Below are 124,168 nucleotides of genomic sequence, written 5' to 3'. Positions count from 1 at the left end.
TTGGTTCCCTGGTGAAATAGTCTTCCTGGCTTGCAAATAACCATCTTCTAGCTGTGTCCTCACATAGGGAAGAGAGAGGGAGGGAGAAAAAGAGAGAGAGAGACAGACAGACAGAGAGAAAGCTCTGGTCTTTCTACAAGGGCATCAATCTCATTATGGGGTCCCCACTCTCATGACTTCATCTAAACTCAATTACCTCCCAAAGCCCCCACTTTTGAATACCATCACATTGTGGGTTAGTGCTTCAACATACGGATTTTGGAAGGAGAGTACTAACGTTCAGTCTATAACAGGGGTTTGTGCTGCTTATGGAACAGAAAGAATGAAAGATGGTAACCAAACCTTTCAGTGAGAGAATTTGCAGATGGCAGTTATGGGGAAAGAGAATGGTCAATTTAGTGCTTATGACTCAGGAATGACATCATATTATTTCTTTATTTTCTATGAAACAGACAGGCATCTTCAGGTATAATAATAACTTTAATAAGACCCACCACACTAACTGCACATATTTAATGGGATTATCTCCACTTCTGTACCCAGGGGGAAACTGGGGAGGTTTTTGGGTCACCCTCTCATCTTCCAACCTGTTGTTTTTCTGGTCTCTGAAATATTTTGTTTATTGGTCTATGTGATATTTGCCTATCTGGCTCTCACCTATGATGTAAGCCTCTTGAGATTAGGATTCATACTTTTTCTAGTTTGAATTTAACCAAGTGCTCAGAGGCAAAAATACTGGCATGTCAGTTTATATGGCAGTTCTTTTAGAATTTCTATATAGGTAACATATTTTACTTTTCAATTTGTATTTTAATTTGGTGCTTAGTTTAGGAGAGAATACTCCTCATAGAATCTGTCACCAATTTTGAAACCATGCTGTCATGTAAACAAAAGCAATTTTTCTAATCCCCAATAAAGTAAACTCAAGTGCAAAAAAGTTCAGTGTGCTTCAACTTATGCTGAAATGTATAAATACTTCCATGTCTCATAAAACACAGTGCTAGGTATTTTGTAAGCCATTTGGTTTTGGCATCATTCATTTTATTTTTAGGCTTTCATTTAGAGACAGATTTCTGAAAACGAATGCTATTATGTGACACCTTTTATAAATCAGAGTGATGATATAACAAATCTATGGAGTTGTGAAATCTACAAGGTCAGGTGGGAGGGGTGAGTTGTATACTGACTTTTCATAACACTCTTTGGGCACCTCAGGGTTATATTCCATGTTCCCTTCCTGGGCCCCACTGGGAAGGTCCTTCGGAACCGTTAATTTCATTTGTCATCTTTGCAACATGTATTTTGTGAGTTTACTGATATAAAACTTATTTTTTCCATTTTTCTTTATTAGAAATTATGAGAGTACTTAACATATACAGATTTATCTTGCATAATAACTGCTGGTTAACCTTTCACTAAAGCAACTTTTGAAAGGTTATATCACTTTTCCCCTTTTCACTCAATTTTTTTCCCTCAGTGTAACTATTTCTCCCAAAAGTCAGTTAATCAACATGATATTAATCATGCATTCACATTATGTGTCAGGCAAAGATCCATTCACCAACTTACTTGATAACAGCAGTTTCTAATAAGAGTATCATATGAAATAAATTTGGATTGCCCTATGTGGATGAACCCAAAGTATTTTTCTTTGCAAACATACATAAGATGAGTGGGATAAAAAGGTACTCTTTTCTATGATTCTCTCAACCACTGTATGTGTGAGCTATTTCCATGTGTTTCAAAGCCTCCTACTGTGTAGCATCTATCTTGTTCTAAAGATGTGTTTGTGTTATAACTTGTGTGTGTGTGTGTACACGCACACGAGTGTGCCATGGGTCATTGTTGCAGTAATGTTGCCCAGTTTCTTCAAACTTTCCTTTATCTACACCTTTGGGTGGTCTCCTTCCACTTTGGCAGAGCCTGGCTATATGACTTGCTTTGACCAATGGGAAAATAGCAAATGTAATGTAATCAGAGGCTTGAAAAGCACCTTTGCATTTGGGCTTGCCTTTCCTACTGCTTTGGAACCCTGACACCACCAGGGTGAGGAAGCCCAGGCCAGCCTCCTGGAGGAAGAGAGACACATGGAGCAGAGATAAACAATTCTAGAGGAGGTGCTTTAGACCAGTGGTTCTCAAAATGTGATCCCCAGATTAGCAGCAGCAGTAGCCCTTGTAAACTTGCTAGAAATGCAGATTCTCCAGCCTCACCCCAATCCTACTGAATCAAAAGCTTTGGATGTAATGCCTAATAATCTATGTTTTAAGGAGCCCTCTAGGTAATCTTAATACATGTTCATGTCTGAGCATGAAGTCATAGAGATCTCTGAGAACCACTTCTCTAGACCAACCAGACAGCCAATTGCCAAACACATGAGTGGGGCCATCCTAGACCTGGGGTAGGCAAGGCACACAGTCGCAGCCATGTGTTTACATATTGCCGAGGGCTGCTTTCACACTACAACAGCCATGTGGAGTAGCTGCAACAGAGAAAACATGGCCTGAAAAGCCTAAAGTATTTACCATCTGGAACTTTATAGAAAAAGTTTGCCTACCACTGTCCTAGACCAAACAGTTCCAGCTGTGTCAAGAGACATCAGCCAAGCTGACCAGGATTTTTAAAAACTAGGCCATCTAACCAACAGAATTGTGAAAAAACAGTGGTTTGTTGTTTTAAACCATTAAAATGTGAGATGTGTTTGTCTACATCAAAACATTTTGAGTGCAAGATGACCAGGTGCCCAAATAAGGTTACCTGTCTGAAAGTTGATCACTAACTCTCACTGCCTTCTAGAAAATGGTTCCTTGGCCCTTCATCTCCAATCACCCACTCATAATCAAGGCTTCTCTTTTTTTTGATGACTACAATAACCTTTCATCACATTTTAATGTTCAAATTGTATTTATTTAATTTACAGTTATTGTTATTTCTAGAAACTTATTTAATCATTCATCTGATATATTTTGCTATCTGTAAAAATCCTTTAGTATCTCGGATTCGACTGGAACATACCATTTAAACCATTAAAACTATGGAAATATTTGTGTAATTAAATGACTTTTCACTTAGCAGTTGAGTTAGCAAAAATAAATAAAGTTGTTAAAAATATAAAATCTCAGAAGAAACAGAAGATGTTAGTGGTTATGTCTGTGTAGTGGGATTATGAATGCTCTTATTTTTTGTATGATTATATACTTTATTTTCTCATTTAAGTAATAATGAACACATATTATTTTTAAATCAGGACTCCCACCCTCCACAACAGATACTACTCATGTTAATTTTTCACTCGAACTTAGTCATGTCCTTTGTTCCAAAAAATGTTACATATATTTTACGATTTTAAATGACTAACGCCTGGGTTTATCTTTAGTACTTTATTATATATTGAACTTGAGGTGTATGGGGTGGGAGGAGGCCAAATTTGAGATATAAAATAGATAATTCCAAGTCGATTTCAGTCACAGAGCAAGCAACAGAAAGAACTGCCTCTTTGGTTTGGCCATGCTATGGTCTGAATAGTTGTGTCTCCCCAAAAACCATTTGTTAAAACTTGACCCCTAAGGTGATAGTGCTAAAAGGTAGAGGCTTTGGAGGTGATTAGGTCATGATTGCAGAGCCCTTGTGAATGAGATTAGTGCCCTTATAAAGGAGGCTTTAGGGAGCCTTTTTGCCATTTCCTCCATGTGAGACACATGTTAGGTGCCATCTATGAGGGACGAGCTCTCACTAGACACTGAATATGCTGGCTTTTTGATCTTGGACTTTTCAGTCTCCAAAACTGTAAGCAATAAATTTCTCTGGTTTATAAGAACAAGTCTAAGGTATTTTGTTACAGCAGCCTGAATAGACTAAGGGAGGCCATTATACATGGCAGTGAGTGAGACTCTGAGACTCTGCCGTAGGGAGAAAGTGAAAAGAAAACATATTTCCTACTTGGTAGTGTTCTCCAGATCCTATGAAAATAGAAAAGGAGGAAGTAGATTTTAATGGGAATAGGAAGGGCATAAAGAAAGACATTTTGTGGGGAATGAAAGAGAAAGTTCAAGAACATTGCCAAGGTATGTTGAAAAATTCTCTTTTCTGTATCCTTTCAATCTAGATGAGATCACCAACCCCACCTGGTACTGTTTAGATGAAGAACCTGGCAGAGACAGAGATATAGACAAAATGACCTGTCAAAACTTCCAGCCTTACAGTTTTGTTAACATGAACTAGGAGTGTGAGATTTAACAAGTAAAATTTTTCCCTTTGTTTCAGGTTAAATATATTGATTCTTTATTATTCAAAGATGTGTGTGAGTATTTGGGATTGGTTTGGATTTCCACTCATGGACAGATGCTAATAGTGTATCCTGCAAGTATTCTGTGTGCAAGCTTTACTGAATAGATTGTTAATTGCATTTGCCAGCATGGCTCAAATGAGTCATGAATCTAATCAGAAGGCACCAGTCTATTTCAGAAAGTCCAGCTAGACCTTGTAAATTCTGGCAGCAGTAGATGGGGTGTGATGCTAGAGGTTATATGAAAATACACTCTGTACCACTTTTAAAATGTATGAAAGTGAAAGAGAAACCTTAAGTTTTTGACTAAATTAGAAAAAATGTAAGTATTTTGTTCAGAGACCTATAAGATAAGGCAAGTCTACTTTGTTTTGTTAAGGCTATAGGATTTTTATGAAGCAGAAGATCTCATCAGTTTGCTAGTACCCCAGATGGGGTTGCTTGGGACTGATTCAGAGAAAAATGTCTGGAATGGATCCAGATTTCAAGCTGGGGAAATAGCAGGAATTGCTTTCTCCTGACTATGTTCAGTGTTTTCAGTATAAATCACTTATCAGCCAGAGGTCCTTGTAACTTATGTACTAAGGTATTTTTTGTGTGTGGAAAAAACAGTAACAGGGGAAAAATTAACTAATCTCTTTAATAAAGCTCTGGTATTCAAAGTTCTTTTGGACACAATTGCCAATACTTTCACCACCCAAGATAAGGTGACCTAGCAAGTCCTTTGAGCCTAAAGGTCTTATATTCTTACAGCTGAGATGATAGCTGTCACTCACATACAAAATCTCCTATTGCCATAATATCCCTTGTGTTATCATTGTACTTGAAAATAAACAAATTCCGAACTGGAAGGGTTTGGCTTAATTAATAATAATATTTTAGGGCTTCATACTAGTGTGAAATTACCTGGAACTATTCCAAAAACACTCTAGACATTCTCCTTCCTCTTCTGGAACTGACTTTTCTCAGGGTTTCTCTTTGGCAGCTACTTAGGCTACGATTGCTTGGGTGCTCTTTGGCCTGGAGGAGTCTATGTTTTGGTTGGTCACATCTACCAAAAAAGGCCTCTTATCTCTGAAACTATTTTAACTCTTCCCAAGAATTCAGGCCTAATAGTAGAGTGTCTTGTGATGACCTTACCTAATGTACTAGAAGGGTGAATAAATCACTGTAGCAAGTGTCTGGTAGACACAGCCACATGCTTCTTGGGAGTCGACTGCGCAGGTATTTGTCTCTAGCTGAAAGCAAAACCAAACTTGCTGATTGGCTGGAAAAGAAGACAGGAAGCAGATCAGAATCTGACCTCAGGTTTGGTGTCCAGGAAGTGCCTTCATGGTGGTGCCACACTGCTCTGAATGTTTCAGCTAATAGTAGGCATTTAGTCCTTGGCAGGTGTTCACCTACCCAGGCAAAACAAATCCCAGTGTCAGCTCTCTTTTGCATTGCATGCTGAAAAGTACTGTAGTAGATTTCATGGGAGGACTCTGTTCTCTGGACTGTAAAGAACAATTGGAGTTATCTTAGGGGGAAGGAAAAGAGAGGCCCTGAGAAAGAAGTTCATGAAAATGGAAGTGCTAGTTCTAGAAGAAATCGCAAATCTTATGTTTTGTTAAAATGCCATACTTGCCTCATAATGGGTGGAGAGTAAAACTGTGGCCCAGGTAGACATGACATCCTCCTCATCATATGAATTGTTTTTTAAGCACCCCCTATATGCAAGGAACTTTGGTAACAGAAAGTTATAAGAACCAGTCCCAGTTCTCAAGGAAATGGACTAGAGAAGGATGGCTAACAACAGTGGAAACCGGAAGGGAAAATGGAATTGGACGAGGCAGGAATCTGTGAGCTCTTAATATGTGAGACCATGTTTCTCTCAAGCAGAGAGAAGGCAGTTTAAGCTTGAGTTTCAAAAGTGCCCATAAAACTTATGGTTTTATTCTTTGTTTTATTCTGCCTTTAATTTTAAGGAACATTACCTGTGTGGACTATGATGTCAGAGAAAGGTGATTATTGATTCATTTACTGAATGACTCTTTGGTTTACACATTTGAGTGGTGTTAGAATAGGAAAATAGAACAAAGTTCACATAACCTGACAGTTTTCACGAATCTCTTATTAGAATATTTGAGTTTAATTGGCTTATGCAATTAATTTCCTCTGCTTTTAATGACTTAAAAATTCTTCAGATGCACTGTATTTTACATTTTTATTCTCGATGACAGACTATATTACGCTGGACTACTCTAAATCCCATCCAGACTGGGTCAAGAGGGGTTCCAGATGAGTGAATCAATTATTCATTACATATGGAAAATGGCTACTTTATATAAATGCTGCAACCCTATAAGTCCTGCATAAAATTTAAGTGATTCTATTGACTCCTAATTAGCAATTACTTTTATCAAAAGGGGGATTACAAAAGATATGTGCTATAGTCTGAATGTTTACATTCCTGTGTTATTTATATCTTGAAAGCTAATCAGAAATGTGGGAGGTAGGGCCTTTGGAAGGTGATTAGGTCATGAGGGTGGAGCCCTCATAAATGGAATTAGTGTCCTTATAACAAAGGCCCCAGGCAGCTGCCTCATTGTTTTCCACTATGTGAGGACACAGTGAGAAGGCATCATCTATGAACTAGGAAGCAGGACCTCCCCAGACACTGAACCTACTGGTAGCTTGATCTTGTATTTTCTAGACTCAGAACTGAGAGAAAGAAATTTCTGTTGTTTGTAACCTACCAAACAGACTAAAACAATGAGCAACTAATTATATCTTGATAAACTGTGGAGTGTTCTTCGCAGGCTGTCTATCTCCTAATTCTGTTTCAATCTTTATGTATTAAGTAGAGTGACTTCAGTAGGACAAGGTAATGCTTATGCAGGCATATCAGTTAGAGTTTGATAAGGGAAATAGGACAACTCTGAGTGATATATAATTAGAAATTCATTATAGAGAATAGAGCTCAGGCAATCATGGGAGAATCAAGAATTGCTTGGGAAACAATTGCCTTGGCATCTGGTGTGGGCCTAAGGTCCCTGCAGGCCAGCAGGGCCAGATGTTGGAACAAAAATCTAGACGTGAAGTGGACGAGAGCAAGGAAAATCTGGAACCAGTGAAGACAAACTAGATATTTTTCAGGCAAATTGGATCTGTACCCATCTCTCACCACTGCTATCTTAGTCTGCTTGGGCTGCTATAACAAAATACCACAGACTGAGTAGTTTATAAACAGAAATATATTCCTACCAATCAGAAGGCTGGGAAGTACAGTTCAAGGTCCCAACAATTGGGTATCTGGTGAGGGGCCCATTCCTGGTTCATAGGTGGCACCTTCTCTTTGTGTATGCACATGGTGGAAGAAAACAAGGCAGCTCACTGGGGTCTCTTTCAAAAGGGCACTAATACCATCCACGAGGGTTCCATCCTCATGATCTGTTTCCTTCCTTAAGGCCCCATTCCTAATATCATCTCCTTAGGGTATTAGGGGTGAGAATTCCTTAGGGGTTAAAATTTCAACAAATGAATTTTGTGGGGACACAAACATTCAGACACTGGCAACCTTCAACCTCCATGCCTGGGAGGCTTGCAGAAGAAGCCAGTGCTTTCACCCTGCAGCTGCACATGCAGAGGTTTGTAACTTGGATAAATTGAAGGAGGGATATTCAGCAAGGGGAACTGTGGGCCTGGCTGCTGCCCCAACATGACAAGGTGAGCAAGCACATGGGTGACAACAGAGGCAAGTTACAACAGCACGTGGCACTCTCCACTAACCTTCAGGGTGTAACACCTGTTGCACTTTCATCTTCCAAATCTCCTGCAAAGGTCTATTATGGCCCTGCCTTAATGAGGAACCATATAGCATAGGAATTTGGGGTCATATAGCGTAGCTAAAATGACTCTGTACAAAATGTCCACCATAGATTAGGTATGTCTTGTGAAGACCCAGTGACTCACATTTTTTGGTGAAGAGGTCAAAGCTAAACACATGTACAAACATGTAAACTTGCTGTTCTCACTAAATGTCAGTCACAGTGAAATAACTGATTTTAGTAGACATATGTTAATGGTATTTTTGTTTTGAAAAGTGTCATTTCATTTACCTGCAACACAGAGCCAAAGTTATGTTCCTTAGATTCATAATTCTATCCTAAAATAAAATTATAAGATACTTCAAAAACTCATTTTGATCACTCCTTTGTCTCCTGTGCTGAGTCAGATCACACTCCATTCCTTTATTTAACAAACATGCGTTGATCTACAATTGTGCTGCCTTTGAAAGCTAAGTACAGTACCCATCCTTCCCTAAGAGGTAAGTCATTGATTATAATACTTCCTGAGATGTGCTTACCTGAAGTACAGCACCAGTACTCTAGGGGTGTCTGGGAGAGCTGCTTTGGAGACATGCCTCTAAGCTTAAATCAGGCATTGACTGAGAAATAAAATTTTACTTTGAGAGGACTCTGAAAGGCAAGTTAGCAAGGCTATAACGTGCATGAATCTGAAACTTTCACTAACTCCAATCTACTCTTTCTGACTTTAGAATGACACTCAGAAGGGGAGACATCCATCACCTTCACTGGAAACAACAAAGGAAATAAAGTAAATAACATCTGAGCTCTCCTTACAAGCAGTAATCAGTACTAACCAGAAGGCAGGTTAATGTAATGCCCTTTAGAAAGTCAGAGTTGATGTTCTGAGTCAGACCATTCCTAAAAGTGATAATCAGAAAAACTGCTTAATGTCTGTAACAAAAGCAGGTAAGATCAGTTGACCAGTTGACCGTATTATGCCAAGACTTACAGGGTGTCATATAACTTGGCGACCACCCATCTCAGATCTAGGATCTAGTCCACAGCTCTGCAATTTAAAGGTCTTGGTTTTATCATTTCTACAGTAGGGGTCAAACTCTCATGAATTGTTTGTCTCAAGACATAGAAGAATTGACTCATAAACCCAATATTAAATTATAAATCTAAAGGTCTTTTAATGAGTTTCAAATATGAATAAATGGAATTGGATATTCTTTAGAGATTTATATCATGATTGATCATTACACTCCTTTACTATAGAAACATTTGCTTTTATCTAAAATATATTATGGATCATTTGGAAACAGAATGCCCTCACTCTCAACCTCCGTCCTCCATTGGGAATTATAGAAGAGAATTGTGTTGTGTGCTGACCTGTTGATTCTGTGCGTGAGTAATTGTAGGGTTCTATCCTGCTTGCAGAATCAAGTATATGTCAATAAATTGCATATGAGGGAATTTTTATCTGATGGTTGAGAGTGAGAAGGGAGTAGTGGAAGTCTGAAGAAAGCAGAGAAGTTTTTATATAGTCATTATAGAGAACAGAGGGTGAACTGACCACAAATGGTGATGCCAGGATGGTGGAGGAGGTTGGTAGTCATGAACTGGTCTGCTTCTTTAAGAACTATTCCATGTCTGCCTGCAGGTGCACAGAGAAGGGAGGAGATCGGATTCACCCATGGTTGGGCTTTGCTAGACAAGCGGGTACAAAGGGATGAAGAATGGTTGGGAGCCCTGATACATCTCCTGGATAAATTTTATCTTTGAAACTCTGAGGAGCTAATTATTAGCATCTTAACAAACATTAATTCCAAACATTAATTCCAACAAAATGAAGCTTCCTTTTTCTCCAACTGTTGGACCAATTTTAAATACTATTAAAACAAACAAACAAAAAACTAAGTGCAAAGATTTCCAGTGCTGAGATTACTTGTTGTGAAGATACTTAGGTTTGGGAGAAAAAACGTTCTCAAAATCAATGCTTTCTAGTAGTTCTAGCCATTTTATGACTTGGGCCTCCTTAAAGAACTGAAGAAAACTGCATCCATGTAAACATTTACAAAAATTTCTGAACAATTTCAATGATGAAGTCCAAATCAAGAATGTATCAAGCACTTTAATAAAATTAGTTGGCATTTTTGTCCCTTAATATTTACTGCTCCTCCAATAGTATGCCAATTCCATTTTGTGTCTCCTCGGTGGGGAAGTAAAGCAAGACATCCTGACCTCCCCTAACCAAGAGGGAGGGAGTCATATAGTCCTAACTAGACCAGTCAGAATTTTTTTCTCCCTACTTGATCAATCATTAGCCAAATTGTAAAGATGATGGAGGAGGTGATGAGGGGTGCAATGGCTAAAAGGCATTCATTTTTGACTGTTCGTAAAGAAAATTTATCTATTTCAGATAGTTGAGCACTTCCTTTTGACAAAATGCCAGTGCCATCCTGTGCTTGTTCTAGTTCCTATCCTATTTCTGAGCCTTATCCTCTGGCCTTTCAAACTTTTTTCTCAACTGCCCACTGTCTCTCCAATAAATTTTATTTCATATATTAGCCAAATTTGTTAATTGTTGCTTACCAATAACACCACCAGGAGAATCTGACCCAATTTAAACTCTATATGTCAACAATGTAACTTTGGTGGGGGAAGAGCTCAGATGATTGATTTTTATTCAGAAGAATGATTTTTGATTTAATTTTCCTACGTAGCAAAAACTCAGTCTTCCGTAACTTGGCCTCTTGATAAGCGCCATCTGGTATGTCTCAATGTATATATTCCTCTTGCAAAGGTGTATGCACATTCTTTGGTGTTCTAGTGCCACAGAGCATATTTCTCAATTTTATTTTATACAGATAGCTATTATAAACATTTTAGGATTTGAATACAAATTTTGGCAGTAATTCTAATAAGATTCCAACTACAGGAAAATTGGACTGGGAAGATTTTTTTCCTACAAGTACATGATGAACTTTTCACTTATCACTAGCCAAAGATCCATGAAATAATTAATGTCTTTTGATTTGGATTCTTTAGACTGGATTCAAAGCGAATACTAAACTTATTAGTTGAGTCTAATGGTAGGTACACAAGACTGGAATGGCAAGATACAAGATAAGGATAGTGGAGGTATATAAAAGGCTTCTCTAATTTCTTTAGTTGCTTTCTATTAAGCTTTTTGTTTTAATGGATACCAGAAGGCCATTAGAAGTTTGAAATGAGTCATGACTGTTCCATGCATGAGCAAAGTGTCTTGGCCAGAATGACAATACTATTAGGAGGACAAAAGCGACTAGAAAAGGAAGCAAACAACTTCCTAAGCTCACTCATTAATAAAATAGTATTGAATTCATTCCCTCTTAATTAGCTGGTCAGATACAACTCAGATAGGTTAGACTGAAAGTTAGTCTACCTTCTATTTTTAAATGACTGCACTTTATCCTTCCCAAGTTGCAAAAACAAAGGTTTGCCAGACAACCCATCAAGCTCTGTGCCGATCTTCCTCTAAGCAAACCACAGATCTGATTCTACTGATCTATATCATTGGCAAAGAATAAGTGGACTTCTGATCTTTTACGTTTCTCAAAAGATCCATTTGAATATGTGTTTATTATTGAAAAACACCCCAATCTATTTTTGTAAACATATGGAGCATAAATAACAAAAACTAGTTTAAAAAATTTTCAGTTCACATATTTCTAGATTTAGTTAAAAGCATCTTATGTTTTCAGTTCTTCCTTGCAAAGATAACAGTGTTGATTGTTTCCTAATGGCATGGAGGAAAGTAGCAAACCTCTTCAGGAAACTAACTCAGAACCTTACCAAAATTCTGAGAAATCCAGGCATGGATTTGGTAACTTCTGAGAAATCCAGGCATGCGCCTAGTTCATCATATGTTTCCAGCATAGAAAGTGGCACCTTCTGATCTTGTCCCTAATGTGTAAAGAATGTTTCAATATTTTTGTTGAGGATGAAGGAGAAGGCAAATTTTGCAAAAATGCCTGTTGTAAAATTCCTGGAATAAGAGAACTGGCATTAAGTAGTAAGAAGTATGAGTCAGAAACAATCATTCATTTCCTCATTTGGTAAACAAATGTTGAATGCCTTATACCAAGAAGTCCCTCCAGTGAGGAATTCAATGATGAAGAAGTAAGTGAAAAATTACAATATAATATACTAAGTTGTGCTGGGGGAAAACAGGTGCTGTAGGAACTCAGAGAAGAAGCAGGACTCAGGTGTTCATAACTAACATAGGAAAGATTTAATCAAGTAGCAATCTGTGAGTTCAACTTATCGGAAAATGTAGTGAGCAGGCACTGCAAAACTACAAAGATGAAACCCAAGGAACCGTCATCAAAAAGAACTCCCAAGCAGGGAGGGAGAAATGGATGCATGTTGAGTGGCAAAGATGCAAGTGAAGGCAAAAAGGATAAACAGGAGTTCTCAAGCTTTATTTCATGGGAGATTCTGGGAAGCTTGTTTAAAATTCAGGTTCCTGGGTCCCATGCCTAAGACTGATACAATGGGTCTGGGGAAATGTCAGGGAAGCTGCATTTTTAAGGAGCATCCCATGTGATTCTGACTCAGGCAGTGCCTTCTGACCACACTTTGAGAAACACTTTGTATAGCCATAAGTCCCTGTCATAAAATGGTCCCTTCTGCCTGCTCACTTCGTCCAGATCTTTCCGAGGACCATATTACTAGATATTTCTCAGCATTGAAGTGAACTGGTATTCTATAGATTTCAACTAAACAGATGCTTTTATTTGTTCTTTTAAATCAAACATTTTGAAAACATGATGTGTTGGGGACCAAGGCTGCTGCTCAGCACCTCCTTTCTGCCATTCCCACCTTGCCCTGTCCTTGGAGAGCAGGCTCTGGATCCAGGTTCAGTGTAGCCTAAGTGCGGGCTACTCCCTGGGTAATGTGGATGCTATTGGCAGGACAGCAAGCATAACCTTTGTCTAGAGAGTCCATTTCTCAGCTCATATCCCCTCTTCCCCAGGTACCTTTCATGACCCCTATGGAGCATGTGAAAATCCCTCTGCAAGCAAAGTAAACTCACATCTTGGCTTTGATTGAGAATTAGACCAAGAGAAGGCATACTGTGCAGCACTAGCTTCCCACAGCAAGGGTGGATCCTAAAGTATGCTTTATAGTAACACCACTCTCTTCTGTAGTTTACAGAGCTCTTTCCCTGAGCGGGGAATTAAACATGTCTTATTAACACTGGCAGTATTAGCACTTCCTTCCTCATGTCGTAATAGCTACTTCTATAAGGGTTCTTGTTAAGAAACAACCCCCAGATATTGACAGATTGCAGAATTTTGCTGCAGGCTTTCCCAGGGCTGTTCACTAATTACTCTGGTCTAGTAAACTTGGTGAAGCCCAAGATTAAAACACATTTAAAAACATATCACTTTTTAAATATGTGTTTTTGAATGAATCAATTTTATATTTTAAGACACTGTATTTTTAAAAAATTATGAATCGGGCCAGGTGCGGTGGCTCATGCCTGTAATCCCAGCACTTTGGGAGGCTGAGACAGGCGGATCACAAGGTCAGGAGATCGAGACCATCCTGGCTAACACGGTGAAACCCCGTCTCTACTAAAAATACAAAAAATTAGCTGGGTGCGGTGGCGGGTGCCTGTAGTCCCAGCTACACGGGAGGCTGAGGCAGGAGAATGGTGTGAATCGGCGAGGCAGAACTTGCAGTGAGTCGAGATTACGCCACTGAACTCCAGCCTGGGCGACACAGCGAGACTCTGTCTCAAAAAAAAAAAAAAAAAAAATTATGAATCATTATAAACACACACACATAATGAGAATTATATAATAAACCTTAGACTCATTACCAAGATTTAAAAATTATCAAGATTTTCCATTTTACTTCTAATTCTATTGTTTGTTTTCCTGAAGTATTTGAAAAGAAATCTTACCTCCAATGTCATTTAATCTTTAAATATGCTGACCATTTCTCTAGAAAAATGGGATTTTCCTGTCTACCTAACAGTATCAATATTACCTTTATCAACAATAATTCGTCCATGTCATCTTGTGCCTGGTCCACAGTACTTTTCCTGAAATGTGGCAAAATATCTTTTCCCAATTGTTGTTTGATTTATATCAGATAATAGTAAGATCCACACATTCATTTTGTGAATAATTATGGAATTGGGTTTATGAAAGTGACCAATCAAATCATAAGGTTTTATTTTTCTGAAACAAGCACACAGTATGCACCGGTTCTTTTTGTTATCTTCCTTCTTTCTTCACACAAACCTTGGGAGCAAAAAAGTTAACCTCTTTTTTCTCAGGCCATCTTGCATATCATGTTTTTGAGGCTTAAACACAAGAGTAGTAAGAAGTCAAACCAAACCAGCTTCACAGGGATTCCCTGAACCTCCATTGCAGCTTTTATGATGAAAATGGAAAGAGCTTCTTGTCAGCTCTGCATCCGGTGAAAAAGCTTAGCAGTGATACCCCATACCCTTCCTCCTGCACTGCATTTCTGCACAATATAGTGATGGGGCAATAGAAGTCCAATGTTCTGTTAGGCTATATTCTCCTGAAAACCCCATGACCTGCCATCATATTCCAACATTTCTAGTTAAGGCTACTCTTCCAGAGGGATACAGTACAAAGAATTTTGGAGTCAGTTTCCCTAATTCAAACATTAACTCTGTCCCCACTAAGTGTACTAGCAAATTAGTTAACATTTTGAACTTCAGTGTCCATATCTGTAAAGTGGGTATAATAACACCCATATTAGAGGTAAATTTGTGGGGATAAAATGGGATAACATAAGACCCACCATGATGCATTCCATGTCATAAGCACTTAAATGATACTTTCCTCCTCTGCCTCTCCTTTTTAAAGTGCTAAATAAATAGAAAGCCTTTGACAACTTGTTACAAACTGTGTTTTGTGGTCCTTCCCACTTTGGAATACTTTCTTGGAGGCGTTCTTCTTCACTAGTTCTTTTCTTCAGTCAAGTTATCCTAACTGGGCAATACTGACATGTAAATGGGGCGGCTGTTGCTGGTTTGAGGAGATAATAAATGTAAGTGTGTGGATGGTTTAGAGACAATTTACTTGCTGGTTTAGCAGGCAAGCCTCTCGAGGCCTCTTTATATCCACACTGGCCAACTGCAGCTTAATCTGACAAGGATAATGTGCAGAATGTAAATATTACCATTTGTTCCATGTCATCTCAGATCAGACACTAATTTGCAAATGTAATTTATCATGTCTAAAGAAAACCAAAATGACAGCTCTTACCAGTATTTGGTATTTTTGTGTTAACAATAGTTCATTTATGATTGTTATTGTTTCAGGCAGAAAATATTTCCCAATGTGTTCAGCTGGCAATGTGGGCTTTTATATTGCAACCCTCTCCCAGGCCTTGCTCTCCTCTCCCTTGTTGCATGTTGTTACCTAGGCTGGTCTTTGGATTGTTTGCCCCACTTCTCCACATTTCTCACATAGCTAAAAGAAATGTTCAGATAATAGTCCACGTTCTGGCATCTGTTTTGGGAGAAGACTGAAGGGGCAATGTGAAGATTGAGGACTACATTTGATCTAAAGTGGATTTTGTCTGTTTTTACTTAGGGTCTCCCTCACAAAGAAAATGCCCAAATGCAGCAAAAATTATTGAAAATCTAGTTAAAGCCATATTATAGATGAGCTCAGACTGGCCAATTTGTGACAGTCAACTTCAAGGACTTTCTAACCCTAGGTTTCCCAAGAAGCCAAGACACCCAAATTGTCTACTCCTTATGGATCTGTCCCCAAAGTAAAACCATCTGTCTGTGCCAAAAAAGAGAGTTCGCTAGGCTTTTTAAAATATTAAAGGGGTTCCCATTAGTTCACAGGTTATTATTCTTTCTTCCCCTCCTCATGACTCTTCTAAGGTTGGCAGAAGATTCTATTTTGGCAAGTTGATCATTCGTTTCATCTTTGTAAGACCACTGGAGTTCATTGCCCAGCAAACCATAGAAAGATCAATATGTCTTTGCGTGACTGCCGGTGAGGTAGGCGGATGCCAGGAAAGAGGCAAGGAGCAAATCATCATAGCTCTGGCAGTCCTCGTTTCAGAAGGGAGACCTGCCAATCCCAGTAAAACACTCATGACATTTTAGAAGAGCTACAGGATCTTTCTGCCTCATTTCTCACATGGAAAAATAGGGAGAGTCAAGTATCCCCAGCTGGAGGGAATAGGTTTTTGTTTATCTTTAATTGAAAACAATGTTCCACCAGGGAACTTACACGGGGTCTTGTGCTTCTCCCAGTGGTGAATGGAGCAGGAGATAAGAATAGAAAGTGTCCGGGAGGGGCCTTGGCCTGCAGATAACTCTTTTGTCATTTTGATTGGAAAAGCTTGTACAGCTGCTTTGATTCAGTAAAGCTAAATTTCTAAGATTTCCTTGACCTTTGCTTAAACTGAGTTTGAGACAGACTATTTTTGTTATCTCCTGATGAGCTAAACGGAGCTAATAAATTATTCACAGTGTGAATAAATCATTAAAAGTGCAAGATAACTTATGAAGAGTTCTGAGCTGAGAATTATCACCTGGTTGATGGCGACAATGTAAACATTGTTCAAGGAGCCAGAAGTTGGATTTTGTATATTTTGAATGAGCTCCTTAACTGCTGTGGTCCAAATGCATGTTCCAGACATATATTTGGAAGACTCACTAGTATTAACACAACTTGTGTGAAACTCTTGTGAGTTTTGCATGAAAAGTCTTAGTTTTGAAGTAGACTGAATTTTGTTTCTGAACATCAATGTCTATAGGGGCTTTCCTTCTTTCCTTACAGTCTTGAGCAGTTTTTGAAATGCAGCAGACATTACCACCACAACCAACAATAACTGACAAAAACAAAAAATCCTCCGCATTGCTTCAGAAGTCAAAGATTCAGGAGCTGTGGTGAAATGCAGATAATAGTAAAATATAAAGAGACTACCACTTTACATTTATGTCAATCATAATTGAAAGTAAGTCTCTTTATAAGCCTTAGAAAAGTAGCCTGATGTAATGGATATGATCCCAAATCCACTTGCATGTCTGTGATTTGTGCCGTTCATTATGTATTTAACCTTGTTAAAAGAAGTATGTTATACAGTCTTCCTGATTTATGATTATTTGTTAGACATATATTACCCTGCATTATGTGAAAATACAACAAAACGTGAACCTCCAAACTACAAAATTTCTCTTAAACAACTATATTACATTCTAATCATTTTACAAATGTTGAATTCCTTCATAGTTTCTTAATTCCCACAGTAAACATTGGGTATCTGTCCCTCATTTTTCTTTTCTGTAAAATGAAGATACAAATAATATCTACCTCATATGATTGTCTTGAAATTTGTAGAGCACTTAGAATAATGTGTCTGACATATTAAGCACTATATATGTTAGTAATTATATCATTATTTATGCTGTACCCAGTAGTATTGCTGTGGGTGGGCAGAGGATGCAGATATTTAAAAAGCATGAATTATGAGTAGTTTTCACTGTGACCTAGCTGGGGAAGGATACCAACAAATATGAAATATAAAGATTAAGACCTGGAACCAGGTGAGTATTATACAACAGCAGGGACAACATCTGGAAGTGGAAAAATTATGAGTTGGTTTATTTAGGAAAGACCTTTTGAAGGAAATCATAAGACTTTTTCTAAGGAATAGGCCAGGTTGAAGAGGAGAAACGAAGGTCACTATAGATGTGGTAGCACAGGATCCGTGGTTTGAAATCAAGGCTACACTTGGCATTTGTAAGGTCAGAAAGAGAAGCCTTAGTTGAGTGAAGAGTGCATTGGGGTTGTGAGTGTGGGTCAGGCTACAAAGTAGTGGCAGAGAAGATTCTCTGGATAAACATATTGTGAGACTTTCCATGCTACCTTGAGGAATTTGGATTTTAGCCCCAAGGCATGGAAAGCTATTAGAGAATTTTGAACAGGAAAGTATCCAGATAATAGTAGTCCTGTAAGAATGCTATTGTGTAAAATGAGAGACACTTAAGGAAAGTGAAAAGTTGGATACAGAAGTCAAGGCAAAAAGGGATTAAAGTTTGGAATATAGAAATGATATGGGACTAATTACAACCGATTTTCTAAAAATTGCATATGTATATCTTTAAGGTCATCCTGTAAATTAGATAAATTATTATCCACATCTTACTGAAGATAAAGAGCTTCAGGTAGAGGGGACTTAGATGACAAAATCACACTTGAACTTATTTATTAAATATGTATTGCATGTCAGCCATGTCCAGGTTATGTTATAGCCACTGATGAAATACAGTGAAGAAGATTTACAAACTTCAAGAAAATTTATAGTGTGAGCATAGACAATGGGCATTTGGGAAATGCTTGTAGAATTGAATAAAAGAATAAATGAAGAGATCACATTACTTATAATATTTTGAAATGATTCCATATGAAAAATAACAAAAATATGCCTTTAGGCTTTACTTCAATGAGGTTGCACACTTTATTCTTAGTTCTAGCCAATTCAAACCACCATAGGTCAAGTGTATCTGAATAGTCACTTGGAGAATACGTTAGTTTTCTATTGCTATCATAACAAATTATGACAAACTTTGTGGATTAAAATAGTTCAAAAGTATTATTGCAGGATTCTGTAGATCAGGAGTCCAACATGGGTCTCATGGGACTAAAAACTAGGTGTTGTTGGCGAGGCTGCATTTCTTTCTGGAGACTCCTTTTTCATTCAAATTATTGGCTGAATTTAATTCCTTTTGATTGTAGGACTGAGTTAGCTTCTACAACCTGGATGTCAGCTGAGGTTGTTCCTAGCTTCTAGAGCCCATCACATTCCTTGGCTCACAGCTCCCTTTTGTCAACTTCAAAGCCAGCAATGGCAGGTTGTCCTTCTCACTCTTCGAGTCTCTCCTGCCTCCGCCTCCACCACACCTCTCTCACTGACTGATTTTTCCACATTTAAGGATTCATGTGATTGCATTGGACCTGTCCAGATAATCCAGGATAATCTTTCTATTTTAAGGTCATCTGATTAGTAATCTTACTAGCATCTGCTCAGTCCTTTTAACCTCATGTATTCACAAGTTCTGGGGCTTAGGGTGTGGCCATTTTTGAGAGGTGCCATTATCCTGTCTTCTACAGAGAGGAATGAAGCACAATAGTTAAAGGTTTAGATTAGATGTTAGACACTTCTCTCATTCAGGATTGCTGAATGCATGTTTGTTAACTTCGTTTCCTTTTCCCATTCATACACTATATCATATTTAAAAGAGGAAATAAAACAGAAGTACATATTGCAAGAAATGCTACAAACATTGAGGCATAAGGATCAGGCAGAATGCCTTTGCATATGAGAAGTTTTACACATTCAGGTGATGCATTTGTTCATTGTAAATGATATTTTCTACTAAATTCATGGTTTTGTACTGTTCACTTTGGAAATAAACAAAGAAGAGCCTTCCTCTCAAATTTCCAGTGTGCTAGATGAGATTAATTGGGCAAACAAATTACTATAATACAAGAAAACCCTTCCTACGATGTGCTACCATAATGGAAGTACAAAATACTGTGAAGAATAGAGGATGGAGGGGTTATCTTTCATCTGAGAAACCAGAGATTAATTCATGGCATTTGAGTACTGAAGTGCAGGTAAGACAACAGGCAGAGAAGGGAAGAGGTGCGTATTTAGAGTAAGGGGTGGCTAAATAAAGTTCAGAGCTGGGAGATGATTGTGTATCTTTAAGTACTTGGAATTCTTTCAGACTGAAGTAAAGCGTAGGTAAAAAGGTTTATTTGGATAAAAAATGAAGTGTTATACAGATTGAAAAAAATACCACAGAGGGTCACATTTTTCAGAAACAGGACTTTGGACTTTTTTTCTAGAGAGAATGGGGAGACATCAAATGCATCTGAGCAGAGGAAGGCAAGATCAGTGTCATACATCAAGAAGTGATTTGTGCCCATAACAAGTGAAATAGAGAGGAGTAACAGTTTGGAAGTGAGGAGAGCCACCAGAAAGTGCTGGCAATAGAATAGAGATAATGAATCACGTGCTAACTAAGGTAGAGATGGTATGAATGTAAGTAAAGGGGAAATGAGAGGGGGCACTGAGGACATAGAGCCTAAAGGAATGGGACAGGGATTAGATGTGAAACGGTGAGAAAAATGTGAGTTATAAGGATTAGAGCCTTGGCAGGAGGCTCTAGAAAAGCATAGGTACCATAAATAGAAAGGGCGAAACCAGGTGGAGAAGAAGGTTGGGGTGGAGGGATAGAGATAGTGAGGTTAGCTTGTATCTGTTAAGTCTGAAAACTGGGTAGAAAATTCAAGTGGAAATGCTAACGTAAGAGAAAGTCCCAGCAAGGATGAGACGAGGGTCAAGAAGAAGGAAATCCACAGTTAAAGATGAGACTAAATTGATGGCCAAAGAAGATGGAAGAGATTTCATAGCAGACACAATGGCATGGGAAGATTTAAGAAAAGAATCTTGAATAAGATGTTGGGAAGCCCTGAAGAGAAGAGCAGACGTTGAGATCTAGTATTTACCTCTATTCGGTATTTATAACTTACCTTGTCATTGGCAGAAGCCGTTGGGGAGGAGTAGAGTCAAGATGTAAGACCAAGTTAAGGAATAATTTTTGTTGCTGTTGGGGAAATATTCTAAGAATAGAATTTAGCTTAACAAAAGGGGGGAAAGCCCATATGGAATACTAAAAATACCACGGTAAGTTGTTTGATGCCAATATGGGCAAGGTGGGAGATTTTAACTCCTTAAATGTATTTACCTTAAAAATGACATCTTAAATTATCAAGAAGGTTAGGTACATTTTTTGTTTTAGACTAAAAATTCTAGCAGTAGGAATCATATGTATGCAAATATCCAATATATATCCTATTTTTAAATAACTTAAATTGTACATAAGGTTTTTAAATTCCAGCCAGGGTTAATGTGAGAAATGCCTAGCCTTGAATATCAACTGACAAGGCTATAGATTTGCCCAGTGTCACAGCTGAGATGACAGGAAGAATATTTTTCTAATTGCTGCCAGGAGGCCAGAGTCATCCCTTGAGCAGCAGGACTTCAAAGATTCACTGGTGCTCCACAGCAGAGAGTTCTTCTGAAATTAGTGAGAGTGAAAGGAATGTGCTGTGAGCTCCCATCCACTGTTTATCTGGGAGGGCTGGGAGGATAGTGAGCTTGACAGTGAAATTCTAACCCTGAAAACTGATGAGATGCCAGCATTTTCCTGCCTTGTGGGGACTGCCGGGGGTATCGCCTCTTACTTCACAGGGGAGTGACTGGTATTTGAGTGCTGATAACTACAATCTTGGTTGTGAGGCTGAGTCAGAGAGGACATTCCAGAAAAGCAAATGGCTGAGAAAAGAGAGCCAGGCCTGCAAATGAGAACAGAGGTTCTGGACAAACCATGGTGCTGCCAGAGTGCTGGTAGGAGGACAGAGGCTACAGGAACATTTTCTGAAGGGAGACCTAGTGTGGACGTGCTCATATTTTAAATAGGAGTGGCAAAGAGGAGCAAGAAATATGTTTGATCTCTGGCCTAGCATATCACTAATATTTGCCGAGGAATTTTTTGTGTCAGTGATAGACAGCTGGAACAGAGAGCCTAATTTACGGAAAGTAGCTGAAAACAGTTGCTTCTTGAAAATCAGACCTCTATACTAAAATCCCAATAGGATAACCAAAAGGAAAAATCATATACTACGCTAAGCTTTCTCAGAAGACTATTTCTATGCTATGTTGACTTTCCACATGCAGTTGTTTCTGTCTTTAGTAACTGAAAACCATAGAACAATCCACAGTAACTAATCCTTAATTAGACCCAAAAAACTGATTTATATTTTCCTTTTTGGGTTAGGTTAAACCACCAAATCTACATGGGAGGGAATACCAAGACAGAAGACAGTGTGGGTTGTTGTACTAACAAGGCATCAAATATGCTATTTGGAGAATGTTTCTAAATTATAACTTCATTTGTCATCTCCAGAAGAACTTTAAAGGAGAAGTTATAAACCTATTAGGCCAGCAGCAAGAGATACAATAGCACTGTCTACACAAACAACAGTGTCTTAGTCCATTTTCTGTTGCTGTAACAGAATACCATATACTCAGTAATTGTAAATAAAAGGAATTTATTTCTTACCATTCTGGAGGCTATGAAGTTCAACAGGATGGCACAGGCATCTGGTGTGGGCCTTTATGCTGCATTCTCCCACAGCAGAAGAGCAGGAGGGTAAGTGAGTATAAAAGAGAAAGCATGAGGGACTGGGCTTGCTTTTATAACAACCCACTCTCTCAATAACTGACCCATTCCTGAGGTGACTTAATCCATTCATGAGGGCTCCACTCTCAGGACTCAGTCATTTCTTATTAGGCCTCACCGCCCAACACTGTAGCATTGGCGAATGTGTCTTCCAATATGTGAATTTTGACAAATACATTCAAACCACAGCAAGTGGCGAGAAGGAGAAGCACAGACTGGTGGTTGAGTAAGACATGGAACATGGACCAAGAGGATTTTATACTGGTCCACTGGGACCACGATGTAGGCTTTGAAAAAGGCCTCAGAAACACAGCAGATTTTAATCTTGTGGTGTCACAAATACCTTAATGATGAAAACTCAGGTTTAACAATGTTACACCCTTCAGGGTTGCATATTTATCATCTTCCTTAGTAATACTAAGTCTTATCCTCTAATGATACCACAGTGACAAAACATAAAACTGAGTTGGGACTCCCCAAATACCACACATTCCCTTCCGTCTTCTTTCAAATGTTCCCCAGTGAGCCTGCTGCTTTCCTTTCGTTGTTTTTGTTGTTGATTTTTGGTTTTTGGTTTTTGAGATAGAGTTTCACTTTTTTTGCCCAGGCTGTAGTGCAATGGTGCCATCTCAGCTCACTGGAACCTCCGCCTCCCTCATTCAAGTGATTCTCCTGCCTCAGCCTCCTGAGTAGCTGGGATTACAGGTGTCTGCCACTACGCCCAGCTAATTTTTTGTATTTTTAGTAGAGTCGGGGTTTCACCATGTTGGCCAGGCTGGTCTTGAACTCCTGACCTCAAGTGATCCACTCGCCTCAGCCTCCCAAAGTGTTGGGATTACTGGCGTCGGCCACTGCACCTGGCCTAAATTATTCTCAAGAGGCAATAGCATGCTTTGACTGTGGATTGTGTGGACTGCTGAAATAATGTTAAAATAGCTAATTATAAAAATAATTTCCTATTTTAGAGTAAACATTTACTCTTTGTCAAGTATGCTTAAGGACTTTGTGTCCTTATTGTCTAAGGACTTTATGTATTTTATGCCATTTTATTTTTATGAGGGTCATGAGCTGGGTAGCATCACTATCTTCATTTTGCATGTGTGGATACTAGGACTTTAGAGAAATCCTAGTGGAGTAAATGGCAGAGCTGGCCTTCGAACCAGGACCTGTTCAACTCCAGAGTCTGCCTCTTACACCCTAGGCTGGCTGCTTCAGAACAAAGTACCCAGGAGATATTAAGCAATATGTATCAATAATTAAATGTATGTGCTTTTTGGCCAAGATGAGTTTGGAAACTTACCAATGGGGAGAGTATCTTATTTAGAGAAATTGTCAGATTTTTTCTTCTTTTTGCAATTGGAAAGTGAGCAATAAGTAAACATTTCTTTTTGGCCCACATTTAGATTCTTTGTTTATAGTTCCAAGAAGTATAATTTCTTGTTTCTCTGAGCCAGAAAGAGGAATAGTGGTTGGCAGATTGACAGGTGACCAGTGGATTAATCAATGGGATGTAGTGGCTGCTACACTTTAAGGTGACCCCTGCATAACTGTGCCAACGGCAGAAAATCCTTTGGCAAGCTTCCTGCTCTATGTGGGATAGAGACAATGGCTCTGTCTCCTTCCGCAGCTGGGTTCCTGACTTTGCTTGGGAAGCATAGGTAGAACTGGAGCCTGCAGAACCAGAGTTCCATATTCTCTTTTATTCTAGTTTCCGTGGGAGGGTCCTACTTCGTGTGAAGTAAATGTATTCCTGAAGATTTGAACATAATCACATTTAAGCGAGTCATATTTGAAATGTAGTATGATGATGCACTGTGTCCATTTTTTCTTAACAGTTTAAATAATAAAATTGAAAGGTTATTTAAATTAATTCAGGACATAGAGTCAAGGAATGCTATGATAATTGCTTTCATGTGACCCTTTCATAAGGTGAGTAACTTCTAATTTTTTAAAAGCTCACTTTTTACTTAGATTTCTTAAAACAGGATGTATATGTATTATACTTCCAGACAACATATTGACTAATATACACATCACGTAATAACTGTAAAGTTTATTCTCCTTCATTTTCAGTTTTCTCATCTGTAAAGAAGTATGTCTTAAGATTGTTTAGATAATTCTATATGCTACAAGGAAGTCAGTATCTGGCCTATGGTAGGGGTCTGATAAGTGATAGTTCTTGTTAACAGCAGTCAGTTTGAAATCCAGAAAGCCCTGCCTGAGAGGACAGAGCTCTTGGGTTTTGTCTCAATTTTAGCACCTGCTCTGTCTCTAACTGCTGTTAGTTCATCTCTAAAGTAGAAGTGATTATTTATTTGGCTAAAATTTAAAGCACTGGACCAAAAGGCCTTTGGAGGTTTGTTCTAGGTCTAGAATCTATTTTAAAAAGATTTAATTCAATTATATAGTTTAATTTAGAAACTGGTAGAAACTAGTTGCTTGGTTAAATCTAGTGCGTGTCTTATAATTGGTTTATGTTCTCTAGCAGTTATCACCACCATTACAGAGAAATGGGATGGGCTAATTTCATGCATTCTCACTCACATGCATAACCCTGTTCTGTTTTTTCTCAGTGACATTTTCCCTAAGACCTTCATTCCTTTCAAATTCATCATATTTCTTTCTGTTTCTTACCTTTCTGTGATTTTTTTTTCACCAAGAGGACTGACTTAAAAAATGAGTTCAGCACCTCAGCAAATTTCAGAATTGTGATTAATTCTATGCCCTTTCTCATTTATTAGAAATTCTTATTTCTCTCTCATCATCTTCTCCTTTCTGATAGATTTGCACTTCTAATACTCTTTAACCCTTTGGGCTTACCCTATCTCCCTTGGCTCTTTTGCTTTTCTTATCTCTATCCTGTTGGCCTTAACTGATGTAATTTGTTTTCCTTGTGGTTCCTCCTCCTCTGTAAAGACGTGAACACTCACTGTGAATATTTCTCACTTTTTGCATTAGTCTTTGTCAGCTGAATCCCAATCTAACACACTTTTCATGAAAGTTTATAGCAAGTCCAGGCTTTTCTCATACTTCTAAATTTTCAGTCCTCTTGCAAAGTCGTATGATACTTGCCAAATTGATCTCCTGCAAATTAGTTTTAGGTACTGTTTCTCGTTTTCTGATACGGACTCACTGTGGATGAGGTTGAACAGTTGATCTCAGCTTTGAGCAAATATTCTCCCTAGTGGATCGACTTGTACCTCATTTAGTTTGCTAGACTTGGGGTCTATGGTACATATAGTTCCTGGTCCACCTTGAAGTCTAATTTGGGGCAGGTCACTATGTCTTATGGCCCTCAGTAAAACAGAAAACTAGATATATCATTATTGTCCAGATCTATACACTTAAATTTTTTTGAAAACAATAATGAGGTTCTAAGAGCAATTCTGAATTATCTCATAAGATTGCATCCACAATCTCAAGTTTCCTTGCTTTGGGTTAAAAATGATTTCAATTCATTGTGGTATGGGGACCTTGGATCAGAAGCTCAGGCTACATATATTTATTTGTATTTATGAACAACATTGGGAAATATAGCTTGTTTTATTTAATATATTTAGTTCAGTTGAATTTTTTTCCAAACCCATAGTGCATGGCTGAGATGAGGGGGAGGAGATAAATGGAATCTTGGCTGGAGGAGCATTTGGGAACTGCTGGACTAGATGGTCCCAGAGGTCTCTGCTGGTTCTTTGGTTTCATAAGTACATGGCTCATTTGGGGCAGGCTGGAATTTATCTGCAGCGGAAGCTGTCAGCTCTCACGATCTTGACTCTGTAGTTGACTGGTGGGATGGAAGGCAGGAGGTTTTGCCCTAAGAAAGGGTCAATTGTCATACCTTCCTTTCACAACAGGCTTGACCTCACGTGGGCTAGTACAATCCTTGGGAATTTATTTAGTACTCTGGAGTTAAATATGAAGCAAATGTTGCTTTAAGTACATTTTGACCTTGCCTTTTTTTTTTTTTTCAGTTTTCAAGTTACCAGAAAAACAACTCAGGGAGAACGTTTTCTCTCCATAGGTTCTGTTGATTGGGGTGACAAGAATTTGATAAGTTACAAGGTAACCACAGAGTCTGAGGTGAGTTACAAGCCTGGAATTCAGTGTCATGTGGTTTCTCAGGAAATCTCAAAATTGTTGGGAGGAAAACCTTTGACTCATTTTTGAGAACGGGTGTCACAGGTCTTACAGAATGGTCTATATGAATCTTCTAGTATTGAAGTCAGAAAAGACACAACAAAGGTGATCTTATTTTCTGTTTTTTAATTGTGAGGAACTAGAATAAATGATCAGATAACAATGAACTGGGCACCTACTCATAACATAGATTTGCAACATAAAGCAATATTATAAAGGATAATTATGTAGTATAAAAGGTCATATAGCATGAAGAATGAAGTTCATACAACATGAAATTAATACAATCAAGTTAGTACAGCATGAAGTCATATACCATGAAGTTAATACAACATAAAAATGATAGAATGTTCAATTACATAATTTCCAACCATATCCCTGAAAATTAAAAGCATTGTTATAGTAAATAGAAACAAAAATTGAAGGCAAAAAGGAAGATATTCATTTAAATAGTTATTGTCATAGCTCAGAGGTTAACAGTAAAGAAGGCTCTGGGGAGACAGTGCCTGGATACAACTCTCAGCTTCGTGACTTACTAGTTGTGTGACTTTGGACAAGTTGCCTATCATCCTGTGCCTGTTTTTTCATATGGCAAAATGAGAAATATTTTAGCAATAATAGCCACTTCATAGAATTGTTTGATTAAATGACAAATACATTTAAATGACTTATAACAGTACCTGGCACAGTTAGATGTGAGATATGTGAAATATATATGAAAATATATGAAAAAATGTGACTATGTCCATCTCTGAATAACCAGATAAATTAGAGATCTACTCATCTACTGATAAAATAAAAGGTTCTTAGGAAATAATTGAAGAACAATGACCTGTGCTTCTGTGAACAATGCTAGCCTCCCTTACACAATCGTAGAGTGATTAAAAATGTTGAACAGCCAATATTTTGTTACTGTGACTCCTACATTTGACTTAGTATACAAACAGCTTTTAATAGTGAACCAAATTTATTTGGAATCATTCAGTTCTTTCCTGCAACAAATGACACATGGAATACCAACATATGGCAGACATATATGAAATGCTAATAATCAAAGTAAAACTGAAATCTGACATCGCTGAGCCAAAAATAAATAGGTTAAGGAAATATAGAGACATCAGTGTTTTCATGTCCAGACACAACTTCCCTGTCATGATTTTGTAGGCTGCAAATATGCTTATTTTAATTAAAGGGATACCTTATATTATTATAATTATCTTACTAGTTATTCATGCAAATAAAGTTACTGGTCATTATGGTTTGGTGCCTGGAATTATGATTTGCCTTGCATGTTCCTATTGCTGTTTTGGACCTACAAAAACACTATGCTTTAAATCATGGTAATCTTCTCCATTTAAGATTTATAGCTAATAAACAAGTAACATTCATTCATTCATTCATTTAGTCAGTATTTGAGTACCCACTGTATGCCAGGCATATGGGAATATGGTAATATGTCTGTGATTAAGATAAAGATAGACATTCCTTGCCCGTTTGGATCTTACAGTTAAAGGGGAGGTCAGACTTATCAGTATGTTATAAGCAATTGGATAATTGTAATGTAGATATGTGCTCTGATGGAAAAGTGCAGGTATTATGAGGTTTATACTCACACAGGTTGGGAAAGTTTTACTGAAGAAGTGACATTCATTTGAGCGCTGAAGGAGAATGAGTAGTTTGTGGGAAGAAGGGCACAGAGCAAGGATGGGGAGGAGGAGAGAAAAGTATTTCAAGATAGAGAACAGCACTGTGAAGGCACTGAAGTGAGAAATTACAACAAGAAGGCCATATGGCAGCATATGGTGAGTTGTGGAGAGAATGACTCAAGGTGAGGCCTTGAGGACCATATTAAGAATTTTAGATAATTCCTAGAAGCAATGGAAGCTATAATGTGTTCTAGTTGGAGTTGGCCTAATGGTTCATAGAAGTTGTGTTGGTTGTTGAAGGGATTAGAGACAATGGCAAGATATGAAGTAGGAAGAGAAGGGAAGAGGTTATTTCTACAGACAAAGAACAAGATTCAGAGATTGACTGGATGTGGACAGAGAGGAAAAAGGGGGCTCCAAGGTGACCTAGCCTTCTTCACAAGAGTCTGAGGGACTGTGTTATTATTTATTGGAATGGAGAATGTTGGTACAAAAAATTTATAGGGATGATCAAAGGTTGCATATAAACATGCCAGTGAAACACTCAAGTGGAACTATAGAGTGGGCAGCTGAATATGGATCTAGATGTGCATATAGGTTGATGAATGGTCAGATAGGATAAGATCTAAAATGTGCACTGCGATTGTTACCTATAAAGTACTAAAGGCCCTGACCAGAGAATGATGGTTTGAGAAAACTGACAAAGTTCGATAATTGAAATTAATTATGACTTTATTATTTGCAAAAAGATTCAGGATGGGACGTAACTTTTAAATAATAAGAAAGGAAAACTATCCTTTCAATAGCTGCCCATTTTCAAAGTCTGGTGCACATGCTCATATTTCTCATCTCTTTTTAAATTAGATTGTCATTCCAACCAATTGTTTTGCAGGTAATTCTAAATCTCAAGGGTGTAGGCCTAGAATGAGTTAGACTGTACTTTAACATTGTATTCTCTGTTTCATAACTCTTTAATTGTTGCCTTGCTGCTTTTTATGTGAAGGTTATATCTCCCAGATTTGAAGGCCAAGTTATTGACTTCCATTTATTTGCTGGGGTTTCAAACTCAAATACAGGGCCAGATATGTATCTAAATATCTGTAAGAAAGCATACCTAAGGAAGACATGGGAACTGTAATGCTAGCACTTGCTTGCTCATTTAAAGGGTAAGGCACACACACACAAAATTACCTATTTTTGCTTTTGTTGCCTGTACTTTTGAGGTCTTATCCAAAAATCATTTCCCAGAGCAAAGTCAAGAAGCACTTTCCCTGTTTCTTTTTATAGTAGTTTCATACTTTGGGGTCTTGCATTTAATTCTTTAATCTATTTAGAATTAAATTTTGTATATGACGAGGGAGAAGGGTCTATTTTCATTCTTTGTGGCATGTGGATATCCAATTTTCACAATACCATTTATTGAAGATACTTTCCTTTCCTCAATTTGTGTTTTTTGGTACCTTTGTCAAAAATCAGTTGGCTGCAGATGTGTGGATTTAGCTCTAGAATCCCTATTCTATTTCACTGGTCTATGTGTCTGTTTTTATCCCAGTACCATACTGCTTTAGTTACTATAATTTTGTAGTATATTTTGAAGTCAGATAGTTTGATGCATCCAGATTTGTTTTTGCTCAAGATGGCTTTGGTTTTGGGGGATATTTTGTGGTTTCATATGAATTTTAGGATTGTTTTTTCTATTTCTGTAAAGAATGTCATTGGCATTTTGGTGGGGGTTACATTAAATGTATGATCATGTTAGGTAGTATGGTTATTTTAACAATATTCATTATTTCTATCAATGAGCACAGGATATCTTTTCATTTGTGTCGTCTTCAATTTCTTTTATCAATGTTTTATAGTTGTCAGTAGATAGATTTTTCACTTCCTTGCACAGCAAAGGAAATAATCAATTTAGTGAACAGACAATCTACAGGATGCAAAAAATTATTTGCAAACCATACATCTGACATAGGGTTAATATTCAGAATGTATAATGAACTCAAACAACTCAATAGCTTTAAAAAATCTGATTTTAAAATGGATGACAGACTTGAATAGACATTTCTCAAAAGAAGACATATAAATGATCAACAGGTTTATAAAACCTGTTCAATATCACTAATCATCAGGGAAATCAAAATCAAAACCATAATAAGAAATAACCTCATTCCAGTTAGAATGGCCATTATGAAAAATACAAAAGATAACAAGTGTTGACAAGGATGTGAAGAAAGGGAAACACTCACTGCTGGTGGGAATGTAAATTAGTCATTATGAAAAACAGTATAGAGGTTCTTCAAGTATTAAAAACAGAACTACTGTATAATCCAGCAATCCGACTCCTGGTCATATATACAAAAGAAATGAAATCAATATTTCAAAGAGATACCTACACTCGCGTGTTTATTGCAGCACTCTTCACAACAGCCAAGATATGGAATCAACCTAAGTGTTCATCAGTGGATGAATGGATAAAGAAAATGTGGCATATACACATAATGGAATACTATTCATCCTTAAAAGAGCATGAAATCCTGTCATTTGCAACAACATGGATGAACATGGAAGACATTAAGTGAAATAAGCTAAACATAGAAAAATGCTGCATGGTCTTACTTATATGTGAACTCTAAAAAAGTTTATCTTAATGGAAGTAGAGAGTAGACATGGCCATAAAAATGGCAACAATAGACACTTGGGATCACTAGAGGTAGGAGGAGGAAGGGGGGTCAAGGGTTGAAAAATTACCTATTAGGTAGTATGCTCAGTATCTGGGTGATAAGATTATTCATACCCCAAACTTCAGCATCATGCAATATGTCCAGATACCAAACCTGCCTATGTATCCCCTGAATTTAAAAAAAAAAAAAAAAGTTGAACAAAAAAGGAAAAGAAAAGAATTGGAGAGTAGAACAGTGATTATCAGAAGCTGGAGAAGGTAGTAATGGGGGAGGGGATGGGGACAGGTTGGTCAACAGGTAAAAGTTACAGTTAGGATAGAGGAGTAAGTTCTGATGTTCTATTGCACAGTAAGATAACCATAGTTAACAAAAATGCATATTTCAAAATAGCTAGAAGAGAGGATTTTGAATGTTTCAACCACAAAGAAATAATAAATATTTGAGGTGACAGACCTGCTAATTACTTTGATTTGATGGTAACACAGTGTACACATTTATTAAAACATCACATTGTACTCCATAATGTATATAATTATTATGTGTCAACTAAAACTAAAATTAAACTAAAAAAAAAAAAAGACAAGGACAACATGCTCGCACTTATTTGTGGAATATAAAATACTTGAACATATAAACAGTGGAATGGCAGTTACCATGAGTTGGGAAAAGCATATGGATGGGGAAGAGATGTTGATGAAAGGCTTCAAAATTTCAGTTAGACAGGAAGAGAAAGCTTTAGTGACCTGTTGCACCAAATGGCGGCTATAATACATAATAATGCATTGTACATTTTAAAATTATTAAAACAGTGGATTTTAAATATATTCACTGCAAAAAAATGACAAGTATGTGAGGTGATACATTTGATAAAACTTGATTTAGTTATTCCACAATGTACACATGTATCAAATTATCACATTATACTCCATAAATATGTAATATATACAATTACTATTTGTTAATTAAATAATGAGAGTAAAAGGGTCAGGGATTCTCAGTGTTGGCTGCTTGCTGATATCATGCTGAAATGTGGAGCTCCTCAACGTTGCCAGGTCTCTCAACTATTAAAGAGAAGTCAAATATCTGTATTTTCAGGTAAATTATCTGATTTTTAAAATTTTGCAACTAAATATTTTTTTAAACCCTCACAACACCCTTAGAAAAGTCTGCTGGAGTGATTTGACTCACTCTGTTTCAGAATTTTCTTACGGCATTTCATTCATTGTTCTAAATAGGTGACTCAGAAGTGTTTGCTAATTAATGATCCTAGAATCAACCCACACTCTGCCAGTGTATAACATATTCAGTGCTTGGTCTCTTAAAATGTTTGGGGTTTTGATAACTGTGTAAAACAAACCTGCCACATTCCCTCATAATCAGGAACTTGCCTCTGTTGAAAACACCTTGGTGATGCTGAAACCTAAATGTCCTAAGCTCCATTTCTCTTGGGACTATCAAACTGAGTGCAGCCTGACTGCTGCAGCTCAGCCGCACTCAGCTGCAATCTCAGCAATGCCCTTCTCTGCTGGGAGTCACTGGGCAGCCTGGAAGTAGGAGAGACTTTAACAGCTCCTGGGATGCAGATCATTGAGGCAGTTTCTTCTGAAAGTCCATAAAGCAAATCGTGTGGGCCTTTTTTCTTCTTTTTCATCATGTTTTCACATGAGAAAAAAAAAAAAATGCTATGGCCCAGTTCTCCCTTAGGCTGATTTGGAAAAATTGCTCTTCACCCTTACCCTCTTCTATCTTCTCTCCCCCTCACGTGTTCTGGTTCTGGTTCTCTTCACGTTAGGAAGTGGCGATAAAACTGTGTATCTTACAACCCACCAGCACTTGACTGGCACTCTAGAGGGTCACAGAGTAAATAGGTGTCTGATTAAATGTGTGTCTGAAGACCTTGGCAACCTTTGAAAGCTTGTGTCAGAGGGATGGGCTTGTGCTTCTAGGGAAGCTTGTTGTAACAGGCGGTGTACTTTCTCCTTTCATCAGCTTCTGTAATGGCTTGATAGCATTTTTAGAAGTTCATTTAGGGGATGATATGAATGAAGTTTTGAACAAAATCAAGGCTACTTTTCCTCCCTTTCTGAGTGCAATGTCTTTAGAACTTGCTAATTAGAGATCAGGCAACAAAGAGATGCCTGAGTCATTGTCTCCAAAGATAGTAAAACTAAACTCTGAAGAAAAGTATGTTTTTGGAAATGCTCACAACTTAGTCACTCTTAAAATACAATTGACATAACCACTTTTCCTTTTGGGCCTCTCCTGAAACAGCAGTTAAATACATGAGTCAAGCCGAATGCTCATTTTCCCGTTTGTTGGGCATGATGGGGTAATTGCCCAGACTCTCATTAACGCTTCCCATTTTGGTGCTGATTCCAAAGGTCTCAAGGTGGATCCAGAAGTTCTTTGGGCAAGCAAAATTTTGCCAGCAATGATGATTTATTTTTAGAAAGAGAAGCAATGAGTTTCCTACTGAACAGAAACCGCAGCATGAAATCAAAAGACCTGGGTTGGAAATCTGGCTTTGCTCTTTATTACAATAGCTGTGTGCCTTTGGGCTCTTTAACCTTTATTAGTCTGTTTTCTTAATAATATAATTAGGATAATAATTTCTAACTGATAGGGTTGTTGTGAGAATTAAATGAGATAATTGAGAAAGTATCTAGGGCTTGGGAAAAAGCAGATGCTCAATAAATGCACATTCATTCATTCATTCTTTCATTAATATACCAAACAAACAATATTTCTCAACAAAAATTTGCACTATTTGATCTTAATGAGTAACATAAATTACAAAAAGGACAAAGTTGATTATTCATAGTATTTTAATTCCTTTGTGTTTTATTAGATTTTCCATTAGCATTTTAAGAGATGTCCTTCCTTTAGGACTCATTAAGAGATGTCTTCCCTTTCTTACTGCCTCATGCTGCTGCCTACCATTTGCTCTAGGTTATTTTGTTTATTAATCTTAAAATTACCTATAAATATTACATTCATTTTTTATATTCTTTGTAGATATATTCTCTTGAGAGATATATGTTTATTTTCAGGGAAGTCATTGAGTCAGTATGCCTTTTGGAAGGTTGTCCCACTCTTCCAACCCAACTTATCTTAAGAATAAGTTGTACCATCAGTCATGGACCTGGCCATACTCACAGAGGTTGGTGTATTCTCTTTGAAAGATTTTCAGGAATGCTGGTGCCACACTTTTCTTCATAGGCAGATTCCAATGTTTCATTTTCCTGACAGGTAAATGTTTCTTTTGTATATTAGATGGTTGTCCTAAGTCTATCCAGGTTGCTGAGTGTTCAATTTAACCTCTTTAGTGGTTTCGATCACATTTAGTTGAAGTTTAAAGAGGATTCTTAGACTACCCTTTCTACTAACACTTTCTGTCTCAGTCTAATTATTTACTACTTTGTGTTTTGTGCTCTGAGGAATTCAAAGTCCCCCATTTGTGCCCTTGTTTCTTTTTCGAATCCTATGCCCTCATCTAAGTAAAGCCATAGAGTAGTGTGTCCTTTACTATGATCTCAGTTGGTGACAGTACAGAGAATACTTTACTGCTTCTTGTCATCACTCTTCAGGAGTCATTTTGCTGGTGTTGAGCTCAGAAATCAGATTTCAAGGTGACAGTATTGTATAGGACTGTGAGCTTTAAAGTTGTTTGTAGAGTTTGGCAGATTTTTAAATTTTGTTGTGTTTTTTAGTCTTCAAAAATCTCCTCTATATCAACATCTTTTTCTTTGGTTTTGTTACTTTTTAGAGTCTTTGGAGCCATTAACCCATGGGATCCCCATTTTATGTAACCATTTGGCTATGAAAAAAGATATGAAAAATGAATGCAGAACAGGGACTATTTTTTAATTTAGGATTTTTTTTTCCCAAAAGTAAGGGAAAAGAAGAAATACCCCTTTTGCCCTTATTCGATGATGTATCTCCATTCAGGGATTCTTTGATATATGGACATGTTAAGATCATGTCACATGAGCCAAAACGCTATTTATGATGAACGAGAAGGAAGAGTTGGACTACAAATTTTCACCTCTGTCCTTCTGCTCCTCCAGCAAAATCCATCTTGATTTCTCCATTGGTCAGATTTTTTTTTCCTTTGTCTTTACTTTCAGAACATGGAAAAATTAATATGGTTTTTAAAAAGCCACTGTGCTCCCAGAAACTAAGCTTTCGGTAACCACAGAAGTACATGAGTATTTATTGAGAGCAAATTATACACAAGGTATTATACTATGCAGAGTACAGAGATGATGAGGTCATCTCTTTAAGCAGTTATAGTCTTTTTGGGGAGATGGAAAACATGCAATATGTAAAACTCCCCTCAAAGGTAACACGTACCATTTGAAATATATGTAGGTTTCTAGGTGGCGGGGGGAGGGGGGAAACTGTCTCTGGCTGAAGAGGTTATTATAGACTTCTGGAGGGAAAGAGATCTGATAATGCGTAAGAGCTTGGTAGGCAGAGATAACTAAACAGCCCAGGCAAAAAGCAGAATTTTCTGGCCGGGCGCGGTGGCTCAAGCCTGTAATCCCAGCATTTTGGGAGGCCAAGACGGGCGGATCACGAAGTCAGGAGATGGAGACCATTCTGGCTAACCTGGTGAAACCCCATCTCTACTAAAAAATACCAAAAACCAAACCAAAACAAAACAAAAAAAACTAGCTGGGCGAGGTGGCGGGCGCCTGTAGTCCCAGCTACTAGGGAGGCTGAGGCAGGAGAATGGCGTAAACTCGGGAGGCGGAGCTTGCAGTGAGCTGAGATCCGGCCACTGCACTCCAACCTGGGCGACAGAGCGAGACTCCGCCTCAAAACAAAACAAACAAACAAACAAAAACCGAATTTTCTGCATAGAAATGAATGACTGAATGAATAATTTTTGTGTTTTTTATATTAAGATGAATTTAATGTAAATTCAAGGGGAGGATTTAATGTTCCTACTATAATTAAACTTAAATTTTAAAATTTCAGTGGCATCTATGGCAACCATGATGAAAAGAGTGCACACTACAAAATGCACAAATACAAACAAATGTAACATGATGGAATCCAGATGATCAATTCAAGGCTCAACTGTTTGTGGTCTTTGGATGAGAAGAGAGTTTCGAAATGAATGCAAAAAAAAACCCAAAAAACAAAAAACAAAAAAAAAAAAAAAAAAAACTTCCTGAAATTCAGCCAAGTCTCCCTGAAAATGCTTGCTATCTCTAGGTTGCTGTAGGGTTGAAGGAATATTTGATTGTGGACATTTTATCACAAAATAATTTAGCTCATATTCATGACCCATACTGGTTAAAAGTTCATGAACCCTGAGGGAGATATATCTTGTGAGGGAAGATCTGTGTCATTCCTGACAATTTTCTTTTGCAATGAGAGTGTGCCTTTTCCAAAGTGTTGAACACTAATCTCACGGGAACAATACTGCTGCCATATGCACAAAGATCAATTATCGTTGCAAGGGGTATGTTCCATTAGGATTATCACTGCCGTTTTTTGGAGGCTGCTTATGTGCCAGGCACTGTGCTGAGTAAATACTTTACATGAACAATCATGTTTGCTCTTTGTAGTGATGCTATGAACCTACTTCCATTCCCATTTTACAGATTAAGAAATGAAGGATGAGAAAGATTAGGGCAGTTTCCCAGAGTCTTGACAGATTTAAACTTAGATTTAAACACATAAAGCTTGTGTTCTTTTCATCTGGGATTGTGACAGTTCTAAATAGTATATTATTTGAGAGAGTTATTCACACTTGATCATGGGAAGTCTTAACTGTTAAGCAAACAAACATATACAAAGCACAACAACTTAATTTTCCTTATTTTTTTTTCCTGAAATTCTTTCATCAAGGAATCTCTTTTCTTGGGTAAGGTATGGAAAGGTATTGACTCTATTAACAAAAACACACTTGAGAAATGCTGTCATAAGGCAAGACCTGAAATAATGGATTAGGTGAGGAGCTAGTGTACCTTCTCTGCTGGTATTTAAAGAATACCGGGAGAAAACATCCACATCTACCCCAAAAGCTTTGCCAAATTCTTCAGGAAGTTTGTCAGGTAAGCTAGGTTTTTATGTACAAATATCTTAATTTAAGGAAGTTTATTTTCTAATCTCTTTCTATTAACTGTGGAAGAATTCTAAAATGGAGAAGGAAGAGGAAGAAGAGAAGGAGGAGGAGTAAGAATAAATGAAATCATTTGTAGTGTAATCTGATTAATTTTTAAATTATTTGGTTTTATAAGTAAATATTTCCCTTTCAATTCTTTTTCCTCTTATAATGTCTCAGTCATTAAGAAGGAAATGTGAAATAAAATATTAACTTTCCCCTGACTTTTCTCAACATAACTCCTATCTCCATAACAGTGAAGCACAGTATCTTTCTTACATCATCATCAGTTATCTCATAAATTATTAAGTGATCTTGGAAAAATTTATTAAATTTAAGCATTAGATATTAAATGTAATTCATCAGAATCATGAATCTTAGTTTCTGGCTCAATACATTGACCATAGGATATAGGAGACAAAGACAATGCTAAATTCCACGGCTTTTATTTGATATTAAGACTTATAGTATCTACAATTACAGTTTTTCTCTTTTATTTTCCCTTCAGAATATGAATAGCCATCTATAGCTGTTGATATAAATGCTTGTGTTTCCTGCCATTTTAAAGTCTTTGTGCCATGAATGTAGGCAAATATCATTTCTAAAATATTGGCTTTAGATGTAACACATTTGGGAGTAAAAGTAAACACTGCATGTGCCACTCTCCATTTCTCAAGAAGACATCGTTCAGTGTGGAAGAGTAACTGATGCCCAGCAAATGTCCTGGATTCGTTTTAGCATTTGACTTTGCCATTATGGAAGTCACCTTTCCACATAAAGGCATTGGTAACATGGCATTCAAATACTTCCAATTTTAACAAAAGTACCACCTTTTCTAAGTCTATTAAGAGAGCACTTGAACATCCAAAGATTGGTGGCATTCCATTTTAAATATATTTTTCTTAAAAATTAAAAATCCAGAGTGACAAGATATGATTTCATATCAATAATAAATTGTTTCACGCTTACATATATGCTTAACAGTTATCTTAACTCTTTGGCCAAGACCTGGGAACTGTGGGTCATGAGCAAAGTGTGTGTTGGGTGAGCAAACTAAAACCACCAAAAGGTATTTCTATGGACTTGAAAACATTTTTGAGGGAACATTCAGAAATACACCTCATTTAAACCAGATCTTTTTGATTTTTGGTTTCCTTTTTTCCAAGTCATGGGATAAATTCTTTGATGGAACATACCAGGTTTGCACAGGCTAATGAAAAAGCCACATATACTTAAAAAAATTTGAGGCAAAACTCCTGGTTATGTTGTTCAAAGAAGACAAGAGCCTTGCAATTAGGTTCATTAATGTAGGTTAGGGTCTGGTTTCCTTTACTTCATGGCAACTAGAGGAAGATCGATCTCTATCCTTGCCTAGTAAAAATATCAGTTCATAATGAAAACATAACCCTTTGATGTATTTCTTTGTAGCATTTGCTTTCAGAAACTTTTGATGCTTTGCCCTATCTTCTTCTATTAGTGCTTTTATCTAACCTCAAAAAGTCACCCACCAAAGCAGATGCTCTGAAGTCCCACTAGGTTCCCATCAGTCCAGTAGAGAGGGCTGACATGACATATTAGTCTTAAATCTAAAACATATGCTTGGAAAATGCCTAGTTTCCTGGCAATAATTAAGAATGCTACTTGGCAGATTGGCAGCCACATAAAACAATCGTTAGTAAGCTTTATATTTATTATGTTCCCATTTTATGTAAATGAAACCCACATTACAAATATGGGTAGGAAACTAGACCCAAAATGATGCACAGGTAGAATCAATTACGATGAAGATGAAAAGAACATGGATAGTTTTTTTAAATTCATTTTTCTTATCCCAAAAGATCTCATCCTCCCACCAAAAAGAGCTACATCAAAACATTTTAAAATTTCTTTTGATTAACTTTTCAAATCATCTTGAATAAAACTTTCTCATAAGTCCTCATTTGGCAGTATGGCTCACTGAAGAATTCTGGTTTACAGTTAATTAAGATAAAATCCTGTAGTAACAGGAGACTTTTCCTTTATAAATGTTACTGTTGCAAAAAAAAAAAAAATCCAGATACTTAAGTATCCACTTCAAATATTTTGTGCATATATTACATATGTATATACATACATATATATTATATATATGTACAAACACACACATTTAGGAGTGATATGCACTAAAATTATGAAAGTATAGCTACATTCCTTTTCTTTCATTTTTTTTTTTTTTTTTTTGAGACAGAGTTTCACTCTTGTCGCCAGGTTGTAATGCAGTGGCGCAATATCGGCTCACTGCAACCTCTGCCTCCAGGGTTCAAGCGATTCTCCTGCATCAGCCTCCCAAGTAGCTGGGATTACAGGTGCCTGGCACCATGCCCAGTTAATTTTTTGTATTTTTAGTAGAGACGAGGTTTCACCACCTTGGGCGGGCTGGTCTCGAACTCCTGACCTCAGTTGATCCACCCGCCTCGGCTTCCCAAAGTGCTGGGATTACAGCCGTAAGCCACCGCGCCTGGCTGACATTTCATATTAAAATACTGATATAATTCTGAACTAAATGGAAAATACCCACTGCACCAAGTCTCTCATGTGTAATTCTATCTCTTTCCTTGGGACCCCCTTGGACCTCCCTATAGTACAGCAACTAAATGGTTAAGGGCCTGGGATCCTTCTCCATTGTCCTTTCTGTACAGTGGGTGCCTGTGTTGTAATACTTCTTATATATTTTGAAAATCACTTCTGTACATATGTTTTGGGTTCCTGTACATGACATGTTCAAGTCAGGAAGCCCTATAATCCAAACAGCAATACTTCATGGTGTTGAAGCTACATGGTCAAGAAGGCTATAAAACTAACCAACCAGCAGCAAGTAGGCAAAAACTAAACCTACGTAATTTTGGTTATTAATAAATGTGCCTGGACATTTTCCTAAAGAAATAAAGTAAAGGTACTGTAAACTGCATCAAAGAAATTCAGGTAGATTCTACTTCCAAAACTGTTGGAAAAAGTGATTTTCAGCATGAAGTGCATGTGGAACAAAAAATATAGCAGGCACACTTTGCCATGGTGCATCTCCCATCTATAAAAATGAAAAAAACAAGTTTTCATTCTACATTTGCCAAGTTCTATGTGAAATAAACCAGGCCATCTAAGCAATAACATTTACTTTGTTTTCTAGACTGCTGACTCTAGGCAAAAAATTTCTCTTTGTTACAAAGTTCAAATTCCAAATAAAGTCCAGGGATGGGGAATTCAGGAGTCTCCAGAGGAAATGTTTTAAAATTGGAATCATCTTAGAAATATGTTAGACACAAAATGTGACAGTAATTGTTTTCTTTTTATCTTTAACTTTTGTGTTTTTATTTTCTGATTTGTCAATAATTTCATTGTAAATTTTAGAGCACTTTTTGCAATTTAAATCATAGTTTATACATTCTTAAACAAGAATACTAATGATATTCGTTTACTCTTTCATTCTACATATATTTATTGATTCTGCTTTGGAGTTTTACTTGGCTTGTTAAAATAGTCTACCAACTTTAGACATAAGTGCACTTAAGAAGGAATCAATAATTACATTGAACCACCATATATTGTGCCCAGTCTTTTGTCACATATTCAGTAGTCAGTAATTCAATTGAATTAAGTGGTTTGTCATTTATCAGTGATTTTTAAACAAGAGTTAGTGAGTTCTAATCATGATTTAGAGGCCCTAAAGAACTTTACGGACAATTATAATGAGTAAAGCAAATGAAGATAGTGGTATAATTTTGTGGTTAAGCACAGAAGCTCTGAAGGTAAAACAAACAAACAACAATAAACAAATAAAAAATCCTTAGATTTAATCATGACTGACAGAATGACTAACTTACTAACCTATGACCATGTACCAATTATTTTAACCTCTCTATGTCTCAGTTTCCTTAGCTATGAACTGGGGTATAGATTAAATAGACTTATGTATGTGTGTGACATATAAAAAAATGAACATTATTAGTAGTAATAGTAATTATTATTATAAACATAAAGACAGATCTTCTGAGAGTTATCAAAGCAAATTTTTTATTAGATCAGATAAAAACTTAGTTTAACAACCAGAATATAATCTCGACTCTAGGATATTTTTCACCAATTTGGAAGAACAATTAACTTTGACTCTTTTGTTCTAATCACTTCCTCTTATTGCTATCAGTGAGGGAGGGATTCCCACTTTAGATAAATGGGAATGCCCAAACACAACACCCAACACTGGAGAGATGAGATCAACAGCAGTTTGTTAGTCACATACACTCACAGCCCAGGAGAGGAAGACACCACACTTCCTGCAGAGTCACATGGGAGTTGCACTTGGAACAGGATGAACAGCTAAGGGCTGCAGCAGGCAGGCTTTGTAGTATCAAGAGGGTGAGATGCCCTCCGGTTGGTGCAGGAAGATATGATTGACTTGTTCCTTAGACTGGCAAGGAATTGAAACCCACTACTCAGGAATAAGCAGGAACTGTGCCTAGTCCCCTTGATAAGGAGGATTGTTTGGCTAGGAGTCCTCATCTGTGGGAAGAGAGTACAATTAGGCCAGAAAAGGCCTTTCTGATTACATCAGATGTCAAGGCAGCACATAACATTGGGCTTTAATTTTGGCTCTATTATACATCATATCCCTTCTCAATATAGTCTTTATTCTAAATAAAGTTTTTTGTTTTTGTTTTTAAAGAAAACCTTAAAGATACTCAGCAAGTTGATTGCGTGTTGTTAGGTTCAGGAGTTTTGAAGATCTGCTGAGATCACTCTTCTAGGCATTGCTAAGCCTGATTTATGGGATGGAAGACTTCATCCACAGTTATGTCAACATGCTTTGGAGTGAGATGGAGACTTGGCCGTTTTCTAGGCATATTGGGGTGTGGTAAGGTAGCTGGGTCAGAAAACCCAGATTCACAGATAGGCGAATACTCTGCTGGTACTCTGACTAACTCAGATCACCTATCTTCTGGGTAATTACATAATTACCTGATCAATATTTATATCAGGACACAGAGAAGGAAACAATAGACACCAAGACCTACTAGAGAGTGAGCATGGGAGGAGGGTGAGGATTGCAGAACTACCTATCGAGTACTATGCTGACTACCTGGGTGAAAAAACTAGCTGTACATCAAACCCCTACAGCACACAATTTACCCATATAACAAACCTGAACATATATCCTCTGGAACTAAAATGAAGATCAGAAAGAATATATAAATATATAAATATTTATGTATGTATATTTTTGTATATATAGTCTATGTATATAGATATTCCTCTATGTATTATATATAGTGTAAATATTCTTATATATTATTTATATATTCTTGTATATTTTCTTTATATGTAAAAAAGTATAACTACATATAAATAACATATATAAAGAATATATGTATTTTTCCAATCTTTAAATATTTATATATATACTAATTTTGTGGTTTAGAGACTGGCTCTACTTCATTGGCTTCTCAGCCAGCTATTTCTAGATGGCAGAAGAACAAAGAACTAATTGCTTTCTCCATTTTGTTATCTCATGGCCTTAAAAATATGCTTTCCCATAGGGAATATTCTCCTCTTCAGTGAGTCAAAGGTTGGGTGTCCTCATTATGTTGTTATTTAGGGAGATATCCAAAACTAACCATACTTTTTCTTATGACCAGTACATTATAGTTGTTTCTTTTATCAAGTATTTCCATTTTTAAAGGATGAAATGTTTTGAATGGCCAAGATATCATTGGGTGTTCATTTTTCTTGTGTAAGTATTGTTTCTCCTGGGTATATAAATATGGTGAGATTTTTAGCTTGTCCCAGAGTTCTTGAAAACTCAGTGTTTACATCTTAAGTATGAACACTAATTCTCTAACCCTCAGCAACTCTCCTTAAAAATTCTTTCAAGAGATCAACACAGAACAGCTCAGTGTGCATGTGTGCAGAGGCCATGCCTCATAATTTAAAAGTCAATGTGTTATTTTTTTTCTGTTCTTTCTGCTGGTTTAAGATTAGGCTTTGGGATTTTATATTTTTATTAGTATATCCATAAGAGATTTTGTAGGAGACATGAAGAAAAGAAAAAATTAAAAACCATTAATTTTACTATCTTAGCAACCCTGCTTTACAAAAAAAACGTAAAAAGAGAAAATTTTAAATGAAAAATGATGGATTATTGTGGAATTTAGTTATATGTTCTAGCCCTGCATCATAAATACATGATAGAGCTAGCTCTGTGGTACTCTGTCATTTATAAAGTGGCACATGGCAGATAAGAAGGGGTAAGAATGTATGTAGTGCTTTATTTTCAGATTGACTTAAGTTAATTGATACTAAAATTAATTAAATAATATTTCACACAAATATTAATCACTATTTAGCACTAAAAATGTACTGTGCTACATATACAACATTAGTTGTAGACTCTGTAGTTAAATATATATTATTTTACTTAACTTCAAAAGTTTTGGTGTTATTTGACTAGGTATGCAAGCTAATTTATTTGAATCTCAATTATAATCCAAATGAGGGACTGTAGGATTCTATGAAATAACAAATAACCGAAATGGCGTATTTTAAGAGCTAAAATAGTAGGAGCCAAACTAAATATTGTTTTCTGGCTTATAAATGCAATAGGATTTCAGATAAATATTCAAGAGAGGCCTCAACGAAAGATAGTAAAACATTCTGGAATGTGAATGCTGTAACTTAATCTTTGTATCAATCACAGAGTAATCAGGAAAATAAAGAATTTTGAGTATTTACAACACAGGGGCTTTAACGTAGTGATTGATTCCATGGGTGATGGGGTATATGAGAAATTAAGCGGGTGATGGCAAAGTAATCAAAGTTGGACAATAGCAAGAAAGCATTACGATGTATAGGCTAAAGACATAAAGGAAGGAAGGGGAGTTAATGTTGCTCACGACCAAGGACACCTGGTGAAAGATGGAATCATAACAAGGAGTCGGAGCTGGAGTTAGAGCCACTATGGAGTTACCACCAGAGGCACAAAATGAGAAATAGTCTGGATTCTCCCTTCCTGGCCTTCCCTCTGATTCTGCTTCCTATTGGTCAAATCCCTTTAGAAACCAGTTTATATGGGAGCTAGAAATATGCCCTGAAAGAGCCAGCACTCCACTTCCTCTACTCCATCTTCTCTCCCCTTCCCAATCCCACAATACAGAGGAGAGCAGGAGAAGAACGAAAAACGAATCTAAAGACAAAGGTCTTAGGACTGGAACTAGCACAATTACTAAATTTTTATTCTCAAAAATCTAGTGTTCTCATCAGCACATAAAATGCCTAATTATGAACTTTTCATCAGAAAATTATATAGCAATATTATGTACATTTTTCTAGAAATAGCTGGAAAAAATTTTTCAAGCTGTATTGTCTTGAAGAAAATATTGTGAGTTATGTCATATGCTGGGTGCTTGATGCAGGTCTATACATTGTAATAGTGTTATATCATCCTAGTAGTGGAGAGAGGAGTGCATTATAATATTCTTTATTAAGTTTATTAAGTCTTTTGCTTTATAAAGCTCAATTATTTTAATACAAAGTAAGTATAATAATTTTTAAATTAAACACTCATGTTGACCATGACCCATTGCCTCTGAAATGCATGAAATTCATCAGTTTACTTCTGTAACACTAACCTCTTCACTTTACAGATATCTGTCTGTCTATCTATCTATCTATCTATCTATCTATCTATCATCTATCTATCTATCTGCCTATCGAGATAAAGCTCTCCATCTTTCTATATATTGCAAGACTCAGTTATTGAGATTCTTAAAAATTCTTTTTCACTGGGCCTGAAGTGCTAAAAAGGATTTCTTTAGATCCAGCATGGACCATTTGATGTCTTTCACTCAATTTCTTTTCTTACCTGCAGAATATTATTTCACTGAATCTTTTACTTAGTAAGATGTTTCATTATAGTTCTATATATTAGATTACATCTATAGGTAACCTTTACTGGACTGCTCTGATTTTTGCTTTGTAGTCTGCTTATATCAGAAATGGCATGTTGGGGAGCTTAAGTAGAAAAAGAGCTTGAAAGAAGAAGGCCACCAGCGAAAATGCTGAGAAGCTGTGTAATACAATGGAGAAAGAAAGTACAAACTCTGGACTGGGAGTGAGGAAGCCCACATCAGGTGACACAGTCTGGAAGCTTAAGCAAGTCACATATTTTCTCTTAGTTTCAGTTTCCTCATTTATAAAATAAAAAGAATGGAATATGGAAGACTGAGTTGACATATTTTATCAATGACCTACACATACTGAATAAAATATAACCAAAGACAATCTTATAGAACAAAACTGGAAATACTCAGGAACCAGAACTCAAAGCCTGAGTGATAAGTAGTGCTGACTCAGTGGTTGCCCATGAGGTTGTATGACTTAGACATAGGGTGCAGGCTGGGGGCAGTTTCTTAAAGCTGTAAAGGAGCCTCATCTATAAAGGTAGGGCCTCAAAGGATTTCTTCTCTGAAAAACAGGGACTAGAAAAACTCCACTCACTAGTTCAGGATCTACAGGAAACTTCTGATCTACTAGAGCCCTAAGTAGAAATAATTTATACATAAAACATCAGAAACCCAATTGTGACGCTTGAGTATATTCAAGATTGGTATTAATACTACTCCTGTGATGCAGGAAGCCCATGAAGATAATTTAAATCAGAAACTTGTTTGGGACTAGTAACATTCCTAGGGCCCCATGGATGTACCCAGACTGCCACAAATAACAACAGTAAAACTAACAAACAAATGACAATACTCTAACATGAGGGAGAGTCATAAGATGCTACAACCAGAAGAATCATAACTCCAAAAATGGTAAATAATATAAACAATACAAAAAGTAAGAATTACTTAGTGCTGTTTTTACTGTATCCCATAAGTTTTTATGTTGTATTTTTATTTTCATTTGTCTCAGTATTTAAAAAATTCCTCTTTAAGTTTTGTTTTTTGCCCGATACTTCTTCAATAATTATTTAGTTTATTTAGTTTCCACCTACTTGTGAATTTTCCCATTTTCTCACTCTTATTCATTACAAGTTTTGTTTCATTGTGATCTGAAAATATACTTGAAATTGTTTTTGTCTTAAATTTGTTAAGACTTGTTTTGTGGCCTGTCATGTGATCAATCCCAGAGAATGTCCTGTATGCACCTGAGAAGAATGTGTGTTTTGCTGTTGGATGGAATGTTATGTATATATCTGCAGTTCCATTTGGTTTATATTTGTTTCCAAGGCAGTTGTTTATTAATTTTATGTCTTAATGTTCTATCCATTATTGAAAGTGGGTTATTGACCGGGCATGGTGGCTTATGCCTGTAATTCCAACACTTTGGGAGACCAAGGTGCTTCGATCATTTGAGCTCAGGACTTCAAGATCAGTCTGAGCAACATTGTGAAACCTTTGGGAGGCCGAGGTGGGAGGATCATGAGGTCAGGAGTTTGAAATCAGCCTGGTCAAGATGGTGAAACCCCATCTCTACTAAAAATACAAAAATTAGCCGGGCGTGGTGGCAGGCGTCTGTAATCCTGCTACTCGGGAGGCTGAGGCAGGAGAATCACTTGAAACCGGGAGGCAGAGGTTGCAGTAAGTCGAGATCGCACCACTGCACTCTAGCCTGGGTGACAGTGCAAGACTCCATCTAAAAACAAACAAACAAACAAACAAACAAACAAAAAATTAGCCAGGCATGGTATCACACAACTGTAGTCTCAGCTACTTGAGAGGCTGAAATGGGAAGATCACTTGAGCCTCAGAGGTTGAGGCTGCAGTGAGCCATGTTTACACCACTGCACTCCAGCCTGGGTGACAAAGCAAGATCCTATTTTTGAAAAAGGTGGGGTACTAAACTCTTATACTATTTGGTATTACTTTTATTTTCTCCATTCAGATATGTCAATATTTGTTTTATATATTTAGATGATCTGGGGTTGGATGCATATATGTCTTTACTTGGTAACATCTTCCTGTTGAATCAATACTTTTATCATTATATAATGATCTTCTTCATCTCTAGACACAGATTAAAGTCTATTTTGTCTAGTATGACTATAGCCACTTTACTTTCTTTTGGCTACCATTTGTGTAAAATATTTTTTTCCATCCCTTCATTTTCAGTCTATGAGTGTGAAATCTAAAGTGAGACTTGCGGACAGCAAATTGTCAGGTCTAATTTTTAAAAGTCCATTAAACCACTCTAAGTCTTTTGCCTAAGGAGTTTAATCAATTTACATTTAAAGAATTATTGAAAGGTGAGGACTTACTACTACAATTTAAAAATAATTTTCTGTTTTGCTATTGTTTTGTTTTCCACTTACTTTCGTGCTGCCTTCCTTTGTTATTTGATTTGTTTTGTAAAGAGTTTATTTCATTTTTTGCTTTTCATATTTTTAGTATCTACTTTTTCTTTGTTGTTTCCATAGGCTTACATAAAACATCTAGTAGTTATAATCATCTACTTTAGGTTGACAACAAGTTGACTTCAATTGCATATAAAACTATACTTTTAATGCCCTTTCACATGTTGTTTCCTTGTAGTTAGAGTATAATCCATTTTATATTGTGTATTCATTAAGAAATTTTTATAAATATAGTTATTCTTAATGGGTGATGATTCAGTATAATTCAAGTGGGGGAAAAGCAATTTCTCCTTCATAATGGACTCAAATAATGAATGGCTGGGTTTAGCTAAATTCGTACCAACATGTGGATTACATCTGGAAATGATAACACTCAAGAGCATTTGCCTGTTTGGGAGGCAGGTTATAAGACTGGCTAGGGGAGAATTTTAAATGACCAGTATTCTTTGCCTAATTACAGAACCACTCTAGGGTGATGGAGTAGGATGGAGCTATTGTTCACATAATGGCATGAGTTCCCAATTCTCCAGTCAAAAAAACTGTCTCAACTCTTTCATTCACTTTGTAGTCTCTATCAGATGAATCTTCCTGAAAATATTCAGTGAATAATTGGTTATTTTATTAATAATATTACCCAAATTGGTAAGGAAGGTGAACATGCAGAAAGATGATTATGAGGTCATGTCTACGAGTTACTAACCTACAAAGCAAATAGTCTTTTGAATGCTATGCAGATGAGTTTATAGTCTTGGTAACATTAAATAGGAGAAGTTTTCCCTAAGCTCCAAACTCAGATGTTGGACATGTTAGTCCGAAAGTGTAGTGAATCTGTGAACTATAGCTAAGTGCAAATAGCTATGACCAGCATTGTGTGGAAGTTAAATAAAAAGTTATTTTCAACAAGTGATTTCAAGAGTCTGAAAAACCTCCATTCACCCATCAAACTCTCCCATCATTAGAATACCTGATTGCTGAGATTGTACTATTAAAGAGTCATTTCTGTGGTTTGAGTTCCTTCACTGCCAAAATGCAAAAAGTCTTCAGGAATTAAATTCATTAAACATCATCAGTTATTTAAATCTTAATAGGAATGAGAGTGCAGGACCAGCTCTATACAGGCATGTCTTATTTTATTGTGCTTTACTTTATTGCACTTTGCAGATATTACATTTTTAACAAATTGAAGGTTTGTGGCAACCCTGGGTGGAGCAAGACTATTGGCATAATTTTTCTAACAGTACATGCTTACTCTATCTCTATGTCACATTTTTGTAATTCTTGCAATGTATCAGCCATTGTTATTATTATATGTGTTATAGTTAACTTTGATGAATGATCTTTGATGTCACTATTGTAGTTGTTTTGGGGTACCACAAAGCACACTCATAAGAAAACAGTGAAATTAATCAATAAATGTTGTGTATTCTAACTACTCCACTAACTGGCCATTTCCCCGTCTCTTTCCCTCTCTTCACGCCTCTCTATTCCCTGACACACAAGAGTATTGAAATTAAGCCAATTAATAATTCTACAATGACCTCTAAAGTTCAAGTACAAGGAAGAGTTGCATATATTTCATTAAATGAAAACCTAGAAATGGTTAAACTTAGGGAGGGGAGCAGTCAAAAGTTGAGACGGCAAAAACTAACCCTCTTGACCAAACAACCAGACTATGAATACAAATGAAAAGTTCTTGAAGAAAATTAAAAGTGCTATTTCAGTGAACACATGAATGATAAGAAAGCAAAACAGCCTTATTGCTGATATGGAGAAAGTTTTAGTGGTCTTGAGGTAGGAAGCAGATCTCAGCTCTGGAGGTGGGGCTTGGACACTGAACCAAACTGAGGACCAGCTAAAACAGGACAAGATAGAAGAAGGTTTCCATAAGACACACACACCAGTATGCCTTGTCAGTTTACCATTGCTTTGGATACACCTGGAAGTTACCACCACTTTCCATGGCAACAACATAATGACCCAAAAGTCACCACCATTTCTCTAGAAATTTCTGCATAACCTTCCCCTTAATTTGTAGATAATTAAAAGTGTGTATAAATATGACTGCAGAACAACCTTTGAGCTTCTACTCTAGGCACACTGCCAGTGGGGTAGCCCTTCTCTGCAAGGAGCAGTACCTCTGCTGCTGTTGTACACTGCTGCGTCAATAAAAGTTGCTGCCTAACACCACCAGGGCTCACCCTTGCATTCTTTCCTGGGTGAAGCTAAGAACCCTCCCAGGCTAAGCGACAGTTTGGGGCTTACCCACCCTACATCAGTATGGATAGAAGATCACATCAGCTACAATACTCTCTTAAGCCAAAGCCTAATGTACAGCAAGACCCTAACTCCTCAATCCTGTGAAGGCTGGGAGAGTTGAAGAAGCTGCAGAAGAAACACTGGACGCTAGCGAAGGTTGGTTCATGAGGTTTAAGGAAAGATACCATCCCCATAATATGAAAGTACCAAGTGAAGCAGCAAGTACTGATGGAGAAGCTGAAGTAAGTTATATAGAAGATCTAGCTATGGTAGTTAATGAAGGTGGCTACACTAAACAAGAGATTTTTAATGTAAACAAAACAACATTCTGCTGGAAGAAGATATCATGTAGGACTTTTATAGCTACAGAGGAGAACCAAGTGCTTGGCCTGAAAGCTTTAAAGGACAGGCTGACTTTCTTGTTAGGGGTTAATGTAGCTGGTGACTTTCTTTGAAGCCAAAGCGCATTCCATTCCAAAAACCATTCCAAAAATCCTAGGGCCCTTAAGAATTATATTAAATCTACTCTGTTTGTGCTCTATAAATAGAAAAACAAAGCCTGGATGACAGCACATCTGTTTACAGCATATTTTAATGAGTATTTTAAGTCCACTTTTGAGACCTGCTGCTCAGAAAGAAAAAGGTTTCTTTCAAAATATTACTGCTGATTGACAATGTTCTGGGTCACCCAATAGCTCTGACGTAGATGTACAAGGAGATCAATGTTGTTTTCATCACTGGTAACACAACGTTCAGTCTGCAGCCCATGGATCAAAGATTAATTTTAATTTCCAAGTCTTATTATTTAAGAAATAATTTTGTAAGTCTGTAGCTCCCATACATAGTGATCACTGTGATAGATCTGGGTAAAATGCAACAAAAACCTTCTGGAAATAATTCATTATTCTAGATGCTATTAAGAACATTCATGGTTCTTGGTAGGAGTTCAAAATATCAACATTAACAGGAGTTTGGAAGAAGTTGATTCCAAACCTCATGGATGACTTTGAAAGGTTCAAGACTTTAGTGGAGAAAGTAACTGCAGATGGGGTGGAAATAGCAAGAGAACTAGCATTAGAAACAGAGCCTGAAGATGTAACTGAATTGCTGTATATTCATGATAAAATTCAAATGGATGAGGAGTTGTTTATTGATGTGGAATCTACTCCTGGTGAAAATGCCGTGAACATTGTTGAAATGATGACAAAGAATGTAGAATATTGTATAAGCTTGATTGATAAAGCAGCAGCAGAATTTGAGAGGATTGCCTCCAATTTTGAAAAGCTTTATTGTGGGTGAAATGCTCTCAAACAATATCATATGCTACAGATAAATCTTTCATGAAAGGAAAAGTCAATCAATGCAGAAAACGTCATTGTCTTATTTTAAGAAATTGCCACAGCCACCCCAACCTTCAGCAACTACCATTCTGATTAGTCAGCAGCAATTCAACATTGAGGCAAGATTCTCCATCAGCAAAAGATTATGATTCACTGGAGGCTTAGATGATCATTAGCATTTTTTAGCAATAAAGTATTTTTAAATTAAGGTATGTACATTGGTTTTGTTAGACCTAATGCTATTGCCCACTTACTAGACTACGGTATGGTATAAACCTAAGTTTTATATGGATCGAGAAACTAAAACATTCTTGTGACTTGCTTCATTGTGAGACTAACTTTATTGCAGTGGTTTGGAACTGAACCTGTGATATCTCTGAGGTATGGCAATATTATACTTTTAGAAATGATTGATTTTAAGGTCTTTAAAACTTAGATATCCTATGTACTCAATAATTTCATTATTTAAAAGAAATCTTGCTGAAAATTCTTTTTAGGGTTTTATTTTATGTATCAAGAACTCTGATAATATTTACATGCTTTAACCTGGCTTCAATATTCCTTTAGATTATTTGTGTGTGAGGCAAATACTGGAAATACCAAAAAAATATACGTGAATGTGGTTAGTCCTAAAGTTGCACACACGCAAGATGCATTCCTGTGTTTACAGCAATTAAAGTTCACAGCAATTACGTTTAGTAGAGATTTTTTTTTCCTTTCATTACAAATTTAACTAGGATGAACAAGTGAAAGTCATAGATAATCTATTTTTCTTAAATAGTTTAAGATTGAATGCTTAAATTCTGCAAATATGACATATTTGGAAGCAAAAATAATCTTAAAATATAATATTTACCTGAACTTACTTTAGTATTAAATTTAGCTTTAAATTAAAATTTTAGTTTGATTTAAGCTTTATTCCCCATTCAAAATTAAAATATCTTATGGGAGATAGAACACCTTAAAACATATAATTGAGTTGAAAACAGAAAAAAGAAGAAGAAAATTATGTATAATAGCCTCATAAAAAAAAATCACAGTTAGCATTTTGCAGTACCAGTTTGTGTTCTTCTAGTTTTTTCTCATATGCAAATATATAAACATAACTACAATCAAAGAGTAAATTGTAATTTTATATTAATTCTTCACTGAATCTCCTAAGAAGAGCAATTTTTCATGTTTACCTGGGCTTTGTATTTGTAATTTTAATTAATAACAAAATATCGCTGTGAATTTCTTAAAAATTCCCCTCTGGTTTTAATATATAGTATTTAAATGCCAACTTTCAATTTATAAATGGTGGTGTGATTAATATGTTCATGAATGTACCTTTTGTACAAATCTATGATAGATTTTTAAGAAATAAAATTGAGTCAGAAAAATGTGAGCATTTTTTAAAACTCTTGATACATATTGTCAATTTTCTTTACAAAAGTTCAATTTTACCAACTTAGGCACAGAAATGTATAAGAATTATCACCATATTAACAGTGTTCATTAAGTACAGTTTACTCTTTTTCTGATCACCATGATTATCAGTAATCTCTGGGAACAAAGGGTTAAAAGATCATGAACCTCTGAAGAAATTCTGGAATTTAATGAAAGAGAAATGTTTTTTACCATTCCTTCCTTTTTCCTTCTTCTTTTTTTTTCCTTTTCTCTTCTTTTCTTTTTTGTGGCAATAAAGGATTGTAATTTCCCTTTTCTTTATTGCGGTGAATGAAATGTGATTAATCTGTTAAAGAAATATCTTACTACAATATTTGTCAGTCAAAGCTGAAGTAACCTCCATTTAAAAGTCTACCCTCTAGAAAATCAATTTTTTCTTATTGTTGTTAGCAATGTGCTTTTAATTGCAGTACCATTAAAAATATAATCTATGTTTACTAAGCAAGTCTAGTGGTTTGCAGGCAGTTCTCTGTAAGCATATACCCAGAATTCTGTCTGTTGACCTTAGTTTGCTGATGGAGCCAGATTCCAACTGAATTTCTCAGTATGATACTGTCACTGTGTCATAACAGAGCTACTGCTACTTGGTTGTTGCCTTTAGAAGGGCTAACACATGCCATTAGCAGCTTCTGATCACTAATTGGGTTTTTTTCTCCTAATCTTTAGTTTTTTTTCCCCCCCTTAGGACACTAGATTTCTTTATCTCCACTTTCTGCCCTTTCTTGAAGAAATGCTTGCTTTTCCTTTTCTTTTTTTAATTAGCAGACAGCTGGCCTCTGCTACTCCTTTCCCTGTATTCCAACCCCAGCTCCATCATTTACTAATGGCATAACCTATGCAAGGTTAGGTTTTTCATTTAGGTTTCCCAATCTATAAAATAGAAATTATAGTATCTATTACATAGGGTTGTTTTGAGTGGAGAAGTTCTGCGTCTTATTCTCTAAATTCACGTGTGCAAGAATTTAATTTTATTTTCTATAAATCATATTAATTTCTCACTCTAAGTCTCACTGCCTGGCTCGTAGTGAATCTCAACCCAGTTAACATTGGACCCACTCATGCCAGAACTGCAAAGGCTTGCATATTGTCTGGAAAATGGGGAAGGCAGGATATACCACTAAAGTCTCCAAGATCTCGTGGGTATGTCCGACATCCTCTATGTACAAGCCAACACTGGTGCCTGGAACACAGCAGCCTTCTAGTTTCGTGCCAAGTTTATGACCCAGTAATCTTTGGCAAGCTAGGGACCCAGTACCTGCAGTCATTGTAGACGCAACCCAGAGCTATTTCTCCTTGTGGCTTCTGCCCTGGACAAGGTCCCTTGGTCCCCTTGCTTGGGAACCGCTGATCCCTCTCTACTGCCTAATCTAATCCAGGGAACACATGTGTATGCTTAGAATGTTGAATTCCTATTTTCTCTGGAAGAAAATTTTTACTCCTGAATGTTTTTGAAATCATAGCCTAAAGACTATTTTTTAAAATGGGTTTAGCTTTTTAGAAACAAATCTAGAGTCTTGTTGGCTTTCTTTGCTTACTACTACTCTTCTCTGATGAAATGACACACAGAATTTGCTAAATTTATGAGTGAGGGCTATAGTTTGGCTGTTTGTTCCCTCCAATCCTCATGTTAAAAATTAATTCCCAGTGTGATGATGTTGGAGGAGGGACCTAATAGCGGTGTTTGGGTCATGGGGATGGATCCCTCATGAATAAATTAATGTCTTCCCTGGGAGATGGAGGGAGTAAGTGAGTTCTCACTCTGTTCATTATAAGAACTGGTTGTTAAAAAGAGCTGGGGACTTCCCCTCTCTCTCTTGCTTCCTCTCTTACCATTTAGCACAGCCAGCTCCCCTTCACCTTCTCTATGAGTGGCTGCATCTTGAGGCTCTTAACAGATGCCCAATTTTGTACTTGTCCAGATATCAGAATTGTGAACTGAATAAACCTTTTTTCTTTATAAATTGCTAAGCTTGGGTATTCTTTTATAGCAACACAAAGTGGACTAAGACAGTGAGTGAGTAAAAACAGGAACAAATACAAGGAAAACGCATCCAATTATTAATAGTCTCAAAATATTATCTAGCCAAATGAGGATTTAATAAGATTCCTCCTTCTTTCTTTCTACTCTTTGCATTTTCTATTTTTTGCTTTTTCTGTTGCCTGCTTGTTACTAACAAAAAAACTGATAGAAATGCAAAAAGGTTTTTTTTTTTTTTTTATCACCCTTGCAAGCCAATCATAATGCTCATTTAATTATAAGCAAATAACTGACCCAACACAGTGTATCTGAACTTTGGCTTTTTCTTTCCAGTCACTTATCAATTACTGAAAATTCAGGATGCCATCAAAATAGGTGTTTGTTCATGTTTTCTTTTTTTTTTTTTTTAGAAGCCAGAGGTCCTGGGTATCTAGTCGCTGGGAAGTTTTCTGTGTTAAACCGCTACATATTTTCTCAGGATGAATTGACCAAAAGGTTCAGTGTAGTACACACTTTCACTCTGTGGGCACTTAGCAAATACTTATTAACTAATTGGCTACAATTCCTGGTCTACTGGTGGGAAAATGGGGAGGTAAAATAAATTAGCTAGGCCTCCATGCTTCCTTAGTCACCCAAGGGAAGAGTTATTAGTGGCTACATACAGTGACTGAAAATAGACATCTGGTCAGGAAAATCTGAAGAGAAAGAGACCATTGGGGCTGCTTTTGGTAAATAGTTACACAAGATATTTCAGTAATATGTGAAGAGAGTGTTTCAAGTAAGTTTTTTTTTTTGAATTATCAGAAAAAGCCCTTATTACCAACAGAGAGGTCATTGAAATCTAAATCATTAGTTTAAAATGTGATGCCAGAGAACTTTCTCTTTTCTGCCTTAACAAATGAACAGGAGGCTGCCCCATGAGGTAGCCAATCTTATTTTATAGGACTTTAAAGCAATATTCAAGGAACAATGGTCAATGCTTATTTTTTGTTTGTTTGACAATGCTAATAAAGCTACCTCTAGCAAACATAAAAATACAGCTAAACATAAGGTTACTTTGATTTCTCTTAGAGCCTAGACTTTTCGTTATTTTAGAATATACATTATAATACACTATAGAAATATGTATTTCTATACATATTTCTGAAGAATTATGTATTTCTATAGTGTATTTATACTATACAATATATACATTATAAATACACACTAGAAATACACTATAAATACATGTGTATTTATAATTTCTGGATAGAAAGTCTTTTTCTAAGATGCGGCTCTTGCCCTGATGCCTTTAGCCAACAATTGGGGTTCTAGCCAAAACTCTCAGAAAAGCTGACAGCCTGATTTATCCCTGTAGGGTATTAGTCACCCTATAAAACTTCAGAACTCTGTGTATCTGCTATGCAAAAACACCTCTTCTATCTTAGAGAGAAAAGTGACCCCTTTCACTTAAAAAAAATCAAAAGTCAAACTGGGACAATGTAAACCTTTATGTATGAAAGATCACCTTAAAAATGATTTGAAAATGGCGGGCCTTCTGAGTTCCACATGCATGTGTAACCCATGAATCATATGCACTTTATTTCCGTTCATTTTAGCTTTTACAACAACCAGAAGAGCTGTTCTGGGGTCACTAACTGCTTTCTGCAAACTACAGCTGATCAATATTATTAAACAAATGAAGAGGGACGAGAAGCATAGAAAGGATGTCACTTGGAGGAGGGGTGAGCAGGGTGACTAAAATCTCCATATTTCTATAGTTTGAGGAAATGTTCATGCCAAGGCATGGTTTATGTCAATCAAACATGTAAAAGTTACTGTGGCTGCATAAGGCCATAAAGATGTACTTTTAAACTCTTAAAAATAAGGTACCATAATTACATCTTATAGAACTGTGGGTCCCTTGAGTCTCTTTGCTGTTTTTAAGATACCCATGGTGAATGAGGTAAAGGAAAAGGGAGGGAGTAGGTAGAGAAATCCTTTGAATTCTGTGTGCAAAAAAATGCAAAATCTGGACAATTTGCATGCAGGATCTCTCTCTCCCGCTCTCTCTCTCTCACTGATTTATTAACTTTAATAACTGTGGGATTTCTCTTAACTTTGGGTTTGAGAACTGAAGTCATTACCATTTAAGATATTTTTTTCCTGAAGTAATCTCTGGTGGTGTCAGTCATCTGGGAAAGTGAAAGAACTTTGTTTCTTTTTATTTCTTTCTTTTAACCCCTAACTTCCATCCTAGAAGTTTCTGCTTGAAATTGAATTTTGTGTACTCCCTGCAACAATATCTGTTTGGCAGTAAATAAACTTGGACATCAGACGTTTTTGTCATTGAAGTTTCTACTGTGATTGAACAGCTGGGAGGGTCTCATTTCAGATAAATAAGTTCATTAGAGCTAGAGCTCCGCAGAGATTAAGGTGTGGGGAGAAGGACATTCCATCAGCCTTCGTGGTTGAGAGTCAGGTGATTTGGCAGTGGTGGGACAGTGTCTTCTTTCTGATGCAGAAGGATTATATGCTTGCTTCGTTCTGTTTGGTGGCTTCCGACTCTCTACTCATCTCAAGTTTGCCCAAAGTTTCATTAGGCAAGAACAATGACCTAGTCTCAAGAGTTTATGGAGAAATTACTGGCATTGTCCATACTAGTGATGTGTACAAGATATTTTCTTCTGTTAGTTTCATTTGTATTTTATGTAAAATTCTGAATTAGACTAGATGATTACAAAACTACTTTGAACAAACCTTCAATTTCTAGTTAAAGACAAATGTGTGGGGAGGCCCAGTGGTGTGGGCTCTGTTGACAGATCACTATACTGCTGCAGATGCAATGCTTCATGTGATTCCAAACATGTGTCTCTCAGGGGGACAGAGTTCTTAGTCTGAGTGTATAGTGAATATGCATAATCAGCATCTACTAATTCAAGAGACGGCCTGTCTATGGGGCACCATTGGCTTGATACTACTGCCAAGAAATGCCTTGGAAGTTGTACTGTGATCTCTAAGCCATGAGAGATATCCACAATTCAACTACATGTCACTTGTATGGTCCTATTAGCAGTAAAAGAAAATTAAATAAAATTTTAAAAAACCTGAACAATGCATTTAAATGTAAAAATCAAATAAACAACCCTCTCTGAGTTCACTAGAGATGAAGACTACATCCTTAGTGAGGCCTATAATATCAATTTAAAGAGTTCAGTTATGAAGCAGTTCCTGCTACGAACTCATCAGTGTCACCATCAAGAATCTAGTAGCATTTCTGGTTATCATACAACTCCAACTGGATAAGAAGGAACTCCCTAAAATTTGCTTGGTAAAACATAATTGTTTTATTATCAGGCTGGCATCTTTGTAAAGTATAAACATTCTTAAAATAATCAAATCCACAGTATTAACATTTTCAGCTAAAGAATATGCACATATTTAGTAACTTACATATTACAATACATAAGATAATTTTACCTGTTAACCAGGTCAGTTTTTAAAAAATTTACATTTAGAATGAATAGTTGGGTAATTACTTTAGACTTGTGATTTTGAGTTGAAATCTTATTAAATTTATGTACAGTGTTAGAACATTTAGGAGAAATTCTCATATTTATAAGTTAAATTATTAGATGTATGAGTCCTGTCAGCATTTCGGAAAGTTTTGTATAAGTCAACTAATTGTGCTATTCTCTGAATTCAAATATATTAAGCATATATATGCCATTTAACATATTTTTAAAAATTCTATTAACAAAATTTATTTAAAAAGTAAACAAAGTCTCTTAAAAGTGACTGCTGAATATTTGCTGGATTTCTAAATAATAAGATTGCAACCTAAATTTAGAAACTTAGGAAAGAACTAGGTTTTGGATTCGTAACTTTAATGACTCACACAATACTTTTAAAACTAAAGAAAATATCACAAAGATGTTTTTTATTTTTTTATTTTTATTTTTTAGTGCACAAAACCTCCTAAAGAAAACTAAGAACACTTCACATTTGACATTTAATATAGCTTCAACTAACTTAAAACTGAATGCTGACAGTTTCACTTTCCCTCAAAGAAAAATAAGTATTTTGTAAATCTCCTCCATGCAAATTTCAGTTCTACTTTAAAGCACAAACCCCTTTGTCCTTCCCAAAAGGTAGAACAGGTTGTATGGCTATACAATATATATTAGCCAGGTAGCTGCTATTGATAATCATTATTCTTCCAAAACCTCTGTGGCTTAAACAACAACAACAACAAATAATTCCTATTCACTGACATAGTGAGCAATTCTCTGGAGCTGGGAGGTGGAGTGTGGGTAGAGCTTTCCTTCAAGTCATATTTAGAACCCAGGTGGTTTCGCCTGTAGCTAAGTTGTCAGGGTCATACATGTCCAAGATCATGGTGGATGAAAAAGAGATTGTGGTAGAGGTTTTGAAAGCCAAGTCTAGAAGGACATGCACCACTCCCTGCTTTCCCTTCATTGGCCAGAGTTGACCACATGGTCAGGAAATGAGTTACCCATGTATCCAGGAGGAACAAAGAAATGGTTGCTGTACTTGTAGCATTGTGTCTGCCATACTTTACAAGTTAATTTGTTTCCCCCAAACAAAGCCATGATATACATGTATTATTTTCATAGAAAATACTGATCATGATTTGGGAGAAAGTAGATATTTCCACAATAATGTATGTAACGAATAAGAATGCCAGCAGTAAATTTCATCTTCTTATCTTGGGGTTTCAAAGTTTTTTTTTTTTTTTTAATTTATTTATTATTATTATACTTTAAGTTGTAGGGTACATGTGCATAACGTGCAGGTTTGTTACATATGTATACTTGTGCCATGTTGGTCTGCTGCACCCATCAACTCGTCATTTACATCAGGTATAACTCCCAATACAATCCCTCCCCCCTCCCCCCTCCCCATGATAGGCCCCGGTGTGTGATGTTCCCCTTCCCGAGTCCAAGTGATCTCATTGTTCAGTTCCCACCTATGAGTGAGAACATGCGGTGTTTGGTTTTCTGTTCTTGTGATAGTTTGCTAAGAATGATGGTTTCCAGCTGCATCCATGTCCCTACAAAGGACGCAAACTCATCCTTTTTTATGGCTGCATAGTATTCCATGGTGTATATGTGCCACATTTTCTTAATCCAATCTGTCACTGATGGACATTTGGGTTGATTCCAAGTCTTTGCTATTGTGAATAGTGCTGCAATAAACATACGTGTGCATGTGTCTTTATAGCAGCATAATTTATAATCCTTTGGGTATATCCCCAGTAATGGGATGGCTGGGTCATATGGTACATCTAGTTCTAGATCCTTGAGGAATCGCCATACTGTTTTCCATAATGGTTGAACTAGTTTACAATCCCACCAACAGTGTAAAAGTGTTCCTATTTCTCCACATCCTCTCCAGCACCTGTTGTTTCCTGACTTTTTAATGATCGCCATTCTAACTGGTGTGAGATGGTATCTCATTGTGGTTTTGATTTGCATTTCTCTGATGGCCAGTGATGATGAGCATTTTTTCATATGTCTGTTGGCTGTATGAATGTCTTCTTTTGAGAAATGTCTGTTCATATCCTTTGCCCACTTTTTGATGGGGTTGTTTGTTTTTTTCTTGTAAATTTGTTTGAGTTCTTTGTAGGTTCTGGATATTAGCCCTTTGTCAGATGAGTACATTGCAAAAATTGTCTCCCATTCTGTAGGTTGCCTGTTCACTCTGATGGTAGTTTCTTTTGCTGTGCAGAAGCTCTTTAGTTTAATTAGATCCCATTTGTCAATTTTAGCTTTTGCTGCCGCTGCTTTTGGTGTTTTAGACATGAAGTCTTTGCCCATGCCTATGTCCTGAATGGTACTACCTAGGTTTTCCTCTAGGATTTTTATGGTATTAGGTCTAACATTTAAGTCTCTAATCCATCTTGAATTAATTTTTGTATAAGGAGTAAGGAAGGGATCCAGTTTCAGCTTTCTACTTATGGCTAGCCAATTTTCCCAGCACCATTTATTAAATAGGGAATCCTTTCCCCATTTCTTGTTTTTCTCAGGTTTGTCAAAGATCAGATGGCTGTAGATGTGTGGTATTATTTCTGAGGACTCTGTTCTGTTCCATTGGTCTATATCTCTGTTTTGGTACCAGTACCATGCTGTTTTGGTTACTGTAGCCTTGTAGTATAGTTTGAAGTCAGGTAGCGTGATGCCTCCAGCTTTGTTCTTTTGACTTAGGATTGTCTTGGAGATGCAGGCTCTTTTTTGGTTCCATATGAACTTTAAAGCAGTTTTTTCCAATTCTGTGAAGAAACTCATTGGTAGCTTGATGGGGATGGCATTGAATCTATAAATTACCTTGGGCAGTATGGCCATTTTCACGATATTGATTCTTCCTATCCATGAGCATGGTATGTTCTTCCATTTGTTTGTGTCCTCTTTTATTTCACTGAGCAGTGGTTTGTAGTTCTCCTTGAAGAGGTCCTTTACATCCCTTGTAAGCTGGATTCCTAGGTATTTTATTCTCTTTGAAGCAATTGTGAATGGAAGTTCATTCATGATTTGGCTCTGTGTTTGTCTGTTATTGGTGTATAAGAATGCTTGTGATTTTTGCACATTAATTTTGTATCCTGAGACTTTGCTGAAGTTGCTTATCAGCTTAAGGAGATTTTGGGCTGAGACAATGGGGTTTTCTAAATATACAATCATGTCATCTGCAAACAGGGACAATTTGACTTCTTCTTTTCCTAACTGAATACCCCTGATTTCTTTCTCTTGCCTAATTGCCCTAGCCAGAACTTCCAACACTATGTTGAATAGGAGTGGTGAGAGAGGGCATCCCTGTCTTGTGCCAGTTTTCAAAGGGAATTTTTCCAGTTTTTGCCCATTCAGTATGATATTGGCTGTGGGTTTGTCATAAATAGCTCTTATTATTTTGAGGTACGTTCCATCAATACCGAATTTATTGAGTGTTTTTAGCATGAAGGGCTGTTGAATTTTGTCAAAAGCCTTTTCTGCATCTATTGATATAATCATGTGGTTCTTGTCTTTGGTTCTGTTTATATGCTGGATTATGTTTATTGATTTGCGAATGTTGAACCAGCCTTGCATCCCAGGGATGAAGCCCACTTGATCATGGTGGATAAGCTTTTTGATGTGTTGTTGAATCCGGTTTGCCAGTATTTTATTGAGGATTTTTGCATCGATGTTCATCAGGGATATTGGTCTAAAATTCTCTTTTTTTGTTGTGTCTCTGCCAGGCTTTGGTATCAGGATGATGTTGGCCTCATAAAATGAGTTAGGGAGGATTCCCTCTTTTTCTATTGATTGGAATAGTTTCAGAAGGAATGGTACCAACTCCTCCTTATACCTCTGGTAGAATTCAGCTGTGAATCCATCTGGTCCTGGACTTTTTTTGGTTGGTAGGCTATTAATTATTGCCTCAATTTCAGAGCCTACTATTGGTCTATTCAGGGATTCAACTTCTTCCTGGTTTAGTCTTGGAAGAGTGTAAGTGTCCAGGAAATTATCCATTTCTTCTAGGTTTTCCAGTTTATTTGCGTAGAGGTGTTTATAGTATTCTCTGATGGTAGTTTGTATTTCTGTGGGGTCGGTGGTGATATCCCCATTATCATTTTTAATTGCGTCAATTTGATTCTTCTCTCTTTTCTTCTTTATTAGTCTTGCTAGTGGTCTGTCAATTTTGTTGATCTTTTCAAAAAACCAACTCCTGGATTCATTGATTTTTTGGAGGGTTTTTTGTGTCTCTATCTCCTTCAGTTCTGCTCTGATCTTAGTTATTTCTTGCCTTCTGCTAGCTTTGGAATGTGTTTGCTCTTGCTTCTCTAGTTCTTTTAATTGCGATGTTAGAGTGTCAATTTTTGATCTTTCCTGCTTTCTCTTGTGGGCATTTAGTGCTATAAATTTCCCTCTACACACTGCTTTAAATGTGTCCCAGAGATTCTGGTATGTTGTATCTTTGTTCTCGTTGGTTTCAAAGAACATCTTTATTTCTGCCTTCATTTCGTTATGTACCCAGTAGTCATTCAGGAGCAGGTTGTTCAGTTTCCATGTAGTTGAGCAGTTTTGATTGAGTTTCTTAGTCCTGAGTTCTAGTTTGATTGCACTGTGGTCTGAGAGACAGTTTGTTATAATTTCTGTTCTTGTACATTTGCTGAGGAGTGCTTTACTTCCAATTATATGGTCAATTTTGGAGTAAGTACGATGTGGTGCTGAGAAGAATGTATATTCTGTTGATTTGGGGTGGAGAGTTCTATAGATGTCTATTAGGTCTGCTTGCTGCAGAGATGAGTTCAATTCCTGGATATCCTTGTTAACTTTCTGTCTTGTTGATCTGTCTAATGTTGACAGTGGAGTGTTGAAGTCTCCTATTATTATTGTATGGGAGTCTAAGTCTCTTTGTAAGTCTCTAAGGACTTGCTTTATGAATCTGGGTGCTCCTGTATTGGGTGCATATATATTTAGGATAGTTAGCTCTTCCTGTTGAATGGATCCCTTTACCATTATGTAATGGCCTTCTTTGTCTCTTTTGATCTTTGATGGTTTAAAGTCTGTTTTATCAGAGACTAGGATTGCAACCCCTGCTTTTTTTTGTTCTCCATTTGCTTGGTAAATCTTCCTCCATCCCTTTATTTTGAGCCCATGTATGTCTCTGCGTGTGAGATGGGTCTCCTGAATACAGCAGACTGAAGGGTCTTGACTCTTTATCCAGTTTGCCAGTCTGTGTCTTTTCATTGGAGCATTTAGTCCATTTACATTTAAGGTTAAGATTGTTATGTGTGAACTTGATCCTGCCATTATGATATTAACTGGTTATTTTGCTCGTTAGTTGATGCAGTTTCTTCCTAGCCTCGATGGTCTTTACATTTTGGCATGTTTTTGGAATGGCTGGTACCGGTTGTTCCTTTCCATGTTGAGTGCTTCCTTCAGGGTCTCTTGTAAGGCAGGCCTAGTGGTGACAAAATCTCTAAGCATTTGCTTATCTGTAAAGGATTTTATTTCTCCTTCACTAATGAAACTTAGTTTGGCTGGATATGAAATTCTGGGTTTAAAATTCTTTTCTTTAAGAATGTTGAATATTGGCCCCCACTCTCTTCTGGCTTGGAGAGTTTCTGCCGAGAGATCTGCTGTGAGTCTGATGGGCTTCCCTTTGTGGGTAACCCGACCTTTCTCTCTGGCTGCCCTTAAGATTTTTTCCTTCATTTCAACTTTGGTGAATCTGGCAATTATGTGTCTTGGAGTTGCTCTTCTCGAGGAGTATCTTTGTGGCGTTCTCTGTATTTCCTGGATTTGAATGTTGGCCTGCCCTACTAGGTTGGGGAAGTTCTCCTGGATGATATCCTGAAGAGTGTTTTCCAACTTGGTTCCATTTTCCCCCTCACTTTCAGGCACCCCAATCAGACGTAGATTTGGTCTTTTTACATAATCCCATACTTCTTGCAGGCTTTGTTCATTTCTTTTTCTTCTTTTTTCTTTTGGTTTCTCTTCTCGCTTCATTTCATTCATTTGATCCTCAATCGCTGATACTCTTTCTTCCAGTTGATTGAGTTGGTTACTGAAGCTTGTGCATTTGTCACATATTTCTCGTGTCATGGTTTTCATCTCTTTCATTTCGTTTATGACCTTCTCTGCATTAATTACTCTAGCCGTCAATTCTTCCACTTTTTTTTCAAGATTTTTAGTTTCTTTGCGCTGGGTACGTAATTCCTCCTTTAGCTCTGAGAAATTTGATGTACTGAAGCCTTCTTCTCTCATCTCGTCAAAGTCATTCTCCGTCCAGCTTTGATCCGTTGCTGGCGATGAGCTGCGCTCCTTTGCCGGGGGAGATGTGCTCTTATTTTTTGAATTTCCAGCTTTTCTGCCCTGCTTTTTCCCCATCTTTGTGGTTTTATCTGCCTCTGGTCTTTGATGATGGCGTTGTACTGATGGGGTTTTGGTGTAGGTGTCCTTCCTGTTTGATAGTTTTCCTTCTAACAGTCAGGACCCTCAGCTGTAGGTCTGTTGGAGATTGCTTGAGGTCCACTCCAGACCCTGTTTGCCTGGGTATCAGCAGCAGAGGCTGCAGAAGATAGAATATTTCTGAACAGCGAGTGTACCTGTCTGATTCTTGCTTTGGAAGCTTCCTCTCAGGGGTGTACTCCACCCTGTGAGGTGTGGGGTGTCAGACTGCCCCTAGTGGGGGATGTCTCCCAGTTAGGCTACTCAGGGGTCAGGGACCCACTTGAGCAGGCAGTCTGTCCGTTCTCAGATCTCAACCTCCGTGTTGGGAGATCCACTGCTCTCTGCAAAGCTGTCAGACAGAGTCGTTTGCGTCTGCAGAGGCTTCTGCTGCGTTTATTTTTTACTGTGCCCTGTCCCCAGAGGTGGAGTCTACAGAGACAGGCAGGTTTCCTTGAGCTGCTGTGAGCTCCACCCAGTTCGAGCTTCCCAGCAGCTTTGTTTATCTACTTAAGCCTCAGCAATGGCGGGCGCCCCTCCCCCAGCCTCGCTGCTGCCTTGCCGGTAGATCACAGACTGCTGTGCTAGCAATGAGGGAGGCTCCGTGGGCGTGGGACCCTCCCGGCCAGGTGTGGGATATGATCTCCTGGTGTGCCTGTTTGCTTAAAGCGCAGTATTGGGGTGGGAGTTACCCGATTTTCCAGGTGTTGTGTGTCTCAGTTCCCCTGGCTAGGAAAAGGGATTCCCTTCCCCCTTGCGCTTCCCAGGTGAGGCAATGCCTCGCCCTGCTTCAGCTCTCGCTGGTGGGGCTGCAGCAGCTGACCAGCACCGATCGTCCGGCACTCCCCAGTGAGATGAACCCAGTACCTCAGTTGAAAATGCCGAAATCACCGGTCTTCTGTGTCGCTCGCGCTGGGAGTTGGAGACTGGAGCTGTTCCTATTCGGCCATCTTCGGGGTTTCAAAGTTTTTAAAGGTGTTGGCCATTGTATTAGTGCGTTTTCACACTGATGATAAAGACATGCCTGAGACTAGGAAGAAAAAGAGGTTTAAATGAACTTCAGGTCCACATAGCTGGGGAGGCCTCACAATAATGACGGAAGGCAAGGAGAAGCAAGTCACATCTTACATGGATGGTGGCAGGCAAAAAGAGAATGTACCAGCAGCAGAAATGCCAGATGCTTATAAAACCATAAGATCTCATAAAAACTCACTCTCTAGCACAAGTACAGTATGGGGGAAACTGCCCCTGTGATTCAATTATCTCCACCTGGCCCTGCCCTTAACACATGGGGATTATTACAATTCAAGGTGAGATTTGGGTAGGGACACAGAACCAAAACACATCAGTCACATTAACACAGCAACAAATGAAGGGGAGGTTTGGCAGTTATTAGTTAATGCAGGTATTTAGAAAGGACTTATGGCCAAACTGGATAATTTGGGTTGTGGACTCCCCTGAAATACCCTCTTGAGTTGTCTCTATCACCTAAATTAAACAGACAATTGCTGTATTATCTTTGCACCTTGTGTTCAGTAATCAGAGGATAGGGAAAGTAAAGAATGTCTTAAATTCCAGTACACATTTTGGAACTATTTTTCTAATAAATCATTTAGGATTGATTCAACTATTTCACTCCAATAGAAACTATTTCTTTGAAATGGAAGCTGTTGAGTATTTTTTGTTTTTAAAAAGGGGGAAACAATTTAGTTACGTATACAGAATTATTCATTTATTGCTTTTTCAATAATGCTATTTATATCATGAATGATGTACTTATTTGTTGGTTATTTTAAGCCATGAAAATTTTTTCTTGACCTTTCAATAGTTATAATAAACATGTAGTAAGCACTTACTGTATGCAATTAAGCATGTTTTATTTTGTCATATATTTTCATAAATTATTTCTAAACCAAATTAATAGTCTGAATAAGTCAAACCCAATTCTATTTTCTGTCTGACTTATATTCAAAAAACTTTTAAATACAGTTAAATGTTTATTTTTTCACTCACTGAATAAGCATTTCGTGTGTGATTACTGGATATTAAATCCGGTAATAGTCAATGTGAGAAAACAAGAAAAGTAGTCCTTATTCTTGAAAGGCTTAGTTTCAGAAAACCTCAGAAGTAGAGGATCAAAACAAAAAATGCTCCATTTGTAGTCCCAAATTACCCATTATTCTATAGTGTTGACTGGCATTGAAAATACTTAATTTTCAGTTCAAATTTGGGATAACTTAGCACTAACTTTGGAAACATAATCTTAAGCAAGTTAGTTGATCAAATTATGTCCAGAAACATTCAAACTAAGCAGTAGAACAAAACTTAAAATTTCTCACTAGGAAAAAAATTGTTTCTAGTTTTCTCATAAGAATTTCCACATTGCCAAAACACATCGCAATAAACAACTCCTACAACTCTCAAGAATCCATTCACTTGGGCTATTTTTTCTCATATAAAAGTTATTTGTGCTTTATGTTTCAAAATATATTCTTTCCAGTATAATTTTAAAGACAAAAATTATTCTGCATTTATTGCTATATGCTGAAAACACAAAAGCGTTATAAAATAAGATGGCAACATCCTTTGAAAGAACTGCAGTTATAAATAACTTCATGATAGGGATACATTCTGCGAAATGCATTGTTAGGCAATTTTATTACGTGAAAGTCATAGTGTACTCACACAAACCTAGATGGTATAGCCTACTACGCACCTAGGCTACATGGTACAGCCTATTGTTCCTAGTCTACACAGTATAGCCTATTGCTTCTAAACCACAAACCTGTACAGCATTTACTCTACTGAATACTGTAGGCAATTGTAGCACAATGGTATTTGTGTACTGAAACAGAAAATGTACAGTAAAAATACAGGATTAAAAATCTTATGGGACTACTATCATGTACATGGTCCATCATTGATCAAAACATTGTCATGTGGAACATGACTGTATTATAAAAATTATGCCTGGCTACTACTCACCGCTATTTGCAAATTAGTAGATTATTTTCCAGGAATAATGATTTTGTTATAAACCTAATGGTTGGTAACGTCATGTTAAGAGGGCACAATAAATTCAAGCGTTGATTTTCCAAATTCATGACAATGATAAGTAAACTTTGAAAAAGAAAATTAAAAAATACATAGGTTAACTCAAATATAAAACCAATATCACTGCGGATCAGAAATGGAACAATGCATCCAGTATAGAGCAGATAAACCATATGTCTATGGAAACAATACATTTTAAACAGTGTTGACTAAGGTAGTTTAACCAATGTTGGCTAAAAGGAACCAAAATTGCTCCAAGTAAGAGGAGGACAGAACCAGGTCCACTGATTGAAGCCAGGGCCTGGAAGTGCAGAACAGAAGCCATGGCCCCTTCTCCAACTCTGTTTCATTAAGGGATACAGAAAAAAAAAAAAAAAAAAAAAAGCCAATCACTGTCTGGGGCTATCTATGGCTTAGAACAGTCCCAGGCAGTGAAAGGTCAACACATATTAGACATCATCCTATAAACAGAATTGAACCAAATGGCTTGCTAGCTTGGTAACTCAATCTACTATATCTCTAATATTAGCATGGGCCAAAAGCCTGGACATGCCACCAAAAGATCTGATTCTGGACAGGTCCCTGGAAAGGCCAATGGAGGGGGATGAATATTAGTAGGAAAAAAGGGAAACACATAATAATGAGGAGTGCTTTACCAGGAATATGTTAAAATGATGTACCTGACATATACCATTGAGCTCTATAAAACAAAACAGAGAGAATCATAAGGAGATGTTGACAAGTTCGTAGACATAGAAATTTTAATATTTTTTGCTTTGTAGCACACATATGTAACATCAAGATATCTAGAATATTTGCTATTTCCCCATCACCAGGTTCAATCAGCATGATATCGTCAGTAAAGATGACCAGCATAATGTCCTGCATGATAGATGATGCCATAGAGATGGAGAGATTATGAAAAACAGTAAAAAGCTGGTATGGCTCTTAGGTGAAACTGCAGAGGGTGCTGCTGTGCCTGGTAATTGAAAGTAAAGGGTGTATGATAGAATTTTTTAATAAATAAAGAAAAAAAATCTCTAAATCAATTTCTGCAAACCAAGTACCACAGCAATGGTTGATTCTATTCAGTAGAAGACTGCATCTGGAACAGCAGCTGTAATTGGAATCACATCTTGATTAACCTTATGATAACCCACGTCATGCTCCAAGGTCCACCTGTTTCCTGCATGGCCAAATAGGCTAGCTTTATGAAGATGTAGTAAGAATTGCAAACTCTGCATTTTTAAAATTTTTGATAGTGCACTAGCTTCCTCAGAAATGTGATGTGGCTTTATTTATTTTTTGTTATTTTGATAGAGAATGGCAGCTTTAGAGGCTTCTACTTGGACCTTCGACCAGAATAGCCATTCCTCTGCAGATCTAGCAACTAATATGGCCACTCTACAGGTAGCTGGGTATGTCTACTCCAGTTATGCGTTCAGGCACCGAGGAAATAACCTTGGTGTGGATTTGGGACTTCTGAACAGACCCAGGCCAAAAATTCATTTGTTACTTCACCTTTTGACTATTAGACCACCATGTGATTTGTGACCCCTAAGAATTAGCAACAGTTCAGAGTCAGTTTCCAGTATTCACTGAAAGTCTGAAAATGTACATTTTTTCAAAGACAAGTTACCTTGGTAAATAGCCATAGCTCACTTTGAGAAAGGCTAGGAGGAAGAGTCATGGTATACATTTTTGGAAATTTAACTGAATTCTTCCTCAAGAAGACCCTGCCCTTTCTTCATCCAAAAGGGTCTGGTTCAGGCCTGAGAATTGAGTGAGATCATGGTTTTCCACTATGGTGATACAGAACAGGATTCTACTTATCACACTTAGAGTCTTTACCACTTATTAACATCCTGTAAGACTTGTACAGGCTGCCTATCTATTTCAATCAAAGGGACACCATGACCAATTAACCACTACTAAAGCTCTGTGTGAATCAAAATATTCTAATTGTTTCTCCAGCCCTAGTACCCATTAAAGTAACCACACACACCTTGTTTCTGGTGGTTAATTGCTGCTGACATCATTGAAGAAAAGATCCAGTTATCCCCAAACAATTCAAGGAGACTTTTGCAATGTCAACACCTGTTACTGTCATCCATAACCTGCAGAGAAGTGTCACTACAGGCCTTTCAAGGATGCTGGTGCTCCATTTCCTAATGTACTTTTCAAAGTTTAGGTGAAAGCAATGGCTACTGGACCCAGTAGAAAACAGAATTAAGTGGGGGAGGCCTTGTTACATCTAATATATACATATCATTTCTAGTGCTCTACAACAGAAATGTTATAGAGTGCTGTTTTGCCTCTTTATACTATCCATGGTTTTCTTTCTTTATAGTTTGTTAAGGAAGTTGTAGTATCTCACTCTTTATTTAATATAGGCAATCATTTCATATAGCCAATCAACTCATCTGTTAGAGACTAGTCTGAAAACAGGGTAAGGTGATATGAGTTCTTGAGGATAATCCACTTTCCCTTGCAGGAAAATTAGTCTAGTGGGTGTTGTTGATACTCTTTAGATAAGAGTAGGTTAATAGCCTCAGGGAAGCAAAGGCAGCTCCTAGTAATAAGGGACGCCAGTGGGATATGTGATTCAGCGATTCAAGTTACACAGTTTCACCAATATCTCCTCAAATGTCCCAAAACCAATCCTCAGAGTTTCACTCTATCTGAATCAATGCCATAACTTTAACATAAGAGGCATAGGAAGGTTGCAAATTCATTCAGTGTTGTGATTCGGTCACCTCTGGTAGAAGGTCTTCCTTTTCAGAAATTTCAGACATACAGCTCCAGAAAATAAGGACTCTCTCATATCATTTTTAGAAGTTCTCTAGTTTTTCTGTTTGTGGTTTAAACTGTAAATTCAACCACCAAGCTTATCTTTTTATTTTTCATGTTCTACGGTGCAGTCATAAGTAGCCAGTCCAATGCACAGTCCTACGTTTTTTATCCATAATATTTTATTTAAATGCTACATGGTTTCTCAAATCCTAAACTTCTTTAGTAATTCAACTCTGACAACAGTGAAGAAAGTTTTTAATGTAACAGTTTTATAAAACATACACAAAAAGTACACAAACTATAAGCAATCATTGTGATGAACTTTCACAAAATGGACACATTCTTGTAATCAACACCCAGGTCAAGAAACAGGACATTATCAATACACCAGAAGCCACTAGTGATCTGCTTTAGTCAATAAAACATTCCAAAATAAAAACTATTCTTGAATTTTAAACCTATAGGCTAGTTTTACCTATTTTTAAACTCTTTTTAAATTAAGTATACAGATTTTTTTAAATTTTCATTTTTATTTTAGATTCAGGGGTACATGTGCAGGTTTGTTACAATGGCATACTACGTATGGCTGAGGATTGGTTTCTATTGGTCCCATCACCCACATAATGAACATAGTACCTACTAGGAAATTTTTCAGCCCTTGTAACCCCTGCCTCCATCCTCCCTTTTGGAGTCCCCAGTGTCTGTTGTTACCATCATTATGTCCATGTGTACCCAAAATTAAGCTTCCACTTATAAGTGAGAACATGTGATATTTGGTTTTCTGTTTCTGTGCTAATTCACTTAGGATAATGGTCTCCAGCTGTATTCATTTTGCTGCAAAGGACATGATTTCATTTTTTATGGCTGTGTAGTATTCCATCATGTATACGTACCACATTTTCTTTATACAGTCAACTGTTGAGGAGCACCCAGGTTAATTCCATGTCTTTGCTATTGTGAATAGAAGTATGCACATTTTAAAATCACCTTTATAGTCCTAGAATAAACACTCGTTTGATTTGCTAATTTTTCATTACTTTTGAATTTATGTTCATGAGAACGACTAGTTTCTAGTTTCCCTATATTTTATTGTCCTTCTGAAGTTTTGGCATCACATAAGAGGCATAGGAAGGATTGGCATCATGGTTATGCTGTACTTATAAAATTAATTGGGAAATGCTTCTGCTTTCTTTCTATTATCTAAAAGAATTTGGGTCAGACTCACATTATTTCTTCCTGAAATATCTGGAAGAGCTTATTAGTGAAGCAATCTAATCCTGGAGTTTTCTTTGTAAGATTTTTGTTAACAGTTTTAATAAATTTGAAACATACAAGGTAAAATAAGTTTCTGTAGCTGCCACAACAAATTACCACAAATTTGGTGACTTTAAACAACAGAAAATTTATTCTTTCATAGTTTTAGAGACTGGGAGGTTTAAAAATCAATGTGTCTTCATGGTCACACTTCCTCCAAAGACTTCAGGGGCCAGTCTTTGTCACTGGATTTTGGGGCTTACTCAGATAATCCAGGATGATCTCATCTTGAAAGCCTTAATTTAACTATATCTATAAAGAACCTATTTCCAAATAAGATCACACTCACAGATTCTAAGTACATATATCTTTTTGGAGAGGCCAGCATTTAATCCACTACATAAGGCTAATCAGATTCTTCTACTTATAAATAAATATATAAATACACATAATTTTTTAAAAAATTTCTATATCATAAGACATCAAGCAAATAATTTTACAATTTTGACTCTATTCTTACAGTTTTAGTAAGTTTTGTTTTCTAATGAAAACTTCTGTTTTGGCTTAGAGTTCAAAATATATTGATAGAAAAACATTTGTTACTATCTTTCTAATGTCTATACAGTCCATACTCATGTTCCCTTCCTATCCCTGTTGTTGGTAATTTGTTTTTCCTTTCTTTTTCTTTATCAGTCTTTCTAGAGGTTTATCAATTTTATTTATAGCTTCAATGAACCAACTATTGTCTTCAATGATTTTTCTCCTCTAAGTTCTTTCTGTTTTATTGATTTATATTCTTATCTAATATTTCCTTCTCTTGTTATTTAACTTTTCTGTTCTTTTTCTAACTTCTTGAGATAAAGCATAATTTATTAATTTTGATTTTTAGAATCTTCTACTATATGCACTTAAGGCTATATATTTTCCTTAAACAACTCATTTGATACCATTCTCCCACTTTCAATATTACACATATTAATTATCTTTGATTTCAAAACATTTTAAATTTTTATTGCCATTTCTTTTTGGATCCATGTGTTATTTAGAAATACATTATTTAATACCCAAGATAGTAGGGACTTCCCAGTTTTTAAAAATTATCTATGTATAGCTTGATTCCATTATGTTCAGAGAACATGCTCTGAATGATTTTAGTCCTTTGAATTTGTTGAGGCTTGCTTTATAGCCAAATATTGAATCTATTTTGACAAATGTTCCATGTGTACTAAAAATAGTATGTATATTTTATTGTTGAGTGTAATGTTGTATGTATGTCAATTAGATCAAGTTTCTTATTTATTCAAGTCTTGTATATCTCTACTGACTTTTTATCTGCTTGTTTTATTAGCTATTGAAGGAAGTATGTCAAAGTCCTAGCAAGGAATGTGTGTTTTAAAATTTTTCTTTTCAGTTTTCTTTATTTTTTCATGTCTTTCTTTTACATCTATATTATTTATTCACAGAGATTTAAAATTCTCAAGTGGAATGATTTCCTTATCATTATATAATATAAACATCCAAGATCAGCATAATTATACGTAATTTTTATTAGTATTTTTATGATATACATGTTTTCATTCATTCATTTTCAACTCTACTAGCTCATAAGCATCATACAACTTTTGATAATTCAATATAATAATCTCTATTATTATTTCAACTCAATTTATATTTAATATAATTATATATTTTTATTTATTGTAGGCTTCTCCTTTATCATTTATTCATCTACCTTATACACGCATATACATAGGCATATAATAATTATGGATATTTATGGGATGCAATGTAATGTTTTGATACATGTATACATTGTCTGAAATTCAAGTCAGAGTATTTAGCATATCCATTGCCTCATACATAACTTTTCATGTTCTTTTTCTTCTCAGTTCTTGTATTTTTTGAATGAATAATATATTTTTATTATGCCATTTTTCTTTTCTCAACCTTATAGTTATACATTTTTTTAGTCTTGTTTTAGTGATCTCCATAGAAGTTACAACATGCATTTTGACTTATTGTGGTCTATTATAAGTTATTATTTCTATCACTTCCCTGATAATGTGAGAATTTCAGAATAATTGAATTCCATTTATTCTCCTCTCCGCCTCTTGCATTGTTATTGCTATGCATTTTAGTTCAACATATACCTCAGACCACACAGGCTATTATTATTACTGGTGGAGACAATATTTAGTCAGTATTTATTTAAAATTTTTATTGCTCTTTACTCTTTTTTGAAATTTTATGTTTTACTCTAAGATAACCTTTCTGTTCTTCAAAAATTCCCTTTATTGTCTGTTTTACTGCATGTTTACTAGTTTTGTTCATTTGAATATATTTATTTCACTTTCATTATTGAACGATATTTGTTGTGAATATAGAATTCTAAATTAAAGGTTATTTTCTTTCAGTATTTTAAGGATGTCATTTCAGTATCTTTTATCTCTATTCTTTTCTATGAGGTCCGTTCTCAGTTTATTATTGCTCCTTTGGAGGTAAATCAGTAGACCAGGAAAAGATCGCCATTCAATGTGACTGGGCATCATCCAATTCACTGAGGGCCCAAATAGAACAAAAGGTGGGGGGAGGGCAAATTTGCTCCCTCCGCTTGAGCTGGGACATCCTCTTCTTTTGCCTCAAACATTGGCACTCCTGTTTCTGTAGCCTTTGGGCTTGGACTGAAGCTCTACCACTGGCTCCCCTTGACTTCCAGCTTGTAGACAGCAGATTGTGGAATTTTCCAGTCTCCATAAACATATGAGCCAATCCCTCATAATAAACCTACTTTATCTATCTATCTATCTATCTATCTATCTATCTATCTATCTATCTATCAATTAATCATCCATGTATCCATCTATCATCTATCTATCTATCTTATCAGTTCCGGTGGGGGGAAAAAAAAATCTCTAGCTAGTCCAGAAGATTATGCATCTTTTCTTTTCTGGTTGCTTTAAAAATATTTTCTGTGTAACTTTTGTTTTTAGCAGTATTATTACAATTGATCTAATATAATTTTATGTAGTCATGCTTGATTTATCTTGTTTGGGGTTCACTGAGTTTCTAGAACCTGTGAGTTGAGAGACTTCATTGGTTTTAGAAAATTACTGGCCATTATCTCTTCAAATCTTACTTCCTCCCTGTCCTTCCTATCCTTTCCTTTTGGAACTCCAATTTTATATATGTTAGACCACGTTGTTTTATTGCACTATTCTTTTCTGTGGTTTATTATTTTCCCTGTGTACTTCAATTTGGATATTTTTTATTAAGCTCTTTTCCAGTTTACCAATCCTCCCTCTGCTGCATATAATCTGTTGCTAACACCATCTAATTTTTTTCTTAATTTAGATATTGTATTTTCCAATTCTAGAATGTCCATTTAATTTTTGTGTAGCTGTATTTTTGTTTTTTAGTTACTTTTATCTTTCCATTCATTTTTTGTCCATGTTTCCTTCTATTTTCTTGAACATGATAATAATAGTTATTTTGAAGTCCTTGTCAGATTAACTCCAACACTTGGATCACCTTTAGTTTGATTATTACTGTTTGTTTTCTCTCTCTCTCTCTCTTTTTTTCTTTTGGTTATGAGGTTCTGTTTTTGTAACAAGTTTCTTTATTCTTTTTGAATGCCAGCAGTATATCTGCAAAATTGTAGACATCTTAGCTAATAGATTCACCCATTTGATCCTGGCCTATCTACTGGTGTCTGATTCCCTCTATAAATCAGGGATTGTGTAAGTCAAAGCTGAATTGAAGATGTGGTACTAATCAGTCTACCCTTAACTAATCAGAAAACTGAATGTACCTGGCTATTCAGTTTTCAACTCAGAGCCGGATGGATCCTAAACCATAATTATTAGCTTGAAGGCTTTTGAAATCTCTGCTCTGCTTTGCAGATGCTTTTCACTTTGACAAATGTACTGAGGAGAACAATCATATTTGGATTTGAAACCTCCCAAATTCCTTCTGGGTTCCTTGTCAATATGCCATATATTAAGGTAGTATTGTTACTTAGTAAGCATAGCATTCTTATGAATTCTGCTTGTAATTTTGAGATCTCTCCACATTTCTGTTTCGCCAATTGGCAACCTGCTAATTCTTCTAATGGAGCCAACAGAGGGTGCTATAAATCTAGGGAAGCAAGTGCTATGAATGAATCAAGAGAAGAGTATGTTATACATCTAGCGGGAGTGGGCAATACAGGAGGAGGATAAGGGACTTGTTTATTCCTGTTTGCGTTATGTGAACTTCCTGTTTATTTCTCATTCCTGCCAATAACATCTCAGGCTCACTTATTGACACCAACTATGGCAGTTCATTTCAGTCACAATAGTTGAATCCAGTTTGCAATTTTTCAACTCTTGGAAGAACTAGCCTGCTTGTGCCCCCTCAGAGACACCAGAACAAGCCAGCTGCCACCCTTTTCTCAGAAACTGGGGTTACGGGATCAAGGGTACCTTCCTTCAAACTCAGAGACATTAGCACCAACTGAGCAGCATTCATTTCTCAGAAGTCCAAATTTTGATGCCCTAGGGTCACTCCTCTAAGCTTTTACATTTTATAAATTCTAATCTCTTCTGTTTAGTACCCCCAAGTCTTGGGTGTAGTAGGTGCTATCTTTAAAAGAATTATTGTAAGTTGACAACTTATAATTATATAAATATATGGGATACAAAATGATGTTATAATTTATGAACACAATGTGGAAACATTAAATAAGCTAGTTAACACATCCATCACCTCAAATACTAGACATTTTTGTGTTGGGAGCATTTAAAATTTACATTCTTAGTAATTTTAAAATGCACAATAAATATTATGAACTATATTCACTATGCTGTGCAACAGATCTAAAAATGAAATATATTTCTCCCGTCTAGTTGAGATTTTGCACCCTTTGACCAACATCTCCCCATTCCTTCCCTCCTCGAACCTTTGCAACTACCATTCTATCCTCTGTGTCTATGAGTTCACTTGTTTTACATTCCTGCTATTGCTATCTCTATCATGGATTAGTGCTCTATTTTTTGTCTTTCAGATCTTCAATTCATAGTGTATGTACACTTTTGTTAAAATAATTGATATGGGTTCTGTTTCCTGACTCTGACTAATATGGCACATTTATGGATTTGCAGACAAAATGATTGTGTATGTAGAAAAACCTGAGCGATCGATAGAAAAGCTTCCATTTTTATTAAACGAATTTAGCACTGTCACAAGATATCTAGCAGGGCTAGAAGAAGTGATGCATTTCCAAAAGTCTGAAACACAGGTGCTCCAACTAGTTTGCCTTTTACTTACTGGTGAATTACTTGTAGAATATACAATATAATTATTATACTGGGAGTTTATGACAAGGTGGAAGGATGAAAACTGGATTTTCACTGTATTGTATTTAAGGAGACCTCTTGAAAAAGACAACCTTGCTAAAGATGAAAATGGTTATGGGTCATTTGAAGACTATGACAATTGTTAAAATGCTAGCATAATTTTCTTTTGTTTCTTTTTTCTTTTTTCTTTTTTTTTTGCGGGGGAGGACTGGAGTCTTATTTTGTCACCCAGCCTGGAGTGCAGTGTCATGATCTCGGCTCACTGCAAACTCTGCTTCCTGGGTTCAAGCGATTTTCCTGCCTCAGCCTCCCAAGCAGCTGGGATTACAGACGTGCACCACGTCTCTCTCTCTTTTCTTTCTTTCTCTCTTTCTTTCTTTCTTTCTTTCTTTCTTTCTTTCTTTCTTTCTTTCTTTCTTTCTTTCTTTCTTTCTTTCTTTCTTTCTTTCTTTCGTCTTTCTTTCTTTCCTTCCTTCCTTCCTTCCTTCCTTTCTTTCTTTCTTTTCCTTCTCTCTCCTTCCTTCCTTCCTTCCTTCCTTCCTTCCTTCCTTTCTTTCTTTCTTTCTTTCTTTCTTTCTTTCTTTCTTTCTTTCTTTCTTTCTTTCTTTCTTTCTTTCTTTTTCTTTCTTTCTTTCCTTCTTTCGTTCTTTCTTTCTTCTCTCTCTTTCTTTCTCTCTCTCTTTCCCTCCCTCCCTCCCTTCCTCCCTCCCTCCCTCCCTCCCTCCCTCCCTCCCTTCCTTCCTTTCTTCCTTCCTTCCTTCCTCCCTCCCTCCCTCCCTCCCTCCTTCCTTTCTTCCTTCATTTTCTTCACTAATTTTTCTTTCTTTACCCATCACCTAAATGTAAGTATTCACCAGGGTTTATCCATAATACTTTTATTTTCTCAATCTATATCCCCTGCTAGATGATCCCATTCATCCTCTTGCCTTCAACTTTTGCCTATATCATGATAACTTTCCAAACTGGTTTTGACATAGACGTTGCCTGGAAATCAAATTGCCTACTAAAAATTTCCACTTAAATGTCCTATTAGTTGTCAAATTCGACATGTCCTAAACAACTCATTATCTATTCCCCTCTCCCCCAGTGACTTCACTCAATTTGCTTTAACCCAATTGGCAATTCAACATCCACCCAGTTTCCCAAGCCTAGAAAGCAAAGATATTTTTAGTTTATTTTCTCCCTCCCTGGTCATATCCAATTAAACATTAAATCTTATCTATCTCATCTCTCAGGTATCTCTTAAATATAACTCTTCCTGGTCATTTTGATTGCCACTGTCTTACTTCTGTGTCTTCCCATCTCTAGCATGAACTTTGGTGTTAAAATCTTCTCCCTCTCCCATCTTTTCTTTATCTATTAGGTGAGTCATCTTATTAAAATGCAAATCTGATCCTTCTCTACTTTCAGTGCTACTATGTTTCCTCATTATCCATGTCCAAGCTCAAGCTCCTTACATCCTCATCTTGCCATGAGTGTCTCTCTAGCAGTATTGGTTTTTTTCTCTGTTTTAATTTTTAATTTTTGTGGGTACATAGTAGGTGTATATATTTATGGGGTATATATCACATTTTGATACAGTCATATAATGCATAATAACCACATCCGGGTAAATGAGGTATGAATCACCAAAAGCATTTATCCTTTTTTGTGTTACAAACAATACAATTATACTCTTTTGGTAATCTTAAAATGTACAGTAAATTATTGTTGATTGTAGTCACCCTGTTGTGCTATCAAAAATGAAATCTTACTCATTCTAACTAGATTTTTGTACCCATTAAACATGCCACTCCCCTCCAGCACCGGACTATCCTTCCTTCCCAGCTTCTGGTAACCATCATTCTACTATCTATCTCCATGAGTTCAGCTGCTTTAATTTTTAGATCCCTTAAATAAGTGAGAATAAATGTAGTTTGTCTTTCTGTGCCTGGCTTATTTCACCTAACATAATGACCTCCAGTTCTGTCTGTGTTGTTGCAAATGACAGGATCTCATTAATTTTTATGGCTGAATAGTATTGTGTATAAGTATCACATTTTCTTTATCCATTCATCTGTTGAGTTGCTTTCCAATCTTGGCTATCATGAATAGTGCTGCAACAAACATAGGAGTGCAGCTGTCTCTTCAATATACTTATTTTCTGTCTGTTGGGTATATATCTAGCAGTGGTATTGCCAGATCATATGTGATACGGTTTGGATCTGTGTCCCTACCCAAATCTCATATTCACTTGTAATCCTCAGTGTTGGAGGTGGGGCCTCATGGTCAGTGATTGGATCATGGGGGTGGATCCTTCATCAATGGTCTAGAATCATCTCCTCAGTGCTGTTCTTGTGATAATGAGCTATCATGAGATGCAGTTATTTAAAAGTGTGTAGCATACACCTTCCTGCCACCTCTTGGTCCTGCTCCTGTCATGTAAGGTGCTTGCTCCCACTTTGCCTTCTGCCATGAGTAAAAGCTCCCTGAGGCCTCCCCAGAAGCAGATGCTGCCATGCTTCCTATACAGACTATAGAAGCATGAGCCAATTAAACCTCTTTTCTTTATAAATTACCTAGAGTCTCAGGTATTTCTTTATAGCAGTGCAAAAATGGACTAATACGATATGGTAGCTCTATTTTTAGTTTTTTGAGGAGCCCAGACAGTTCCCCATAAGGGTTGTACTAATTTATATTCCCACCAAAAGTGTACGAGGGTTCCCTTTCCTCCACATCCTTGCTGGCTAAAATGGCTTTTATTCAAAAGACAGGCAATAACAATAGCTGGGGTGAGATATCTCATTGTAGTTTGGATTTGCATTTCTCTGATGATCAACGATATTGAGCATCTTTTCATACATCTTTTTGCCATTTATATGTCTTCTTTTGAGAAATATTTGTTCATATCTTTTGCCCATTTTAAAATTATAATATTAGATTTCTTTCCTATTGAGCTGCTTGAGCTTCTATATATTCCAGTTATTAAACCCTTGTCAGATGGATACTTTGCAATATTTTCCTCAATTTTGCTGGTTCTCTTCACTTTGCTGATTGTTTCCTTTACTGTGCAGAAGCTTTTTAACTTAATGTGATACCATTTGTACATTTTTACTTTGGTTGCCTGTGCTTGTGGGGTATTACTCAAGAAATCTTTGTCCAGCCCAACGTCCCGGAGAGTTTCCCCAACATTTTCTTTTAGTAGTTTCATAGTTTGAGGTCTTATATTTATGTCTCCAATCAATTTTTATTTGTTTGGTGTTTTTTGTATATGGCAAGAGATAGGGGTCTAGTTTCATTCTCATGCATATAGATATCCAATTTTCCCAGCACCATTTATGAAAGAAAGTTTTCCCAGTGTGTATTCTTGGCACCTTTGTCAAAAAGGAGTTCAATGTAGATGTATGAGCTTGTCTCCAGGTTCTCTATTCTGTTTCACTGGTCTATGTGTCTGTTTTTACACCCAATATTTTGTTGGTTTGATTACTATAACTCTGTAGTATAATTTGAACTCAAGTAATGTGATTCTTCCAGTTTTATTCTTTTGCTAAGGCTAGCTTTGGCTATTCTGCATCTTTTGTGGTTCCGTATAAATGTTAGGGATATTTTCTATTTCTATAAAGAATGTCATTAGTATTTTGATAGGGATTGCCTTGAATCTATAGATTGCTTTGGGTAGCATGAACATTTTAATAATATTGATTCTTCTAATCCATCAACATGGAATGTGTTTTTACTTTTTGTGTATGCTTCCATTTTTTTCATTACTGTTTTACAGTTTTCTTTTTTTAATATTTAATTTTAATTTTGTGGGTATGTAGGTATATATATTTATGGAGTACATGAGATGTTTCGATATAGACATGAAATGTATAATAATCATATCATGTAAAATGGGGTATCTGTTTTCTCAAGCATTTATCCTTTGTGTGACAAATAATCCAAATATACTTTATTTTTAAATGTACAATTAAAGTATTATTGACTATAGTAACTCTGTTGTGGTATCAAATACTAAGTCTTATTCATTCTTCCTGTTTTTTTATACTCTTTAACCTCTCCCACCTCTCCACCACCACCTCTCCACCACCACCTACCCACTATTCTTCCCAGTCTCTAGTAACCGCCCTTCTACTCTCTACTACCACACATTCAATTGTTTTGACTTTTAGATCCCACAAATAAGTGAGGACATGTGATATTTGTCTTTTTATGCCTGGTTTATTTCACTTAGTATCATGACCTCCCGTTCTATCCATGTTGTTGCAAATGACAGCACCTCGTTCTTTTTTTATGACGGATAGTACTCCATTGTCTGTAAGTACCACATCTTCTTTATCAATTTATCTGTTGATAGATCTTATAGCTTTAATTGTAGAGATCTTTCACTGTTTTGGATAAGAAGTTAAATCCTAGGTATTTTATTTTATTTGTAGATATTGTAAATGAGATTACTTTCTTGATTTTTTTTCAGATTGTTTACTCTCCAGCAACATTGAACTACTTCTTCCATGAGCTTGCTATGTTGTTTGGGTCCCTCTGCCTATATATATGTTTCTTTTTCCTACTGTGCTTTTCCCCCACTTTCCATCCAATCAGCTGCTATCTGTATATACTTTTAAACGGCTTCTGGGCAGCTCCTCCTTGACAGCACCAATAGGTAGTTTTTTTGTTTGGCCACTTATCATCTCCATACTTCTGTTATTGCAGTTATCATAATGACTAGTAATTACTTTTTACATTCAGCCTCAGACACTATATTGCAAATTCCTTGAGGACAGGAGCCTGGCTTATATATTATTTTCTAGTATCTGTCACAGTGCCTAGTACAGAGTAGGAACTCTAAAATATTTATTAAGTTGAACTAATTCTATGTAGCTCTCTAGCAAGAGCATGCTATTTCATAAATGAATAATAGATGAAATTGACTGATTAATTCAACAAAAGTTTACTGACATGTGGTGTGTGCCAACTGTGCTGACGTCTGAGGACACAGAGTAAATGAGAATCCTAGTCCTTGCTTGCATGGTGCATAGTCTCCAGGTCCTATTAGTGTCATCCTTGCCACCCTGCCAAGACCTTGGCTTCCTGCTCTCCAGGTTGTCCTGATTTCTCTCTTCCCTGATTCTTGTGGTTTGTTTGTATTTTTTGCTAATCTAAATTCCTCACGAACACCTTCCATCACCTGTTCACTGATCCATGACCTGTTCTTTCGACTGAAATGCATTTTAAAGGTCCCTGGCTTGACTTTGCTGGTCCTAATGCTGACTGCCGTGAAATGACCTCCGTCCCAAGTGACTATCATTCATTTTTTTCCCTAAAAAATACAATGTACCTACAGTGTTAACGCAAATAAGCCCCATGTCATATTAACAAATATGGTAACTTCAAGACCAGTAGACCAGAAATAGCCTGCCCCTTGTTATCTTATGCAGTCATGTGCACCATATTGGAATATTTCTTTCCTCAAAGGTGGGAACTGAGTCAGAGGCCATCTGTGTGGCCCTTGCTCACCAGTCCTGAGCGGCCAATAATTAATTTAGGCTGAATGTAATTACTCCCTTGTTAACGGTAGTTTTTCTGCACTTTCCTCAGTCAGCTCTGGAGACACACCATTGAGAGTGATGTATAACTCCTGGCACAGAATGAAATCTGAGCCCTATGAAAAGACACAGGGAGAATCTGCTCTGTGCCTTGCAATGGGTTCAACACTCTTATCTAAAGTGCATTGGTGAAGTGTTCTAGAGGATGCAGCAGTCCAGGCTGCAAAGAGGAAACAGAACAGCGTCACTTTCTTTGACTTTGAATCCTATTACCTCCTTATGCATATTAAAACAATTTACACCACTCTAAAGTGTAAATTGAAAGAGGTGTGTTTGTTCAAGAAAAGGGAGAGCCTAAAAGAGAGGCTAGTTTTAGAAAACCGGTATTTTTTTATTAGAAGTAATAAAATGAAATAATTGAAAATATTTCAACATATTTTTTAAATGGTGAGAGATCATTCAGCTACTGTGCTACCAAATCACATTTGTATATTTTTTGACATTTTGTATGTTATTTGTGTATGAATTATATAAAATGGGCCTTTTTTTTTAAAAAAAGATGGAGTCTTGCTCTATTGCCCAGGCTGGTGTGCAGCGGCGCGATCTCAGCTCACTGCAACCTCTGCCTCCTGGGTAAAAGCCATTCTCCTGCCTCAGCTTCCCAGATAGCTGGGACTACAGGCAGGAAGAAATAGGCATTGTTTAAGACAAAAATTGACAGTGTTTCATAGCATTCATTCCCTGGACTGTAAAGGCATATTATAAAGGAAAGGGGAAGGAAGTTGGAAAAGGAGAGAGGAAGGAAGAGAGATAAAGATAAAAGATGAAGGAAGAAAGAAAAAAAGGAAGAGAGGGAAGGAGGGAGGGAGGGGGGAAGATAATTTTTACTGTGTACCAAAGTTAGGAAAAATGAAATCCTCCTGCCCCACCCTGCTACACAAATGTCTACATTAGGACCATGGACGTGTGGGCAACCAGGTCAATCCCTCCTCTCCTGAAGATGATTGGAGGCATTCTTTTGGACTTTCAAATAGTCCAGGTAGGTTCACCCTCACTTCTGCCCACATATCTGTGGGGCACTTCCCACAGAGATCTAAACAAGGGTAAAAAGGCCTAGCTAGTATGAGGTCTTGGTTCTCTTTTTCATAAAGAGTTACAAGAAATACAAGTTTTCATTAAACTGTCACGAATTGATTAGAAGGACTCCAACATAGGATTTGGACTTTTTCCACACAATGTGACTGCTGAAAGTTATTTCTGCCAAAAGCGAAGCTGTTTTCAAACATGTTCTGGAGCTAAGGTCTTGCTGGTGTTAATGCCCTCCAGCCTAAGGCCACCAGGCACACCACTGGAGTTGCATAGGCTGTTTTTCAACTTGTTGCAGTGAGGAAGAGCATACACTAAGGAAATGGTGGGCCTCTCAGCAAGAAGGTGTTAGGCATTACCAGAGTAGTTGAGCTTGTATTAGGTGACTTGGAGAAGAGTTCTTGGAAGCAGGACTTTGCTTTGAATTGGATGAATAATGTCAGAAAGTTGGTATAATCCTACAGTTAAGCATCTTAGTAAGTTTGATCTAATGTGGGGAAGACTAAAGAGGGCAAGGGTATAACTGGCGAAGAAGCAGTATCCACTCATGTGGTACAGATAGGGGGATACTTGGTCACTTTTGAGGTTTGAAATTATTCATGTCTTTTTTTTCTGTGTTCAGACAAGACCAATGAGGGGTCTTGCTTTTGTACTAATCCACTACAGACACAGTGTGTCTTACTGGATGTTGGTATTTTTGATATTGTTTATGAACAACAGGAGAAAGGCAAGGCTTAGCTGCAAATGCCAGGCCAAATCGAAAATTTCAGGGACCATTTTTTCTTTTTCCACTTGGAAGCCAGAATTCACTGAAGTGAAGGCAAAATGATAGAATTTTGGTTTATAATTTAAAGGTTAAAATAAACATGCACCTTTATTCCCGTTTTTCAAAGGCATATAAAGGGAATATAAATTTAAAACTGAAAAGCAGGTGGCATAAAATAGAAAAGCTAGTTATCTTGAGATATATCTAACTTAAACATTTAAAAAAGTAATCATTATCTAATATCTTAGGACATGCTTATAATGATTTTGCATATTCACATTCTTTTATTGTTATTACATTTTTGATCTATAGTGATATATTAAGCTGGCATTTTTTAATCAATAAACTTTCTGAAAAAGTCAGGGCCCTACGAAAATACCTTTGTGTAAATACTGCAGTTATAATTAGACTTGAAATACATCTACTGAAAATACAAGAGAATCTTAGTTAGCATAAACAATTTTAAGCGAGACGGAGTGTGTCATATTATGCTAGGATTTAGGACAGGTCTCCCTAGTGAAGTCTGGGTCAAAACTTGAACACAAAGTTGAGAACTTAGAAAATCAGAGAGTATTTATCAATAATATGTAAAAGCTAGTCACTAGAAAAATATTTTTCCTTTGAAATTATTCCCCAAAGGGCCTTACTTTTCAACTTCAATTTGCTAGTATAGACTTGGCCTTAGTTTTGTAAATTAAAAAATGTTTGAAAGGTAGTTAGAGACTAGAACAGTGATAAGACATAAACCATGAAAGTAAAGCAAATTTAAAAACCCAAGTGAATACTGTGAATACTTCTAGACTAAACTGATCAAGTGAATGAGTTTGGAACATATTTGATATTACATTTAAAATAGACATGTTATTTCTTAAATGTTTAAATTTGAGGTTGAAGGAGTTCCTCAAAGACTCCTAAAATTACTTAAGCTTTCATGAATAGTGAAAAAAAATTGTTATTCCTGAGAATTTTGCTGAAGTCCTTGACAATGGATGGTCAGAAAATATTTCTAAACTCTTTCTAAATAATTTCATTTTTGAACTTGGCAAATTACTTCATCGTTGTGGAACAAGAAAATATTGTTTCTTGTGTATTGAAATCTTCCTTCATACGGCAATTCTACAATTCTTCTGCAGTAAATGTAGTCCTCTTTAGGGACATTTTACTTCAAAAATGACCTCAAACATGAACTGTCTACCATAGACCATTTTCACCTGAAGACCGTGGTCCTTCACAGAAAGGTAGTTTGCTTTAGTAGGTTGAGGAGGAACTGACATTTAGTCTTTAAAAATGATCGTGAAAAAGAGGCTGACTTAAATCAAGTAAAGCTGTTTTGGCACAAATTTCTAGTGTGTTCCTTTGTAGACTTTCCCAGGCCTGAGTGGAAAATAAATGGGACATTGTGGTAACCCTGGCAGAAAAGCTGTTCTCAAGATTTCTGCACACTGTACAAATGCTGTTAGCAGAGAAGGTTGTGTGTGCATTTATGTAATTGTGACATATAAATTAAAAAAAGTAGATGGGTATGATACTGTATACCATCAGAATGATTTTACTTTCATTTTAAAGGGAACTCTGAAGCCATAGAGTAAATTGCTGTAGATCTAAAACACAGGAACATGCAGACATCTCCATGATCCCAAAATTTGAGAAAACATCCAAGTTAGTGAATCTGAGTGCCAGTTCAAATTCAGATTGGCTACATTTCTTCTGAAATTTTTCTTGGAGTTCAGGAATGGTGCTTTCTAATCTTGTTGAGATTATAGAGTCTTCCCATAGCTTTTTAAACTAGTTACAACTCCATAAGGGTGATGAGTGGGGAGGGCAGGCCCTTAGGTGATGGAAAGGTTCTATTTCAAGAACCATTAATAATGTCTTTGAAAATCTGTGGTTATTTGAAACAGATAAAAATTAAAGTTTTTAAAAATTTAACAAGCCCTTACATTGTGCCAATCACTCTTTTAAGCATTTTATAAATATTAAGTCACTTACTATTCATAACATTCGTACTATTCATAACAACCCTATATTTCCCCATTTTACATATGGAGAGAAACTGAGGCACAGCTAAGTATGCCTAAAGTTACGTGGCTTATAAATGTTGGAATCAGAATTCATACCCAGGCGTTCTGGCTCCCAAATTGGAACTCTTAACTATTGTGGTATGCACACCGGGTTTACCATTTGCGCATCAATTCTGCATCAGGTAGTTAGACTGCTCAGGAGCTACAGTGCACCAAGCAGAGCAGGCATGTCCTTACATTCTAGTTAAATGAAAAAAAAAAAATGAGTGACTTATTGAGAATGATATATGTTGAGAATGAAAACTTATAATAGAATTGCTCGCAGTCCTTACATTGTTCCCTTTCTTGCAATGTTTCTTTGTATTTCAGGTAAAATCAAATCCCTATTAGGATAAATGATTGAATGTTCCTATAAAGAATTGTTCCCTTAGTTCAAGCAGCCAGATTTCATTCCCAGATGATCAAAAACAGACTTGATGAAATGGAAAAGCACAGATAGAAACAGGTATGTGGAAGGGTATATTTCAAACACGTTTATAATAGTATCTGGAAAGACTAGAAGAGGAATATGTCATTAATGATGCTGATACATTGGGGACGGAAGTTATAGATTAAGTTTCGGTTGGTTCTATGTTCTTCTCTTGAGGCTCTTGCATGGTAAATGACTATACCTGTCTGACATTTGGCTGAGGAGATTGTCCACTAGAGGTTGGGACAACTCTACCTATTGGAATTAGTGGCTGACACCCAATAGGACTTGGTAAACATAAATAAAGGAACTTAGTACCACATATGATATATAATACATGTTCAATAAATAGAAGAACATTTTCAGTATTCCTTTTTAAATTCCAAGATATTTGGGTTTAATAAAACTAATTTTTTTAAGTGAATGGGGAAAACTGGATTTTCATAACAAAATAATTAAAGCCCATTTTATTCATTTACTTAACTGCAAGGAAATTGTGAATAAGATGTTCATATTTTATTTTGAAATTACACCTTTAAAGATTTACTCTGAAGAGTAAAGTCCCAGGCTTCCAAGGTAAACCAGAAAATACCTTGAAAGTGCTGCAATATGAAATTAAAATATTCTTCTATCTCATGGAACTCCTTTTTGAATCCAAAGGCAGAGATAGTGATTTTGTAATCTAAAAACAGGGCAATGTTAGTGGGAAAGGTTTTCCCATCTCCTTTCAGGGTGGATAATGTTGTGGACAGTGGCAGTAGAACTGCATAAGTGGAGAAGTTATGGCTCAGGAGCCAACAGAAGAAGGTTCTAGAGAATTATGTGCCTAAGTGCCGGCATAGATTCTTCCTCAAGAAGACAACAAATAGCACCTTTAGTCCTTTATGCAATAGCCTTGATAATCATTTGAAAGTAACTCTGATTGTATCACCTCTCCATGTCAATCTCATCACTGTTTGGCTAAACTCAGAAATCTTCAAGACTCCAGGGCCTGGCGTGATCTGGCCCCAATCTCCCTTTCTTCTTGGTCACCCATCATGTTGCCCAGGCACTCTGCTCCAGGCTGTCTGAAGATGTCTCAGTTTCTTAATTCAAGGATGCTCTCTCCTGTCTTAGGGAACTTCTCAGTATTGCTTCTGACTTGAACACTCTCCCACTTTTCTCATGGCTGATTTTCACTTCTACGCATGACTCACATTTATAATTCTAGCTCTTATTTCTCCTCAGAACTTGTGACCCATATATGGAAGTGTCGCATCAACTTCTGCACTTGAATTCTTTCAAATGATTTTACACTCAGCCAGTTCAATGCTCAGCTCATGATCATTCCCTTTAAACCTAATCCTCTTCCAATACACATATCTCAGAGCAAGTTCACTTTTCCATCCAGCTGGGCAAGTCAAAAATTTAGGACTCATTTTGCCCCCTTCTTTTCCTTCACCATTTCCCATATCAGATCTATAACCAATATGTTTGACTTTGCCCTCTATGTATCTCTTGAGTCCATTTCTTTCTTGTTTCAGACTCTGTGGTTGATAACTCATATATCACATAGCTATTTTATTTTTAGAGCAACCTAGATGTTCCCACATTCCAAAATGTTAAGGACAAGGATTTCTTAAACATGATAAAACTCTCTACCAGTTCCTACATGTTCTATGTAGCTCATATAATCATTTTCCTTTTGTCTTAATATTTTGCATCATTCACATTGAAAATGACTATTTCATGGGAAACAAATGATAGCTACTTTTCCAGACATTTTCCAAATGTTTTGCAATCACTGATGGGTCAACTGCTTACTCTGTGAATCTGCACAGAATCACTAATGATAAGGTTAGAGGCCACAGAAAGCCTCAGTGAGAGGGCAGCATTTGAATATTTACTGTCACAGAAGCAGGAGTTTTATAATCTTATAAAAATATGATGATACAATCATTAAAATTCTTACTGCAGTCATATCTAGTCAAGATGCATTACTTTCAAATGAGAATCTTTTTCTAACAGGACAGCAATGACAACCAAACTTCTTTCAACTGATTTACCTGCTATTAAAACCCAATGTCAGGAAAGAGAGTCACTCCTACACTGAAGAAATTCTAGATCTTCAAGAAAGCAGATAAATAATCTCTGGAGTCAAAGATGGATAAATCTCAGGATCTTGGGGTAACATTTAAGAAGAGAGCACCTTATAAAGATAAACCAGTCACTTAAGTAAAACACAGAAACTCCAGAGGAAAGGCACAGAGAGTCCCCAGGGCTATATTTCCCTCTCTTTACCTTTTTGCTCAAGGACTGCTGGATCCCGTAGTCATAGCTCTCTTGACTGCCTTTTCAATGGGGAGGTCACCCTGGTGAAAACATCCCCTGGCAAGTTTTCATCAACGCTCACCCATTCTGTTCCTCTCCTCTTGAGGATCATACCTTTTATTCCAGAAACGTCTGGCTGTTCTGCTGAGCACAGGTAAGGAATGCCATCCAACTGGTCTAAAGTAATTGGTCAGAAGGAAACAGGAAAATGGACTTGTGTTTCTAGCAGGCAGCTGTGTCAAACACTGAGGAAACTATCCCCTCTCAATAGCTAATTTTTTTTTTTCTTATCTCACTCTGGATATCTGTGTTCAAGCAGGTGCTGTCCAAACCTACAGACTGGGCCTTAACATGATACCAATGACTTAGACATTCTTTTCCCATTTAAAAAAGTGTGAGTCTTTGAAATGATAAATATATTTCAACTTATAGTTAGTTTCTTCTAAGGCCTGCATTTATGACATGGAGCCTAAAGCCCGGAATAGTAAGAAATCTCCAACCAACTTCAAAATCCACCCTGCAATGTTTCACCAGATTGCTCATCCCAAAATTTGATATTCAGCATGTAATGACCCACTCAAGAAGTTTTAATGGTTACACATGACTTATACAATAAAATCTATACTCTTCCCTCTAATAAATTTTTACCACAATTTATATTCATTCTGACTTTCCAACATCATATCCCAGTACTTCCCAGTGCAAACTATTTTGCCTACCTGAAAAACAGTCTATTCATCATTATTGTTCATTCATTCAGCAGGCATTTATTAAGCACCTATTATGGTTCAGGCATCATTCCAGGCACGGAGAAGTACAGCTCTGAACAACATAAATGAAGTTCATGACAGGAGTGTATACTCTAGTGGAGAGAAACAGACATTAAACAAGCAAAGAAATATTTAATGGGGCAGGTGTTGGTAAGGGCTATGATGATGAATAAATCACTGAGGGACCTAGAGGCCTGAGTGGTGTCTTCCATAGGAGGGTCCAGGAAGTTCCTGAGGAGGTGACACTTCAGCAGAGACCAGAGGAAGTCAGGCCCCGTGGCTCACGCCTATAATCCCAGCACTTTGGCAGGCTAAGGCAGGTGGATCACCTGAGGTCACGCATTCGAAACCAGCCTGACCAACATGGTGAAACCCATCTCTACTAAAAGTATAAAAAATTAGCCAGGCATGATACTGGGCACCTACAATCCCAGCTATTCCAGAGGCTGAGGCGGGAGAATTGCTTTAACCTGAAGGTTGCAGCGAGCTAAGTTCACTTCACTGCACTCCAGTCTCAGCAACAAGAGAGACACTGTGTCCAAAAAAAAAAGAAGAAAAAGAAAAAGAAAAACCAGAGACCAGAAGAAAGTGAGGTTGCAGGTCATGTGGGCAGACAGGTGGCGTTCCAGGCTGATGCAACAACACATGAGGCCTGCAGCAGGAATGTGTCTACTGTATCTCGAGGAAACAAGGAGGCCAGTGTGAGCAGCTGGGGCAGAGCAAGAAGAATTAAGTGATAGGAGATGAGTCAAGAAACAATGGGGAGATGTAAGCTCAGGTAGGACCAATGAGGCCATGGTAAGGATCTAAGCTACTTTGATGAAGGAGATGGAAAGCCATGTGAGGATTTAAGAAAAAACAAAAACAAAACAAAACAAAACCAACCTTATGTTCATTCTAAAACGATCTTCTGGTTCAGTGTGAGAGTACCCTATAAGAGGGTTGAGGGTAAAAGTAAAGGAACCAATTATGAGGTGATTGTAATAATCCAAACAAAAAATAGTGGTGGTCGCTCAGGATGGTGGCAGTCAGGGTGATGAGAAGTGGTCAGATTCTGGATATGTTTTGAAAGAGGAGAGGGCAGGATTGTTGATGGGTTCAATGCAGGATAAGGGAGAAAAAGAGAAGCTAGGCACAACTTTAAGATTCTTTTATCTGAGCAACTGAAAGAATGGAATTTCTATTAAATGATCTGGGGAGTAATTTTTAGAGGTGGGAGATGGGAAATCAAAAGTTCAGTTTGGTATATATATTTTATAGATTTGAGATGCTATTAGAAGCACAAAGAAAGATGTTAAATAAGCAATTGGTCATGATCACACCAGTGCACTCCAGCCTGGATGACACAGCAAGACCCAATCTCCAAATAATAAATAAATAAATAAATGGAATTGGGTGTCCAAGTCAGGGGAGTATTCTGGGTAGGCTGGAAAAATTAGGAACTTTCAGCATATAAATGACATTTAAATCAGTGGACCTGCATAGCATCACCTAGGATATGAGGATATATAAAGTACAGAAGAGAAGAGGTCTGAAGATTGAGCCTTTAGAGGTCAGGGAGAGAAAGAAGAATCAGGAGATTGAGATGGGGAAACCATTTAAATGAGAGGACAACCACCCTCCTTCTTGCCTTAGCTCTCACCAGTCTGTCTACCAGAAATGTTCAGAAATGTGTCTTTAATCCTCTCCATTTGTTTACATCTTATCAATTTCTCATAGTTTGGCACTTAATTCTGTGCTGTGTGACTTCTCATCTTGAGTTTAATTTTATTATTTAACTTTTGTTTGTGTTTTAGCTCCTTCTGGATGTATCATTTTGTCTTTTACCCAATGCTATTCTTTAATTTTGTTACTTGACTCCTCTCTGAGTGTGTCTGGGCAGGTCAGTCCTGCAATATCTCACCCATCCTGAACCTCAAGTGTAAACACTCAAGAAAATCATTGGTAACACCAGTCTATTGACAGACGACAAAAGAAACTGGGAGTGTTGGGGTCTGGGATTCAATTCTGATGTGGCCCTAGTAACTGGAGATATAAAAATGTTTGGCCATTATGCTATGGTACAAACTAGGTGGCACTTGAGATCATCAGTCAAGCCAAATCAATAGAGAAATGTATCAAGCAAATTATTTCACAAGGAAACGAATGTCTGTAAAGCAGTTCCTGCCTTCTTGGAGTTCATTCTTCAAAACAAGCAAATAAAGCAGGAAAGAAGCCTGGGGGAGAGGGGTTGTAGGGGAAGGGAGAACATCAGGAAGAATGGCTAATGGATGGTGGGCACATACCTAGGTTATGGCATGATCTGTGCAACAAACCACCGTGGTACATGTTTACCTATATAACAAACCTGCACATCCTGCATATGTACCCTGGAACTTAAAAGTTAAGGGGAAAAAAGAAAACTGACTCTGATTCTCATTCTGTGGAAATAATGAGGCAGGGATGCTCCTCCACTGACCAGGCACTGCCCTCCAAAGACCAGGAACAGCCTGCAGGTGGCAACCCTTGCAGCTCTGCTTTCCTTCTCTCCCCAGAGACACATGTGGAGTTTAATTCTGGTTTGAGCTATTAACACAGGGAGAACTATTTTACATATTTGGTCTCTCTGGTAGATGATATTAGTACAAACATTAAAATGATGGTTCCCACGCGGGCAAAAATGTGAAAAAAAGAGAACTCTCATATACTGTTGGTAGGGATGTAAATTAGTACAATCACTAGGGAGAACAGGTAGGGGGTTCCTCAAAAAACTAAAAATAGAGCTAACATATGATTCAGCCATCCCACTTCTAGGTATATACCCAAAAGTAAGGAAATCAGTATATCAAAGGTATATCTGTATTCCCACATTTATTGTAGCACTACTCACAATAGCCAAATTCTGGGAGCAACCTAAGTGTCCATCAACAGACAAAGAGATAAAGAAAATGTGGTACACTCACACAATAGGGTACTATTCAGCCATAACAAAAGAATGATATTCTGTCATTTTCAACAACATGGATGGAACTGGGGGTCATTATGTTAAACGAAATAAACCAGGTACAGAAAGACAAATTTCATATATTCTCACTTATCTGTGGGAGCTACAAATTAAACAATTGAACTCATGGAGATAGAGAGTAGAATGATAGTTACCAGAGGTGGGGTTGGATAGCCAAGGGTGGGCCTGGGAAGGGGGAGGATGGAAAAAGAGTACAAAAAAAATAGGAAGAACAAATAAGACCTAGTATTTACTAGCACAACAAGATGACTATAGTAAAAAGTAATTTAATTGTTTATTTAAAAATAACTAAAAGAGTATAATTGTATTGTTTGAAACACAAAGGATAAATGCTTGAGGTAATAGATACCCTATGTACCCTGATGTGATGATTACATATTGCATGCCTGTATTAATGTATCTCATGTAATCCATAAATATATATATATCTCTCTACCATGTACCCACAAAAATTAAAAATAAAAATTAATGATGCTGTTCCCCAAGACTGGCATTTTAGAGGAAAGAGTGATTTTGAATCTGTGCTTGTGACAACTACAAATTATTTAATATGTACTAATCATAGTACATATGATCACAATACAGGTGTGAGTCTGACGCCTTATTTATTTATTTTTTTTCATTAAGCAATGGCCCTGGTATTGCCAATAGGAAGCAAAATGACTTGAGCTAGTTTCATTCAGAACAGTCAAGTGGGCATGTTTTTTAAGAACAGGAATTAGCTATGATGAATGATCTGATTAAGCTTTTAAGTAGCAAAAGACAAGGTTTGTTTGTTTGGCTTAAAGCTAATGACTTAAATACCCTTTTAAAAAAAAATCCATATTCAGATTAAAATTACCCAGTTGAAAGAAAAATTAGGCCGGGTGCTGTGGCTCACGCCTGCAATCCCAACACTTTGGAAGTATGAGGCAGACAGATAACCTGAGGTCAGGAGTTTGAGACCAACCTGGCCAACATGGTGAAACCCCATCTCTACTAAAAATACAAAAATTAGCAGGGTGTGGTCGCATGTGCCCTGTAATTTTTGTAGTCCCAGTCACTCAGGAGGTTCAGGCAAGAGAATCGCAGTGAGCCAGGTCGTGTCGCTGCATTCCAGCCTGGGCGACAGAGAGAAATTCTGTCTCAAAAAAAAAAAAAAAAAAAGAAAGAAAGAAAGAAAGAAAAAATAAAAGAAAAAAATTAATAATGATTTTTTAAAAATCAGATAACGTTGCTCTGTGGAGTTAATGTTGTCTCACAATTAATCCAACTTTTCTAAGTCACAAATGAAGCAGGTAAAAAGTTGAGAGATTAAAGCAAAATTTTCATTCAACAATGGTTGTACAGGTTGAAATAGGTAAATAATCCTTTATGTAAGAAAAATACAATGAGAGATAATAGACTGTAATTACCAATCAATATTCCTGTAAAACCAAAATTCTAGACAATATTATCAAAAAGTTAATTTAATAATTATCTTCCATAGTAAAAAGGAGTAATTTATTTACACTTATTGCTGTAAACTTTATTCCACAGAATTGTAACCTGATTTAAATAGGGTAGTCAAATTCAGGATGCTTTTTAGTTAATGAAAACTGCAAACCCAGAATGTCATTAAAATATCACTATTTTAATTTTCTAATCTTCCTTTTTCTTCTTCATGAGAGCTACAGACACCAGATAAATCAACTTGTTTATGGGTAATGCCTTATTTTTTTTCCCCCTTGAATTTTTTTATTTAAATAAGTCTTTGTCTTAAAAGAGTATATATCATCAGTCAAAATAATGCTATCACTTCTGAAAATATTTTCATTTTCTGACATGCACTGAGGTGCCATAAAGTAGTGTTGACAACTCCATCTTTAGCATTCCACAAATCTTACAGAGATATATCATCAGAAAACCACACAGTCTATATCCGGGCTCTGACAAAACTGAAACATGGCCTGCAAGCCACAGATAAGGTTTTGAAATGTTAGTCACTGAAAAGGTGATAACAGAAACAAGGATCAAATGCATGTACACCTTCACCTTTGGACGCCTGCGGTTTTGAGCCGTGCCACTTTGGTAAAAGATACTGCCATTTGGCCTCTCGGCAAAATCAGTGGATATACCGAGTGTGATACAACATGAAAACACATGATGAACTTGGAGTTAAGTGTGTTGGAATTAAGAGGTGCTGAGAAGCAATGACACAGCATCTTTAGCAAATAGGAGAATGAGAGGCTTAGGGTAGGAGCAGCTTGGGACAGAGCTAGAGGGATCAAAGCAACATGCCATCGTGCAGCCGCCAGCAGTGGCACAAATGGAAACTAGGAAACATTTCAGAGAAAGTGGAAACTTCTTTCTCATCATCTTCATTTTCATTATCTTCTTTTTTAGTCACTAAATGTTGTGGGATTTCAGGCTGTTCTCAATTTTATATGGAAATTTTAATAGATAGAAGTGGACAAAAACTCATTAGACTAGACCTGGACATGAAATACTAAACCAAAGGATTTTTGTTTAGAAAAGACTCTTAAATATAACCAGAATAATCACAAATATTACCTTCAAGATAGAATTTATAATCATTCACTTCTTAATGGTTCCTCCCTCATGCCATCTATTTTCAAACAAAGCTGAGTTTATGGCCATGATACGAGATTACATTCCCGTGCAGTTGCAGTATTTCTTCTATAATGATTTATTTAAAAGGGCTTCACCATGATAGCTCTCCAACTTTGTTCCTTCCTGTATATCACTGTTCAGGGTCAAAAGCTGGGAAAAGGGCTGGTCCCTAAGGCCTAACATATTTCACCAGTGGAGACTCTGGCTTTTCACTTCTCTTTCTCTCCTCATCACTTTATGCTTAAAGAAGAACAGATGTGGAAACGTTTAGAAAAAGACTAATTGAATTTCACATAACACAATTTAGCATTGTTTGAGGAAGTACCTAAATCAACAGCACATTTTCCAAAGTCCCAGACTCGCCTAATTAGAACACCAAACGTGTGACTAATTGGCCACACTTCCACCAAAGGCTCTGCTGCAGATGAGCTGTTGCCGGTTCCCCTCGCCCCAGCTGAGGCCGGCGGTCTGGCTGTGAGGCAAAGCGGTTGCTCTAAATGAGCTGGGCAGAGTATAATGGGGAAAGGAACTCGGAGAACAAATCCACATGAAGCAGGAGAGGAATTGGAATGTGTACGCTGTGGCAGCATCCAGAAAATTACCAGGAGATTATCAGTACATAAATTAAGAGATTCTTGGGGCTCTGTAATTGGGATCATTAATAGCCTGCTCTTTATCATTTCAGCTTCATGGTCTCAGAACTTGACATCTAATTAAAATATAATCTGATATCACCAGCAAAGGCTCCACTTAACCCAACCCTTCACCACTAGCAGATCTGTTTTTTGCATGCAACAGGAGGCTTTCTTTTTTTTTTCTCACTTTATTTCCTGATGGTGTGCAGGAAAGTGTGTGGGGAAGAAGGAGCACAATTAGAGGAAAGAGGGAAGATGATTCTGGGCTTGTTTCTATTGTAAAACTCTGAACATTTTGCTTTAGGGAGTCTATATTCCCCACCTTGTCCCCTAAGTATAAAACCCAGGGAACTAGAAGTGACTTTAAAAGTCATTTGGTACAACTTTTGCATTTTATAGATGAGGATTATGGGGCCAAGAGAGGTAAAGTAATTTGCCTAGGGCCACACATCTCTTTGGTGACCAATTTAGGATGAGAAATCAAACATATGACACTCCATATCTAGTGCAATTTATACTTCCTCTTTTGTGCTTGAGCTGATGTTGAGAGTAACATGTTTCACAATTATCTAATGATGTGCCTCTTCAATTCCAATCTTTTATTATTATTATACTTTAAATACTGGGATACATGTGCAGAATGTGCAGGTTTGTTGCATAAGTATACATGTGGCATTGTGGTTTGCTGCATCCAACAACCCATCATTCACATTAGGTATTTCTCCTAATGCTATCCCTCCCCTAGGCCCCCACCCCGCAACAGGCCCGGTGTGTGATGTTCCCCTCCCTGTGTCCATGTGTTCTCATTGTTCAACTCCTACTTATGAGTCAGAACATGCGGTGTTTGGTTTTCTGTTCCTGTGTTAGTTTGTTGAGAATGATGGTTTCCAGCTTCATCCATGTCCCTGCAAAGGACATGTACTCATTCTTTTTTATGGCTGCAAGTATTCCATGGTGTACATGTGCTACATTTTCTCTAGCCAGTCTATCATTGATGAGCATTTGGATTGGTTCCAAGTCTTTGCTATTGTGAATAAAGCTGCAATAAACATAGGTGTGCATGTGTCTTTATAGTAGAATAATTTCTAATCCTTTGGGTATACACACAGTAATGGGATTGCTGGGTAAAAAGGTATTTCTGGTTTTAGATCCATCAGGTATCACCACGCTGTCTTCCACAATGGTTGAACTAATTTACATTCCCATCTCCAGTGTAAAAGCGTTTCTGTTTCTCCACATCCTCTCCAGCATCTCTTGTTTCCTGACTTTTTAATGATCATCATTCTAACTGGCATGAGATGGTATCTCATTATGGTTTGCTTTGCATTTCTCTAATGACCAGTCATGATGAGCTTTTTTTCATATGTTTGTTGGCTGCATACATCTTCTTTTGAGAAGTGTCTGTTCATATCTTTCACCCACTTTTTAATGGGGTTGTTTGTTTTTTTCTTGTAAATTTGTTTAAGTTCCTTGTAGATTCTGGATTTTAGCCCTTTGTCAGATGGATAGATGACAAAAATTTTCTCCCATTCTCCAGGTTGCCTGTTCACTCTGATGGTAGTTTCTTTTGCTGTGCAGGAGCTCTTTAGTTTAATTAGATCCCATTTGTCAATTTAGGCTTTTGTAGTCACTGCTTTTGGTGTTTTAGTCATAAAGTCTTTGCCCATGCCTATGTCCTGAATGGTATTGCCTAGGTTTTCTTCTATGGTTTTTATGGTTTTAGTTCTTAGGTTTAAGTCTTTAATCCATCTCGAGTTAATTTTTGTATAAGGTGTAAGGAAGGGGTCCAATTTCAGTTTTCTGCATATGGCTAGCCAGTTTTCTCAGCACCATTTATTAAATATAGAATCCTTTTCCCTTTGCTTGTTTTTGTCAGGTTTGTCAAAGATCAGATGGTTGTAGATGTGTGACATTATTTCTGAGGCCTCTGTTCTGTTCCATTGGTCTATATATATGTTTTGGTACCAGTAACATGCTGTTTTGGTTACTGTAGCCTTGTACCATAGTTTGAAGTCAAGTACCGTGATGCTTCCAGCTTTGTTATTTTTGCTTAGGATTGTTTTGGCTATATGGGCTCTTTTTTGCTTCCACAGGAAATTTAAACAAGTTTTTTCTAGTTCTGTGAAGAAAGTCAACAGTAGCTTGATGGGGATAGCATAGAATCTACAAATTACTTTGGGCAGTATGAACATTTTCATGACATTGATTCTTCCTATCCATGAGCATGGAATGTTTTTCCATTTGTTTGTGTCCTCTCTTATTTTCTTGAGTGGTGGTTTGAGGTTCTCCTTGAAGAGGTCCTTCACATCCCTTGTGTATGATGTATTGTGAATAAACAATAAGTTGTATTCCTAGGTATTTTGTTCTCTTTGTAGCAATTGTGAATGGTAGTTCACTCATGATTTGGCTCTCTCTTTGTCTATTATTGGTGTGTAGGAATGCTTGTGATTTTTGCACATTGATTTTGTATCCTGAGACTTTGCTGAAGTTTCTTATCATCTTAAGGAGATTTGGGGCTGAGATGATGGGATTTTCCAAATATACGATAATGTCACCTTGAAACAGAGACAATTTGACTTCCTCTCTTCCTATGTGAATACACTTTATTTCTTTCTCTTGCCTGATTGCCCTGGCCACAACTTCCAATACTATATTGAATAGGAGCAGTGAGAGAGGGCATTCTTGTCTTGTGCCAGTTTTCAAAGGGAATGCTTCCAGCTTTTGCCCATTCAGTATGATATTGGCTGTGGGTTTGTCATAAATAGCTCTTATTATTTTGATATATGTTTTATCCATACCTAGTTTATTTTTGTGCATTTGCCAAGGAGTGTTTTACTTCCAATAATGTGGTCAATTTTAGAATAAGTGCAATGTGGTACTGAGAAGAATGCATATTCTGCTGATTTGGGGTGGAGAGTTCTGTAGCTGTCTATTAGGTTCGCTTGATCCAGAGCTGAGTTCAAGTCCTGAATATCCTTGTTAATTTTCTGTCTAATTGATCTGTCTGATATTGACAGTGGGGTTTTAAAGTTTCCCACTATTATTGTGTGGGAGTCTAAGTCTCTTTGTAGGTCTCTACGAACTTGCTTTATGAATCTGGGTGCTCCTATATTGGGCGCATATATATTTAGGAGAGTTACCTCTTCTTGATGCGTTGATCCCTTTACCATTATTTAAAGCCCTTCTTTGTCTTTTTTGATCTTTGTTGGTTTAAAGTGTGTTTTACCAGAGACTAGGATTGCAACCCCTGCTTTTTTTGCTTTCCATTTGCTTGATAAATCTTCCTCCATCCCTTTATTTTGAGCTTATGTGTGTCTTTGGACGTGAGATGGGTCTCCTGAATACAGCACACTTATGGGTCTTGACTCTTTATCCAATTTGCCAGTCTGTGTCTTTTAATTTGGGCATTTAGCCTGTTTACATTTAAAGTTAATATTGTTATGTGTCAATTTGATCTTGTCATTATGATGCTAGCTGGTTGTTTTGCCCATTAGTTGATGCAGTTTCTTCATAGTGTCGATGTTCTTTAAAATTTGGTATGTTTTTGCAGTGGCTGGTACCGGTTGCACATTTTGTGCTTCCTTAGCCCTCATAAGGCAGGACTGGTGGTGACAAAATCTCTCATTTGCTTGTCGGCAAAGGATTTTCTTTCTCTTTCGTTTATGAAGCTTAGTTTGACTGGATATGAAATTCTGGGTTGAAAATTCTTTTCTTTAAGAATGTTGAATTTTGGACCCCACTGTCTTCTGGTTTGTAAGGTTTCTACAGAGAGATCCACTGTTAGTCTGATGGGCTTCCCTTTGTGGGTAACCCAACCTTTCTGTCTGGCTGCCCTTAACATTTTTTCCTTCATTTCAACCTTGTTGAATCTGATGATTATGTGTCTTGGGGTTGCTCTTCTCAAGGAGTATCTTTGTGGTGTTCTCTGTATTTCCTGAATTTGAATGTTGGCCTGCCTTGCTAGGTTGGGGAAGTTCTCCCGGATAATATCCTGCAGACTGTTTTCCAACTTGATTCCATTCTCTCCATCACTTTCAGGTACACCAGCCAAATATGGGTTTGGTCTTTTTACATAGTTCCATATTTCTTGGAGGCTTTGTTCATTCCTTTTCATTCTTTTTTCTCTCATCTTGTCTTTACATTTTATTTCATTAATTTGATCTTCAATCTCTGATATCCTTTCTTCTGCTTGATCAATTCAGCTATTGGTACTTGTGTATGCTTCACTAAGTTCTTGTGCTGTGTTTTTCATCTCCATCAGGTCATTTATGTTCTTCTCTAAACTGTTTGTTCTAGTTAGCAATTCCTCTAACCCTTTTTCAACGTTATTAGCTTCTTTGCATTGGATTAGAACATGCTCCTTTGACTCGGACGAATTTGTTATTGCCCCTCTTCTGAAGCCTACTTCTGTCAATTTATCAAACTCATTCTCCATCCAGTTTTGTTCCCTTGCTGGAGGAGAAGAGGCATTCTGGTTTTTGGAATTTTCATCCTGTTTGCATTGATTTTTCTTCATCTTCATGGATTTATCTACCTTTGGTCTTTAATGTTGGTGACCTTCAGATGGGGTTTTTGTGTGGACATCCTTTCTGTTGATGTTGATTCTACTCTTTTCTGTTTGTTAGTTTTCCTTCTACCAGTCAGCCCCCCCTGCTGCAGGTCTGCTGGTGTTTGCTGGAGGTCCACTCCAACCCTCTTTTCCTGGGTATCACCAGTGGAGGCTGCACAACAGCAAAGATTGCTGCTTGTTCCTTCCTGTGGAAGCTTCATCCCAGAGGAGCACCAGCCAAATGCCAGCCAGAGCTCTCCTGTATGAGGTGTCTATTGACCCCTGCTGGGAGGTATCTCCCAGTCAGAAGGCATGGGGGTCAGGGACTCACTTGAGAGGGCAGTCTGTCCCTTAGCAGAGCTCAAGCACTGTGCTGGAAGATCTGCTGCTCTCTTCAGAGCTGGTAGGCAGGAATGTTTAAGTCTGCTGAAGCTGCACCCAGAGCCACCCCTTCCCCCAGTTTCTCTGTCCCAGGAGTTTTATCTATGAGCCCCTGACTGGGGCTGCTGCCTTTCTTTCAGAGATGTCCTGCCCAGAAAGGAGGAATCTAGAAAGGTACTCTGGCTATAGTGACTTTGCCAAACTGGGGTGGGCTCTGCCCAGTTCAAACTTCCTGACAGCTTTGTTTACACTGTGAGGGGTAAACCACCTACTCAAGCCTCAGTAATGATGGATGCCCCTGCCCCCACCAAGCTCAAGTGTCCCAGGTTGACTTCAGACTGCTGTTCTGGCTTCTTTGCATTGGATTAGAACATGCTCCTTTGGCTCGGACGAGTGAGAATTTCAAGCCAGTGGATCTTGGCTTGCTGGGCTCTGTGGGGGTGGGATTTGCTGAGCTAGACCACTTGGCTCCTTGGCTTCATCCCCGTTTCCAGGGGAGTGAATGGTTCTGTCTCGCTGGCATTCCAGGTGCCACTGGTGTATGAAAAAAACCTCCTGCAGCTAGCTTGGTGTCTGTCCAAATGGCCGCCCAGTTTTGTGCTTGAAACCCAGAGCTCTGGTGGTATAGGCACCCAAGGGAATCTCCTGGTCTGTGGGTTGCGAAGACTGTATGAAAAGCATAGTATCTGGGCCAGAAGGCACTGTCCCTCACAGCACAGTTCCTCATGGCACCATCCCTCATGGTTTCCCTCGGCTAGGGGAGGGAGTTTCCCGACCCCTTGTGCTTCCCAGGTGAGGCGATGTCCCACCCTGCTTCAGCTTGCCAGTCCTGATGAAATGAGCCAGGTACCTCAGTTGGAAATGCAGAAATCACCTGCCTTCTGCGTTGATCTCACTGGGAGCTGCAGACCAGAGCTCATCCTATTCGGCCATCTTGCCAGCCACCTGAATCCCAATCTTTTAAGGAACAAAATAACCTGTTGTGTAATAAATTGGTTTGAGAAACTTATACAATATTCACATTTGTTAGTGTATGTCCTGGCTTCTAGTTTGCATCCACTGGGGGACTCCACCTGTTAGGGTAATTGACTATCTAAATATCTGGTTATTTGCCTTAATTAAATCTTTTTATTTTATTTTTCTGTCTGATGTGAAATGATAGTGAATTTATTTTTCTCTAATAGAAAAGTGTTTCTGAAAGAGCTAACTGTTTCTCTATACTCAAGCTAAATAGGAAGATCTTTCATATTGATTTTGGCTGTCACATTTGGTTTATGCTCATTATAAAAACCAACCTGATTATAAAGTATAAACCATAATTAGAAAAATCAGTATTCCATGGAGGTTCATGATCATCAATGTGTATTACCTTGAAATAATTTTTAAGCCCTCATTTGCCACCCAGGATGTGATTTTTATACTCCCTTTTTCACAGTTGGTTATTGAAAGCTCAGGGATAAAAAGTAATGTAGCACCTTCATGAGGAAAATATGATTATTAGAGAAAACATAAAATTTTATTTGATAATTTACTACTTAAAATAACCCTTACTCTTACGTTTCTCTGAGAATAAGGCAACCATGAGTTACTCTTCTAAGTAAGAGTACTTACTTAGAAGTGATCCCTTACTTCCATATCCACTGAAAACAAAGTCATAGAACTCCTCTTTCTTAAGTTTTAATCAAAATTTTAGAAAACTAGGAACTAAGTTAATAAAATAAATTAAGATCAGACGTTGGCAAAACATTTCATGCACTAACAATCTTGTCAGTTTCCTGTTGATAAATAGCTTGCTTCAGACAGAAGAACACTGTCCTGGGATTATTTTTTTCCTTGATGAGAGTGTGTAAAGAAGAGTGATTGTGTGACATTGAGGTGTGTGTGTCACTGAGGAACTGATCAGACAACAACGCAAGGTGAAGTTGTTTTGACTTTTTCACAATGAAAGTTTAATCAGTTGTGCGATTTAGCCAAATAGGTTAAGAAGTAAATCTATCATTAAGGGAAAATCAGTCTTGGGGAAAGTTCCTTAAACTACATTTACTTCAGACTGTAAGCACAAATGAACAAATGGACTGTGGCATGACTGTGTGTCAGCATAGCGGGTTTCAGCCATTTCTCTTCTTCCCTCTGCATTCACCACAGCCAGATGGGCTGTTGGGTGGTCAGAATTTGTCATGAAGATAGACAGCCACTGGGAAACAGTACTGATCGCTCTGAAGCTGTGATCCAGGGCTTTGCTTTATGTGCAGAGCAGTGCTCAGTGTCACTGTGTGTAACATGGCAGCAATCACTTCTTTCATTTAAAATTATCTCATTGAGATAAATTGAGAACACCTAAATGTTAGAAAAGTGTTTTGACCTCTTGAAAAGAAAGACCATTTCAAGGCAGGCATTTATTGATATATTTCCCCATCAAGCAGAAGTGGTCAGTGCCTATCTTTAATGTTGTTGAAGTCGGTTGATTTTAAAATCGTTTTTAGGTATTATAGAAGCTGCTTGACTAAATAAGGTCACTTTTAACTCAGAAGTACAAGCAGAAAATACGAATAAAAACAAGAAACTATTATGGTAACATGATTTTTATAAGTTTCAAACTAGATTTTTATAAGTTTCAAGGAAGATATACCTAACTTCTACTTACACTGTTTTGATATTTCCCCTTGTTTCACTGTTTTCGGGTATTATGGTTATTTCACTTATTATTTATTTTTCACTTATTTTTCTTGGATTTTTGGAATCATTTACAAAGAGCTTTATTAAATAACAGTGTTTCTAAAGTCAAGACTTGGCAGATCTTCTTTTGAAAAATCAGAATATCTTAAAAGAAATTCCAAATTGATGGAGAAAGAACAGAATATTGGGCACTCTAAACCACAGAACCATGTATTTGTACTATTTGTTGTCTTACTTGTAATACGACTTTTAGTAGATTAAATAACAACAACAACAACAAAAACAGTAAATGATAAAATTTGGATACAGAAGAACAGTACCAATTACTTTTGGTTCCCAAAGTATTTTTCTGAACACTTAAATGAGGAGACTGGATTCTAATCTCAGAAAACTAGTAATCAGATGCCTAACCTTGGGTAAAGCATTTCATTTGTCTGGATTTCACTTTCCTCTCTGAATGATGACAGGCTAAGACTAGAAACATTAGTTGTTCTTAGCCTTACTTGTGTATTAGAATCACATAGGAAGCTTAAGAAATACTGATACCCACGCCCCACTTCCAAACAATAAAATCAAGGCCTATTTTTAAAGGGCCAGGAATTGGTATTGTTTTTTAAAGTTCTGAAGCAGATTCTAATGTGCAGCAATGTTGAGATGCAGATGGATGCTCTATAATAGCACTTGGAGTGCTATAAAACTATCTGTGGCAAACTCAATATGTTTTAGTGATAAAAAATGTTTGGGGTGATTTTTATCCATTGTATTTAGCTAATAATCCAAAGTCACATTTTAAATAAATACAGCAAGCCCTGAAAATTAATCACTGAGAAGTATGTTCCTCAAATAATATGTAAACCCTTTACATTTTGAGTGAATTATCTGGTTTGTAAAATAAGTTGAAGTGACACTAATGGGCCAAACATGTAAAACAAACACTTTTCTATTGAGAATGTGTCAACAGAGCACCAAATGGTCACATGAAAATGCAGGAAAAAACTAAATGTTCTATGTGTAAGATGTGTAACTGGACTTCTTTTTCTTCAAGTCTGTTTCTCCTCCCATTTTCCTTACCCTTACCTACCTGATTCTGTGCACTTACTTGTAATTCTTCATTTCTTTTGAAGAATGTACCTCTTTTGTCGGACTAACAGGGAAAAGACATCTCCCAAATACACCTTAATAGAAACGCACATTTCCCTTTGTTTCCTTCTATTCAGAGATCTCAAAATATACATCTGAAAGTTTTATATTAAAGCAACTATTTTTAATTAAAGCTCTGGTCTCTTCTGAACTATGAAGACTAGACCAGACCAAGGACTGCCACATCATTTTTCTCCTCATTATCACCTCGTTAAGATCCCAGAACATGCCTCAGAGGCAGGGGGTTGAGACATGCAGCTTAACAAGGTGATAATGAGGAGAAAATGTCTCCAGTCTATTTGGGGCACAGCCCATGCCAGGTAGAATGATAGCAGACCAGGCTGGACTAGAGCAGGATACACTAGTTACTAAAATGTTTTTTCTCTCAATGTGGCAATTTTAACATAAATTCTGGGGTTTTATTTCCCATTGATGAACTGAGATGAAAAAAATGATGACTTGCACCTAAGACTTTGACATAGAGACTGCAAGTAGCTTCCCAATATTCATTTGTTTATCCTGAGTAGTATGGACCTTGACACATAGCTGGACATTGCTATCTAGCTAAAAAACTGGATTCTCTAATATTCCATGATCTAGAAGTGCCATGTGACTATGCTTTGGCCAAAGATATTTAAATGGAAATATTTCTGCTAACTCCTAAAAGTGTCTTAAATTAAGGGAATTGCCTTTTCTTCACCTATTTTCTCCTTTCTGCTGACTGCAAAGTAGATATGCTAACTGGAGCTCAGGCAGCCATCTTGGACCATAAAGTGGTAAAACATAAAGATGAAAAGAATCTAGGCCTTTGCTACCATGTAGGTATTACACTACAGCAGCCTGGACAGCCTCCCTCTAGATTCTCTTACCTGAGAGAGGAACTATGCTGTTTAAGCTAATAGTTTTTGTTGTTGTTGTTGGTATTGGTACATGACCTGAATCCAATAATACTACACATATTTTTTAAAAATTAACGGCTTTTCCGATGTTGTTTTAAATCTAATCCAAGGTGTACATCTTTCATCCTTAATTTTCAGGTGTCAAATCCAGAGCACCTGGGAAGAGTGGTGTGCTGGAGCTAGCTCATACGATCTCAGAAAAGCCTATTTTTAAATGCAGAATTTTTCAAACCAATTGTTAAACACAGTCATTATTAAAAGTTATATAAAATTATAATTTTATAAATTGTATTAAAATCAAAGGTAGTAAACTCTTAAAATTACCATTTCCTAATGATTTTACTTTTTTCTATGATCTTGAATTTATTTTGTACCAAGATGTTGGGAATATTATCTAATGAGGCTTTAGTGTACATTTCTTCAGAATTCTCTGCTTAACAGCATGACAAGGGCAGCTTTAAATCAGCCACAGTGGGAGCATTTCCACCATGAAAATTGGCTATGCCAGAAATCTGGGCTTGATGTTTGTTTTGTTCATTTTTTAGGCCTAAGAAAGTGATATGGAGAATGAGTCAATAAATCAAGTTACACTAAAAGTGAGTAATGGCTAGTGATGAAGCAAAAAGATGTTTCAATTAAATGAATAGTAATTTGTATGGAAGTCAGAATAGTTTGACAATAGGCTATCTGTCAGATTTAGTGAAAATAATTTTTTTGGGTAAAGATTAGGATGCAACTTCATTTGTCTAATCATGGTTGAATTGCAATCACAGGTTGGCCACAGAACAGGAGCTCAGCAAAAATTAATAAAAGCATTCTGTGAGAATCAATTGGCTATGGAATTTCTAATGAAAATATTGCATTTTCATTATTTATAAATCATATACCACACATGCTTTAAATCAGTAAAATTTATAATAAATCTATGTAATGACATGTATATAGGCATACATGTGCTTTTTTTTCCAGAGAGCCAGTTAAAAATTTACCAGCACACCACTGTCCAAGATCATCTGCTATTTTCCCCAGTCCAAACATTCAATTGATTATTAAATCCTCTACATATTGGTTCAGAAATGCTATTTGAATCATATATTTCTATCTACCTCACAGGTAATGTTGTAGGTTAGGTATTCATTTTCACACTGGCTGCTCCCACTTTTATCTCCACCATTACTCTCAGTTCATATTCCACACCATCACCATAAGAGTCCTTCAACAAGGTGGGTATGGTCCTGCCGCTTTCCTGCTTAAAGTCACTCAGTGGCTCTCAATGACTTGGAGGATAACACTTCAGCTGCTTGGCATGGCTCAAGCCACTGACACATCCCTTCAGTCATTCTGAACTCTTTGCTCTTCTCTTCCTTTATTCTACCATCAAGTGAGGGGGATTCAATACCATAAGACAGGGTGGCAAGAAAAGTGAGGGAGTTACCTTCAGCTGAGGAAATTCTTTGAGAGGAATGCAGCTGTGAACCATCAGCAGTCAACATTCTCAGCACCTGGGAAAATGATGCATGCCCTGAAATAAGAGAGAATCTGGGGAGATGCACCACAGTGTTAACTACAGATAGTCTAAGGGAGATTGATGGTTTCATATCAAAGGACTGGAGTTTTCTCAACTATCCCCTTCTCCCTTTTTGAGTGTCTCCCTTCCCTCCGTCAATGTGAGATGATATTATTCTCTGATAAGGGTTTGAGATCCTAGAGCACAGAGTTCCTTTCCCAAGGAATATAGAAAGAGCCTAGGAAAGGTCTTAGAACAGCTTACAGAAATGTCCATATCGTAATGTGACTGCACAGCAGTAGAATTTTTCCTATGTATGTGATGTCTAGCTGCAAAAATAGCTCAGAAAATTATCAGAATAAGAATCCTTCAAGTTAGGAATGTTGTCTATTGATATTGGCATTCACTAAGATGTTTATCTATCTTCATTGATAGATTTCACATGTTGCTGCTGAGTGGTTAAGAGCTCTGTGAGAGATTGTCTCAAAGATGGTCACCAACAGTTCTTCCCATTTCTTAAACACATCCTGCTACTCCCATCAGTACATGAAATCTATTCCACTTCCCTTTGAATTTGAGTTGGACTTGTTTTGAGCAATAGAAAATAGCAGGAGTGATGTTCTGCCTGTTCAAGGGCACCTGCCTGGAAGCTTCCACGGTCACTATTTTGGGACCCAGTCACTACTCTGTGAGGAGCTGATCTAGGCTACTGGAAGGACAGAGGTCAAGCAGGGGAGAACTGAGATGCTAGGCCAACAACCAGGACCACTTTCAGTCAGTCATACGTATATGACCATCTTGTATGCTCCAGTCCAATCTGAGCACCCAAATGGCTGCAGCTACATAAAGAACTGCAGTCAATGCTGTGTGGAACAGAAGAAAAACTCAGCTGAACCCAGCCAACATACAGAATCTTATACAATGACAAATCATTTTAAAACAGCTTATTGAGGTATAATTCACATACCACACAATTTGCCCACCTAAAGTATATAATTAAATGGTTTTTAGTTAACCATTAAATTCACAGAGTTATGTACCCATCAGCATGATCTAATTTTAAAACCGTTTTATTCTACCAAAAGAGAAACTCCATGCACATTAGCACTCACTCCCCATTTTTATCCATCCCCCAGCCCTTGGCAACCACTAACCTACATATACTCTGAATAGATTCTGGACATATAATTTAAAATAATCATGTAACATTTAGTTGTTTGTGACTGGTTTCTATCACTTGGCATAATGTTTGAATTTTCTATTTTTTTTTTTTTTTTTTTTTTTTTAGACAGAGTCTTGCTCTGCCACTCAGGTTGGAGTGCAATGTTGCGATCATAACTCACTGAAGCCTCAAACTCCTGGGATCAAGAAAATGTCCTGCCTCAATTTCCTGAGTAGCTAGGACAATATATGTGTGCCACCATGCTCAGCTAATGACCTCAAGTGATCTTCCTGCCTCAGCCTCCCAAAGCACTGGTGTTACATGTGTCAGCCAAAGTGCTTGGCATATTACGTTCTTGAGATCCATTTTTGTTGAAGTAACTATAAGCACTTCTTTTATTTTAATGCATAATAATACTCTATTCTACAGATAGACCACAATTTATTTATCTATTCATTAGTTGATGGACATTTTTATTGTTTCCATCTTTCGACTATTATAAAAAATTACTTCTATGAACATTCATGTACAAAATTTTGCATGACAAATTTTAATGTATTTTGAGTATATACTCAAGAGTGGAATTGTTGGATCATATGGTAACTTTATGTTTAACATTTTGAAAAAATGCCAGTTTCTTAAAGTGGCTTTACCATTTTATATTCGCTCCATCAATGTATGAATGTACTAATTTCTCCATAACCTTGTCAACAATTTTTTCACTTGTTCTTTTGATTATAGTAATCTTACTGAGTACAAAATAGTATCTCATTGTGGTTTCAAAGTGCATTTTTCTAATGGTTATTGATGTTGAGCATCTATTCAATGTTTATTAGCCATTTGTCTCTCTTCTTTGAAGAATTATGTATTCAGATACTTTCCCCATTTTTTCAGTTGGGTTATTTGTTTCTGTATTGTTGAGTTGTAAAAGTTCTTTATATGGTCTGAATACAAGTTTCTTATCAGAAATATAATTTGAAAATATTTTCTTCTATTCCATGGATTACCTTTTCACTCTCTAGATGTTTTCATTAGAAGCATGAAAGTTTTAAATTTTGATCTACAGTTTACAATATACAGCTTAGCTCATCAGAGTCTGCTTCAGATTTATACTGCCTTAGGTCTAGTGAAATATGGAAACTTTACTCTCATATAGCTATCTTCCCTCCTCCTCAACTTTTTAAGCTATGCATTCTTATACCTACTATGTTTACATTTTATAAACTCAGCAATATGTTGATATAGTTGTTACTTTATATAATCTTACACCTTTTAAAGTAGGTGACAGAAAGAATAAGTGTGTGTTTAGAAAGTTTGCTATATTAACTTTTATTTACTCTTTCTGGTTCTCTTTTTTTCTTTCTGTGGATTTGGGTTACCATCTAATACTATTTCTTTGCTCCAACACAGCTTTGCTCCCACCTGACTCCTTTGTGTTGTTATTGTCAAATATATTAAATTTCTATATGTTACTGGCCCAACAAAAAAATTATATACATATTGTTTAATGCAATTATGACTTAAATCAGTTAAAAGAAGACATGAAATGCACAATTATGTTGTCTCTCACAATTACATACATAATTACTTTTATTAGCACTCTTTGTTTTTTCATATAGGTGTATATTACTGCCTGGTGTCACTTGCTTTTAGCCTGAATAATATCTGTAAGTATTTCTTGTAAGGGAAGTCTGCTAGCAATGAATTCTCTTAGTATTGTTTATCTTTGAATATTTTTATTTCACTGTTCTATTTTAAAGGCATTTTGCTTGATATAAGATGTTTAGTTGGCATTCTTTTTCTTTCAATGCTTAGAATATGTCATTTCACTTCCTCTGGCCTGAATTGCTTTCATTGAGAAGTCAGCTCTTTTTCTCATTGACATGAAACATTGTTTTTCTCTTGCTACTTTTAAAATGTTATTTTTATCTTTGATTTTAAATGTTTTTGTTATGATTTTTCTGTGTGTAGATCTCTTTGCTTTTAACTTGTTGAGAGTTCATTTAACTTCTTGGTTGTATAGACCGATGTTTTTCACCAAATTTTGGAAGTTTTCAGCCATTATTCCTTTAAATAATGTTTCTGTCCCTTTCTCTCTCTGTGTTACTGGTACTCCTATTAAATGTATGTTTGTGTGCCTAATGTTGTTCCACAGTTTTCTGAGTTCTGTTCATTATTTTCATTCATTTTTTTCTCTCAGTTTCAGCTTCCATAATCTCTATTGACTTATCTTTAAGTTTGCTGATTCTTTCTTCTGACAGCTCAAATCTGTTGTTAGGCCCCACTAGTAAATTACTCACTTTGGTTATTTTACTTTTCGACTCAAGAATTTTCATTTTGTTCTTTTTATAATTTCTATCGTTTTTATTGCTATTCTCTATTTATGAGACATCATCATACTTTCCTTTTGTTTTTTAATCAGGATCTTATTTGTTTCTTTAAACATATTTATAACTGCTGCTTTGAAGTCTTCATCTTCTAAGTTCACTATCTAGGGCCCTGTGAGAGTACTTTCTATTACCTGTTGTTTATTTTCCCTGAGTATGGGTGACACGTTACTACATCTTTAAATGTCTCATAATTTTTTGTTGAAAACTGGATATAACTCTGGATACTGAGTCTCCCCATCCCCAGCCAGGGTCATTATTGTTCATTTGGTCATTTTGGTTATTTTTAAAATAACTTAGCTGAAGTAATTCTGTGCAGCCTATTATTTTCCTGATCTTTTCTTTCTTTTATTTTTATCTTTTATCTTGGCTACTTAGAGATTGTCCCTGAGTTGGCATAAGCCACTTATTACTAAGCGGTTATGCTTATGCCCCTCAACTAATTAGAAGTTTACCCTTTACCACTATATATGTGTATGGCTTGGAGGCTGCTATTAAATTTCAGGGAGTTTATATATTTTTCCCTATTCAGCCAGAAATTAGTAGCTTGAACTTTTCCTTCCTTAGAATTTTTGAGAATGTGCAGTCATGAGCATACATACGTTCTTCCAGAGTGCCAGAAATTACTGTGATTTTTTTAAAAAAAATCTGACTTTGTATTAGTTACTCCCACGTCACAGTAGTTTGTTGTTCAATCTGTGTTCAATCAGAAGTTATGTTTAAGCCCCTTGCACCCATGGGGCTTCCACCCTGTGTGAATGGGTCTGTGTGGGGTTTGGGGAATGCTTTAAAATGTGTACTACATCCTGCTGGATTGGTCCTGTGAGAGTGCACCCTGTCACATGCACAAAGTCTTCTCAAGCCTCATACTTGAATGTGAACTCACAAGGGCTCTTCATTACTGTCACTCAAATTCTCTGGTCCTCTCTTTAAATTTTATGGTGGTCTGACATTTTGATTTTATCAAGAAACTAACAACCTCCTCTTATTTGCTCACCACCAAAATCGCTATTGTTTTTGACATTGCCCTTAGGCGTGGAGTTCTCCATGCTGTGTTCCAAATAAAAGTCATTCCTTTTGGCAGAACTGTAGGAATCTTTGCCCTTATAGCCTTTCTTTTCCTCTGGGCAGAACTCCTGTACCATTGCACTAAAGCTGGTGGTAAATATCTGCTTTTCCCAGAGTGGCACTCTCACTGAACAAGTGGCCACTGGCAGACCTTTGTCTTCTTGGCTCACCCTTCCTTGGCATGGAACCTCTATCTTATATGCAAACTGGGCTGGGAAGCAATTTAGACCCTAGTATTTTTGGTTTGCTGTACATGGACTAGAGTTTCTGCCCTACAAGTGATCACTGGGTAGGAGAGAGGAGAGTCCATCTTGTTGGCTGCATTTGACTGGACTAGAGTGTCTGTAATATGGGGCTGGGTTGGCATATGAGAAACACCAGCAGCTCACCCTTATCAGAGTGAAACCTACCTCAAACTGGAAGTGAGGATACAGAGAGGGAGCCCCTGTATTTTTGGTAACTTCTGTCTGGAGTAGAGTTCCTGGGATAGAGTTTGGAGAACAAAGAACTGGATAGGGGTAAGAAAACAGTTCATGGCTCAAATGTCACAAACTCTCATTATTCCTATTGAGCTTTGGTAGATTTTCTTTAATAAAGATTTCTCCATTTGCTATATGCCCTTGGAATAATTTCCAGATGCTTTAAATGATTATTTTTATAACTATCATTCTAAGCTCTTTATTCTGCCATTCTAGAAGTTCCATACAAATCATTTTTTTTAAGTCACCAAGTTTTGAGGTAGCTTGTCGTGCAGCAATAGACAACTGAACCAGACTCTAAACCCAGATAGAGCTATGTGGAAATCCCAGCTCTGCTACTAGTTGTGATTTTGGACAAGTTTTCTGAACTAACTGAACTTCTGTTTTCCTGTGTATAAAATGAGGTAATTTTTACTACATACATTGTAAGGAATAATTGAAATAATGTTTATAAGGCATCTGATAGCATAAATCAATTACTTAGTGAATGGTAGTAGTGTTAGTAGTACTAAGAGTAAATGTAACAAGGAGTATAAAAACTCACAAGAAGGATAAATCTAGACAACTGACAATAAGTTAGTTGCTATACATGCAGAAGTGTATCATGTTCTATGATTTACAGAGGAACTTAAAAGAGAGGCAAGAACTGGAGAAATAGACTTGAGAGGTCATTGCTTTCTGAGAAAAGAAGAATTGTAATTGAATATAATTCACCAAAAAAAAAAAAAAAAAAAAAGTTTTAGAGACAGAATAAAGCAGATGCAAAACTTTTGGAAACAAATTCAACCAGAGAGCAGGAATAAGTGGAGGAATCCTAAAATGACAACAAAAGGAAAGTTCAAATAATATGAAGAGTCAAGAGAATACAGGCACCTTGAAGCCCAAGGCAGAAAAAGCATTGAAAAGGTGCTTATGTGGGAAGAAAAAGATATTGAGAAAAGATCACTGGAATCTTTTGAACACATACTTGTCATAGAGGAGTGATGGTAGAAGCTAATTGCTAGAAGTAATTGAGAAGTATGGAAGCAGGGGTGGTCGAAAGACCTAAAAGTATTAGCCACTTGAAAGATGAGCTTGAAGGGTACTTCTTCTTGTTTTGTTTTTGTGTTTTTGGTTTTAAGGATGAGGATGTGCTTTTATACAGAGAGAAATTAGAGTATTTAGGGGTAGAAGATGCAAAAAGAGGGTGCTGTCACTCACTTTCTCTGGTGATAAAGGGTAGGAAAGCTAGCACAAGGATGGGACTGTCGCCACAGGTGGAAGGTCAGTCTGCTATAGGGCTTTGAGCAGTGATGCATATGAAAACACTGCATTAATACATAGCTGTTCAGGGTAGAAAGAAGTGAGGAGCTACATCACATAATCTCAGGACTTCTGAAAAATGTAAGACAAAACCATATGCAAAGACACTCAGGAAAGTGAACATCTGATTTAATGAGGAGGCAGAGCTTGGGAAAATGTGTAAAGGAAATGTCGGAAATGTAATGAGTCAAATGTTAACAATTGTTTCCTAGGTGGTAGGATTATCAAAAATTCATATCATGCTCTTCTTCTCCTTTTCATCCTTCCCCTACTCTCCTTTCTTCTTCTTTGTAAACTCCATATTTTCCATAATGTGGAAGAATAATGGCATGGAAAGAAAAATTTTATTTAATGGTTGCTTTAATTGATTATAACAAGGTACTAAAAAACACACAGTTGTAAATTCTTGCAGAAGGGTAAAGATAAACTTGTTCTAAAGATAAAATCTTGTCATGGGCTGCATTTTTACGCCAATCATGCTTCTTTCAAAACTGTGACTTTGATTGACAGCAACAGGTGGTGAAGCAAAACATTTGCTCACTTTTGAAATGGCAAATCAAGGTGTATATATTGGCAATTTTACAAGTTGCTTTATATTAAGATAAGCTAAGAGTATTCTAGAAAGTGTTCCAAAATCTTCAGAGTGTCTTTATTAACGTCAAGATTACTAAGAAGAGATTAGTAATCAAATAGGAAGTCATGGGTACCTATCTTTTGACAAAGTAATCTCAGAATTAAAATATGTGTATAAAGTAAGGTGAGTCAAATGGTTCAGAGAGAAAAGAGAATGGGGAATCCAGATTAATTGCCTTCCAGATTAACAAAGAGCAGTCTATCAGGGACTCTCAGATGATGTGGCTGACTTTGATTATTACCTTTTTCCCTCGTTCCTGCCAGGCCCTCTGTCAGCACCTCTATAAGACTAGTCAAAAGCCCAGCAGATATAATCAATTTATATCAATTTTATAATCAATAATACAAAGCATTTGTGGGATTTTATGTGTTTAATTTGTTTGTTTTCAGGTTTATAGAGTGCCACTATACCAGATATTGAACAGAATTTGTAGACAAATTTAAAAAATGACTAATCTGGATTGGTAAATATTCATTGGGTGACTAAATAGATATTTGGGGACCAAATTGGCATAAACAATGTTTAAGAAGTTGAGGTTAATCAACAATGGGAAAAGATAAAAAACAAAGACGGGGAGGGAAGAGTGAGGTCAGAAAAGTCAAGCATCTGGGGGTGGGATAGGATATGGGACAGACTGAGGAAGAAGCAAAAGGAATAATATTCAGATAAGTTTTGGACAACCACAGCCAGGCTCACAGAGATTCTCTTCTTGTAACTCAAAGTTATTCCATGTCACAAAAGGGACATCTGGCAATGAAGACTTCTAATAGTTGGATTCATTCTGTTTCCCCCACTTCTCACTCCTGACGAGCTGTTCAATTAGCAGTTTAGCAGTTCTAACTACAATCTGACTCAAATATTTTTGACAATCTTTACAATTTTTGAAATCAAGTCTACTTAAGTACTTCTAAAAGTAGTTATGTTGAGAGAAACCTCTGTGGCTTATAATCTTGGACCTAGTGACTTTATTTGCATTATCTGAAGAAATTAAAAATGTTCATTTGGACAAAAGAATAAATAACAAAAGAAAAAATATTTCTGTCAAGGAAAAATGAGGCAGAAACAGCCACATAAGTTTAATTGCTCTCATAGCACCAGTTTGGCCATCAGTGGAGATATGGGAAGAAGAAATACAGTTGAAGTAGATACCAAGGTCAACTTCCTTGGGGACTTCTTTTACTCCCCATAGACAGGGCCTATAGACAGATGAGAAACTGCCAACTACCCTATATTTGGCAATTAAACAGGGTGTTGAAAAGGTACCAAAACCAGATTTGCTACCTGTTCAAGATAAACTGTAATTCAAAGATATTTCCAGCAAACAACCCCAAATTCTTGCTTGATAAAAAAGGTACTTCTGCAAAATGATCTGATCTTGACTCAGGTCTACTCCTAAACTCATTAATTTACTTCCTGTTATGAGTTTCTAGTGTAATTCCGTTGTAGTCTGAGAGCTGACATTGTATGATTTCTATTCTTTTAAATTTGTTAAGGTGTATTTTATAGCTTAGGATGTGGTCTGTCTTGGAGAATGTTCCACGTGAGCCTGAGAAGAATATGTAATCTGCTTTTGTTGGATGAAGTAGCCTATGGCTGTCAATTATATCTTGTTGATTGGTGGTGCCATTGAGTTCAACTATGTCTTACTGATTTTCTGCCTGCTGGATCTGTTCATTTTTAATGGAGGGTGTTAAAGTCTCCAACTATAACAGTAGAATCATCTATTTCTTTCTGCAGTTCTATCAGTTTTTGTCTCTTTTTTAATAATCTGTTATTATTCATTCATTTACTCAACAAATACTAGTTTCTTTTGTGAGCCAGCACTGATCTAGATGCTGGGATACAAGGGTAAACAAAAGAGACAAGATCTTTCTCTCTTGCAGCTTGTGGGTCTAGTGGAGGGACTTAAACAATGAACATGTAAAACAGAATTTCCTATTCCAATGCTGACTGTTTCCCTGAAAGGCTATCATCAGGCCAGCTATTAGACAGTTTTCCTCTGGAAAAAAAAAAAAAACATGTAGATTGCCCAGCCAGTGCACAAGTGTCAAACTTAATATTAGAACAAGTTTAATTCAGCTGACGATGCAAGTGAACAAAAGGTGACCCAGTAAGAGGAAAGCAAGTCCTGTCTCTCTTACTCAAGCCATTGATAACGTGCTTCTGTTCAAAACAATCAGTCCCAGCTGCTTTATGTGGCTTCCAGGATTCTTCATGGTTCTGGCCCGCCTACCTCACTAATCTTATTTCCCACCATTGTTACTTGCCTCCTGTGCTCCATGGTTGAACACACTTTACTACTGCATATTTTGTTCTCCCTGCCTGAAATGCAACCCCCTGATATTGCTTGTATGAAAAATTTACATTCATAAATGGGGACCCTTCCTTAGTGCTACCTTCTTTATGACTTTTTCTCTGACCTTTTTAAACGTTAATGACTAACCCCTTTATGCCACCATGGTTCTTATATTACTTATCACAATTGTTCATTTCTCCCAACAAGACTGTATCCTCTTGAGGTAAGAATTTATAGCAATCACTTTATGTTGCCCCAAGGGCATATATCACTGCTCAGAACTAAATGGGCATAACAATTATTTATTGAATAAACAAACGGATGAATTAACTAATTATTGAACAAATGAAGGAATCCTGGGTAGAATTTTAAATGAAGACAAGAAATTGGCAAATAATTCCATAAAAATCAGTCAGCAAATTAATCTTATTGTTTATATTGTATGTTGCATATATATATGTGTATGTACTACATATATACATTATATATATGTATATGTGTGTATATATAGTGTTCAACATCAAGGAAACTTATAGAAGCAGCAAATAAATGGTCCTTTACCTCCTAGATGATCCAATGTACAGTATTTAAGAAAACAAGACTAATAAAAAATAGGAAGTGACACAAATAAATGGAAGATCAACTCACAAACCCAACCCAATTTCTGCAGACAGATCTGCAGGCTAGAAGAGTAATTTTGAAGATGGCCACGTTTATCATGAGGTAAAGAAATCTCAGACAGGCTTTTAAAAAGTTGTTCCTGTTAAGTCAAGATGAAAGTGTATTTTAGAGGTAAGATAAACAGCATAAGTAAAGGTAGGTGGAAAGGGAATAAGTCTACAATAGAACCAGCCTGATAATCCACAACTGCCCTTTGGAATACAGATCTCTTGGTAAAGGATGATCTCAGCTGCTGCAGTGACTTCAGTGGTTTTCAGAGTCACATGGAATGAACTCAGTTGGCTGCAAAGTATCTCAAGGGTGATGCTGAAATGAATCTGACCTATCTCCAGAAGTCAATCAGACTCCTAAGTCAAAGTTGAGTCATGCTTGTGAGTCAAACCAGGGCAGTGTAGTGGCAAAGTGCATGGAACGGGCATGGTTGCCATTCTACTTGTTAACAACACAAGGGCTTAACCATGCTAATTTAAGATGGTTTTTGACAGAAAGCCCTTTCCAGATCTACATATGTGTTACATACTTATCTCAGGCAAAGTATGTGTTTACTCTTCTTGTCAGCTTAATTGAACAATGAAGATCTATTCTTAAAGAAAATTAGTGATTTACAATGAGAAAGCTTTCCCACAAAGGTTCCTCTTGGCTAGAAAAAGGAAATAAATATTGACTTTGTGCCCCTCTTGTGCCAGGAGTATTTGAGTTTCAAAACCATCCTAGAATGTGATATCATTAGACCCACTGTACAGATGAGGAAATCGAAACTCTAAGTAGTGACTTCCTCAAAGGTTCATATGCTACGGTTCAAACCTTGGGCCTTGTGACTCCAATACTCAGACTCTTCCCACTAAACCTCCATTACAACTGTTCCTCACAGAAAACACACAACCCCCATCACACACGTGGGCATGCGTGCATACAGTTTTAAGATGTACCAGTTGTGCAATTCTCAAAATTAAGAAAACTCATTTTCTGTTTTATGGTCTTAATATTTAATAGGGAGTCTTAAAAGCTCTAGATAGAAATTTAAATATGTTCAAAATATAAATGCCTGAGAATTTGGAGCTAAGCAAGGGAGTAAAATGCTCTTATCTTCCACCTAGTGAAAGGTCAGGACAAAGTAAGACAAAGGAAACAAACTCTATACGAATGTACAACACAGAGCTGTCTGCATAGTAAGATTAGAGCTCCAAACAGCTTCTATCTGGCCCCGAATATCTTTCTCTCTTACCTGTTAAGGTATGTCGGTCCATATCAGGAAAAACTTCCCTGGGCTAGACATTTCCCCAAGAAGCCTATGTTAAAGTGTTCAGATTGCTTATTACAGTCATTTCAAATATAACTCCAGAAATGTGTATTTGACTAAAGGCTGGAGAAGGTGAGAAGTGGAAGTTCTAATGGGGAACCATAGTGCTGAGAGAGACCAATCATGCCTCAGTGTGGGACCCTAGGTCAATGGAGAAAGGAAACTGGCGACACGGTTGAGTATAAAACTCAACACAAAATGTTCATTAATTCTGTCTGAGGATTCCATTTAAGTGGAGACAGATTGCAGGAGTTAAATAAAGCAGATGCGTGTTAAGGTCAGAACTCACCATATGCAAAACAAGGCTATCCTATAAGGTGGTGAGCTCCTTGATACTAGAAATATTTAGGGAGGTCGGACTCACCCATGGAAGGGATGTTGTGGGAGACTGGACTAGCTGTGTTTAGAGTCCCTTCCAATTATAAAATGCTGGGAGAATTCTATAAATAATTTTGCTAGATTTCAGAGATTCCTGGTACCATTTTATTGTCATTTTCATTCATTTATTCATTTAGTCCACAAACATTCATTTAATTATTAAATGCACAACTGGGGAAAATCTGCTATCTGATCTAGGGTTTATCTATAATATGCATACAGAATCATATATGGTGCTAATTCTATGGATAGTTCTTTGTGAATAAAACTGAAGGCTATAGGTCCAGACTTATAATACCCATTATACAACGTTAGCTTAAAGAGAATGTATCCATCAGTGTAAGCTAGGTTATGCAGTGCAGTAACAAACCCATCCTGAAGCCTCAGTAACAACACAACCAATGTCTGTTTTGGATTTTTCCCCCTTATTCATGTTTCATGTTCAGTTACAAGCTCTGCTCTCTCTAGTCACTCAGAGACATGGAAGACATAGTACAAGGAGTGATTTAGAAAGATTGGGCAATACCAAAAAAAAGAGAGAGAGAGAAAGAGAGAGATAAAAAAAAAAAAGATAACAAATTAGAATAGTTAGTCCAAAACACAGGTATCAATTAGGTCATTTAAAAAGGTTTAGTTCAAATGGGTTCAAAATGTTCTCTGAATACTTGAAGGCAGAAATGATAAAGTATATAGCAATGAGTATTATATAAACACTACCCAGTCAGGTATGGCATTGGCATATACTTGGTTAGGCTCTATCAGAGCATACCTGCTGGAGATCAGCCCTACCTAAAGGGAGAAAGAGCCTGAGAGTGGAGATGTTCACAAAATAGGTAGAGGCCAATGCTAGTCAAACAGAATCAGCATTCCCTGAACCTTACAGTCCAGTTCAGTGTTAAATCAACTGGACTGCAAGATTAATTTGTGTTGACCACAATTCAGTGAGAGTGGATTAATCCACTCTGTTGTACTGCTGTCCTTGTATCCCTGGATTTCTTCTTTTCAGACTGCCTATGGCCTCTCTCCTTGTCTTTACTCTGTTCCAATGATTTGCTCTCCCTAATTGTGCATCCCCCATCCTTTGTCAAGTGCTTTGATAAATGTGGACACTTCTTCTTTGTTTTCTTCACATTCTGTTCCTCTCATGAGTCATTTCTGAGGGCAGTGAATCATTTTCATCATCGCTCAGCCTCCTCCTGTTTGAAGTCCTTGCCTGGATACAGGCTTATTCATCACCACTCTCTCTACAACCCACATGTGTCCAGCACACTGTTTACATTGGGCTTTAATCTGTTGTTAGTGGCCAACTCTAGTGTCCCCTTCTTCCCCAAGGGGCCCATCCCTGTTTCTCCTGCCTGTACAGCTCCCAGTGGGAGAGCGCAAAGAGCAGGAGTTCTGGCCCTTAACCTTGGTGTATGGACTCTTGCCCAAATCTTCATTCCAGACCTCCCCCTTTGCTTTTCTTTTATAGCAGCTTCTTCCTTGGCATTGTACAGCCAAAGCAGCAGAAATGGGGTCCCCTCCAAGGTGGGCTCAGAGACCATCCTGGGATAATAGGCTGAGATGGGGGCTTATACATTCTTTCATTCTACTTGCCTTCTAATGTATGTTTTCCTCTTGCTACAAATGCCCATGTTTTCCCTTGTTTTGTTTAAGTGCACTTCAAAGTGCAAATTAGATAATCCCCACTGGTCCATGGAATGCACTGTTTTATGACCCTGAACACTGGGATTTTGCATGAACACATTGATATTTAGTAATTGGTAATAGATCTTGACATTTCAACAGGCTCCAATGGGTTATCCTCCATTTTCCTTTCACCTCCCCCCAGCTAAGTTGCTGTGGAATTGATTTATGAAACTAGCTTGCTTTTTACTTATTTTATTCCTCATCATTCATATTTACTGTTACCCACACTTGACCTTGTGACTCTAATTCCTTAAACTGAATAATGTACACACATTGACTTTGTTCTTCTTGACAGGTCTTATCATTTTTTATCTTTGCCCTCCCTCTTTCAGCCTTTTAAAGATCTGGGGCTTTCTAAGTCTCTTATCTGTTTACATTCTTCTTCATTATTTAGTATTAATGTTCTTCTTTCAGTCATTATTCTCTAGGTTGTTATTTTCCCTCATTTACTGAATTTGGTCTTTCTGTCACTGAGCCAGATCTCTCACTACCACATTTGAGAGGCCAATTATAGTTTCAGCCATGAAACTAATTCAGATGTTATAAAGAAAAAACTCTGTAAGCAAGGATTCAGCAACAGTTCAATCAGATCTTGCCTGAGACTTTTAGTGTCATTTAAGAACATCATTTGTGAGTTGTTGCTCGGAGTATCTGTTTAATCAGGGAAGGAAGATCACTTGGTAATTAAAGAATAGGATATAAATTCGGCCCTTAAATAATTCTCAGGCCACAGATACACCAAAGGACACATATGGCTGTGATTTGTTCAGTGGTGTTACATAGGAAAAGTATACTGTCTTTTGGGAATATTTTTCACAAAGTCATTAATTGGTAACTAAGCATTAGTGTGAATCCAATGATCTAAGTACAAATGATATTCCTTTTCTTAACTTCTTATGAGGTATCATAATGATGGTTGGCAGGAAAATCAAGTAAACACTAGTAATTCTGCATATGTACTTTTTACAGTTTGAATGATTAGTTCCATCATTTAGATTTTTTTTCTCTGCTAAAACTAAATGCAGGCCAGTTAGTTTCACATGATCCTCCCAGCTGGGGGAAGAGTCAAGTGTCTCCCAACTGCACATTATAGAGGGAACTAAGAGGAACCATTACCTTGGTGCGAAACCAATCTATTACCTGACTAGAAAAATGATGTTAAACTTTTGAGATACAGAGAGTAAGTTAGACCTATGCTTTCGAGATGAAAGGACTCCTCTGTTATTCCTATAATATCATTACTACTATTAGCATTACCATTATTATCATAACATGTCACATACCAGGCTCAGTCTAGACAGCTCAAAGACACATATTTCTTATCCTAGCTTGAAGTTTTTTTAATACTACTATGTGGACTAATACTGTGTTTCTACTGGCTGGCAAATGATGTCTGCAAAATAGGGAGTTAGAAATTTAGAAAAGAACCATTCAGTGATTTTTGATATCAAAGAATTGCACACATATTAGATTTTTTAGTATTGCTTTTTGTCCCAGTGTCTCTAAAAGACATTCTTACCACAAAAGCCAGGACAGCATCGGCAAGCAGTTTCTATTTGTACAGCTCTCAGTTTTTCTTCCTTCATTTATTTGTTCCCCTACCAATAAAAGATAAAGGATAAATAATGCTATAACGTTTTCCTCCTAAAGAAAATTTTCTTTGAAAATTATCTTTTGTTTATCTCATTAACTGCCTTCTGTTGCAAGTCACCAAGATTGACCAGAGCTATTTGCACCTTAAAGCAGGTCAAGTCTTTGAAGCTATAAATATTGATTAGTCATTCACAGCAAGGGCCCTTCCCCTAGGTTGGATGCGATTACCTGTGTTAGTTAGGATTCAGGTAAGTTGCTGCAAACAAAATAAAGACAAAAACATAAATGGAATGGCTCAAAAACTATAGGTCATTTTTTCCACATTACAGTCCATGGAGTAGGCAGGTGAATGCCTCTTGTCTTCAGTGTCATCCAAGGACCTACGTTCCTTCTGTGTTGCTCCTTCTGTTTGCAAATTCCTCGGATTATAACTTTGTTTATATGGTTGAAGTAGGGTCACTATCCTAAATCCAGCCTGTGGGAAGGGAGAAAAGAAATGGAGGCAAGCAGCTTTCTTTCCAAGGACACGACCAGAAGTTATGTACACCACTTGTGTTCCCATTTAAATGGCAAGAAGTGAGTCACCTGGTCACATATGGCTATAAAAAGGGCCTGGAAAGGCTGGGTGGCCATGAGCCTCACTTAATTTTGAGGGTAGATTTTCTCTAACTAAAGAGATGAAGAGACAAATGGATCTTGGGGGCAATTAGCGGTCTCTGCCACACTTACTGTAATTGAGAAAATATTGTTATTGTAAATGTAAATGTTCAGAGAAATCCAAGTGTGTGTGTGTGTGCTCTGTGCTCTGTGCTCTGTGCTCTTCCACACATTCATTAATAAGTGTTTCCTCAATACATTTAATAAAGGATAAATTAACAAGGGAAAAAATTTAAGGCCATCTACTTAAGGTCCTCGAGTAATCACAGAAAAATGTCTTAATATACCAAATCCTATCTACTTAATAAGTCAGATTTGCTTCTCTATTATTCATTAGAATAGATGAAAACTCTAGTTTAAAATGTAACTTATTGTCCACTTCACACCCTCCAAGCCCCCAGCTTAAATTAAGTGTAAATTGTTGAAACACTCTTTGAATCAACTTCTTCTGTTTTTATTTTATTTCCTGTTGAAAATTAAGGTAGTACATTTTACTGATTTTAGTAAACAAAACAGACAAAAGGACCCAAATGTCAGGGCTTACTATCACTGTTTGGACCCTGTTTAAATGCTATGTTTTATTTAACCTTTTTACCACCCTATGAAATAAGTATCCTCATGCATTCTATAGATGAGTGAATTGACAATTAGCACAGCAAGTCCCTTGCACAAGGTCACCTGTCTGGTGTGCCTTCCATTATAGCCCAGGCTCTAAATCATAACATTGTACCCTGACAGGAAGATTAAATCCATTATCAAGCAACTGAGAGATAAGCTAAACTCTACTCATATGGATGTATCAATACAACCTGTGCCATGTATAGTCTCCAATATTCAGAGTGACCCTGATTGAATCCTTTGAGATCATGGTATTTTGAAAAAGATGTAAAAAGAGATATGTGCTTTCCTCAGCTTTGGTCTACTCATCAAAAATCACACCACGCTTCATTGAAAGAGTAAAATTAGTGAGTTAGAACAGTCTTTTTTAATGTTTTCATAAAAATGGAAGTACTTTTGATCCTTTCCCTATTGCCAAGTGCAAAGTCACCATCCAGCCTGTTTTCTTACTAGAAAATGACTATAAAAATATAGCCCTTCATCTCTCAGCAGTGATAGATAAGATGTACTGAAACAGCATTAATAATTAATGGGCAGACAAGATGAAACTCCAGTTGCTCAGACTGCTGTCTCCACATAATCTGTATTTTATACAAAAGGAGAAAGAACTCAATGGAATTTCAGCTGTGACCGGATAAAAACTGCCAGCAAAATGTGATAAGGAAAGTCTAATGTGTATATTAATCATGTTTATAGCTCTTCATTTGTTGATATATTACCCTAAACTCCCTTTAAAAATATATTTTTGATCACCAGTAGATTCATTTAATGCAACCAAACTCAACTAGAGTCCAATTAAAGGTTCTAATTTTGATTATACAAAAATAATTAATCTATCTCATAAATCAAGAAACAAATGAGTTAAGG

The 124,168-nt window shown here is 36.9% G+C and overlaps 1 long non-coding RNA gene across 1 annotated transcript; it reads left to right on the top strand.

Moving 5' to 3' along the window:
* Positions 1 to 23,177: 23,177 nt before the first annotated feature.
* Positions 23,178 to 86,991, top strand: LOC103883827. Its single transcript, XR_001901953.2, has 3 exons — positions 23,178 to 24,316; positions 26,356 to 26,464; positions 86,495 to 86,991. It is a non-coding gene; the product is annotated as an uncharacterized LOC103883827 (long non-coding RNA).
* The last annotated feature ends 37,177 nt before the right edge of the window (positions 86,992 to 124,168 follow it).

This window comes from Papio anubis, chromosome 6 (genome assembly GCF_008728515.1).
Source record: "Papio anubis isolate 15944 chromosome 6, Panubis1.0, whole genome shotgun sequence".
Classification (NCBI taxonomy): Eukaryota; Metazoa; Chordata; class Mammalia; order Primates; family Cercopithecidae; genus Papio; species Papio anubis.
The sequence above is the reverse complement of the archived record's forward strand: the minus strand, read 5'-3'. Positions and strand labels throughout refer to the sequence as shown.